Below are 144179 nucleotides of genomic sequence, written 5' to 3'. Positions count from 1 at the left end.
TTGCTGAAACTGCCAGTTTCCTGAGCCAAAAGCATGAGCGACACAACTCAAGGAACAGATCCAAAGGCCTCAGAATCACATCCACGTGGTGTGGGAATAGTAAGAGCTGATGGTTTAGAGTCTACACCACAGGCAGCAGCAAAACTGTCTACTACAGGAGCAGAGATATATTGCACACCAGGGACTGAAGTAGCAGAATGCCCCAAGATGGAGAGAGCAAAGACTGCAACCTTGACAAGGGAACAGAACGCAAGCTATGCCCTGCAAGGACACCAGGTCTGTGTGAGCAGAAAGGCAGTAGACTCCCAGTACAGTTGCTCCTCCACATAGCTGATCAAATGCCAAACCTTGACCAGGATTAAGCTCCAATGTGTTCACTGCCATAAGAAAGAAGATGAGAAAACAGATTCCCTGTCCTGATCAGCTCAGAATACAAGACAAGAACTGTAAAATTAACAGAGAACAAGCTGACTTACGAGCAAAAACCAGCAGAGTGCAGCTACAAATAAAATAGAAGACAAACCCTCGTCATCAGCCAGCTCACTAATGGTCACTCAGAATGCAGCTGATGTGCCCATGGCTATCTGGAGTCTAAGTTAAAATTTACCGGATCTTGTGCAAAATATACTGACACCAGAGCAATCTCTACTGCAGCTGGAGTGAGAGATCTGCCTCCATGCTAAACTCTCAGACTAATGAGAAACGTACAATTAGAAAGGTATCAATGGATTCATGACTGGTCATTACATTTACAGAACATGGAACGAATGGTCGTCAACATGGGATTCAACAAACCAAAGGCAAGTGCAATGCCTCTGACTAAAAGTTCTTAGGACACCAACAACCAAACCTCAGTGCAGCCACAGTAGAGAACTGTAACTACTACTGTTGAAATATCAACTGGTAGAGCAGTGTTGCACATTGTACAAATCACAGTTGGACATCTATGGACAGCTCATTATAAAAGTAGTCGTAGGGGAAGAGCTGGATGAAACACTGTTAAAAACAAATAATCATTTTAGCTGCACGTTTGTAAGCATTTCTTTTCATCCTCCCCAAAACAGTTTCATGGCAGAATCAAGAGGACACATTCACACAGACGTTTCCACAGCCAGACTATGGAATAATCAAAGAATATCAACCAAAATGTGTTTCCTACCAGTTACATGAATCTTGAAGGTGAGTTTCTGGCCAGCAGCCTCGCAGCTGTACTCCCCTGCATCTTTCTTCTCCACCTGGCTCACCACCAGCCGACGCTGTTTGCCCTCTGACTCAGCCTTGAACTTCTTGCTCCAGGTGATCAGTTTCCCCTCCTTGTACCACTTCACCTCCGTCTTCTCCTGGGCCACCTCGCAGCTCAGCGTGGCATTTTGAGTCAGTACAGCCTTCACCTCTTTTTGTACCTCGTCCTTGTTTGTAAACACATCTTCTTTCTCTGCAGGGACATCACAACAGTCACACCGTTTTGCTGTAGTCTGCTGCAGAGCTAACTCCAGTTCCCCGTTTTCACTATACTTGCCCTTCACAGAGAGCATCGTGATGCCTCATTAAGACAGGAAAATACTTTCCCCTCTATTTTGCCTTGGGAAATGATAAGCATATCATTTCATATCACATCATATCACATCATATCACAAAGCTAAACATTTTGCAGTCTGATAGCAGATTTGGACATGTGATTTAGAACACCTGCATGCACTGCTGAACCTCCTCCCTTATCTTTTTTTTTTCTCTGATGTCTCTCTACATTTCCAGTAAATCGGAAGGGAACGGCCCTCTAGAACAGGTTGCCCAAGGAGACTGTGGATGCTCCATCCCTGCAGGCATTCAAGGCCAGGCTGGATGTGGTTCTGGGCAGCCTGGGCTGCTGCTCGGCAACCCTGCACATAAGAAGAAGGGGGTTGGAACTGGATGAGCACTGTGGGCCTTTGCAACCCAGGCCATTTATGAGTCTGATTAGTGGCATTTTCCACCTAATTGTGTCATTCAAATTTTGTAACCAGATCTCTTCAAACACCTCCCCTTTTCTCACTCCTTGCATGCCCGGTGTGCTCTTGCACTGTAACCCTGCAGACACCAGCTGACTACAAGAGCTGCACAAGTTACCCTCCTTGCCTATTGTTTGTTGCAGTAATTAATTCCTGGATGTAAAAGCACATGTAGAAAAGTGTAGCTATGACACTACATGACAAAGAAAGTCCTATAGCCAAAATGTTTTGCACCAGAGAGGTTGTAAGTTGATCCTCCAAATGCAAGACACACCAAATGAAGAATTCCTTTATCTCTGGGATTCCAAGCATTTTCTCACCTCTGACTTTCACTTGGAATGTTGCTTTGTCATCTTTTGTTTCACAGCTGTAGCTCCCTTGGTCTTTCAGGGTCACATTTTTGACCATGAGCTTGTGGTGCGTCCCCTGGGAGATGATGGTTGTCCTCTGGTCCTGCTTCACCTCTGTTTGATCTTTCTTCCATATGACAGCTCCGCTTGCAGCTGACACCTCACACACCAGCTCCAGGTCTTCAGAAGGACTGACTGATATTTCTGGAGTCGTTTTGGGCTTCTTGACAAAATTAATGGCTCCATCTGAAGAAAAAAAGAGAAAGTGGTTTACATCCTGACACAGGCTTATTCAGCACAGCATGAAGATACAGTTAGAACTGATTGTAATGTCTCTGCTCATTACATTTGGGTGATCGAGTTTCACCTCTGGAGGTACTCACATACAAACGTGTGCTTGATTCTCCTGTGTAAGGAAAGAGTAAGTTCTATGCAGACAGTTCTTATTTCTTCTAATCAATTCTGTATTCTGCACATGTTCTTCTGAAGCTAAAATGAAGGCAGCTAAGTAACGTGTTTGCAATACATGAACAAACCTATTCAACACCTTGTCTCTAAGCTAACAAGCAGCGTTTGATGAGCGCATCAGTATTTCATGCCCTTCATTCCATCCAGACAGAACCTGCCTGAGGAGCAAGCTGATGGCTGCCAGCTACAGGCAGACCTAGCTTAGTATTGCAGTTCTTAGAGCAACAACTGTTGCTTTCAGTCACTGAATATACCAAGGCCAATTGCTATGACAGGCACATTTATGGCATCAGTGAACAAATAATGCGTTAAAAATTGTAATAGACAGGAGCCATCTATTCTTTTAAAACTAGGTCACCAAAGAAGAACAGTCCCTCTAGAGTCAAGCTGTTAAGAACTAACAGCATCAATCACATAGATAGATTACTTCCCTGCCCTAAGACCATCTTGTGACCATTTGGTGCTCCTAATTAAGCCCTCTTGATGGCATTTTGTCTGAGCCATGTGACATTTTGTGATAGGAGTTACTGCTAGTGTTCCCTTAACCCAACACCAAAGTAGGAGGTATCCATTCTCAGGGAATCATGCAGGCTTCCTCTGTATTTGATGCTCAGAGACAGCCCCAGAACCTTTTAAATCTTAGCTTAGCTCTCATCCAATAATGTTCATCAAACAGTGCAACTTGTCTTTTGGGGATGCCTTTGTTCTGCATCCACCAGTTCCAACGGAGTCTTCTTGGCTTGTTTTAGATCAGTTTGTCAACAGGTAAAGCCAGGGTCTTTGAATTACGAAGTGAAATTGCAGAATGCATGATTCTCAACCAAACAGAACGGGAGGTGGGATGCAGGGTGAATAGCTGAGCCAACACCACCTGCAAGCAATCCTTCAATATCTTAGGAATCTCTAGCCATCCCAAATCCAGTGTTGTGCTTCATCTATCATCTCTGCTGAGTTTTTAGCTAGCTGATGGTGAGCATCATGGTGGTGATGGGTGAGCAGTCAGACTAGAGGGTCTTAATCAACCTTAAGGATCCTGTGATCAGAGGAACGTGAATGTGCTGATTAAGGTCACAAGAGCTGCACTGCAGCATGAGCATACACAGCGAAAGGATTTCAGTAGAGCTTCAGTTCATAAATGAGGACTGGGTTATGGAAAATATACCAGAAAACAGATCTTAACGCCAGGTTCTGTGAATGCAGCCAGCTGAATTTCTCAGATATTGAATTTCAATGACAATTTCTTGTGTTATTCTACCCTCCAGCTCCACCCTGAACAGGAACATGTCAGTGACAAGCATTACTCCTCCAGGCTTGACCTGACAGTGCTCTACTTGTACTATGAGCTAATGCCAGGAAGAGAAGGAAAAGAGTTTCATCCACGTGCCTTCTCCTTCCTTAGTAAAACCAGTGTGAAACTGCAGCCACGTCAGGCTGAAGGAGACGTCTCAGATGTCCTGCCTGGATGCAGGAGGTCACGTGTCAGAGGATGTTTGGCACGTCAAGTCTCATGGCAGTGCAGTGCATGACAAACTGCAACAACACTTTCCTGTGGGCTCCTTTGGGCACGAGGCCCAGCGGGTGACACACCTCTGGCTGCAGCTCTTCAGAGCCTCCCAGCAGCCACGTGATGCCCATGGGAGAGACACAGCTGACCCGCACAGCAGATGATTTACCAGCTAGCTCTGGTTTACAGCAAGAGAAGATACAAGTGGCGATGCTGAATGGTGAAATACTGCGAGTGTGTGGCATGGGTATAAGATTGGTTAGCCTGAGGATGTTCAAAGTCAGGATGGACAGGGCTCAGAGCACCTGATGGAGCTGCGGTGCCCCTGTTCATTGCAGGGGAGTCCAACTAGCTGACCCTTAAGGGTCTCTTCCCTATCTGTGAGATACACGAAAGCTGATTCTGCAGTAACCAAGCTACCAACAGCACTTGTTTGTCTTACAGCTTGCCAACACAGGTTTTAAAATAACAGCATTGATTACTCTTTTGATAGTCACATTACAATGCAAAGCACATGGAAAAGTCCATCAGCTAATTCAATTAATTCCGGGGGCAGACCTGCCAGTATTAAATATTATGCTAACATGACTGAGAGAAGAAAAGCAAAATTAAGACTAGCTGACAAGCCTTGGCAGGAATTCTGCTCTCCATCAATTTAGTCCCATTATTCAATTCTGTTTGGAGCTGTCTCCATGTCTCTCTTGAGTTTGTTCTTTGAGAAGAAGCAATTAAGTAAGCTCTCCAATACCAAAGTGCATACACTACTCTAGGGCTTTGTTGTTTCTCCATGGACCAACAAGGGTGACAAGCCAGCAGAAGATGATGAAGAGCCTCATGCATACTCAGTGTAAAAAAAAAAAAAAAAGGCAATTGTTGCTGGGAAGAAGGTTCATTTGCATTTGTGTCATCTGCAGAGGGTACTGCAGAAATGGAAAGTCTTCCACTGGAGCAAACAAAGGGCTCTCATTTATTGCAATCAAGGCTCAGCGTGTGGATCTCAGAGATCAGACCTACACCCTGCAGCAAAACAGAGACCTGCGTGGGAAAGTTCAGTTTCTCTCTACATCTGGGTAAGAAAAAGCCCACCATGGAATGACAGCTAAGTAAACATCCCTGTGACTCTTCACAGGTCTCTTCTACATTTGGGATCACTGCTACAAAAAGAGCTCTTGACATCATCTCTCGTGGCCACCCTGAGAGAAGAACAGGAAGACTGGGATGCTCTTTTTCCTATCTTTCCCTTGATTTCCTCTATATCTTAGGGACGAATCACAGCACAGAACACAGAAATCAAATGGCTCTACAAAGCAGATTGGCCAGTTCAAGTCAAAACAGCCATTGAAAACACCCCAGATGCTGTCTGACAACAGCTGGACTGTTGGGGAGTCAGGTGAATGCAGTCTGCTGGCCCTGGGCAGGAGGAGCACAGCCCAGAGTGTCACATACCTTTCAGTGAAAGCTGATAGAGCATTTTATCCCCCTCACAGATGCACTGACAACTTCCAGCATCATCCATAGAGACGCTGTGAATTTTCAGGGTGTGTTTCTTCCCCACGATGTGCAGTTCATGTTTTTCACTGGCCTTGAGCTCCTTCCCATCCTTCATCCACTCCACAGTAGCACCTGTGTCTGAAAGCTCAGCCTGCAGTTTGGCTTCCTCATGCAGCCGAGCGCAGATCTTTTCTACATCTTTGCTCTTATTGGTAAATCTCACTGCAGCACCTGTCAGGAGCAAAGGCCTCGTTATTTCAATTTATATCAGGCTAACGTGGTCAATATTTGCTGCAAGATCTCTGAAAAAGTATCACCTTCTGTTCCTGCACTCATCATTGTGTCAGTGCTGAGCAATTCAAGATGTTTCATTTGGTCTTCTTGCCGGATTTACTAAGTAAAAATCAACCATACATCTCCTTCTACTGATTAAGAATGCTCTAAACATGCTTCTGCAGAGGTTTCCACCCAATGACAAACAAGTCCTCCCATAATGAATGTTTATTTGTAATATTTTGTCATGCAAAACTGATAGAGATATTATTGGAATGATTGCTCCCCTACTTCTAAACTATTCCAGTGCAATCAGAAAGGCTGTCTGAACCTGGAGCTGAAAGTACTGCTCTATGGTCATGCAGTGGTAAACTTGGTGACTGAATGCACTGGCCAATAGCTGTGAACTGCAGACATTCATCAGCTGGCATGAAGCAATCTGGTTCAGATACCAAGCAGCTGGTTAGATTGGCTTACCCTACACTCAGTGCTATCATGTTTAGGTCATTACCAGGACTCACGTCAGTCCATGGGATGCAGTTTCAGGTATTTGGTACAGTCAGTGAATGCCTGCAGCCCCAGTTCTAATCATCAGATCACAGCAACTATGCCTTGACTGTAAGAGGAAAGGAGAAGGATCAAAGCAAATACCTCTCACTCTCATCTTGCTGCTGAAACCAACATTTTTGGCAACAAATTTCACTTCTGCTCCATCATCGTTCTTGGTGACGTTCTTTATCATTAGGCTGTGAGTAGTTTGGGTTCTCTTGATGATGCAGGTCTCGCTTTCCTGTAAGACTTTACCACTGAGGTACCAAGTGCTGCAACACGTTGTTGTAAGGTCAATAGTAAACATGGCATCCCCTCCAGGTACAGCTTCACCAATTGTTAGGGGGGATTTCACAGCCAGGACTGGTCCTGAGGAAGAACAACATGGATGTCTTAATGCTCTTGAGATGCAAGTCTGGTATCTCAATTAGAAATGGAAGATTAAATCATAGGGACATTTCTACTTCTCCCTCTGCATGAGTGCTGGAAGAAGCACTTCTATGCTTAAGATCTGTTACAGAAAGTTCTGCCTCTTGCACATGTGAGATATCAAAAGATAAGGATATTCATGTCTCTGTCACAGAAACAGAACTTGTATCACTTTAGTGGTAGCTGGAGGTTGATAGGAGATAGGAGAACTAGGAATAAAGGAAAGCCTTTGGTGTGTTAATGCACTACTATCCTTAAAGTCAAAGGAAACATCTTTAGGGAACTAACACAGCTGCTCATGGGGTTTTTGTGCTTACCAAGGTGCACGCTCCCTGGGAATTCCAGAGACGGGCTCTGTCCATGCGCATTGACTGCAGACACTTGGAACTGATCATCAGCCTCTGCAGACAGATTTACAGCCCCTGCACAGCTCTATATAACAGTCTTATAGAACTACCTCTAGTAGAAGCAATCTCCACACAGAGATCCTTTCCCAGCACACTCCAACACGGGGGGGGGCAAAACGGGGAGGGGGCCACATACACACACAGCGCCGGGGGGGGCCCGTAACTAACACCCACCCATCCTTTAAAGGGATGGGGGGTCCGTTTTATTGGGGGGGGGGCTGAGACCACCTTCACCTCCCCCCCATCCCCACCCCATCCTTTAAAAGGGGGGTGTCCATTTTGGGGGGGGGGGGCAGTGACAATCCCCCCCCCACCCCATCGTTTAAAGGAGGGGGGGTCCGAGACCACCCCCCCACACCCCATCTTTTAAAGGGGGGGGGTCAGGGGCTCATAGGGGGCAGCACAACGTGCACAACATTTGGGGGGGGGGGGTTACAAAAAGCATAGCTCTCAACTATAGATGGGATGGGGGGGGCTCAATCGATGGGGGGGGCCCCTTCATGCGGGGGGGGCACAGCGTAAGGCAGCGGCTTTGAGGGGGGGGGTTGGGGTTGTTTGGCCTTTGGGGGGGTTATTGTGTGCCCCACCCCCACCACCCCCACACACAATGGGGTGTTAATGGGGGGGGGGGGGCTTAGATTAGTTGCGTTCCCTATAGCGCTGCCCCCCCCCCGTCATTAACCCCCCCGCTTTATCCTTACGGCTGAGCCCCCCCCCGACAGTTCCCCATTCATCTTGATGGGGGGGGGGGGTTTGTCACATGACCCCGGCGCGGCTTACAGCACATCGTCGACCCCACCCTCACCCCCCATAACCCCACCCGGGGGGGGAGGGGGCGATGTGGTGAGTGGGGGGGGGGTTCCGGAGTTGGGGGTGAGCAAAGCGCAATATAGGGGGGGGGGGTCCTATAACTGGAGGGCAGCGGCTGCACAAAGAGCCCGCGGGGGTCGGAGAGCAGCACTTTGGCTGAGGGAGGTCCACGGGGTCCGGGGGTAATGCTGCCCCACCCCCTCCCCCACCCCCCACTGCCGACCCCCCCCCCGCGTTGCCCCCCCGCCCCAACGTCAGCTCCTGCGGCAGCTCCTCGTCGCTCTCCTCCTCCTCTTCCTCGTCTGGGGGGTCAATATTTGGGGGGGGGTCCCATCGGGCAGCGGCAGCTCCGCCGGCTCCGATTGGCTGAGCCGCAGAGCGCCGGAGCGGCTGTTGTGTGCCGGTCGGTGGAGGGGCGGCTCTTCATGGAGCTGCCCTGCAGCCAACAACAGCCTGAATGAGATCCTGGAGTCCCAGACGCTGGAGGATGAGCTGGGAAAGAGCAGAGGCTCCCCACAGAAGGGCAAATCACGTCTGATAACGTGAGTGTGGAGCACAGCCAGCCCCTTCCTCACATGTGTGGGGCTTCCATGTTCCTCTGTGCCCATTGCAGTGTGCCACCCCAATCCTGCTGCCCAGCCAGGAGTGGATGGGAGGAGCAGGTTGGGATGCACAGAGCAGTGCTCAGACATTGCTGGGACATTTGTGCACTGCTGTTGAGCTTCCCTTTGTGCAGCAGGGGAGAGGATGGAGGTTTACAGGTGGATGGTTGTTATTTCTATGGCATTGCACAGGTGGTAGAACCTTGTCCATTCCCAAACTTATTCCAGGGCATGCGGGAATTTGTGCAGTTGTAGTTCCTGAATTGTGCTATTTAAAACCCTCCTGTAAATGGGGATGTTTTGTAATGCCTGCTGGGGCTGCAGGCAGCATTGCCTTCCTCCTTAGGGGGCAGGTTTAATCACAAGCCTCCCTATTTCCTATCACAAACGTCCTACAAACCATGTCTGGGCATTGCTGTCTCGGCCTGGATCTCAGCTCCTGAGACTGTCAGATGTGAAGCAGCAGCAGCAGCTGGGACAGGGCTGGCTCTGTGTGCCCTCTGTGGGTCTGTGGGCACAGAGTGGGGCAGAGGGATGACTGTGAGAGGGAGGAATTGCCCAGCCACTAGAAAGAGGAAATCAGCTGAAAAGGGGAGATTTTAGAAGCACTGAGGCTGTGGCTGCTTTGACAGTAAGAAGAAACCAAGCTGTCACTGTGCAGATGGGAACTCCAGTAGGAGAGCTGTGGTGGCTTTACAGATGGCAGACAGCAGATGGAGTGTAGAGCCAAGGGTAGGGGGGGGATCTTCCTCTTAGCAATGCCATGCAAAGAATGATGCAGACTCCTGCAGGGTTGGCTTTGCTGTGTGACCCTGGGTGGAAGCAGCTGGAAGGTCTCAGCCCTTCTGCGTTATCCCAGGAGCTGGGGCAGTGCTCGGTCTCATCCCACCTCTGCTAATAGCAAATGCAGAATCCCTTATCTGAGTGCCCTTTTCTCTCATGTAGAGTCACCAACCCTGGGAAGTTCACAAAAGGTTTGGGTGTTGTGTTGAGGGATGTGATTTAACTGGGAAGTATTGGTGATGGTTGGACTGGATGATCATAAGATCATCCAGTTCATAAGATCTGAGATCATAAGATCATAAGATCATCCAGGTCTTTTCCAACCTTGAAAATTCTATGGAGTTGTAGCAGATTGTGGGGGTGTAGGTGTGGTATATATATGTACACAGATGGGAATATCCGTATGGAAAAGATAGATCCATGTGTGTTCTGGGCTGCACTGAAAAAGGGGTGGCTAGCAGGAGAGGGAGGTGATTGTCCACTCCTGCTCAGCTCTTGTGAGGCCATATTTGCAGCACTGTGTCCAGGCCTGGGAAGGATGTGGAGCTGTTGGGGGGGGTCCAGAGGAGGGCCACTGTGATGATCAGAGGGCTGGAGCAGCTCTCCTATGAGGAAAGGTGGAGGGATCTGGGCTTGTTTAGCCTGGAGAATGGAAGGCTGTGGGGAGATCTCATTGTGGCCTTTGAGTACTTGAAGGGAGCGTATAAACAGGAGGGGGAATGGCTGTTTATGAGGGTGGATAATGATAGGACAAGGGGGAATGGTTTAAAACTGAGACTGGAGAGGTTTAGGTTGGATCTTAAGTAGATGTTTTTTGCTCAGAGGGTGGTGACGCACTGGAACAGGTTGCCCAAGGAGGTTGTGGATGCCCCATTCAAGGCCTGCAGGCATTCAAGGCCAGGTTGGATGGGCTCTGTCCATGAGCATTGACTGCAGACACTTGGAACTGATCATCACCCTCTGCAGACAGATTTACAGCCCCTGCACAGCTCTATATAACAGTCTTATAGAACTACCTCTAGTAGAAGCAATCTCCACACAGAGATCCTTTCCCAGCGCCCCTTTGTGACATCATAATGCCCCTTTGTGACATCATAACACCCCTTTGTGACATCATAATGCACCTTTCTGATGTCATAATGACCCATTGTGATGTCTTAATGCCCCTTTGTGACGTCATAATACCCTTTGTGATGTCATAATGCCATTTGAGACATCATAAGGCTCCTTTGTGACGTCATAATGCCCCTTTGTGACGTGATAATGCCTCTTTGTGACGTCATAATGCCCTTTGTGACGTCTTAATGCCCCTTTGTGATGTCTTAATGCTCTTTTGTGATGTCACAATACCCCTTTGTGATGTCATAACACCCCTTTGTGACGTCATAATGCCCCTTTCAGACGTCATAATGACCCTTTTTGACGTCATAATTCCCCTTTGTGATGTCATAATGCTTCTTTGTGATGCCATAATGCTACTTTGTGACGTCATAATGCTCCTTTGTGATGTCATAATGCTCCTTTGTGATTCATAATGCCCTTTGTGATGTCATAATGCCCTTTCTGACATCATAATGCCCCTTTGTGATGTCATAATGCTTCTTTGTGAGGTATCTGTGGTGCCATTGATAATGAAGTGTGATGAACTGGAAGGCTTTCAGTAGAATTGCAGCCCTAACATAAACAATGACTTGAACTCTGGAATTCTGTGTAAAATCGTTAGCTAGCTTGTGGTCCGGGTCTTCAAACCAAAGGCTGTGAGGTGCTGCTCTTGTTGACACAGGCTGTGAAAGATGACTTGAGCTCTAAGAGTAATTTCCCTTCTGCTCTTTATATGAACGTCAAATCCACAATTAGAATATTAAGAAGATAATATAAAATTTTGTGCTGCTGGACTGAGGACTTCCATTAGCTGTTAGCCATAGTTTGGAACTTGCAAAGCAATCATATTGGAGCCTTGCTGGGCAACCTGCTCCAGTGTCTCACCACACCCACAGTAAAGCATTTCTTCCTAATATCCAATCCTAATCTACCTTCTTCCCATGTAAAGCCATTTCCCCTCATTCTGTTGCTACCTGCCCTTATGAAAAGTCCCTCCCCAGCCTTCCCTGTAGGCCCTCTTCAGATACTGGAAGGCCACTCTAAGGTCTCCTTGGAGTCTTCTCCAGGCTGAAGAGCCCCATCTCTCTCAGCCTGTGCACATAGTAGAGGTGCTTTCAGCCCTCTCTGATCACCTTCATGGCCCTCCTCTGGACCTGCCTGAACATCTCCAAGTCCTTCTTGTGTTGAGGGCTCCAGAACTGCGTGCAGTGCTCCAGATGGGGTTTCAATGAGAGGAGTGTGGAGGGGCAGCACCACCTCCCTAGACCTGCTGGTCATGCTTCTGTGCTTTAAGCTTATGCTTTAAGGTCCTATATGCTTTAAGGTTTAGATAGTGCAGTCGCCTCACCTCTTCAGGTTTATCTCTGAAGGTCCCTTCCAAGTGAACCGTGCTGATCCAGACAGTTCGGACTGCTCATTAAAATGTATTAGTAAGTTGGGCTGGTCCTACGAAGCAGTATGACTGCAGTAAGCAGTGTACATGGTGCGCTATGAGTACTGCACACATTCCTCTTGGCAGCTTGTGGAACAGAAATTGTGCATTGTTTGGATTGTGTAAGTATTCCTGTTGGTCTCTTGTGATGCTTACCTTCTTAGAGCACCTTTCCTCGTTTGGCTCTACATATTTTGGTACCTTACTTGTTCTGTTTGGCTTAGCAGGGAAGGTCTTCTTCTGAAGCATCCTCAGTCTTGGTCTGGGCAGCATACTTAGAAATGACATGGACGTTACATGAGTGGGTGGTCAAAGGGGGGAAGAACTCACCTTTCTGATCTGTTTCCTTTTAGAACATAGTCCTGGAGAGGATTTGCTTTCCTTGTTTCCTGGAGACTTGGATTCTTAGATGGTTTTGACTGCAGCTATTTCTGATGTTAATTCCTTTTTCTGTACTTTAGTAGCCAAGTGCACATGGAGTGCTTTGGGAATTGTCTGAAGTTGCCAGGTTGCGTGTGATCACATATGTAACGTGGAGTTATGTGTGGTGCCAGTGATAATTAAGTGTGATGAACTTGAAGGCTTTCAGTACAATTTCAGCCCTAATGTAAACAGTGACTTGAACTCTAGAATTCTGTGTAAAATCATTAGCTAGCTTGTGGTCCGGGTCTTGAAATCAAAGGCTATGAGGTGCTGCTCTTGTTGACACAGGCTGTGAAAGATGACTTGAGCTCTAAGAGTAATTTCCCTTCTGCTCTTGATATGAACGTCATATCAACAATTAGAATATTAAGAACATAATATAAAAGTTGTTGCTGCTGGCCTGTGGACTTCCATTAGCTGTTAGCCATAGTTTGGAACTTGCAAACCAATCTTATTTAGACTTTAGTGGTGAAATCTTCTGATGAAATCTTCCTTCTAATTCTGCAAAAGAATCTCGGTGGAACATTTCTGTCTGAAAAGGCTCTGGCATATGAAGATGTGCCAGACTGCAGCCATGTGCCAGATGCGTTTGGATCCATGGAATTTTCTGATGTAGCTTCAGTGTTTGAAGAATCTCCACTCGATCTAAATACTCAGAAAACAAAGCAGGTGTGTGAAGATGTACAGCTAGTTTCTTACAGAAAAAATACAGCTCTTAATCTAGAAATCTGCTTCTCATTGTATCTAGTGCTTACTCCATATTTAAGTATCTAGTGGACCTTGACCAAAGGAAGATAAAGATAGAGCAAAGAAGTATGTTAAGCATAAATTTTGTTGCCTTCTACCTGTAGGCCATGGTTGGTTTGACGTGATCCCTAACTCCAGTGTTTGGTTTGCACAGAAACAGCAAGCAAGGGAACAAGTAAAGGAGTCAGTGAGGATTTTAAAACACAATGGGAAGAGATAAGGCACAGTTAATAAGATTCTGGAGTTAGGCTGGAGGTAGGCAGAGGTTGAAAGGTACCGAAAGAAATTCAATCTTACTGTGTTGGACAAAAAAATCCACTGTGATATTATTCAAATTTTTAACTAAACCAAGTGATAATTCATATTTATGTTTAGATAAGCTGGTGAGGGTTAATCCTCAATGGAGAATTGAGATGAACAAATCAAAAAATGGCGTTTGACAGTCTATAAGAAACGAACTTATTCTAGGAGAGAATCAGAGTTTTCAACTGTTTTGTTCAATAGCCAAATAATGTATGATATTTTTATAAGCATTGTGCCTGACCTTCTCAGCTGTTAGAATTTCTTTGACAGTAACTTCTCCGGCTGTGATCAGAAAACCTTTTGTTCCGTCTCTGGCAGCATTCGAGGCATGATACTCAACTGGGTGATATGGAATTCACACTGTCAACTCCAGTGACAAGAAAAGTGGCATCTAAGAAGCGTGCAAACACAGAGAATGTTGATGCAGAGTCAGTGTTAAGAAATGAGCTGCCCTTTGCATTTCCTGCTCCAAAGGCCTTCTTTTCGAAGAGCCAGACAGAGAAGCAAGTAGAAGGCATATCCTTTCAGGCGCCTACTTCCAAAGGTATGTTGTATCTAACAAATGGAAACCTAGAACATGTGTAGCTTAGGAATTTTTTACTTTAAATATGAATGCAATACTTGTAGGTCCTAAAATTCTGAAAGGTTTCAGTGTGGGGTTTATTTGGTCACAGCACATACAGCTGCCAGCCTGTACATCTGACAGTGTACTGCAAGCGGTTTAACCATATATCAGGGCACGGTACATGTCTGTTAATGATAGAAGTTCTCACAGTTTCACAAGGAGCATGCCTTGAGATGCAGTCAGATAATGAGATAAGCGCTGTGTTCCTAAAACTAGCATGTGTCTCCACTCTCCATCGAGATCTAGTAGATAATTTCTTTAACAATTATGATGAGGGTTTTGTTTTGTTTTTATTTTTTTCTGGGCTATTATTTTGAGTGAAAGAAAAGGGTATGCTTTTATTTAAGCGAGCTTTTGATTGCATCATGCTTCTAAATTAAATGTAACCTACTGGATTCCTCATGATAGCATACGAGTACTTGCGTGTATCTGTTCTCCCTAATAGAGGGAGAAGAGACTCAGTGAACCTGGACAGTGTTACCCAGGGTTGTGAGAACAGCTAAATGATTGTTGAGAACTGGTCAACTCGTGAGCCTGAGACCTGGCATCCTCCATCCTAGGGTGGAGGGCACAGTTCTCTATCCAGGCCCAAGTCTGTGTGGGTGTTTCCTCTATCCACAAAGCTGCTCACACTGCAGGAGGCACAGGCTGAGAGGAGAGGCCAGAGCAGCTCTCCCACTGTGACATGGAGCAGCAGGATACAAGTAAAGGAAGGCCCTGCAGCTGTACTGGGAAGATTCCACACAGTCATCAATTTTTCATCTGAAAGGTAAAGAGGAATTCCCTTTTCTGCCCCTATCATCATTGGTCGGGTGAGTAGCAATGATGCCCGGTGTGCTTCCATCAATTGAGCAGAATAGGCGGAAGGCTGGGGTGCAGGCTGACCTCTGCTGAGGTGAGTGGGGGCTCAGGGTGTTGCTCAGTGGTAGATTTGTTCACACTGAGTTCTAACAGGAAACTTGCTCAACATCGAAGGCCTTGCAAAAGTCTGGCTGAGTGATGTCAGTTGCTTTTCCTTTCCCTACTGATGCTGTCACTCCACTGTAGAAGGCCACCAAAGCGACCAGGCTGCATGTCTCCATTTCTGCTGTTTCTCCATTTCCTTCTTGTTGCTCCCTGTAACCAGCAGGTTCAGCCATGCTGCTTTCCTGCCTCCTCTGCTGTGTTTCGTGTGGTCGGGATGGAGCTCTAAGCTCCAGCTCTGAGAAAGGTTTTCTGAGAAAGTTACCATCTCTTTTCCATTCCTTTACCCCTAAAAACAGTTTTCCAGTGTCTCTCATGCAAGAATTCTTTGAACAGCCTGCAGCTGACTCTCCTGAAGCTCAGGGTCCTGACTTTGCTTTTTGCCAGGCCCGCATTCCTTGAGATGAGGAACTCTAGGAGGGCATGGTCACTACAGCCCTGACCACGTCCAGTCTTAACCCCTGCTGTGCAGCATGTCCAGTAATGCTTCCCTTCTGCTTGGTGTGCTTAATGCTTGGCCCACAAAGTTATTGTCAGTGCACTCCAGCAGGCTCTCAGACAGCTTGCAGCAACTGGGATTGGTGCTGGGTGGTTGCTGGGAGGTGTCTCAGCAGAAAAGCTGGGCTGGGGTGGGCGTGCTGTGTTAGTCCTCATCGCAGCTGGCAGAGAGAGTTAGAGGAGGGTGATGGGTGCTGCCTGCTCTCAGTGCTGCTGCACTGAATTTGGGGCACAGCAGCACACTGGTGAGTGAACTGGGAGGGAGACGGACTGCTGCTGTGCATGGCTAGGCCAGAGCTGGAGGATTGTCAAAACGTGAGTCATGCTGGTGCAGCCATTGCAGCTGCAGCAGGAGTAGAAGACAAAGAGGTTTTGTAGAGGACAGAGGGTGGTGATTCATGGTTTGATGTCCAGGTGGAGGCCGATAACAAGTGGTGTCATCCAGGAGTCTGTCTTGGGACCAGTGCTTTTTTACATGGTTATCAGAGACACCAATGATGCAATGGAGTGCACCCTCTGCTGTTTGCTGAGTGGTGCGGCTGATGCAGTGGAAGGAAGGGATGCCATTCAGAGGGAGCTCAACCGAGAGGTTGGCCTAGGTGAATTTAATGAGGTTCAACACAGCAAAGTGCAAGGTTTTGCACTTGGGCTGGAGGAATCCCAGGCATTTCTACAGACTGGGAGGAGCAGTCCTTAAGAGAAGCCCCGCAGAGAAGGACCTGGGGGTCCTGGTGGATGAAAAACAGAACGTGAGCCATCAGCGTGCTCTTGCAGCTCAGAGAGCAAATGGTCCCCTGGGCTCCATCAGAAGAGGGGATGGCCAGCAGGGACAGGGAGGTGATTGATCTTCATGATCCTTGAGGTCCCTTCCAACCCGGGCCATTCTATGATTCTGTGATTACATTCGCTGTCAGAAATAACAGCAGCTGTACAGAAGCTGGATATATTTTGGGACAGTTCTTGTAACCAGCTGATTTTAAGACCTTGCCTGAGTCAAGAGTCTAAATTGAGTGTCAGAAGAAAGCTGGGAAAGTGGCTATTGCTCATTCTTTTTCATTTGCTGATTCTTTCATTCGGGTTCCTTTTCCAAAGGAGATTCTGGTGATGGAAGCAATTGAAGAAAGAACCAAAGCAGCTCTTGCCAAGAGTGCTTGAAGTCCCTGTGGAGAGAAGCAAAGAACTTGGGCTTCCTCTGGGATGCTCCCCACCATGTCTCAGGAAGGAGACAACTGCTGTTCCACTTTCTGCTTTGTGTGTGGAAAGGTACGTCTGGGTTTCTTCTGCTTGTTTTTTCTTTTTCTGGCTTTGAAGGAGAAGGGGTGGAGCAAGAGGAGACCCACTGGTCATTTGTTACCTCAAGACAGGATGGATTCTGCATTGACTGTGAAAAACCTGGGCTAGTAGCATGGGCATGTTTCAGGCTGGACTTTTCTTTTCCTTCTTGGTTTCCTTTTGGCTACAGGGAGACAGCTGTCTAGAGGTGTGTTTTCAGACCCACTCTCCAAAACCATGTTGCATTGTTGCAGGTGGTTCAGTGTGCTCTTGGCAGGGTAGATGCTGTAGTTTGCTGTAGAATCTGAATGATTTCTGTTCCTAGGGGAGGACTGGGAGGAGGTATGAGAAGAGAATTCAATGCCTGAGGTGTATCTTAGTGAGAAATGTTGGCATGAGGTGCTGAAAGTCTTGAGCTGTCAAAGGCCAGTGAGGCTCAGACTCCTTAACCTGCTGGAGCAGGGTGGAAGCAAGGAGTGGGCACTGCCGTCCCACAAGCTGCACTTGGTTCTGGTCTGCCAGGTCTGTGCTGGCCTGGATTTCTTCTGAGAAGTTTGTTGGAGCTGCTTGGAGTAGTGAAGGGTGGGGAAGAAGTGCTGCTCCAGAGCTATGAGACGTGCAGCTCCTTCTGAAGTGCTCCTGATAAGGACGGAGCGCATTTGCTGCAGCTTTCTCTGCAGATGTGCTCCTCACCTTGAAATCCTCCTGGTTTGTCCTCAGCTCCTGACCACGGCCTGTTCTCTGTTTTGCAGGCTGATAACATGCAGAAGCCGCAGCTGGTGCGTGCTATGTCATCTTTAAACGTACCAGCGATTGCGGCAGCCCATGTTATTAAGAGCCACGTCACCCAGGGGCCAGATGAGCTCTCTCTGGAGGTAAGCAGTTCCAGGCATTCCTTGTTGTCATGCATAGAAGAGGGCAGTCCTTTCTGCTTTGTTTTCCTACCAGATTTGCTGAATCTGGGATTGATGTTTCAATCTCTTTCAGGTCGGAGATCTGGTGAGCATTGTTGATATGAGGACATATCAACAGGCTGAGCCCCTGGTGGAGAGGCAAGCGTGGCTTTGAGGTAGGCACACGTTTTTGACTAGAGAGCACAACTTCAGTAGAGTTGGGAATCTCAGGTTGGAGCTGCTCTGCCTGCACAGGATGGCTGCTGGATGCAAACAGTTGCCCTGTGTCACTGTCAGTGGACCTTCCCTTTGGCTCTGCGCTCAGGCTAATGCTCACCTGTCTTTTTGTTCTACTTACAGGTTGGGCTTTTCCCTGGTGAGTGCATGGAACTCATCAGCGGAAAAGTTCCCGATTCCCTCCTCAATTCATTGCCAAAGCCAGGTGCGTAATTTACATTTGACAACGCGTGTTAGTCAAATAGGGTCAGAACGTTACTTTCAGGGGGTTTGTTTATGCCCAAGTTCAGCAAGCTTAGAAAGAGAACTACAGTAATCTCCTTGGGCACCTCCAGGGATGGGGAAAATCCATTCTTGCGTGTCCTTGTTGGGAATGTTCTTCCCGTTGTTACATGCTCTGTCGAATGCATTGCGCTCAGCTTCGTCCAACTGAGCCAGGCCTGAAATGAACTGGTTTCTTTGTTTTGTTGCGCAGAGCCAAAGAAATGGGGCAAGCTCATCAACCGCCTTCGTTCTCTGGTGAAGGCCAGCCCCGGGAGAGCGAAGCAGCCTGAGCCTCCAACATTCTCTGGATCCATGTCCTTGCTTGACATCGTTGAGAGGTATTTAGCCTTCAGGACTTGAGGGCTGAGCTGTAGGAATGGAAGCATCCTCTGCTGTTTGAAACAGAGGGCGTTTCTAAGCTGTGTTTCAGCAGAAAGCAGGCAGTGCCCGGAACAGGCAACTTTTGGCCAGGGCTCGGTGCAGCTCTTCCCTCACCCTGCACCACGTCTGACAGCATGCTCTGTTTTCTCTGCAGACTGAGTTCTCCCAGTAAGAGGGCAGAGTCAGCAGCTGGCAGTTGGTGTTCCTGCTTCTGCCTGGGCAAACCATCCCCTGTGGCCAAACGCCAACTGCAGAGCAGTGCCAGGGAGCCCTCTGAAGCAGAAGTCTTGGTCCTGGCAGGTAAGGGTGCAAATCCAGCTTTCAAAACACTGCTTGTCAGCAACACAGGTAGAATTCATGCTTTCAGTGGGCTTGTACCTCCTTCTGGCGTTCAAGCCTGTGCCTGACATCTTCAGTTGACCCCTGTCTTTCCCAAACGAGTCTCTTGTCAACACAAGAGCTGGACCTGAATGAGGATCACTTTCAAGACAGTGGCTCTGTTGCTTGAAGCCTATTTGCTTCTTCCTGCCGCCACTCTATTACCAAGTATCAACAACCACTTTCATGATTCAACTTGCAAACGTTTGACACTAACCCTTGTGTTTCTATGCCTTCCTAGGTGATTCGAGCCCTTGTCAACCCCAAAGATCCAAACCAAGTAGTGATGTGCAGTGTGTTTCCATCAATGGAGAGTTCTTATTAAGCATGAATCGCTGCAATTCGGATGACAGCCTTCCACATGGTAACAGTGATGGACACAAGGGGCTCATCCACATTCATGATCTCATATCTCCTGGCTCTGCTGAAGATGCTGACCTGAGCCTGCCAGACACAGCAGTCACCTGCCTGGATTGTGACCCAGCGCCTTTGCAGTGCTGCCCATCCCAAGCACAGCCTGAGTGCCCCAACAGCAGCACCACCATGCAGGAGCAGGTCAGCATCAGTGAGGTGAAGCTGAGCATCTTAGATGGGGACTTAGAGTCAGGCTGCCAGTCCCAGGCACCAGGCAGCAGCACCAGCTCTGAGCCACTCTCATCTTGACAAGAGGAGTCCCATCTTCACCCTTGACCTCTCAAGCCCTCCTGTCTTTTATTGAATAAAGTCACTCTCATGCTCAGTCATCGCCTTGACTGCATTCCGAGTCTTCAATCACAGGGATTGGGATGAATGCAACAAACAGCAAGGCAGCTCAGCTTGCAACACTCTGGCTGTGGGGTTCGTGCAGGCAGAGCTCTGGGTTCCCATTTTGCCTGGCTTTGGGATGTCTGCAGCAAGATCTCTACCATTTTGTATGGGAGCAAATAATCTCTAGCATCCAGGTTGCTGCTCATGATAATCCCAGTCTTCCTGGCTGTTGCTTTGTGATACCTTTCAAAGCCTTTTGATACTCTTTGATGCCTTGGCTGCTCCCTAACACCTCTGTCCTCCTGCCATGTTGACTCATGTCTCCCACTTTTAAGCTGGCTTTGCAGATCATCTCCAGCCCTGTCATCATCACGCTGCAGCAGGAGGTGCTCACCTGGCCCAATGTCTGGCAGTACTGATTGTTCTGCAGATGAGCAGCTGCCTCCTCATCTCTTCAGCTACAGTAGTTTTTCTCAGGGAAGTTAGATGCAGTCATGCTCCTCTGGATTTGGTGTGTTAAATCCATGCTGCATGGCAGCAGTCAGTGCAATACAAAGGTGTTCTGTGTGCCACAGCATTTCTCCAGGGGCTGCCAAAGGTAGAAGCACAACACAGCACCATCCTTCTGACAGTAATGTCTGTGAGTGTTAGACATGTGAGCACTGCATCATCCCCAGCGTGTCAGTGCTTTTCCACACCAACCTGACTCTCACACTCTCTGCACTGAATGTAACTCTGCTCTTGTGGAGACAAATGCTTTCTGTCACATCCTCCATCCCTGCAACCATTTGCTGGTAGGCAGCTCTTGCAGAAGAATCAAGCAGCAGAACCTTTTGCTCACCCTACAGCACGCAAATGCTATGAAAGCAGAAATAACCTGGCATGCTCGGGGTCTGCAAGGCTGCACAGATGGGAGAGGTAGATTGTGTTTTTGCAGTGGAAGTTTCCAGTATTTTCAGTACATAGTGTAGGCCCTAACTGAATGTATAACCCTCTTGTAAAACTGCTGTATAAGTAGTTTTTCCACCAAGAAAGTTGCTGAACAGAGTTAAGTTCAGACTGGGGGCATTCTGACATGGGTAGAATTGAGACAAGCACAAGATAAATACACAGGGTGGGTAGAGCCCAGCACAGGACAGAATGAATGTACTGACTTTTGGAAACATTGCCCTTCTCTCTCCGCAGAAAAGTACAAGGCAGACCTAAAAACAAGAGGTTGGTAATTGACCTTATATGGAAATGAATCCTAGCAACAGTCTCGAGGAGTCTGTGAGCCTGAGATGCTCAACCAATGAGAGCCATGAGAGCATCACCTGCATTGGGTTTAGGGCATAGAACAGAATTGATTTCACTGACTGGTGTGCAGTTTCTCCCTTGCCAATAGGGGATGTGCGCACAGTATTGCAATAATGAATAAGCACTGCTGCTATCGCTGCCATCTTTGCCTAACTAGAAATCTTTGACTTTGAGAGTTTCTCACACAAGGGGAGAGGGTAAGAAAGTAAAGAGGCACAGAAAACTAAGGGAAACTGCTATTCTTTATCTTATCTATAAAAATTGATACAATTGATGCTGTCGTGATTTTTTTAAATTATTTTTAATTTTTACCCAATGTCGGTTAGATTGTTTTAAAAAATCCACACACCAAAATCTGACTACCAAGCAAATTTAATGAAAATGAAATGAAGGTGAGTTAGCGGAAAGCACAAGGCCATATTATATTAGGCTCTAGCAAATTTACAGGCAGTCACTGCACAAAGAGGTAGATCTGAGTTGCACATTATATGATTTCCACAAAGACTAAGGAAATCTGAAGCTTTCAATATATTTTTTTTATTCTTTTCTCATTTCATTTTTTAAACACCTGACCCAGACCCCAACTCTCACAGGAGCTGTAAAGATAACAGCATTAACCCGCAATGTAACTCTAATCCTAACCCTTACCCTGATTCTAAAATCATCTCTAACTCCAAATGTAACAACAAAAATGATGCTAGAAGTTTGTAGCAAAAGGAACCTTAACCCTGATCATAATCCAAAAAACAATCATTAAGGTAACAATAATCTTTACCTTAAGAGTAATATTAATCAGAGCCCAGATGATGCCTGCATCCAATCAGAAGCATGCTTTGTATTATTTAAGAGTTGTATTTTTTCCAATGAACTCTCTCTATTATCACGTCTATAAAGTAACAGAGTCTGTTCTTTTTCTCCTGACACTGTGCCTTACTCCTGACATCCCCTGGAAATGACCCAGATAGGGCACCATCGAAGTAATGCTAATAGTAATGTCAATCCTAAGGGTATCTATAGCCTCAGTGTTAATGGGACGCTAACAACAATCCCAACAGCCTTAAACATTCTGGTGGTGTGAAAGAGGTGCTGCCTTGCACATGCTGGGCAGTCCCATTGCCTGTTAAATGCAGGCGGCAGTGTAGAAACATGATGCCCGTGGTCAGAATGCCCTGTGGCAGATCCTGGCACCAGAGAACTGACCGGAGAACCATGAGAGAACTGACAACAAATCACTCGACATCAGAACCGACCCAGTGGTTATTTACAAGCCTTGGGTGACCCAGACAGGATCTCAGAGTGGTGAATGTAGGTACAGAAGTTGTTACTACTCTGTTTTCTTCTAAAAGCTGCTCAGCTGCTTTGCGTTTCAGACCATCCCTGGCTTCACTGTGTGCATCTGTCCAATTGATACCAGGTGTTTTTTTTCATCTCAGATGTTGGGGGGAGGGGGGGCGGGGGGGGGCGGGGAGATGGTGGGAAAGGGACATCAATTCAATTACTCATTTATTTATTGACAGAGATTCACGTTTGCTACGTTTGGAGAAGTTTTTATTTGTTTGCTGTGGTTTGGTTTTTTCTTTTTTTCTTTTTTTTCCCCCTTCCCTCCTCTTCCATCTTTGTGTTCTTCCCCTATAATTAAAAGAGAACGGATCCCCAGGGTCTGTCCCGCAGACGTTCTTTCCGTGGTCTCTGCTGCCACCTGCTGGCCAATACACGGAACTGCCACTGTTGGGCGTTTGGTGCCGCAGGAAGCACAACGCAGATCTGAGTTCTGACCGGTCTACGCAGCAAATCCGCCAATCTTTATTGCGATAAGCCCTCCACATGGCATTGCGCACGCACTCGAACACGCAGCAGGCATAGATTTCTCCTAACTCCTTGAGGAGCAGGAAGCAGAACAACTGAGCGCACCACTGCTTGTGATTGGGCCACCCCCATCATAGAGATGTGTGTTAGATCTTTTACCCACCCCTAGACTGGCCTTGTTGTTTAACGATAACCTCTGAAATCTGAGTTACTGGTTCTACCACCTGTAGTGTAGAATAGGTAGCCAATAAATGCTTTTCAACTGTGATGTATCTTTATTCTGCTCCATGCCAAACCTGTGACCAAAACCTCATAGGGGTTCACAAAGAACTCTGGCTCTGCCAGAGCCCCCATCCAGACCCTTCTTGAGTTACATTCACATCTAGTTTAGCTGAAAAGGTTGGACTATAAATACTCAGTGCTTGGGCCTGTTTAACAGATATATTTTCCTGATTATGCTGTCCATTGATCTTTTTAAACTGAACTCCTGCTCTAATCTGGTCTTTAAACATTTGTTGTCTCAAGACCCTAATGGGCCCAGACTGGATTACCTTAGGGGCTGGACGCCTAAGTCATGGCAGCAGATGGTTCTCTGACCTTTCCACCACCATTCAGAGCCTGCATCTGGCCATAGGCACTCTTGTCTCCTCATCAATTGGGCAGCCTGTTGTATTACAGCACCTGAGGGCCACTGGGGGGTTCAGTATGGATAACATAGACCCATCCTGATGTAAAGGTGATGGCTGTAGGATGAGATCCCTCGTTCCTGATGAAAAATTTATTGACTGGGCTCTCAAAATCATCTTCATAGATTCCCTCTTTCATGCCTAATTCTCTAATATAATTTTGTTAGTCCTCCATAGAGGACCACAGGCTGATATTTAATGGTATGTCATTCTTATTTGGCCATGTTATATGACACACAGCCATAAATCATTCACTGATCAAATGGCTATCCTCATTATGTTGGACAGAGCATACAGTCTTTGCCTGAGGGCAGGGTGAGTAGTAATGGATGTCAGTTTTGAAATTTCCAGTCCATTCACCACAGCGCTTTCTGCCTCCATGTCCCATAACCAGAGCAGCTATGCTGGCATGCTCTCTTGGTTTCTGTCTAAACCATTGTACTATATCCAACAGTTCAGCTGCTGTATTATGGGCAGCAGGGTTTGGGGGGTTGGACACTGGTCAGGGCACTCCCACCAGCCTATCCTGCATTATTGTTTTTTTTTCATTTTTGGGTTACAATCAGTCAGATCTCAAATAGATCTAGTCCAAATGGAACCTCAAAATCTGACCTTTTAGTGCCTTCATTTACAGAGTCCATTTTATACAGATTCCCTTGTACAGGGTCCCCATGGTCTTCCAGAGAGATGTTCCTGATCTTCCATAGGAGAATGATTGAATTAGGTTTTTTCCCCATTAAATCTTCCACCTGTCTTTCCAGTTTTTCAACACTATCATTCAATAGCTGATTTGCATCAGCCTGAGCCTCTTCAGTTATGTTTAGACAGTTCAAGGCCATCAGCAGTGGCCATGCCACCATGAACGCAGCTAACTGTCATTCTCAAGTTGTAAGTATGTCTTTGCTAAGACCATGGAAATACTCAGTCAGGTGGGCCAGGGACTCATGGACCCTCCCTCCGTCCCACACAGGGCCCCATTTTTCAGTGACAGAAGCAGTGCTGCATTTTGAGGATCCTAGGAATCCCAGGACATGCCCTGACAAAAGGTCATTCAAAGGGGTAGTCTTTCCCCATCCAAACCACCCCATTGATATTCACAGAATCACAGAATTGTAGGGGTTGGAAGGGACCTCCAGAGACCATTGAGTCCAGTCCCCCTGCCAAAGCAGGTTCCCTACACCACGTTGCACAGCTCGGCATCCAGGCAGGTCTTGAATATCTCCAGAGAAGGAGATTCCACAACCACCCTGGGCAGCCTGTTCCAGTGCTCCGTCACTCTCACCATAAAGAAGTTATTGCACACATTAGTGCAGAACTTCCTATGCTGTACTTTCATCCCATTACCCCTAATCCTGTCCCCACGCATTACTGAAAACACACCAGCCTCACCACTATGACCCCCACACCTCAGGTATTTATTAACCTGGATCCTGTCCCCTCTCAGCCTTCTTTTCTCAAGGCTAAACAGACCCAGTTCACTTAGTCTCTCCTCATAGGGGAGATGCTCCAGGCCCTTCACCATCTTTGTGGCCCTCCGCTGGACTCTTTCCAAGAGATCCCTGTCTTTTTTTGTACTGGGGAGCCCAGAACTGGACACAGTATTCCAGATGAGGCCTCACCAGGGCAGAGTAGAGGGGGAGGATCACCTCCTTTGGCCTGCTGGACACGCTCTTTTTAATGCACCCCAGGATGCCATTGGCTTTTTGGCTACAAGGGCACACTGCTGGCTCATGGTCAATCTGTCATCCACCAGGACGCCCAGGTCCCTCTCAGCAGAGCTCCTCTCCAGCAGCTCTTCCCCCAGCCTGTACTGGTGCATGCAATTATTTCTACCCAGGTGCAAGACTCTTCACTTGCTTCTGTTAAACCTCATCCGGTGTCTTACTGCCCAGCTCTCCAGCCTGTCCAGGTCTCGGTGAATGGCAGCACAGCCTTCAGGTGTGTCAGCCAATCCTCCCAACTTCGTGTCTTCAGCAAACTTGCTGCGGGTGGTCATTGATGAAGATGTTGAATAAGACTGGACCCAGCACAGACCCCTGGGGGACGCCGCTAGTTACAGGCCTCCAGCCAGACACTGCACTGCCAACGACAACCCTCTGCACTCTGCCAGTCAGCCAATTCTCGACCCACTTCACTGTCCGCTCATCTATCCCATACTTCCTCAACTTTGGTATAAGTATGTCATGGGAGACTGTATCAGTTATAGAGGTTATAGAGTTCAATTCCTGTAGTCAATTTGGCGGCCCAGGTGGGACCAGCTCTGTTTGCTGCAGGACCATCTGAGAGGGAGACACTTTTGGCGCACCCTGAGATTTCTCTGAAGGACTCCCTTCCTCACCTGATCACTGCAGGGACAGACAAGGACCACCCCTAGGTGGACCAGGTATGTGTATGGTAAGTGGAGCCCATATGTCTTGAGGAGACATCCTACACAGTTTACAGCCATACGTGCTGCTCCCAGGGAGGTGAGCTCATGGCTTTGGTTGCCAGCTGGGGTAGGAAGACTCCTTGGGTGAGTTCCTATGAAAGGGAACTGTATGTCATATGAATGGAAACAAGAGCAAATACTCTCTCCCAGGTGGTTGGCAATAGGAGGGACCTAGGTTGGTGTCTCCTACGGGTATGGGATATAGTGGATAGCCTGTCAAATGGTAGCCTGGGTTCTCCAAGTTGTAATCATGGGGCTTATAGGTTGTATGTTCAATATTATCATCTGCTGTAAGTGTTTGGTACCGTGTGTCAAGCCGACTCTGGGAAAAACATTAACGTTTGCAACTGGTCGACCAGAGTATGAGTGTTATTAAGATTCCAGCTGGAAAATGTTGTCAGCATTGTGTAGTATGAATTAACCATGGTTTTTGATCTAAATGTCAGAGTGAGTGTGCTGTGAGTGAGACACAGAACAGCTGCAGGGTGAGTGCCGAGTCCCGATCCATGTTTCCTTCCTCCTGTGAGGGAAATGGCTGGACACGGACAAAGTGAAAGACTGTTGTCTGTCCACTCATATGCAGTTTCTGCTTGTATGTAAAAAGACGGGAGTTTGTACTCTGTAGATTAGTAAGATGGTCCTGAGGAGAGGTGTACATTCCACCACCAATGAATGTCAACCCATTTATGTAATACTATGTACTGCTTGCGAGGAAGTGTGTGAGGGAGGTGATTCAGTCAGTGCTGGTTCTGTGGCACAGTGTTTATAACTGAAGAATACAGACTGTATTAAGGGAGTTTATGTGAACTGAAGAACTGTACTGTTTGACAAACTGTTTTGATGGTATAAGAAAGTGTAATTGTTAATTATTTATGAAAGTGTACTTGAGGGAATGTGGAAGTGTATCTGAGCATAGAAACAGAGGAAGCATTTACAGAGGAAAAAGGGTTAAAGTGAGTTTACCTGCACTGACATGAGAGCAACACCCTGAACCTCTGCCCTGTGAGCTGAGCAGAGCAGAGCAGAGACACAGTCCCCATGTATCAGGTAGTGTTATTCTGCTTACCAAATGAATGAGTTCACTACAGAAGAGGCAAATCTTCCCCTCTACTCCATTTGTGGCATACTCTGGAGTTCAAGGCATTGCAAAGCTATGGCACATCTACTTTCTTTCCATGATGACACCTTAGTGTGCTCTGGGCTCTCATTTCAATTGCATCTATAGAAGTCTAGGGTCATGCCAGCTGACAGGAAGCTGGCAAATGTTGTCTCGTTGTAAGGAAGAGCAAGAAAGATGACATGGGCAATTATGGACCTGTCAGTCCAGAGCCTGGTAAAATTATGGAGAAAATGATGGTGGGAGTTATGGAAAAACAGCTGAAGGACAATTCTGTCATTGGTCACAGCCAACACAAGTTTGTGAGGCGAAGGTCCTGTTTAATTTAAGCTCATTTTGTGACACAGTTATCCATTTAGTTGACCAAGGGAAGCCAGTTGATGTAATCCTTGAGGATTTCAGTGGAAATTTTGATACTGTTTCTCACAACAACCTTCTGGACAGAATGTTCTGCATATGGCTAGACAGAAACACAATGTGGTGGGTGAGCAGTTGGCCAGTAGGTCAGTCCCAAAGGATTATAGTCCATGGGTTCCATCAGGCTGGTAGATGGTCACTATCAGGGGTCCCCAGGGTTCCATTTGGGGGCCACTTTCCTTTCGTGTTTATGCAGATGACTTGAATGCAGGACTAGAAGACGTTCTGAGCAAGTTTGCTGATGAGACCAGATGAGGAGGTGCTGTTGCCTCCACTGAGGGTGGAGAGGACTTGCAGAGAGATGTGGACAAGTCAGAGAAGTGGGTACCAGTTGGTACTAAGCACCAAGTGCATAAAGTATAACAAGAACAAGTGCCTGATTGTGCACCTGGGTAGGGGCAACACTGGACATACACACTGACTGGATATGGGACACTGGAGAGGAGTCTGACTGGAAAGGATTGGGGTGCTGGTCAGCATCACACTGAATGTGAGTCAGCAGTGTGCCCAGGCAGCCAGGAAAGCCAACAGTCCCCTGGAGTGCATGAAGCAACTTATTGCCAGCTGGGTGAGGGAAAGGATCATCCCTCTCTGCTCTGCATTGCTACTGCCTCACTAGCAGCACTAGGTGCACTTCTGGGCACCACAGAACATAAAGGACATCAAACTCTGGGAGAATGTGCAAAGGAGGGCACTGGAACTGAGAGATCTGAAGTTCAGAGTTTCACAGGGATTGACTGCTTGTTCACACTGGGCCCTTCTCACATCCCTTCTCACATCCTGCAATGAAACATAGGTCTCATATGGGACATGAACCTCACAGCGTCCTTGCACCACATGTAGAGCCTGGGATCTTCTGTCCCCATGTCTTTCATTTAACATCATACAAAATTCCAACCCATTGCCCCAGGAAATGCTAGGAGCCAACATGAGAGACAGGATCTCTCTACCACTGGTCTTGTAATCAGGGCTTGTCCTGTTTGCTTCATAAGGCAAAGGAGAGGTTTCTTAGCATGCCAGTGCCTTTGCCTGCCTGTAGTCATGGCTTCCAGTTATCTTCTCTAACAAGTCCCTTGGGAAGCTTACTTGGTAATGGCCCTCACTGGGCCCATTAATACTCCAAGAAACTTCACTGTTACTTCTGACTTTGTCTTGTTGAGCACTTTGTGCAAACTTCTCTCTGCACTGGAGGCTGATGAACTCAGCATCAAATGCACCCTGGGACCATTATAACCTAAATAATCTCCTGTGCCTTATGCCATCTTGTTATCTTCTTCAGGTTATCAGAACTTGTTCAGCAAAAAGGAGGGATATCTGGAGAGAGATTAAAGAGATAGAATCCATTATAAATTTATTTTCTCTTTATTTATATCTGGTTTTAAAGCAGCACTGTGCAACTGATACCAATCCAGGATGTCCCAATGAGTTCTGTACTGTTACTGTGTTGACAAAGGTCCTTCTCAACCTCCCCACACGATTTCTGCTCACATTGGACCTATGGGACTTGCATCACTTTTCTTCACATCACTCTTCTCCTCTGCATTCATCCGCTCAGTGTTAAAACTGCTTTGCACCAACTCTCTCTGGCTTTCCTTAGAGAACCAGCTGCACATGGAAAAGGAAAGATTTCTCTTTTTTATCTGGCCAGCAAATGGAAGGAAAGGTGATACAATTGAATGAACAGTAAAACACAGTGATCAACTGCATGCCATGTTCAAGCTGCATCTACTGAAGTTTGTCTTTCATATGGAATATTTTTAAAAGAAATGATTTATACTGAGGTAGCATAGGATAGATTGAATCACAGTGAAGTAGTTGACAACAGAGGCCATCAAACTCTGGGAGATGGAGCAAATTCCAGTAATCTCCCTGGGATAGATCAGCCAGGTAGTTGAGAGGTATCAACTTAAAATTGATCAGGACTTGTGAGTATTTCACACATTGAGATGGGTTAACACATTCTCATTGATTTATATCTTTGTCTCCAACTCTGCTTTTCACTTTTACTGACATTAATGAACATCTTTCAGACTTCGTGCCTTAATAAAAAAGAGACAGTGATTGAGAAAAAAAGTATAAGAAGAAAAAGAAAAAGAATAGATAGGAAGGGATAGATCAAATCACAGCGAAGGAGTTGACAACACATTCCATCAGACTTTGGGGAGATGGAACAAATTCCAGTAATCCCCCTGAAAGTCAGAAATCAGACAGATAATTGGGAGGTATCTGACTGAACAAAGAGCAAGGGATGGAGAAATCTGGAGGGCAGTGGGAGTAGTGTGTATCCCCTCTCTGGCCCTCGGCTGATGCCCAGGAAGGAGGTGTCTGTCTCAGGGATTTCCCACACGGTTTACAAGCACTGGCACACATCAGGAGCAGCCCAGGCACCTTGGGCATCACCCAGTGTCTGTGTGTGAGCAACTGCCTCCCAGCTGAAGAACCGAGGACTCAAAGCAGGAGCTCACATGCAGGCAACTCCTTGTGCACTTCTGAACTGAACCAGAGGAATCCCAGCTCCTGTGGGTGTGTAAGGAGCCGAATCCCATTTCAGCTCCAGGATTTCTGTCAAGGGATGAGACTCCTGCACTGCCTCAGCTGGATCACTGCCCTGCACAGGGAAAGTCCAAACCTCGCCTTCCTTGTCTGGGTGCCCTTATTGTTTCATCAAATGAACTCTGGGAGCACTCCCCATATGTCTCCAATCAGTCACTGACCACTGGACATGTGGTGGTTAATTGAGTGGATTTCAAAGCACAGTCATGATGCTGTTGTCTTTCAGGAGCTGTTGGCCATGAAGACCCAGGGATGTGTCAGGGGACATGAGTGGGAAGGATAAAAATGACATCATCTGCTGCTTGCTTGTCCATGCTCCTGGGACACAGGGAGCTCATAAAAGTGGGCAGAGCTGCAGAGAGACAGCTGTGCCCAGGAGCAGCTCTTGTGCACAGCACAGCCTGCAGGTGACAGAAGGAGAGGAGAGAAATTGGAGAGAGCTTGCAGGATGTGTGTGGTGTGAGCGGGCTGTGAGCTCTCTGCAGGAGCATTGCTCACAGACCATGACAAGGTAAGTCTCACAGCTGACCATGAGCTGCTTTTCATAATTTTTTTAAAATAAATTTTAAAATAAATTTTTTTAAAATAAAAGAAAATAAATTTTCTTAATTTGGGATATCCCATAGCAGATCTGGATGCAGGCACTGCAAGTTTCTTCACTGTGGAAAAAGCCTTCTGCTCCAGCTGAGGGCTTCCATACTGCAGTGTCAGAGCACAGCCCTGAGGGCTGCGTGTCCCAGCACGGCTGCAGGCTGTGCAGCCGGGGCTGCAGGCGGGTGCCCAGGGCTGTCCTGCAGAGCAGGGTCCCTGCTGTGCCCCAGGGGCTGTGTGCCGGGTATGGGACTCTGCCGCCTGCCAGGCTCAGCACTCAGCCTGCCCGGGGAGCTGCCCAGGGCGCTGCGGGGAGACGGGTGGGGGGAAGGAGCCCCCCGGCAGGGCTTGTGCTGCCACAGCTGCTGCCTGGGGCAGGGGATCACAGCTCCACTGCACAACAGTATGTTTATGAGGGCACTTCGCAAGAGGAGAGCCAAGGCAGGGGGTTTCCATTTCCTGTTCTGAGGCAAAGAGAATTGGAGTCAGAAATCTAAAAGGGACAATAAGAGTTATGAGAATTTTTTGTCAATCAATTGCTTGTTTTGTGAACAGTCACACATGATGTGCTTTCAGTCTCCCCTTTCTCAAAGGATGGAATTATCATCATTTTCTGTAGGCATGAATAATTCACTTATCCTACAAACAGGCAGCATTTTCTAACTGAAACTGAATGCCACAGAAGCTCGGGTAAAGGGCTCTAAGAGCACTTGGGGTAAAGATATGAGACTTGAAACAGATGAAAATATCCAGGGAGAAGGCATAAGAAAATAAGAGGAAGGTTAGAGCTCCATATGCTGCTTCTGCTTAAGGAATGTTGAAATACATGAAATTAAATGCAAGAAATGGTGCTAAATGTACACTGTTGTAAGAGAATAAAAACATTTCATAATATAGCAGGAGTAGTGTCTCTAAGAATGGTCTGGACTTGTCATTATCTTCTGCACTCTGAGCAGGACTCCAAGCCCAACAACAGCAGATGCCCAACAGCAGCTCCATCAGCGAGTTCCTCCTGCTGCCGTTGGCAGACACATGGCAGCTGCAGCTCCTGCACTTCTGGCTCTTCCTGGGCATCTACCTGGCTGCCCTCCTGGGCAACGGCCTCATCAGCACAGCCGTAGCCTGCGACCGCCGCCTGCACACCCCCATGTACTTCTTCCTCCTCAACCTGGCCCTCCTTGACCTGAGCTGCATCTCCACCACTCTCCCCAAAGCCATGGCCAACGCCCTCTGGGACACCAGGGCCATCTCCTACACAGGATGTGCTGCACAGCTCTTTTTCCTTCTCCTCTTCATGTCAGCAGAGTTGTCCCTTCTCACCATCATGTCCTATGACCGCTACGTTGCCATCTGCAAGCCCCTGCACTACAGGACCTTGATGGACAGCAGAGCTTGTGCCACCATGGCAGCAGCTGCCTGGGGCACTGGGGTTCTCCATTCCCTGCTGCACACTGCCAGTACGTTTTCACTGCCTCTCTGCCAAGGCAATGTTGTCAACCAGTTTTTCTGTGAAATCCCCCAGATCCTCAAGCTCTCCTGCTCAGAATCAAATCTCAGGGAAGTTGTGTTTCTCATTTTTACTATCAGTTTAGACGTAGGCTGCTATGTTTTCATAGTTGTGTCCTATGTGCAGATCTTCGTGGCTGTGCTGAGGATGCCCTCTGAGCAGGGACGGCGCAAAGCCTTCTCCACGTGCCTCCCTCACCTGACCATGGTCTCCCTATTTGTCAGCACTGCCTTTTTTGCCTACCTGAAGCCCCCCTCCATTTCCTCCCCACTCCTGGATCTGACAGTGGCACTTCTGTATGCAGTGGTTCCTCCAACACTGAACCCTATTATCTACAGCATGAGGAACAGGGAGATCAAGCACGCTCTCAGGAAGGTGTTGCAGTGAGCACTATTCCAGCTTCCATAAAATGGACAACTTCCTCATAGGATTCCCAGTGATGGTTCTTCATGTTTTATTTATCTTTTATTGTTTGATAATGTGAGATATAGCAACGTGCAAAAAAATGTTATTGAACTTATAAATAAAAATGTATTACACTTATTTCCTACCTAATTTCCTTTTTTTCACTCCAAGAGCTCATTTAAACATGTATCCAGATTCCCCGAATACGTTAAAATATACCTAAAAAGGTTTCAAAATAGACTTTTACTTAGCTTTTCTTTTTTCCTACTTTGTCTGGATTTGGGGAGGTACAGCCACAGACAGCAGCTCAACGTGCTCTTTTCATTTCTGATCTCTTTACACCACCACAGTGCTCTCAAGTCCTCTCATTTGTGCAGTCCTGATGGTCTTGTGTGTCTCACGACCGTCCTGTTGCCTCTACAGCAGCAATCCAGGGCTGCAGTCAGTAGCCAGCAATACGAACAGCTGTGTCAGAGCTGGTCTCCTTGCTGGCACTGCCATAACAAGAGGGCTCCTTTAGAGCAGGACCAGAGAACTGGAGGGAGGCCTCTTCCAAAGCTGGTGTAAGGAATATACCTCAGGAGCTGCTCCCTGAGAAAACCTTGAGATCTTCAGGTACTCTTCACTGTGTGACCAGATCAGAATGAATAGTCCCAAGGAGATCTGTAAGTGCCTCGGGGCAGTGCTGTGGTTTAAGGTTTATGGGTTGAGACAAAGAGAAAAAGAAAAGGACAAATGTATTTATACACATATAATATATTTAGTATATTTTCACACATATACAACATATGCAGTTGCAAACATATATGAACTAATCCCTATGCGCATCTGTTTGCAAGTCCAGGACTAGTTGCAGGGGTTTTAACAGCCACAGGGTTCACTGTAGGAGCTGAAGTGGCTGTCAGGCTGTTGCAGGAGTTGAAGTGACCTCAGAGTTCATTGCCAGAGCTGGAACCACCACAGGACCTGTGACTATGTTGGAGCAGCCACTGGGCTCATTGGAGGGGTTGGAGCCACCGCAGGGCTGTACTTCCTCCCTTGGGAGGAATTTGTAGCATTTTCTTATTACCATACTTGGAACAGCTACAGGACCCGTAGCAGGAGTGACTGCAGAGCTCATTATGAGGGATGGAGTGACAGCGGGATCTGTCCCAGAGCTTGGAGCAAACGCAGGACATGTGGCAAAACCTTAGAGCTGCTGCAGGGTCTGTGCCAGGAGTTGCAGAGGCTGCAGCACTGTCAGCATTTCCAGCTCTCTGGATCTGGCACACTGCAGTCATGTGTGTTTCTTGGGGGATACCAGAGCCACAGCAGACCTGCCCCCAATATTCTACCAGTTTCTCAGAATCCTGCAGTTGCTCAGAGATGAAGTTCCAAAGCCCTGGGGGTGCCCACCACTCCAGGCAGCTGCCCAGACCATCCCACACCCCCTGCCATGCAGAGCCTTCTCACCTTGGGGCAGATCTCTCACTGATATTTCTGAATAACTGTTTAATCTGAAACATAAGCTGAAACACATTAATGACACGTAACAGTGGGAGTGTGCTGGTGTGAGCACCCCACGGATAGTGAAAATTTTCAAGAGCTATTGGAACTAGCTGTCAATCTCCAGGACAAAAAGAAGTGAGAGTGAGTCTGAGGGACTACTGGAAAGTGTCATCCCTTCTCTCCTCCGTAGCAAGACTCCCTGAGGAGTCCAAGTCAAGGGTGTAATTACTAATCTTATCAACAGTATAACTTCCATAACTCAAAGATGACATCAGAGATGAATGTGCACAAAACTTCATTTTGTCAGCTGCCAATTTTATCATGATATAAACCAGAGTCAAACAGCATACCAAAATAAATACCCTAATCCAGCATCCCGAGTTGACAAATGATGCAGCAGGGAAAACAAGCAGCAAGCAAGGAGCTGTGCAATGCAGCTTCATGAGAAGACTCATCAGTCTCCACAAATAGGGAAACTATCAGCATCATGGCCTGCAGTTTTCCAGCTCCCACAAAGCCCTGTGTTATCTCACTCTGGACAGATGTGCTGTTATCTCAATCGTTGGAGTCTCACATCGGGCACCAAAATGATGGTGGTTGTTGAATCCAGCATGTGGCTCAGCAGCTCACAGTGCTTTGTGCACTGCCCCATTCCCAGTGGGATGGGGAAGAGAATTGGGGAAAAAAAGTACAACTTGTGGGTTGTAACAAAGCAATTTGAAAAAAGAGATAAAAGCAGTGGTGTAATAGTTATCACTATATATCTATTTATACGGAGTAGTATGTAACAACTGATGCACAAGCGCTTGCTCAGTATCACCAGACTGATGCTCAGTTGGGCACTGGGAAGAGAAGAGACTGAGATAAACTGCCACCCCTTTCAATACAATTTCTGCTTGCTGTCAGGTGCTACAAAACGTCCCTTTGACCACTTCCAGTCAGCTGTGCATAGTCTGTTCCCTCCCAGCTCCTTGAGCCCTCCACTGACCATGGCCTTGGCTCTGTACAATGCTGCTTAGCAGCAGCTGTAAACATCAGAGTGTTATCACCGTTGTTTTTCTCTTATAAACAAAAAACTGCACCATAGTAGGCAGCCTGAAGAAAACAATTCCATCCCAGCTGTAACTCAGATACCTGCTTGTTCCCCTCCTCCTCTTGTCCTTCCTGATCAGGAAGCAAGGAACAGAATCTGCTGCTCTCCTCTCTGAGCCCTTTCCATCAGTTCTCAGCTGGCTCCTCTGCCATCCCCAGGCAGAGCTCAGTGCACTCTCACAGATGGCAGCAGCCTTTCCTAATTGTCCTTGGCCATCCGTCATAAAGAATTGGTATCTGCTCTGCTACAGTTCAGAGGTGAGAACCATTCCACCATGTCTCTGTGAGACAAACAAGACCCTAGGCCTGCAAAGGCACAGAGATTTGGAGTTCGCTGAGTGAATGTTTGTGGTTGTCTCATTAGCGTAAAGACCCTTCAGAAAGCATCCCCTTCCAGAAGCATGTTTTGATTTAGCCTGGCTGGGCCTTGCATCTACACTGTGGTACTGGTGTTCAGGGCCTTGCTCAGAAGCAGAAGCCTGCATGAAAGGAAATGCTCTGTGGTTTTCTCTTGAGTTGTCCCATTTATTTCTCATGCTACCCGCACTGGTCTACAGGCAATTTTGGGCAGCAGCAGGTTGGGGTTACCCCCAGAGGGTACACAGTAAGATTTAGGACGGGGTATTGGCAACAAGACCTTCTCTGAGGAATCCTCCCACAGTCCTATGGAACAACTCAGAGGCTTTCCCTGCAATCTCCAACACCAACATCATCCCTCAGCCCTTCCCTGTCAGATCCAGTTCCCCTCCCTTCGCCCTTTGGACCTGGTTTAAAGCCCTTTAATCAATCAGTGCAGGAGCATTTCAGATGGGGTCATGGAGGAGGCAGACTGCCATTCTTGGGGTGGCCATTTTCCCAGGAGGGCATGGTGTGAGAGCTTGTCCCATCCAGTTCAACCAACACTTGTATCCACCCAGCAGAAGGCTGTGCCCTCTGTGTCCCACTTGACCTCTGCATGGAGCTTACAGTTGACAGGGACATGGCTGAGAAGCTCTGGGCATGGACTAACGGACAAGGAAGTAAAGTGGGAGTCGACTATAAGCCACCCAGCCAGGAGGATGATACCAGTTAATTATTCTTTTAGGAATAAAAGCATATGTCTGGAACAGCATTACTTGCCCTAGGCACTGAAGTCCAGCCGTGCTGGTCCCTTGTTAAGAGGCATCTTGTCAGGTTTATAGGAACTTCAAGTAAGACTTGAGCTAGTAAAAACAATTAGAGGTAGCAAAAAAAAAAAAAAAAAAAAAAAAAAAAAAGGAAGAAGGGGAATTAAAGGGGGTGATGAGATCACCAGTGCTGAATCCAGCACCAAGCCTACTGATAGGGATGTTCCACATAGCATAGAGTGGAAACAACTACACCTAGAAGCAGGGCCAGCAGTTGAGGCAGGGCAAATCCGACCTCCCCACCAGCAACTAGTTATAATATCAAAGGAAGCAGATCAGATACCATCAGCCCCTATTTGGAACTGGAGTTGCCTTAATTCCTGGACACTGGGCTATATCCAAATCAAAGGAAGTCACACCAGGCCTTGTCCTGAAACCTGACCATTTCAGAGCTGTTGTTCAGGACTCTTCCAGGAGTGGCTGATACATCAATCTAATAATGGGAAGGGACACCCCGCTGCTCCATGTGACTTAATTGTCTCTCAGGGCATTGTTCCAGCTCACATGAACAGACACTCACATCTCATCCCATACACCAACCTATGTTTCAAACATTCTGTGGTTTCCTTCCATAATGGTGATCTGCATGTAGCAGTTAGCAGATGAAAAGAAAGAGAGATGAGAAGGTCTACCATTAGAAACAAAAACCCACACCATATCCCAAGACTGATATTCACAAGCCATTTCTCCCACCCTCCGCATCCCAATGATTTCAGCAGGGATGTGATCCACGGCCAGCGGATCAGTCCATCAAATCAGTCATTTTGCTGCATCACTCGAAAAAGCACTCCAGTCTTTTTGGTGATTGCCTTTGTGTCTTGATGGGACTCAGTTATGGTAGTGGTGGCACTGTGGATGATGATACAGCATTCTCCTTCAGCTCAGTTCAACGTCCCTCACACCCCATATTCTTTTAACAGAAAAAGTCTAGAACCAGTTGGTTTTGCAAGGCCACCTTGGGTACTTGTTAAACCTGTCTGTTTGACTCTCCAAAAACATGTTTTGTCCAGCTCCTTAGCACATGGACCTGCCAAGGTAGATTCTCCAGGGCAAGCTGGTGTCATCCAGGTGGGGTCTGATGATGAGTTTGGTCCCCCAATCCCTATCTTGAAACCAAGGCTCTTCCGCATCTTTATCAATGAGGCAGACAGCGAGATTCAGTGTTTACTGATGGTATCATGCTTAGCGGTGCAGCTAGTAGAAGGAAGGGATGCCACCCAAAAGGACCAGGCCAGGCTCCAAAATGTCACCCACATAAACCAAATGAAGCTCAGTGAGAAGAGAGGACTGCAGGGCGATCTCACTGTAATTTTTCAGTACTCAAATGACTGTAAAAGCTTATAAGCTTTATCTCCCATCTCCTCTGAATCACTGGAAACAACCCCACAGTGCAGGGAGGGATCATGGGTCCAGAGCTGTTTAAATCACACGAAGCAGCCTCAGTCTCTGTGGGCAATGCCTGTCCCTGCCCGGTGGGGCAGATTCTTGGGGAAAGAGAGAAAGGGAGAAACCAACCAATAACCAACAAAAAACATTGCGTTCATTTAACACTTCCTTGAAGCACGCGACTTTGCCAGCAGACTAGTACCAGAAGAGGCTTAGACCAGACATAAGAAGGAACTTTTTGTGTCAATGTGGTCAGGCACTGGAATGGCTGCCCAGGGAAGTGGTGGAGTCATCATCCCTGGCAGTGTTCAAGAGGTGTCTGGATGAGGAGCTACAAGATATGGTTTAATGCTTTGTTGTAGCTACAGTAATGGGAGGATTACTGTTGGACTAGGTGATCTTGTAGGTCCTTTCCAACCTCGTGATTCTTTGATTCTATGAGAGGAAATGAACTGATGAGGAGAACTGTGGATGATGGGTTTCCATTCTGTGCAACCCCAGATCCAACTGTACATTCAGAATCTGAAAGGCTGAGGCTGGTAGCTCATTTGCATATCAGAAGCATAGATTATAATCCACTTAAGCAGATATAAACATAGGATCATAGAATCACAAGGTTGGAAAGGACATAGAAGACCATCCTGTTCAGCCGTCCTTACATCATCATTACTGCCATTGAGCTACTGAAACATATCTCATAGCACCTCATCCCAGTGCCTCAAAAACCAGCAGGGACAGTGATCCCACTACTTCCATGGGCAAAGAAGAAGTCAAGTAGGGCACCACCCCTGGTAGGCTCTCCATCTTAAAATCATGCATTGGATGGGACCTCAATGTGGCACTTTGTATGGAGAGACCAATGGAGATGGCTTCCTAACCCTAACCCTAACTTTAACTATAACTCTAACAATTACCTCCATGGGTAATTATTTCTCATTACAATCTGATTCTAATGGCAAAACACGACTGCATCCCAAAGACCACCCACCTCTCAGGGGCAGCCAGCCCTCACTGAGCCCCAGCTCTGAGTCATTATGGCTGGAAAAGAACTTCAAGCGATCCCCTCATCCAACCACCCACTGCCCACCAGCACTGCTCGCTGCCCCACACTGGTGGAACACCTCCAGGGACGGTGACTCCACCGCTCCATGGGTGGAAGCCTCAACTGCAATGCAAAGGGGCTTTGATTTTCTATCATTTTCTAAACAGCTTTTCTTTACCCATGAATGCAATGCCTGGTTGAGATTCATGTAAGGCAAAATAAAAGATAACAATAAGTATTAATGAACAGTTGCTATCGGACAAACATCTGATGACTTTTATTAAGGCCCACAGGAATCAGAGCTGTCAGCACAGCTGCGTGACGTAATTATAAACCACCACCATTGGAGCCAAACAAACACTGCAGTCTCAGTAATCCCTTAAAGAGATAAAGAATCCCAAGAGAGCACAATTGGGAGGATATCTCCATCCTCTGCCACGCAGTGATCCGCCCCTATCAGTGGGGCAGTGCCAGCTGTGGACTGATCCACACATGGAGGGAGATGTGGCTGTGAATGAGTCCAGAGCTCAGCAGTCATCAACTCTGTGCACAGCACTGCTGAATGCATGAGTGTGTGGGAAAGGAAGAGAGAGAAGGCTTCAGAGCAGGCTGATGGACTGCCCACAAGGTCCTGAAAGGGAGGTATGTATTGAAGCTGATGATGCATGTCTGCATGGGATGGGCTTCAGAAAGCGAGCTCAGTGAGGAAGGAAAGTGCCTCAGGCTGTGCTGCTCTCCCAGCACAGGACAACGGTGTGGATGGATCACTTGGAGGCCCTTTCCAACCCATGCCATTCTGTCAGTACCTTTTCAACCTAACCCAACCCAATCCAGCTGTTCCAAGGCTCTATGATCTTTAAGGACCATTCCAACCCAACCTTTCCGTGGTTCTGTGATCCTTACAAACCCTTCCAACCCAGGCAATTCTGTTGTTCTGTGATCTGTAAGGACCCTCCAACTGCAGCCCAAACTCCAACACTGTGGGTCTCTGTGGGTCTCTATGGGTTTCTGTGGGGTAATCAATTCCAGGAATCAACTCAGAGGTGCATTTAATGCAATTAATCCGCTTAAAGACAGAGTTGGGAGTCAGTGCGACATTCAGAGCAGAGCTCAACTGCATAAATACAGCATTCGGTGTTGCCTAATTATCTTAATTATCCCATGATTAATTAAAGAAGGAGATGAGCTTGTCCTTGAGAGCAGCTCAGCACAGAAAGACCTGGGGGTCCTGATGGACAAAAAACTCAACATGAGCCAGCAGTGAGCTCTGGCAGCTCGGAAAGCAAATGGACTCCTGGACTCCATCAGGAGAGGGGTGGCCAGCAGGGATAGGGAGGTGATTATCCCTCTCTACTTGGCTTTTGTGAGGCCCCATCTGGAGTACTGTGTCCAGGTGTGGAGCCCTCAGTACAAAAAAGACATGGTGATTTTGGAAAGGGTCCAGAGGAGGGCCACGAAGATGATCAGGGGGCTGGAGCACCTCCCCTATGAGGACAGGCTGAGGGAGTTGGGTTTATTCAGCCTAGAGAAGAGAAGGTTGCGGGGTGACTTCATTGCAGCCTTTCTGTACTTGAAGGGAACTTATTCCCAGGAGGGGAGTAAACTCTTGGAAAGGGCTGACAATAGCAGGACTAGGGGAAATGGTTTTAAGTTACAAGAGGGAAGATTTAGGTTGGATGTTAGGGGGAAGTTCTTTACTAGGAGAGTGGTTAGGTCCTGGAACAGGCTGCCCAGGGAGGTTGTGGATGCCCCGTCCTTGGAGGTGTTCAAGACCAGGTTGGACAGGGCCCTGGGCAACCTGATCTAGTAAAGGTGTATGTTTGGTGGCCCTGCTAGGCAGGGGGGTTGGAACTACATCCTTGAGATTCCCTCCAACCCGGGTCATTCTGTGATTCTGTGATTCTTGATTCTGTGATTCTGTGATTCCCCTTATGATCAGTTCTAAGTTTTTTTTTTTTTCGTCAAGTGAAAGGACAATAATAGACAAATAAAACTATTACGTCACCCCCAAGCACTTGTAACTCCTTGGATCTGCTGGAGTTACTCTGCCCAGCAGAGAATACTGTGATCATCATTAAAGAAATGGAAGGAATGCTCCCCAGCACAGCAAAGTCTGAAGCACAAGTCCAATTGGTGACAGGTGGACAGGTGGCCTGGGTGATCTTGGAGATCTTTTCCAACCTTGGTGATTTGTTATGGTTCCATGAGTAAATCGATCATTCATTTCAGTTTCAAAGAATATTTTTAGTGGAATCACTCCAAAATCATTATGTGAATATATAAAAATTCCAACATTCCACACTCTGAACACAAAATACTACAAAGACACTTGTATTCTATGTACTGCCAACCTCTGGTGTAGTTGTGCTGGTGGCTGTACACAGGGGATGAATTGGAACAGGTGGGCATACCCAAAGGTCTGCACATGCACAGCAGGACAGGCCTGTGGTTTCTCAACCTAATTCTGCAGGAGAGCCGTTGCAGAAGTTACTTTTGCCCCATTACATGCAGGCACAAGACCAAGGTAAGGTGGTTGGAAAACAGTGATAAAGACTTTGTAAAGGTGACAGAAGTGTGGCTTAAAGAAATCAAAACTCTGTACTCATGTGATACATAAAATTTCCACTATCTGGAGTGGTCCCTGAGGCGTAGTGGTAAGGACCCATTGAGAACGATGCCTTCTATTCCCTTGTACTGAAAGTAGACTCAGGTACGGAACTGCAGCTCAATGGGAATGTTCTACAACACCCAAGTAACTGGAATCCAAAGATTCAGGGCAAGGAAGTTGTTTTATTGCATTGCCACATCCCTGCAACTCTTTGCACTCTTAAAGTGCCTTGTATGTGTGCCCAAGAAAACCTCAGAGACACTCCTCCCTAGGTACACCCCCAGCATATAATTATGACACCTTATTGATGAAAAGACACTTACTCGTGCACATGGGCTAGAGTTCTGGCTGATGCTCATGTGTCTTTTAAGGTCTCTTCCAATACAAGTCCATCTGTGACTCTACGTGAGAAAATTCTTTTTCTACTAAATCAGGACACAGCTCTTCCTTAATAAACTGGTGCTCTGAAATCTCCCGTGGAATCATTTTTCTGTCACACAGATCTTCTAACTGGATGTAGAAAGGAACAGAAGGACAGGCAGGTTTCCTGGAGGTGCAGACTGCAGTATATCACCTGTAATGAACCCCTCATTGCAGTGAGTATTTCCACGTGGTTCTCACAGAATCACAGAATGACCCGGGTTGGAAGGGACCTCAAGGATCATGTAGTTCCAACCCCCCTGCCTAGCAGGGCCATCAAACATCCAAATTTACTAGATCAGGTTGCCCAGGGCCCTGTCCAACCTGGCCTTGAACCTGGCCTCCAAGGACGGGGCGTCCACAGCCTCCCTGGGCAGCCTGTTCCGGGGCCTAACCACTCTCCTAGTAAAGAACTTCCTCCTAACATCCACCCTAAATCTTCCGTCCTTCAACTTGGATCCATTTCCCCTAGTCCTGCTACTGTCAGCCTTTCTCACTGTATCCTACCTAACTGATTTCCCATCTTTCCATTTAAATTGGTGATTTAAAACACCATGAGCCTTTTATTCCTGCATAAGCATTTTTTACGGCATTTCAGTGAATTTGGTATCAAGGAAGGAGGTGCTCGTGCTGCACTTAATCTCCCTCTAGAATGACTGTGTAAGTTATGCTTAATGTTGCAATATGCGCCGAGTCTTCCTAGAGGCCTCTGAGATGGAAGGCAGAAGTACAACACCCAGCTAGATCCTAAAAGTGCTAATATTGTTATGTCTTTATCTTCAACTCTAATGATCTCCAATCTCAGAAAAGTTAAGCTTTTTGATTCATCACTTTACACTTAATATTATCTATATCTATATTATCTCTATCTGTGAGAACAGCCTTGTTTTTCTTGCCAGTTCTGCTTCACAAGACACACTGGAGTCATAATAGGCTGCTTTTATCTTTGTACCCATCAGATGCAAGGACTTCTTCCTCAGGTTTCTCATATATTGTTTTGGATTAGAGTGCACCAAGGTGGAAAGTTGCTCACTGTTGCATCCCAAAAAATGGAAATCCACCAAACTGGGGAAAAACAACCGAGGATCAGCCAAAAGCCTCTGTGATGAGGCTGAGGATGGAAAAATGGGGATTAAGAAAATGAACATATGACCTCACAGATGCAACTGAGCGTGTCCAGAAGGACATTAGCATATATGAATAATTTCTTGGAAAAGAATGAATATGTATGCCCGTGTACTGCTTGTGCATGTTGGAACAGTTCAAAAGTTCAAATGTAGAACCTGAACTTTGAGAGAGCATGCTTGCTTGTCACGTATCTGGGGAATAAAGGAATACCACTCTGTGACACCACACTGGAGTTAGTTTTATTCCTAGATTTTAGATGATGGAACATCAACACTTTTCTTTATTTCTTTATTTATTTATTGCATTTAGGGGCATCTCTGATTGTGATCAACTTTTGTAAGACAGCAGATATCTGTCTCATTTCAGTGCTGTACAGGATTGGTTTTCATCAGTCGGATGCCTCTAGCCCTGTCTTGGTGCGCCTTTGTGCTTTTCTCTGAGGTGTGCTCCAGTTTTTAAGGCTGGACAAAGGAGGAGGGGAAGTCAGGAAGGATGTGGTGGAGACCTTGTGGAGGAATGAGTGCCCAGAGTGAGGGAGAAGTCCAGGCACAGAGACAGGCATTCATCCTGAAATGCAGACTGAACAGGTCTGTGGTCAGGAAACAGAGCTGCCTTCCAATCCCTGTTGTAGAAGGGCTGTAGGGTCAGGAGTTCTTCAGGCTTTTCCACCTTGGAGCACTATAGGATACTTCAGACTAAGATTGGGATTCTTGTCACCTCTCTTCCTCTGAGCTGATCTCTGTGACAACTTTACAGGACGTTTGCCTGGTTGCTTTCAATATGAAACCCCTGCAACTTCTCAAGAGGTGACAAGTTTTCTGGCAAGTGTGATCTTATCCCAGCTGCTGGAACGCTGTCCTGAGGGAACGAATTCTCTGAAATGCATTTTGTTTTCCATCCCCACATGATAAAAAGAAGATCATCATAGTATCATAGTCTCATGCGGGTTGGAAGGGACCTTAGAGATCATCAAGTCCAACCCCCCGGGATTCGAGCCTCCTGTGTAGCAGAGCGGCACTTCTACCACTTGCGCCACAGGGGGGATTCGAACTCAGGGCCTCCGGTGTTGCAGTGCGGCATTCCTACCACTTGCACCACCGGGGCACACAAGATAGGAAGAAAGAGGACAGGAAAACAACTTCTTATTTTTTTAACCTCATCTACATATTTTTTAGTGCCTGAGATCTCTATTTATTTACTTTCCCATCAAAGAGTAAGACTCCGATAAGGAGTATTCTGCTTTGCTCACTGATGTGTCTGCTTGCTTCCAGCTGTGTACAGTGTGCCTGACAGGGATGCTGGAGGGAAATCTCACCGAGGTGGCAGAGTTTGTTCTGCTAAGCTTCACTGACAACCCTCAGGTATGAGCCCTCCTCTTCACTCTGCTGCTCCTCATTTACACTGCCAGCCTGGAGGGGAATTTCACCATCATCATGTTAACCCGAGTTGACTCTCACCTGCAGACCCCCATGTACTTTTTCCTCTGTAACCTGTTCTTCATTGACATCACCTACTCCTTTGTGATTCCTCCCAAGACACTGGCCAATCTGTTAGCAAAGAAGAAAGTAATTTCATTTCTGGGCTGGACTGTGCAATTTTTTCTTCACTCTTTTTCCATCAGTGCTGAAGTTGTGCTCTTAGCCGTGATGGCGTACGATTGGCTTGTGTCTGTTTGCAACTCACTGCGGTATGCAGTCCTTATGTCCAGACAGAAGTGTGCTCAGCTGGTCTCTGTCTCATACCTGTGTTGATGCATCAGTTCAGTTGCCCACACAGCTTCCCTGTTCAGCCTGTCCTTCTGCGGGTCCCGTGTCATCGATCACTTTTTCTGTGACATCTCCCCACTGCAGCAGCTCTCTTGCTCTGACAAGCGTTTTGCACAAGGGTTACACGTGGCCTTTGCTGCAGTGGCAGGCTCGGGCACTGTGAGCATCATGCTAATCTCTTACCTGTGCATCATCTTTGCTGTCCTGCAGATTCATGGTGCCCGAGAAAGGTGGAAAGCCTTTTCCACCTGTGCCTCCCACCTGTCTACTATCACCCTGTTTTATGGGACTCTCTTCTTCATCTACTTAATACCCGTGCTCAGCAGCTCTGCTGATCAAGTGCAAAGTGGCAGCTGTGTTTTACACACTGGTAATCCCTGCGGTGAAGCCCCTGATTTACAGCCTGAGGAACAGGGAGGTGAAGGATGCCCTGAGGAGGTTGATACAGAAAGCATTTGTCAATAAGTAAAATCCTCTCATGGAACAAATCTGAAGGTATGTAAGATTAGGAGGTGACTACACAGAGTATAACTTGCATCTTGTCGAAAACAGCAGGGAACCTCAATGAGACAGCACGCTGCTCTTTCATTTCCCTTGGTATAGAACTCCTCAGAAGTAAGTCAGCAGAGAGAAAGTCCAGCCACAGTATTAACACCCATCAGTTGTCTTCACTGTCAGAAAATGTCAGTTGGGGTCCTGAGAGACAGATCCCAGTTTCCTCCCACAGGCTCACTGCAGTCTCCACAACTCCCACAGGCTGTTGAACATCCAGCTATGCTCCTGAGGAACACAGCAGAAGAAATAAGGACTTAGGGTGAAAAACCTTCCTGATGTCTTATTGTAAGCCAGATGTTGTGATATCCAGTGTTACTAAGCATCTTTGAGGTGAAGGGCTGGAAAGGAGTAGCTTTCTGAAGACACCCAAAGCAGAGAAAGAAATGTCAGGTAAATAGAGATGATTTTCTTGTACTGAGAAGAAATTGTGTATAGGATATGGCAGGATTGTACAGAAAGTCATCAAGCAGCTGTAGCAATAAGGCAGAAGTCCATTCCCAACACAAGAGTATGATCCCCATCACTGTAATCTGCTTTGTGAGGAATATTCCAAAAACTAATAATGTAAGAATGACGGTATACTAAGTTGTACCAAGCAGTTGCATCACTAGCTCAAATGAAGCAGCACCTAACCTTTGTAGAAGTTCGTTCTGCATTTGTATGGCCTCATCCACAAAATGCCCAGGTCCAGCCACCCGTCTAGGTTTCCTTGCTGGTTGTGTAGGAAGAATTGTGTCTCTTGAGAACTACTCCCTCTCCTCAGGCACCTTTTTTAGCAAAGGTGCTTTCTTTTTGAAGGTTTCTGCCTGCCACAGAATGTGAGCAATGACAAGTATGGAGCAAAACACGTGTCACCCAGCTTTGCTTTTCCTGAGAGAAATAACACTGTGCTCACATTCCTCATTTCCAAGCTCTGCTTAATGGGTTCTGTTTATTCCTACGTAATCCTTTCAGCTTTGCACATTAGTTAAGCATCTCCCAGCCAGTAGAAATAATAGTAATGTTCTGCTAAAAGATAAACTTTTTGCGGAATTTATCTCCAGAGCTTACTGTGTCTTGCCTTGTAGTCAGCTGGGATTTCAGAGATGTTTTGGGTAGTCTGCTCTGCAAGCAGTTAAAAAGTTAAAATCTTTTAGACTGGGCTATTCCTAATGAATTACAGACAGTCTAGAAAGTGGAGTTTTTATCTCCAAGGCTTATATCTGTAAAGGCTGTGCGGAAGGAGAATGTCTGCTCCTAGAAGGTATTGGTCAGGGCTCTTTACCTTTGTCCTATCCCTACAGACCCCCTTTAGATATTGAAAGGACACACTCAGGTCACCTCACACCATTCTCCAGGCTACACAGCCCCAGCTCTCAGCCTGTCCACGTAGCAGAGTTGTTTCATCCCTGGGTTCCTATTTGTGGACCTCCTCTGGAGGCACTCTAACAGCCCCATGTCTCTCCTGCACTGAGGACTCCACATCTGAACACAGTGCTGCTGGGGAAATCTCGCCAGCACAGACCAGAGGAGCAGATCCCCTCCCTCTCTCTGCTGAGACAAGTCCACCCATCTTATTACCAAGGAAAGCCTGCTGGAGAGAGTTGAAAAAGCACTAGGAACACACTCTCAGCGGTATGATTTGAGCTTTGAGTGGTCCTGCACGAAATCAGGAGTGGCAGTTAATGATCCTCATTAACTGTTCAGGTTCAGGTTGTGCTATGATTTCATGATTCTACAGACTTGCAGGATGACTGTCACTTGTTCTTGGGACTGCTGTCAGTTTACATGGGCCTTATGGCTGTGGTGATGAGTTAGCTACATAGAAATTTTGGCCCTAGTACAGGCAGAGCTGATGGCAGGAGTCAATGCCCAGCCAGGTGTGCCCGACCCAGCCCAGCTGGGCAGGGATAACAAGGTAACCCACAGGGCCATTGGCTTAGGCTGCAGCTATCTTACACTGCTGGAAGATGTTCCAGCCTTGTCTCTGTGCCTCTTCTGGATCCAGAGCTCAAGGTGGGCGAGCAGAACCTCTGTGGGAGTTGTGTTTTAATCCAGCAGGTGCTTGAGCAACATATGCTCATCTGCTCACTCCCCACTCTTCCTAGTGATCACTGATCAAGAGAGGGTGTCACTGGTCATCAGGGGGCTTCATTGGTCATCAGGAGATTTGAGGCGTCCATGGGAGGGGATGTGCAGACCTTGTTCTGGGAGATGGGGCACTGATGCAAGAGGACTAAAGCAAACCCAAAGGAGGGACAAGTGGCTGCAGTAAGACTGGGGGTAAAAGGAGGGTGATGTAGTCACACTGTGTCCATGGGTCAAAGTGTAACGAGTTTGGGATGAATTGTATGGAGGAGCTGAGAGAGAGCAGAGGGAGGGTACTCGAACTGCTTGGCAGCATGAGGATCTCCATCCTTTAGGACTTTGAGGCAGATGATGAGAGAGGGTGGTGAAGCCCACAGGGGTGCAGGACATGGTGTGCATGGCATGGAGCTGGGGAAGCTTCCCAGCACTTTGAGGTGACCACTGCCAGGCAGGGACAGATCCAAGCAGTCCGTGCTGAGCATGAGAACAAGGACACAGACACACAGAGTGTAGCTTTGCTGAGGGATTTATTGATCATCAGAGGGTGTCATTGATCATCAAGGTCTTCATTGGTCATCAGAGGGCAACGCTAGTCATCAGAGGGCAGCAATGGTCATCAGAGGATGTCAGAGGGCATCACTGGAAAGGAGGAGCCTTGTCCCTGCAGGGTTTGTCCCCAAGGACTTAGGGCAGGAGAAGGACTGGCAGCAGCCAAGAGACCCAGGGCAGGATGTGGGTCCCCTGGGGACAGAAGCCATAGCCCCTGTCCCAGCTGCATGGTGACTCTGGGCCATCCATAGGGCACCCTGAGCCTGCCCCCTCCAGATCTGTTCCTCTGCACATCTCTGTAGACTGCAAGCGAAAGGCTGGAGGTGAAGAGTGGCCAGGTCCCCCTGGAACTGGTCAGGGACAGTCCCCTCCATAACATCAATTCCCAGCACCTGATGCCCAGTCCTCAGGGCTCCAGATACAGCCAGGGTCCCCTAAGTCCCCCGTGGGGTTATAAGCATCCCCGTGCTGCTCACCTAGACATGTAAATCCAGGGCCACACGTCTCACGCGCGGGGGATTCTCCTCAGTCCTGCTGAGCACATCCTGGGGAAAAAGGGGCCATCAGGGATACACAGAGGGTATGGGGAGAATGGAACACACTGTGGGCAATAAGACACAGTGGGATACCCTGAAGGTGCAGGGACCCATTGTGGGCACAAGAACAGCATGGCCAAAGCATGGTCCTGTAGCCAGCTCAGCCCCAACTGCCCCCCATTGCCTCCTTCCCCTGACCATTGCCCTCCCACATCTGGAGGGAGCCCAACAGCAGCCTTGGGGCGGCAGGAGTGTCCCCAAGTCTCAGGGGAACTGAGAACAGCAAGACATCTCAGCCCCATCCTTGCCCCAGGGTCACCCAACTCACCAATCCAGGAAGGGCAACAGCAACAGGTGGTGGCACCTGGGGAAGAAGAGCCATGAGGCAGCAATGAGGGAACTGTGAGTCTGGGGGATCACAGGGTGACCCCATCCAAGCAGCCTGGTTGGTCCCAAGGCTGCCCCCAACCTCATGGTTGCCAAGGTCTTTGCACCTCTGCCCATGGGCAGGAGCCCAGGGCTGGGGTTGGGCATAAGGACAGGGCAGGGCTTTGGGGGGCCCAAAGGAGGGGAATAGGGGTGCCAAGAGTCTTGGGGGTGCTAAACAGAGAGGAATGGAGAATGAGGGAAAATGAAACACAAGGGATTGGGGACCTAAAGAGATGAGAATTGGGTTGCCAATTAAAGGAGATCTGTTGGTGCAAAAAGGATGGGATGTGGGGACCCAAAGAGATGGCATTTGGAACAGCCAAGAAAAGGGATTTGGGGGAGCCAGAGAAAAGATGACTAGGGTGCAAATGGAAGAAATTTGGATGTGCCAAATATAGGGGCAGCCTCTGCCAGGCAGGGACAGACCCCACCTGCTCCTTCAGAGCTCCCTGCAGGGCCATCCTTGGGCACAATCAGCATGACTGCCCAGGCACTCACCACAGCAACTTCTGAGTCCGGCACTTGCACAAGTGACTGTGGGGAGAGGAGTAGGAGAGAGAGTGAGAGATTGCGTCGGGGGTCCCCAGTAGCCAATCACCTCCAGCCCCAGCCCACATCCCCCACAGATGCTTCACCTGAGCTTCCACTGTGCAGCACAGGGCAGCAAGGAGCATCACGAGGCTGAGCACAGCTGCCTTCATGTTCCTCTGTGCTCTGGGAGCTGGGTGAGGCTGCAGGAGGCAACGTCTGCATTTATCCTCCCAGAGCCCCTCCCACTCCCCAGATGCCCCTGGGCTTGGCACTCTCCCCTGACATGGACTGAGCCCAGCATGCAGCCGTCCCCTTCCTTGGCCCCAGGAAACATGAGGAAGCCAGGGATCAGAGGAAGAACACTGAGTGCTGGGATCCTGATGGCACTGAGCCCAAAGCCCTCAGGTCCCAGCACTCAGCACACACAGCCTTTCTTTCACCCAGGACCACCTAGAGATAACACTGTCCTCATATCATGTCTTTGTCCAAGGACTCATCCCTGAGTTCTGTCCTGTCCTGTGAAACTACAAGGTGTGAGGCTGATTCTTTTTGGGAACTAGGATACAGCATTTGGGGAAACTGGGAGGTGAGAGGGTAATAGGGACATGGGTAGTGAGGAACTTATGGAGATATTTGGAAGGCAAGGGGACACAGGGATATGAGGACATGAAGATATGAGAACATCATGTGATACGAACACATCATGGGAACATGAGTATGTCACGGCAGTTTGGGGAAGTCATGGAGATATGGGAAAATGGGGACGTGCAACCAAATGGGAACTTCTTGGTGACAGGGATCTGGAAGTTTGTAGGTGGGGCCATCATGGCCAGGCTGGATGTAGCTCTGGGCAGCCTGGTCTGGTGGTTGGTGACCCTGCACATAGCAGGGTGATTGAAACTAGATGATCATTATGATACGTTTAACTCAGGCCATTCTATGATTCTGTGTGGGCAGTGGGGACAGTTGGGTGATAGGGAAACATAGACACAGGAAGGTTGGCAGTGTTCACTCAGTTGCTTTGTCATCATGCTGGAGATCAGGAGTGAATAACAGAACTTGGCTATGGCTGATTGGTTTCCTCCTCATTTATTGCTTCAAAACCCAAAGACCATGCCTTTTAGAATCATGGAATCTCAAAATCATGGAATACCTGAACCATGGAATCACAGACTAGAATCAGCGAGTCATGGAATCACAGAGCCATGAAATCACAGCACCATAGAACTATAGAATCATGGCATCATTCAGGTGGGACAAGACCACTTAAGTCACGTCAGGAGATGTGTCATGCATTTTCTGCTGTCTTTACATAGCCAAGAGCAGAAGTCCCCATGTTACATCCAGATATCTGCATTGCATGTCTGAGATGGCAGTAGTGCTGCCTCTGTCCATGAGGACAGTTTGCCATTAGGACACGCAGGCACAGAATCCAAGGCTGAGGGTGAAAATTGGCTGAAGGTACCTGAATAAGATCTGAAGTCACTGGGCTGTGTGCCTGAACTTCAGAGAACAAAGGTGTCCTATGGGTTTTGTTCCCATGATGGTCCAGCCTCCTGTCATAGCTTCAAAGAAAGTGAGTCTTGTTGTATCTGGATGAAAGGAAAGAAATAATAGAGAGCTGATAAATGGCTTAGAACTGCAAACAACTCAAGGATTCTACAAGGAAACATGATATGCCAATTTGAAGTGCTTCATCTGACAGAACAGCCAGCTGGTCACAGCTTTCACGGGGCATTTCCCATAAACAGGAGAGCTGCTGTGGGTCATCTCTGAGAAGAACACTTGAATGTTTACGTTGGGAATTGCCCAGAGAGCAGCCAGCTGGAAGAGTTTCCTTTGGGCTGCTTCTGCTCTGTGCAGTATTTGTCAGAGCTGATCAGTGCTGCCTCATTCACTACACTTAAATGTAACGTGGCATTATCCCTACTCTGGGGTGCTTTTGGAAAGAACCAACCAACTGCCCGTGCTGCCATCAGTGAGGAATCTTAACTGAGGTGAGGTACAGGCTGTCTTTGAGATCAGTGTAAAGTAGGTGGGTGACATTTGATAGCAATTTTATGTGAAAGGTTCTCCTTGGGAAAACCCCTCGGCTGGTTTGATGATATCTAAAAAGAAACACTCAGGCTTTTGTAACAGTCAAACACTGAACAAGTGAAATGTGACATGGTTGGAGTTCTCAGGCTGCTCATCCAACAGCCTCCCCTGCAGTGATCTCCCCATCATGGCATCATTTAGGTTAGAAATGACCTCTCAGGTCAACCAACTGTTACCTCAGATAAGAGCTGCATCAGAAGTAATGCCTCGTCTTATGTTACCTGGGCTGTAAAATCAAAGGCGGATGCTGGAGATGTGACTGTAGGGGCTGAACCTTCCCAACAGCATCTCATTACGTGTTGCTGCCAGGAGACAGCTGTCAGCAGATGGGCAGCCTGACAGAATGGCATCTGACGTGGAAGTGCATATGAAGCAAAAGTGTGTCATTCAATAACTACAAGTGGAAAAAAGTTACATTCATTGACATTGACCAATACTTGCTGAATGTTTCTGGAGACCAAACAGTGGATGTGAGCAGAGTGAGCGAGAGGGAGGTGTGTTTCAGCAGTGGTAATGATGACAGACAGAGCGACTGCATTTCCTTTATTCTGTTAAGGTTGACAAAGAGCCTAGTTCATTATGTACACTGTGTTTGGGCTACACTACAAAGGGTTTCAATTACGACTTAGTAGTGAAAAGATTGCAGTATTTTTTAAAAAAGGATAAGAATAAATTACACATATAAAATGGCACAAAAAAAAAAAAAACAATAAAAGAGAGCTTGATTCAGTAAAAAGCTGCATTACAAGCCATGAATTCCACAAGATGGGCAGTTCACTGCTTTTGAAAGAAATTGGTCATCGCTTTCCTCACTGCATCCTTGACCTCCCTGTTCCTCATGCTGTAGATGAGGGGGATCACTGCTGGAGGAACCACTGAGTACAGAAGTTCCACTGGCAGATCCAGGAGTGGGGAGGAAATGGTCGGGGGCTTCTGGTAGGCAAAAGCACCAGTGCTGAGAAACATGGAGACCACAGCCAGGTGAGGGAGGCACGTGGAGAAGGCCTTGTGCCGTCCCTGCTCAGAGGGCATCCTCAGCACAGCCATGAAGATCTGCACATAGGACACAACTATGAAAACAAAGCACCCAAAGAATAAACTGGAACCAAAAAAGAGAAACACAGCTTCCCTGAGGTAGGAGGCTGAGCAGGAGAGCTTGAGGATCTGTGGGATTTCACAGAAAAACTGGTTGACAACATTGCCTTGGCAGAGAGGCAGTGAAAACGTGCTGGCAGTGTGCAGCAGGGAATGGAGAACCCCAGTGCCCCAGGCAGCTGCTGCCATGGTGGCACAAGCTCTGCTGTCCATCAAGGTCCCGTAGTGCAGGGGCTTGCAGATGGCAACATAGAGAGACATGATGGTGAGAAGGACATGATGGTGAGAAGGGAATACTCTGCTGAGATGAAGAAGACAAAGAAAAAGAGCTGTGCAACACATCCTGTGTAGGAGATGGCCCTGGTGTCCCATAGTGTGTTGGCCAAGGCTTTGGGGAGAGTGGTGCAGATGAAGCTCAGGTCAAGGAGGGCCAGGCTGAGGAGGAAGAAGTACATGGGGGTGTGCAGGCAGCGGTCGCAGGCTACGGCTGTGCTGATGAGGCCGTTGCCCAGGAGGGCAGCCAGGTAGATGCCCAGGAAGAGCCAGAAGTGCAGGAGCTGCAGCTGCCGCGTGTCTGCCAACGGCAGCAGGAGGAACTTGCTGATGGAGCTGCTGTTGGACATCTGCTGTTCCTGGGCTTGGAGTCCTGTTCAGAGAACAGAAGATAATGACAAGTCCAGACTATTCTCAGAGACACTCCTGCTATGCTATAAAATTTTCTGTTCCCTCTGGAAAATGATCATTTAACACCATAACTTGTATTTATTTCCATGAGCTTCACCATCCCATTAGGAGAAGATTAGGGAGCTCTTTCTCCTCATTTCCTAATCATACCCCAGCCTCCAGGATATTTTCCTCTTTACTGCAGCTGTTCTTCGACACCCCAGCCCCAGCCTCTGTGCACTTCAGTTTGTCTTAGAGAAATCTGCCTGTTTGCAGGACAAGTGAACTATTAATATCTGCAGAAAACAAAGAAACTATAACCTAATCTGGTTATATCCTTTTAGGTAGATGAGGCTGACTCATAACCAGTGTGACTGATTACAAAACAGCCAACTGACTGGAGAAATATTGGGGAGTCTCAGAGCCTGGCAGGCAGCAGAGTCCTTGTCCCAGCACAAAGTCCTTGGGGCACAGCAGGGACCCTGCTCTACAGGACAGCCTTGGGCACCTGCCTGCAGCCCCAGCAGCACAGCCTGCAGCCATCCTGATGCTGCAGCACAGAAGCCCTCAGCTGGAGCAGAAATCTTTTTCCACAGTAAAGCAAGATGCAGTGCCTACAGACAGATCTTCTATGGGATGTCCCCAGATTGGTGATCCCTCCTGAAAAAGCAGCTGTGCTGCCTACTGCAAGAGACTTACCATGTCGTGGTCTGTGAGAAATGCTCCTCCAGTGAGCTCACAGCCTGCTCACACCATACACACTTTGTAAGCTCTCTCTCCCCTCTCTTCTGTCCTCATATCACCTGCAGATCATGACCCAGCCCTGCTGTTCTGTGCACAAGAGTGGTTCCTGGGCACAGCTGTCTCTCTGCAGCGCTCCCCACTTGTAAGAGCTCCCTGTGTCTCAGGAGCCTGGCCCTGCTCAGCAGCAGAGTATGCCATGTTTATCCTTCCCACTCGTCTCCCATGAGATGTCCCTGGGTCTTCATGGCCAACAGCTCCTGAAAGACAACAGCATCATGACTGTACTTTGAAATCTGTTAAGTTAAACACCATATTTCAAGTGGTCAGTGACTAATTCCAGACATGTGGTGAGTCCTACCAGAGTGTGTTTGCTGAAACAAAAGGGGTACGCAGACAAGGACAGGGAATCCTAGAATCATAGAGTCACCAAGGTTGGAAAAGTCCTAAAAGATCATCCAGTCCAGCTATTCACCTATCACCAGTAGCTCCCACTAAACCATGTCCCACAACACAACATCCAGTCATTCCTAGAACACTTCCAGGTGGCTTGCAGAATCAATGGGGTCAATGGGGCCCATATGGGGTTGTGGGTCCTTTATGGGGTTGTGTAGCCTGAATGGGGTCAATGGGGCACATATAGGATTGTGGGGCCTATATGGGGTCTTTGGGGCCGATATTGGTTGTGGTGCCAGTATGGGGTGTATGTGGCCCATATGGGGTCTATGGGACTCATATGTGTTTGTGGGGCTTATATGGGGTTTTGGGCTTATATGGGGTTGTGGGGCCATTATGGGGTCTATAGGGCCCATATGGGGTTGTGGGGCCTGCATGGGGTCCATGGGCCCATATGGGGTTGGGTGGCCTGTATAGGGTCTATGGGGCTCATATGGGGTTGTGGGGCCTGTATAGGGTCTATGGGGACCATAAGGTGTTGTGGGGTCTGTATGTGGTCTATGGGGCCTATATGGGTTTGTGGGGCCCATATGGGGTTGTGGGGCCTTTATGGAATCTATGGGTCCCATATGGGGTTGTGGGGCCTGTATGGAGTTGTGGGTCCTGTATGGGGTGGTGGGGCCTGTATGGAGTTGTGGGTCCTGTATGGGGTGGTGGGGCCTCTAACGAGTCTTTGGGGCCCATATGGGATTGTGGGGCCTGTATGGGGTCTTTGGGGCCCATATGTGGTTGTAGTGCCTTTATGGGGTCTATGGGGCCCATATGTGGTTGTAGTGCCTTTATGGGGTCTATGGGGCCCATATGGAGTTGTGGGAACTATATGGGGTTGTGAGGTCTGTATGGGGTATATGGGGGCCCATATGGGGTTGTGGGGCCTGTATGGGGTTAATGGGGCCCGTATGGGGTTAATGGGGCCCGTATGGGGCTGTGCGGCATTTATGGGGTCTATGGGGCCCCTATGGAGTTTTGGGGAATGTATTGTCTCTATGAGGCTCATATGTGCTTGTGGGGCCTGTATGGGGTCTATGGAGCCCCTATGAGGTCTATGGGCATATATGGGATTTTGGGGCCCATATGGGTTTGTGGGAAGTATATGGGGTTGTGGGGCCTGTATGGGGTCTATGGGGCCCATATAGGGTTGTGGGGTCTGTATGGGGTCTATGGGGCCCATATGGGGTTTTGGGGGCTGGATGGTGTCTATGGGGCCCATAAGGGGTCTATGGGTCCCATATGGGGTCTATGGGTCCTATATGGGGTTGTGGGGCCCATATGGGGTTGTGGGGCCTTTATGGAATCTATGGGGCCCATATAGGGTTGTGATGCCTGTATGGGGTGTATGGGGCCCATATGGTGTTTTGAGGCCTGTATAGGGTCTATGGGTCTTATATGCTGTTGTGGGGCCTTTATGAGGTTTAGGGGCCTGTATGGGGTCTATGGGGCCCATATGGGGTTGTGGTTCCTGTCTGACATCTGTGGGGCCCATATGGGGTTGTGGGACCTGTATCAGGTCTATAGGGCCCATATGGTGTTGTGGGGCCTGTATGGAGTTGTGGGTCCTGTATGACGTGGTGGGGCCTCTACGGAGTCTTTGGAGCCCATATGGGATTTTGGGGTCTGTATGGGGTTGTGGAACCTGTATGCTGTTGTGGGGCCCACATGGGGTTGTGGGGAATATATGTGGTTGTGGGACCTGTATGGGGTCTGTGGGGCCCATATGTGGTTGTGGGGCCTGTATTGGGTCTATGGGTCTCATATGGGGTAGTGGGACCTTTATGGTGTTTTGGGGCCTGTATAGGGTCTATGGTGCCCATATGGGTTTTTGGGGCCTGTATGGGGTTGTCTGGCCTATATGGGGTTTTGGGAACTGTATGGTGTCTATAGGGTCCATATGGGGTTTTGGAGCCTGTATGGGGTCCATGAAGCCCATATGGAGTTGTGGGGCCTGTATGGGTTCTATGGGGCCCATAAGGGGTTGTGGGTCCCATATGGGGTTATGAGGCCCATATGGGGTTGTAGGGCTGGTATGGTGTTTTGAGGCCTGTAAGGGGTCTATAGGGCCCATATGGGATTGTGAAGCCTGTATGGGGTCTCTGGGGCCTATATGGGGTTGTGGGGCATATATGGGGTTGTGTGGCCTGCTTGGGATTGTGGGACTTGTATGGGGTCTTTGGGGCCCATATGGGGTTGTTTGGACTGTATGCGGTTGTGGGGCCTGAGTGGGGTGTATGGGGCCGACATGGGGTTGTGGGGAATACATGTGGTTATGGGACCTGTATGGGGTCTATGGGGCCCATATTGGGTTGTGGGGGCATTTATGGGGTTGTGGGGTTTGTATGAGGTTGTGCAGCCTGTATGGGGCCTATGGGGTCCATATGGGGTTGTGGCGCTTGTGGGTTTGATTTAGGGTGAGTTTATGATTTAATGTGAGTGATTATTTTCAAAAAATTAAAGTTCTGATTTAAGAATCACTCTTTATCCTTTCAAAAATATAATTTACTTACCAAAATGATGTTTTTAATCCCTTAGAATTGCACTGTATCCCCAAAATACATTCATATTCATCATAAAGATGACATTATCTCCACAAAATGATATATGGCAGCAAAATATGACACACTACTTTTAGAATACCACAATTCCTCTACAAAATAAGAGCGTTTCCCCTGAAATACCAGTATCAGTTACAATTTTTGATTTTAACGCACGCCGTTCAATACATATAACAAAACTAAAAAAATCTCCTTGCAATGATTTGATTTTGTTTCCAAAATATTACTTATCAGGCCTAAAAATAGCATTTTCTAAACAAAATACTGGTATTCATTTGCAAAATAAGACATTTTCTTTACAGAATGATGCTTTCTAGCAAAACATCATAGTTACACTTCCACATAACCTCTATTACTCTATTATTATTATTATTAATCTTATACATACCCTTAATAACAATTCCACATACATTTGCCCAATAGACCCCATATAGACCCCAAAACCCTATATGGGCCCCACAGGCGCCATACAGGCCGCATAAAACCATAGAAGCCCCATAAACCCATATGGGCCCATAGACCCCCTACTAGCCCCACAATCCCATATGGGCCCCATAGACCCCATATAGACCCTACAACCCCATACAGGCCCCACAACTCCATATAGATCCCATAGACCCCATACCAACCCCAAAACCCCATATGGTCCCCATAGGCCTCATATAGGTGCCACAACTCCATACAGGCCCCATAGATCCCATACGGGCCCCAAAGACCCCATACAGTCCCCACAACCCCATGCAGGCCCCATAGACCCCATACTGGCCCCACAACGCATGTGGGCCCCAAAGACCCCATACAGGCTTCACAAACCCATATAGGCTCCACAACCCCATATGGGCCCCATAGACCCCATACAGGCCCCATAGACTCCATACAGGCCCCATAGACTCCATACAGGTGCCACAACCACATCTAGGCCCCACAACTCCATACAGGCCCCACAAATACATAAAGGCCCCACAACCTTATACAGACCCCACAACCACATATGAGAGCCACAACACCATATAGACCCCATAGACCCCAAAAAGGTGCCAAAATCCCATATGGGCCTCACAAAACCCTACAGACCCCACAAGCCAATATAGGGCCCACAACCCCATTTGGACCCCATAGACACCATACAGGCCCCACAACTTCATATGGGCCCCATAGAGCACATAAAGGCCCCACAAAGCAATATGTGCCCCATAGACCCCATGCAGGCCCCACAACACCATACAGGTCCCACAACACCATACAAGCCACATAGACCCCATACAGGCCCCACAACCACATATAGGCCCAACAAACCCATATGGACCCCATAGACCCCATAAAGGCCCCACATACCCATACCGGCCTCATTCCCCTAAAGGCCCCACAAACCCATATGGGCCATTTTGATCCCATATAGGCCCCACAACCCCATATTGTCCCCACAGACGCCATACAGGCCCCACAACCCCATATGGGACACATAAACCCAATATAGGCCCCACAACTCCATATAGACCCCATAGACCCCATACCAGCCCCCAAACCCCATATTGGCCCCATAGGCCTCATATTGGCCTCACAACCACATACAGGCCCAATATATTCCATATGGGCCCCAAAGACGCCATACAGGCCCCACAACACCATACAGGCCCCATAGACCCCATACAGGCCTCACAACCCCATATAGGACCTACAACACCATGTGGGCCCCATAGAATCCCATACAGGACCCACAAACCCATATAGGCCCCACAACCCCATAAAGGCCCCGCAATGTTCTACAGGCCCTACAACCACGTAAGAGACACAACACCATATAGGCCCCATAGACCCCAAACAGGCACCACAACACCATATAGGCCCCACAATCCCATATGGGCACCATAGATGCCATGCAGGCCCCACAACCCCATACAAGCCCCATAGACCCGATACAGGCCCCACAACCACATATAGGCCCAACAAACCCATACGGACCTCACAGACCCCATACAGGTCCCACAACCACATATATTCCCCACAACCCCATGTGGGCCCCACAGCAGCATACAGGTTCCACAACCCCATACAGACCCCAAAATCCCATATGGGCCCCAAAGACTCCGTAGAGGCCCCACCACGTCATACAGGACCCACAACTCCATACAGGCCCCACAACCCCATATAGGACCCATAGACCCCATATGGGACCCAGAGACCCCTTATGGGCCCCATAGACACCATCCAGCCCCCAAAACCCCATATGGGCCCCATAGACCCCATACAGGCCCCAAAACCTCATAAAGGCCCCACAACAGCATATAAGACCCATAGACCCTATACAGGCCTCAAAACACGTTTTTAAGCCCCAAATCCATTGCCCCCCCACCCTATATTATATAACCCCTTTTGAAGCACAAAAAAAGACCCCAAAGTGCCGTTTTTAAGCCCAAAATCCACCCTCCCCCTTCATATTAAAAACCATATTTGAATCCCACAAAAAGCCCCATAGACCCCGTTTTTAATCCCAAAATACACCCCGTGATGACCCAAAGTCGCTGTTTTTCAGCCCCAAAATACCGTGTTTGAAGACCCGGATGAGGAGGGACTTGTCGGCCTCCGTGTCCCACCAGGACGTGGGGGGCTCCAGTCAATCCAGCAATGGATCAAACTGTCTGCAATTCCCCCTCTCTCTGACCCCCTTAACATAAACTATCTATCTGTAACTGAACTTTGCCTTAGTGAGGCCCCCTTTCCCTTTCTGTAGCAAAGTGTTCCCTTTTCATCTACTATGGGGTCCTTTTTCACTATTTACTGACACTTCATGACGGATGGGCAAGGAAGATGAGGAAAAGCTGCTGCCCTTTGTGAGAGTGCACTGAGCTCTGCCTGGGGATGGCAGAGGAGCCAGCTGAGAACTGATGGAAAAGGCACAAAGAGGAGAGCAGCAGATTCTGTTCCTTGCTTCCTGATCAGGAAGAACAAGAGGAGAAGGACAGGCAGGAATCTGAGTTACAGCTCAGATGGAATTGTTTTCTTCAGACATTCCGCTATGGTGCAGTGTTTTAGTTCTAGGAGAAAGCCATTGATAACACTCTGATGTTTACAGCTGCTGCTAAGCAGTGCTGTACAGAGCCAAGGCCATGGTCAGTGGAGGGCACGTGGAGCTGGGGGGGAACAGAGTGAGGACAGCTGACTGATAGTGGCCAAAGGGACGTTCTCTATCAGCTGACAGCAAGCAGAAATTGTATTGAAAGGGGTGGGAGTTCATCTCAGTCTCTTCTCTTCCCAGTGCCCAACTGAGCATCAGTCTGGTGGTGCTGAGCAAGTGCTTGTGCATCAGTTGTTACATACAATTCCATATCAACAGATATATAGTGATAATTATTACACGTCTGCTTTTATCTCTCTTAGTAAATTGCTTTGTTACAACCCACAAGTTGTACTTTTTTTCCCAGTTCTCTTCCCCATCCCACTGGGAATAGGGCAGTGCACCAAGCACTGTGAGCTGCTGAGCCACATGTTGGGTTCAGCAACCACTGTCATTTTGGTGCCCGATGTGAGGCTCCAAGGGTTGAGATAACAGCACAACTGTCCAGAGTGAGATAACTCTGAGGGCTTTGTGGGAGTTGGAAAAGTGCTGGCCATGATGCTGATTGTTTCCCTATTTGTGGAGCTTGCTGAGTCTTCTCATGAAGCTTCACTGCACAGCTCCTTTGTGCTTGGATGCTGGATTAGGGTATTTATTTTGCTATGCTGTTTGACCTCAGTTTGTACCATGATAAAATTGGCAGCTGACAAAGTGAAGTTCTGTGCACTTTCAGCTCTGTGGCCATTTTTGGGTTTTAGAAGTAATATTGTCAGTATGATTAGGAATTACACAATTTACAGTGTCGCCCCTGTGAGCCCGGGGGTGTTCAAGGAGTGACTGGATGTTGTGTTGAGGGACATGGTTTATTGGGAACTATTGGTAATAGGTGAACGGTTGGACTGGATGATCTTTTAGGCCTTTTCCAACATTGGTGATTCTATGAATCTATGACTGAGATTAAACATTTATTCAGGAATCATCATCAATCATCAGGAAGATCTGCACATACGACACCACTATGAAAACAAAGCACCCAAAGAATAAACTGGCACTACAAATGAGAAACACAACTTCCCTGAGGTAAGAGGCTGAGCAGGAGAGATTGAGGATCTGTGGGATTTCACAGAAAAACTGGTTGACAACATTGCCTTGGCAGAGAGGCAGTGAAAATGTACTGGCAGTGTGCAGCAGGGAATGGAGAACCCCAGTGCCCCAGGCAGCTGCTGCCATGGTGGCACAAGCTCTGCTGTCCATCAAGGTCCCGTAGTGCAGGGGCTTGCAGATGGCAACGTAGCGGTCATAGGACATGATGGTGAGAAGGGAATACTCTGCTGAGATGAAGAAGACAAAGAAAAAGATCTGTGCAGCACATCCTGCGTAGGAGGATGGCCCTGGTGTCCCAGAGGGCGTTGGCCATGGCTTTGGGGAGAGTGGTAGAGATGCAGCCCAGGTCGAGGAGGGCCAGGTTGAGGAGGAAGAAGTACATGGGGGTGTGCAGGCGGCGGTCGCAGGCTACGGCTGTGCTGATGAGGCCGTTGCCCAGGAGGGCAGCCAGGTAGATGCCCAGGAAGAGCCAGAAGTGCAGGAGCTGCAGCTGCCGCGTGTCTGCCAATGGCAGCAGGAGGAACTCACTGGTGGAGCTGCTGTTGGGCATCTGCAGTTGCTGGGCTTGGAGTCCTGTTCAGAGGTAATGACAAGTCTAGACCATTCTCAGAGACACTGTTTCTACTGTATTATGAAATGTTTTCATTCTCTTACGACAATGTTTATTTAGCACCACAAATAGAATTGAATTTCATGAAGTTCAGCATTCTATAATTAGAAGAAGCATATGGAGCTTTAACCTTCTCTTCATCTTCAAAATTATCTCATCTCTTTGGATTTTTACAACTGTTCCTTGTCTCATATCTTTACCTTCACTGCTCTTAAAGCCCTCTGTCACAACCTTTGTGCCCTTCAATTTCCGTTCAGGAAACCTGCCTATTTGCAATGTAAGTGCATTATTCTTGTCAAAAAAATTGATAATTTCAACTAGTTACACCCTTGGAAATGTTCCTCTCCATGAAAGGAGAGGTTGAAAGCACATCGTATGTGACAGCTCAGAAAACAAGCAATTGCCTGAAGAAGAGTTTGGGAGTCTCAGATCTGTGTTTATATTTGACAGCCCCTTTTAGATTTCTGCTTCCAATCCTTTCCCCTTCCTTCCAAACAAGAAATAGAAAATTGCTACCTTGTCTGTCCACTCGCAAAGGGCCCTCACAAACATTCAGTTGTGCAGTGGAGCTGTGATTCCCTGCCCCAGGCAGCAGCTGTGGCAGCACAAGTGCTGCTGGGGGGCTCCTTCCCCCCACATGTCTTCCTGCAGCGCCCTGGGCAGCTCCCCCGGCAGGCTGAGTGCTGAGCCTGGCAGGCAGCAGAGTCCCATACCCGGCACACAGCCCCTGGGGCACAGCAGGGACCCTGCTCTGCAGGACATCCGCCTGCAGCCCCAGCTGCACAGCCTGCAGCCGTGCTGGGACACGCAGCCCTCAGGGCTGTGCTCTGACACTGCAGTACGGAAGCCCTCAGCTGGAGCTGAAGGCTTTTAACACAGCAAAGGAATATGCAGTGCCTGAAGCCAGATCTGCTACGGCATGTTCCCGATTAAGTTAATCTTCTATGAAAAGCAGCTGCATGGTCTGTAGTGAGACTTACCTTGTCATGGTTTGTGAGTAATGCTCCTGTTGTGTGCTCACAGCTTGCTCACACCGTACACATCCTGGAAGCTCTCTCCCCTTTCTCTACTCTCATTTTGGGAGCTGTAGTTTGTGCTGTGTACAAGAGCTGCTCCTGGGCACAGCTGTCTCTCTGCAGCACTGCCCACTTGTATGAGCTCCCTGTGTCCCAGGAGCCTGGCCCAGCTCAGCAGCAGAGGATGTCAGTTTTATCCTTCCCACTCGTGTCCCTTGAGATTTCCCTGGGTCCTCATGGCCATCAGCTCCTGAAAGACAACAATATCATAACTGTTCATTGAAATTTGCTCAATTTTCCACTAGTCAATTCCTGACATGAGGTGAGTTCTACCACAGAGTGTTTGATTAAACAAAAAGGGAACACAGACACGAACAAGGAGGGTTGGATTTCCCTGTGCAGGGCAGTGATCCAGAGGAGGCAGTGCAGGTGCCTCATCCCCAGATAGAAACCCAGGGGTTGAAATGGGATTCAGCTCCCCACAGACCCATGGGAGCTGGGATTCCTCTGGTTCAGCTCAGATGTGCACAAGGAGTTGTACAGTGCTGCTTTAGTATCTTCTATTAACCCAACTATAAATAAATAGACAATAAATGTATTTCGGAGTCTTCCTCTTTAAGCTCTCTCCAGATACCTCTCCATTTCGCTGAACAGGTTTTGAAAACCTGAAGAAGAGAACAGGAAGGCACAAGGCACAGGAGGCTCTTTAGGTTATAATGGGCCCCAGGGCGCATTTGATGCTAAGTCCATCAACCTCCAGTGCAGAGAGAAGTTTGCACAACGTACTCAGCAAGACAAAGTCAGAAGTAACAGTGAAGGTTCTAAGAGTATTAATGGGCCCACTGAGGGCCATTATCAAGCAAGCTTCCCAAGGGACTTGTTAGAGCAGATAATTGGAAGATATGCCTACAGGCAGGCAAAGGCACTGGCATGGTGGCTCTGATGTTAAGAAACCCCTCCTTTCTCTTACAATTCCTGACCCCCAGACCCTTGGTAGGGAGATCCTGTCCCTCATGTTGGCTCATGACCCTTCCTGGGGTGATGAGATGGATGTGTGCATAATGTTAAATGAAAGACATGGGGACAGAAGATCCCAGGCTCTGCATGGGGTGCAAGGATGCTGTGAAGTTCACTTTCCCCGTGTGCCCTGTGTCTCATCTCATGATGTGGGATGTGAGAAGGGCCAGTCTGAACAAGCAGTCAAACCCACAGAAACTCTGAACTTCAGATCTCTCAGTTCCAGTGCCCTCTTTTGCACACCATCCCATAGTTTGATGTCCTTTCTATTCTGTGGTGCCCAGAAGTGCACCCAGTTCTCCAGGTGAGGCTGCAGCAATGCACAGCAGACAGGGACAACCCTTTCCCTCACCCAGCTGGCAATAAATTCCTTAATGCCCTCCTTGGGACCGTTGGTCTTCCTGGCTGCCTTGGCACACTGCTGACTCACATTCAGTTTGATGTTTACCAGGATCCCCAATCCTTTTCAGTCAAACCTCTCTCCAGTGTTCCATATCCAGTCAGTGTGTATGTCCAGGGTTGTCCCTACCCAGGTGCACAATCAGGCACTTGTTCTTGTTGTGCTTTATGGACCAACTGGTGCTCAATTCTCTCTGCAAGTCTTCTTCACCCTTGGTGGAGGCAACAGCTCCTCCTAAACTGGAATCATCAGCAAACTTGCTCAGAACATCTTTTAGTCCTTGTCATGGTTTTGTCATCTTTGCTATTGGTATTCTGCATCATAACATCACGTGGAGCACAGAGAAGAACAACTACACGTCCCAGAGGACCTCACGGTCAGAGAGGGAAACAAGTCACAGAAGTGACGCTAGCTCTCTCTCTCTCACTGGCTGGCAGCGAGTGGGAAACCTCTCTCTCTTTTATTTTACTTGATTGATTAGCCTCAATTTCAATTAGATTGTAATTAGTCAAATAACTTTTCCTCCTTAGATCATTGCCACTTCTCTGTTTGTTTCCCTGAGCCCAGCTCCCATTTTTCTACCTCTTTCCCTTATTCCCTTCCCATTTGTCAGGGGCCGGGGGCCCACAGGCCTACTGCCCCTCTGCCATGGACAGAGACTGATCTAGATAACACTGTGACACCATGCAGTGTTCTCAAAGGTGATTCAGTGTCTTGAGAACTTTCCACTCGAGCATTTCCAAAGCAGTTCAACTGCTGAGAGATAGAAATGCTGGTTTGGAATTTCAACAACTGTGGTGGTCTGCTGAACTTCTCACAAAGCAGTGTGTAGGACACCCCACAGTAAGAACTGTCGCGGGGGGGGGGGGGGGGGGGCGATAATCCCACGAACACACACATCTCTTACCAACACTCAGACCATTTCCAACAGTCACATTTTGGATGCTGCTCCTGGACTGATGTGACACTGAACAGCGTCAGTGCCAAGGGCTTTACGAAGCGCTTCTTTTCTGAGCACACCTAACAGATATCAGATGGGTCCCTTGGCTCATTTCCCAGTTGGTTGGCAATTTGGAAGCACCGTGGATGAGTTCCACCCAAATCATCACCTGTTTGACCAAAAGGGGTGACAGAAGGGCTCAGAAGGGATGGTGTCACTGTGCAAAGAGCACTGGAAAGACAGGATGAGCTGAAAACACCCTGAGCCCAATGATGGAGTTGAGCAGATGCAAGGACTGATATAAATCACAACCCACAACCACAACAAACCAAGACATAATACTATGACGCCAGAACATGTGACACAGAGGTATATTCAGGATTCCGGCACGGTCACATCTTCGGTTTTTCTGTCACAAAACACAAATATGTAAAGGCAGCTCTCAGCCATTCTGTGTTCAGTCAAGGTCCCGCGGGGATCTTCTTTGAAATAGAACAAGACCCCAACTCACCCTTTTGGGGGCTTTGTTCATATGGTTAAAATGAGGGAATAACCCAGCAAGTGTTAATTTTAGATTCCTTTTGGGGGGTGTCCTTAGCCTTCCAAAGGTATTTGATAAGGGATTAAGGTGACAGAAGCTGGCCTCAGGTTGGCTGGATCAACTGGATGGTGACTCACAGGGGCAAGTGGCAAGGGTGGGATAGAAGGTGTTAGATCGAGGATCTTCTCCTTTTGTTGTAAGCTTTCTGATACATCCTTTTGATCACCGAAGTCGCCTGACTCGGAGCCGTCCCGGACCGATCAGCAGTGACTGACCGCGTGGTTCAAGGGGGATCTCGGGCGGTTCCTTCAACCAGGAAACCCCTGGGTAGAGGAGAAGCCTGGCAGCTCTCACGGGAGCAGCTGATGCAGCCGCTGACGCAGAGTGTGGGTGTTCCCTGGCTACGGAGGGAGATTTAAATGGGCACAGAGAGGGCAGCAACTAGTCGCTGCCCACCAGTAGACGGACAGGAGGAGGCAGGGCTCGTGCACCTCATGACTTCCTGTTTTAGTTCTGGTAAGTATTCCGATCGACATGGTTGCTCCCCGGCAGAAGGCTGCTGCCAGAAATACTGAGGAGGCCCAGACAAGGGTCCCAATCCCTCAGAAACGGGAGACAGCAACCAAGAAGACTGCAGAGACCCAGACTGAGGTCTTGCACATGCCTTATAGGAAGGCTGCTGCCAAAATGTCTGAGGAGACTCAGACTGAGCCCCCAACCTGTGATGCTGGTGTGCAGGTCTCTGGCTGTACTGAGTGCCAGAGCCTGGCCCTTGCAGTGCTGGGTGAGGGAGGCAGTGACTGTGTTCACTGCGACCAGGTGAACTACTTGCTCAGCCTCGTAGTTGACCTGAAGGAGGAAGTGGAGAGGCTGTGGACTATAAAAGAGTGTGAGAGGGAGATTGACTTGTGGTGTCAGTCCCTCTCAGCCTCAAGTTCTCAGCATACAGCCGAGGCTCCTAATGGAGCATGTCAGCCCCTGCCACCTCACAAACAGGTGGTAAAGGGGAACCAGCCAGCTGGCAGCACTGCAGCGAGCCCCCTGTCCTCTCTTCCCCCCAGCAGCAATTTGAGAAGGGATGAGGAATGGAAACGGGTACCTGCTGGGCGGAAGGGGCATCCCCCATCCCGACCATCCCCGGCTCCCCAGGTGCCTCTGTGAAACCAGTTTGAGGCCCTGGAACTTGAGGGGGGGACTAGTGAGAGTGTGGAGACAGGTTCACCCATGAGGTTGCCTCAGGTGAAGCGGTCACCCTGAAGCCTCAAGACTGCTTCTACACGTAAGGACAGAAGGGTGATTGTTGTAGGTTACTCCCTTCTGCAAGGAACAGAAGGCCCTATATGCCGGCCCAACCCTACCCGCAGAGAAGTGTGCTGCCTTCCTGGGGCACGGGTCAGGGACATTTCAAAGAAAATTTCTAGGTTGATTCAGACTTCAGATTACTACCCACTTTTAATAATTCAGGCTGGCAGCGAGGAAGTTGGCAAGGAAAGCCTGAGGTCCATCAAGAAAGACTTCAGGGGAATGGGGTGAATACTTGAAGGAGCCGGGGTGCAGGTGATCTTTTCTTCTACACCCGTGGTGTCAGGAAAAGGTACAGGGAGGATCCAAAAAAACCAACTCCTAAATAGATGGCTTAAGAGCTGGTGCAGACACAAGAATTTCGACTTTTTTGACCATGGGGCAATCTACACTGCACCTGGCATGATGGCTGCTGATGCAAGCAGCCTGTCCCTGACGGGTAAGAGGGTATTAGCTGAAGAATTAGCGGGACTCATTGACAGGTCTTTAAACTAGGAAGGAAGGGGGAAGGGGGCAAAATAAGGGCTACTGGGGTTGAACGGTTCATTCGTTGAACAAGCAGGAGGAACTGGAAACTGTGATACACTCTGAAAGTTATTACATTGTTGCTATCACAGAAACATGGTGGGATGACTCCCACAATTGGGATACTGCCATCAACGGCTAAAGACTATTTAGGAGAGATAGGTGAGGTAGGAAGGGTGGGGGAGTCGCTCTCTATGTCAGAGATTGGATAAACTGTGAGGAGCTCCCCATGAGAAACAGTCAAGAACAGGTTGAGAGCCTGTGGGTTAGGATTAGAGATGGGACTAATAAAGGTCAGCTGGTATTAGGGGTATACTACAGGCCACCTGATCAAGGGGAAGCTGTTGACGAGGCTTTCTTGCTCCAGATGCGTGAGGCATCTGGCTCACGGGCTCTCATCCTGGTGGGGGACTTCAACCATCCGGACATCTGTTGGGAAAACCACATGGCGAGCTGCAAGAGCTCCAGAAGGCTCTTGGAATCCATTGATGATAGCTTTCTGGTTCAGGTATTGGACAGACCAACCAGAGGTGAAGTGTTGCTGGACCTGCTGCTCACCAACGCTGAGGAGATCATCAAAGGCGTCAAGGTTGGAGGATGCCTGGGCTCCAGCGATCATGCCCTGGTTGAGTTTGTGATCTCAAGCGATGTGGGCCTGGCAAAGAGCAGGACCAGGACACTGAACTTTAGAAGAGCAGACTTCAAGCTACTCAATGGATTGCTGGCCAAGTTCCCCTGGTGTGCTGCCCTCAAAGACAAGGACGTTGAGGAGAGCTGGCTGCTCTTCAAGGATGCCCTCCTGGCAGCACAAGAGGTCTCCATTCCCCTGATTAAGAAAGTGGGCAGGAGAGATAGAAAACCAGCATGGCTCAGCAAGGACCTGCTGAGAGAACTGAGGGCCAAGAAAGGGGTGTACAAGCTCTGGAAACAAGGCTATGTCACCTGGGAAGAATACAGGGATGCCATCCAGACTTGCAGAAGTGGGATCAGGAAAGCCAAGGCGCAGGCAGAACTGAACTTGGCAAGGGACATGAAAAACAATAAGAAAACCATCTACAGGTACATTGGCCAGAAGAGACAGGTCAAAACGGGCGTACCTACTTTGGTAAATTTAAAAGGAGAAATGGCTTCAACAGATGAAGAGAAAGCTGAGGTGCTGAATGAGTTCTTCACCTCGGTCTTCACTGGTGGCCAGGATTCTAGTCTTTTTCACGTCCCTAAGTCTTGCACCCCCATACCTCTATGTGGGGACCATGGAGGTAAATCCCTCCCCACTGTAAGGGTAGAGAAAGTCCTAGAGTGCCTCCTTAGACAGAATGAATACAAGTCTATGGGGCCAGACAGCGTGCATCCCAAGGTCCTGAAGGAGCTGGCTGAAGGAGCTGGCTGAGGCTGAGCCGCTCTCCATCATATTTGAGAAGTCGTGGCTGTGAGGTGAGGTCCCAGATGACTGGAGGAAGGGTCAAGTCACTCCCATATACAAGAAGGGGAGCAGAGAGGACCCGGGTAACTACAGGCCGGTGAGTCTCACCTCCGTACCTGGGAAGATGATGGAACAGATCCTCCTGGACAACATGCTTGATCACATAAAGAACGAGCACGTAATCCTAGACAGCCAGCATGGCTTCACTAGGGGAAGGTCATGCTTAACTAATCTTGTGGCCTTCTATGATGGAGTGACAGCGTTGGTGGACGAAGGGAAGGCGACTGATGTCATTAACCTGGACCTGAGCAAGGCCTTTGACATGGTCTCCCATCACATCCTCATCTCCAAATTGGAGGACAACTCCTCCCAGCCTGTACAGGTGCCTGGGGTTCTTCTGGCCCAAGTGCAAAACCTTGCACTTTGCCGTGAGTAATCCTTGAGAGCAGCTTGGCAGAGAAAGACCTAGGGGTCCTGATAGATGAGAAACTTAACATGAGCCAGCAGTGCGCTCTGGCAGCCCGGAAAGCAAATGGGATCCTGGGATCCATCAGGAGAGGGGTGGTCCGCAGGGATAGGGAGGTGATTGTCCCTCTCTACTCGGCTCTTGTGAGGCCCCATCTGGAGTACTGTGTCCAGGTGTGAAGCCCTCAGTAAAAAAAAGACATGGAGATTTTGGAAAGGGTCCAGAGGAGGGCCACGAAGATGATCAGGGGGTTGGAGCACCTCCCCTATGAGGACAGGCTGAGGGAGTTGGGTTTGTTCAGCCTGGAGAAGAGAAGGTTGCGGGGTGACCTCACTGCAGCCTTTCAATACCTGAAGGGAACTTACTCCCAGGAGGGGAGTAAACTCTTGGAAAGGGCTGATAATAGCAGGACTAGGGGAAATGGTTTTAAGTTACAAGAGGGAAGATTTAGGTTGGATGTTAGGGGGAAGTTATTTACTAGGAGAGTGGTTAGGTCCTGGAACAGGCTGCCCAGGGAGGTTGTGGATGCCCCGTCCTTGGAGGTGTTCAAGACCAGGTTGGTCAGGGCTCTGGGTAACCTTATCTAGTAAAGGTGTATGTTTTGTGGCCCTGCTAGGCAGGGGGGTTGGAACTGCATAATCTTTGATGTCCCTTCCAACCTGGGTCATTCTGTGTTATGGTTTTGCAATTTGGTTGGTGTTGGTATTCCACATCAGAACACCATGCCTAATAATGGGAGTAAAGGGAACAAGTTTTTTTTCTGTGGTCTGCCTTAAATGGGCATGTGGGGAGGGACACCGGAAGGGAAGTGGGGAAGGGGATGGGGTTGCTGCCCCGGCTCCCTGCGAGGAGACAACGTGGTCGGAACTTCCTGCCTTCCACAGCTCCATCGGTGAGATTGGGGACTTGGTATTCTCTTTGTTGAAACTCTCTTGTTGTTTAGCGTTATTAGGTTATTAAACTGCTGTTCGTTCTCAGATCACGTTTTTCTCCTTCATTTTTTGTTAGACTCAATCGCAATCTCCCTTCCCCTCTCCCTAAACGCAGGTGGCTGGGCCGCGCTGCGCAGTGACGTACAGTGCCGCTAGAGAAAAGGAAGGGGGGGGGGGGTGTTTATGTTCCTGCTCCCCCGCGTTTGTTCCCACTGTCCCGGAGTGAGCTCTAGAGAGAACTCCATGACATTTTTGGTGGAGGATGCGGGCAATGCTCCGGGCAATGTTTTGGGCAGTAATTAGGTGGCTTTTTTCAACAGCCCTGTATGTAGGACTGAAGGTCCTTAGGTTCCTTAGGTCCTGGCTTCAGAACATCCTGATGATGGGGGTAGGGGTAGATATATTAAGCCGACGGCTGGCAGGGATAGAGATACCTGCCTGGCTCCCTTCCAGACTAACGAACATCACAGGCACTGTGCTCGAACTGGCTCACGAATGCTCTGAATTCCTTAAGTATGACTGGAGTGTCAAATGGGATACTGTGTTGTTAGTCTCTCTAATTGTAGTAGTTTACTATAACGTGCGGAGAGACTTGCAAAGAATAGTGCAGAGAGACTCAGGAAAAGGGACAGAAGCATCGGAACCCCCAGTATCAGGTAATCTCACCCCTGAACACCAGAGGGACCTTGGGAAATTAATAGAACTTTTGAATGAGAGATTAAAAGAACTGGTGAGTGAGGGTGGGAGATCAGGGGGATCTCAGAACGAACGGCTTATGAAAAAGATAGAGAGTCTCGAGAATGAGATCCAAACCGTAAAGGGAAGGTGCCAAGTTAATCCCAGCCGACCACAGGAAGCACCAGCATCAGTGTCAGTCACCCCAGTGGAAGGCCTGAGATGGGAACGTGTGTCCTCACGTCTGGAACGGATGGAGGAAGTAGAGGAAGATCCTGGCGAGGGACCCTCCCCAAAACCACCAAGGAAGGCAACTCGGAAGACTAACAGACACGGAGAGGATAGTGATGATGAGGGAAAAGTCACCGCTTCCTCTACTCGTAAACCTCTTAAAATTACTGAAATCCAAGGTACGAGAAGGGAGTTTGCCCGACTCCCAGGTGAATGCCTTGTCACTTGGCTGCTCCGGTGTTGGGACAATGGGGCCGCCTGCATGTCCCTAAGCTGCAATGAGGCTCGTCAATTAGGAAACATTGCTCGAGACTCATCTATTGATAGAGGGATCAGCAGATGTCTCGATGGAGTCGCCACTCTCTGGGAGAGGATGCTATCAGCTGTAAAGGCAACCTGTCTTCTCAAAAGTGATTTGGAGCCTGTACTGGAAAAATGGAGTACAGCTGAGGAAGGTATCCAGTACCTGAGAGAAATGGCTGTGGCAGAAATGCTGTTCGATCCCACGTTTGTCCCTGGGGACCCAGAGGATGGCCATGACCCAGAAAAGGTGAGCTGTACTCAGGAAATATGCAAGAAACTCATACGGTCAGCACCAGGGAAGTATTCCAGTATACTGTTAACGAACTCTAACAGGTATGATGATCTGGATAGAAGACCTGCAATTTTTGAGCTCATCCTTTCACTGCAAAATACCGAAAACACACTACTGCCACACCGTACCACCATCGCAGCCATCTGTCAAATGGTGGATAGACTGGACCGAATGGAGAGAAAACAAGACAACATGCAGAAGAGCTGGTCTGCAGCAAGGAACCACAGTGAACCTGTGGCAGTCTGAGTCGTCAGACGCAAACGCACACCTGTCCGAGTGAATGACCGCAGTGAGCCTATGTCATGTGGCGCCATGTGGAACTACCTGTGTGACCATGGAGAGGATATGAGGAAGTGGCATGATGAACCCAATTTTGCACTGCGAGCACGGGTAAGAGAATTACAAAAGAGGTCAACCACTACTGAGATTGCCTCTACCGCTTCAGACAACCAATAGAGGGACCCTGCCCTCAGCCAGGGAGGGGAGAGGGATAATAGAATGTATTGGACTGTGTGGATTCGATGGCCTGGCACATCAGAACCACAAAAATATAAAGCACTGGTGGATACCGGTGCGCAGTGCACTCTGATACCCTCAGGTTTCAAAGGAACAGAACGGATACATATACATGGGGTGACTGGGGGTTCGCAGGAACTATCTGTGTTGGAGGCCGAGATAAGCCTCACTGGTAGAGACTGGCAGAAACATCATATAGTGACTGGCCAGGGGGCTCCTTGCATACTTGGAATAGATTACCTAAGAAGGGGACATTTCAAGGACCCTAAAGGATACCGATGGGCTTTTGGAATAGCTGCTATAGAAACAGACAACATTAAGAAGCTGTCTGATTTGCCTGGCCTATCAGGGGACCCGTCTGCTGTGGGGTTACTACGGCTGGAAGAACAACGGGTACCAATTGCCATGAGAACAGTACACAGACGACAGTACCGTACTAATAGGGATTCCTTGCTCCCTATCCATAAGCTCATTCAACAACTAGAAAGTCAGGGAGTAATTAGTAAGACCCATTCACCTTTCAATAGCCCCATATGGCCAGTGAGCAAAGCCAGTGGAGAATGGAGGCTGACAGTGGGCTATCGTGGCCTTGAGGTCACACCCCCATTGAGCGCTGCAGTGCCAGACATGTTGGAACTCCAGTATGAACTGGAATCAAAAGAGTCAAAATGGTATGCCACCATTGATATTGCCAATGCATTCTTCTCTGTCCCTTTGGCCACAGAGTGTAGGCCACAGTTTGCCTTTATTTGGAGGGGTGTTCAGTACACTTGGAACCGTTTGCCCCAGGGGTGGAAACACAGCCCGACCATCTGCCATGGGCTGATCCAAGCCATGTTGGAACAGGGCGGTGCTCCAGAGCACCTGCAGTATATAGATGATATCGTTGTGTGGGTTGATACAGCGACGGAGGTTTTTAAAAAAGGAGAACGGATAATCCAAATCCTCCTGTCTGCTGGTTTTGCTATTAAGCGAGACAAATTGAAGGGTTCTGCCCAAGAAATCCAGTTTCTAGGGGTGAAATGGCAAGATGGGTGTCGCCACATCCCAACAGACGTGATGAACAAAATTACTGAAGTGTCTGCGCTCTCTGAGAAAAAAGAGACACAGTCCTTCCTGGGTGTAGTAGGCTTCTGGAGGATGCACATCCCAAATTATAGCCTCATTGTGAGCCCTCTCTATCAGGTGACCCGAAAGAAGAATAGCTTCGTGTGGGGCCCTGAACAGCAGCAGGCCTTTGAGCAAATCAAGCAAGAGATAGCCCGTGCTGTGGCCCTGGGGCCAGTACGGATGGGACAGGATGTGAAGAACATCCTTTACACGGCTGCTGGGGAGAAAGGTCCCACTTGGAGCTTGTGGCAGAGAACCTCAGATGAGACCCGAGGCCGACCCCTAGGATTCTGGAGTAGAGCATACAGGGGGTCGGAAGAGGGCTACACTCCAACTGAGAAGGAGATCCTAGCCGCATATGAAGGGGTCCGGGCTGCCTCTGAGGTAATTGGCACCGAAACACAGCTTCTCCTAGCACCTCGACTTCCAGTGCTGAATTGGATGTTTAAAGGGCAGGTTCCCTCCACTCACCATGCCACAGACGCCACAAGGAGCAAGTGGGTTGCACTAATCACACAGTGGGCCCAGATGGGGAACCTCAGCCATCCAGGGATCCAGAGAAGTGATCATGGACTGGCCCGAAGGTAAAAAGTTTGAAGCACCACCAGCAGAAGAGGTGTCACGCACCCAAGAGTCTCCCCCATACAATGAACTTCCGGAAAACGAAAAGAAGTTTGCCCTGTTCACTGATGGATTGTGCCGCATTGTTGGGAAACATCGCAGATGGAAGGCTGCAGTGTGGAGCCCCGCACGACAAGTTGCAGAGGCCACGGAAGGAAGAGGAGAATCGAGTCAATTTGCGGAGGTAAAGGCTGTCCAGCTGGCCCTAGACATTGCTGAGCGGGAGAAATGGCCAGTGCTTTACCTCTATACTGACTCATGGATGGTGGCCAATGCCTTATGGGGGTGGTTGCAGCAATGGGAGCAAAACAACTGGCAGCGGAAAGGTAAACCTATTTGGGCCGCTGAACTATGGAAGAACATTGCTGCCCGAATAAAGAACATGGTCCTAAAGGTGCGTCACGTAGATGCCCACGTGCCCAAGAGTCGAGCGACAGAGGAGCAACAAAATAACCACCAGGTAGATCGAGCTGCCAGAATTGAGGTGGCTTAGATAGACCTGGATTGGCAGAATAAGGGAGAGATATTCCTAGCTCGGTGGGCCCATGAGACCTCAGGCCATCAAGGCAGACATGGAACACATAAGTGGGCTAGAGACTGAGGGGTGGAAATAACAATGGACGCTATTGCGCAGATCATCCATGATTGTGACACCTGTGCCATGATCAAACAGGCCAAGAGGATGAGACCTCTCTGGGGGGAAGGGCGATGGGAAAAGTATAAATATGGGGAGGCATGGCAGATTGATTATATCACCCTGCCAAAGACTCGTAATGGTAAGCATTATGTACTCACCATGGTGGAGGTAACCACCGGGTGGCTTGAGACATATGCGGTGCCCCATGCCACTGCCAGAAACACCATATTAGGCCTAGAGACACAAATCCTGTGGCGACATGGCACCCCAGAGAGGATCGAATCAGACAATGGGACTCATTTCAAAAATTCACTGGTAAGCACTTGGGCCAAAGAACATGGCATCGAGTGGATCTATCACATCCCCTATCACACACCAGCCGCTGGTAAGATCGAGTGCCACAACGGTTTGCTGAAAACCACGCTGAAAGCGATGGGTGGTGGAACATTTAAGAACTGGGAGAAACATCTAGCCGAAGCCACCAGGCTGGTAAACACCCGAAGATCAGCCAACCGAGACGGCCCTACACAATCCAACTCCCTGCAAACTGTGGAGGGAGACAAGGTTCCTGTGGTGCATGTAAAGAATATGCTGGGAAAAGCGGTTTGGGTCCTCCCAGCCTCTGGAAAGGGGAAACCCCTCCGCGGAACTGTCTTTGCACAGGGTCCTGGGTGCACCTGGTGGGTGATGCAGAAGGATGGGGATGTTCAGTGTGTGCCACAGGGAAATTTGATGCTGGGAGAGTGCAGCCTGTGATTCCATGTGTGTGTATATATATATATATATCTGTATGTACATATGTAATGCATGTTAACTACTGTTCTGTTTATATGTTGATAAAAGTTAGGCATGATGTGGTGATGTGTAATAAGGGGTGGAATGTTATGGTTTTGCAATTTGGTTGGTGTTGGTATTCCACATCAGAACACCATGCCTAATAATGGGAGTAAAGGGAACAAGTTTTTTTTCTGTGGACTGCCTTAAATGGGCATGTGGGGAGGGACACCGGAAGGGAAGTGGGGAAGGGGATGGGGTTGCTGCCCCGGCTCCTTGTGAGGAGACAACGTGGTCGGAACTTCCTGCCTTCCACAGCTCCATCGGTGAGATTGGGGACTTGGTATTCTCTTTGTTGAAACTCTCTTGTTGTTGTTTAGCATTATTAGGTTATTAAACTGCTGTTCGTTCTCAGATCACGTTTTTCTCCTTCATTTTTTGTTAGACTCAATCGCAATCTCCCTTCCCTTCCCCTCTCCCTAAACGCATGTGGCCGGGCCGCGCCACGCAGTGCCGTACAGTGCCGCTAGAGAAAAGGGGAGGGGGGAGGGGGAATTTTGTTCCTGCTCCCCCAGGATTGTTCCCACTGTCCAGGAGTGAGCTCTAGAGAGATCTCTGTGACATTCTGTGATTCTGTGATCTACAAGAAATCATTGGCTGCACTCCCCCAACATCAAATTCCCTTGTGGTACACATTGAACATTCCTATTTTTGTGCAACACCCACCAAGTGCACCCAGGTCCCTGGGCAAAGACAGTACCCTGGAGAGGTTTGCCCTTTCCAGATGCTGGAAGGACCCAAACTGTTTTTCCCAATACGCTCTTTAGTTGTACTACAGGAACCTTATCTCCCTCCATGGTACGTAGGGAGCTGGATTGGTTAGGACCATTATGATTACTAGATCCTTGAGTGTTGACCAACCAGGTAGCTTCTGCTAAATGGTTCTCACAATTTTTTTACGTTCCGCCACCCATTGCTTTCAACATAGTTTTCAACAACCCGTTGAATCGTTCAGTCTTTCCAGAAGCTGGTGCATGATAGGGAATATGGTAAATCCACTTAATGCCATGATTTTTGGCCCAAGTGGTTACAAGAGAATTTTTGAAATGAGTCCCATTATCTGATTCGATTCTTTCCGGAGTGCCATGCCGCCACAGTATTTGCTTCTCCAACCGTAATATGGTGTTTCTGGTGGTAGCATGGGGTACTGCGTATGTTTCGAGCCACCCAGTGGTTGCCTCCACCATGGTGAGTACATAACGCTTAACATTGCGAGATCGTGGCAAGGTGATATAATCAACCTGACATGCCTCTCCATTATTTATACTTTAGCCATCGCCCTTCTCCCCAACAAGGTTTCATCCTCTAGGCTTGTTTAATTATGGCGCATATTTCACAATCATGAATAACCTGAGCAATAGCGTCCATTGTTAAGTCCACCCCTCGGTCTCTGGCTCACTAATATGTTGCATCCCTTCCTTGATGACCTGAAGTCTCATGGGCCCACCGAGCTAGAAATAATTCACCCTTGTTCTGCAAGTCCAAGTCTATTTGAGCCACCTCAATTTTGGCAGCTCGATCAACCTGATGGTTATTTTTATGTTCTTCAGTAGCCTTACTTTTAGGCACATGAGCATCTACATGGCGCACCTTTACAACAATGTTCCTTATTCGGGCAGCAATGTCTTTCCACAGTTCAGCAGCCCAAACAGGTTTACCCCTTTGTTGCCAGTTATTATCTTCCCACTGTTGCAACCACCCCCATAAGGCATTTGCCACCATCCATGAATCAGTACAAAGATGAAGCATTGGCCACCTCTCCCATTCAGCCACATCTAAAGCCAGCTGAACAGCCTTTACCTCTGCAAATTGACTTGATTCTCCTTTACCTTCAGTGGCCTCTGCAACTTGTCGTGAGGGGCTCCACACAGCAGCTTTCCATCTGCGATGCTTCCCTACAATACGACATGATCCGTCTGTGAATATGGCAAATTTCTTTTCATTTTCTGGTAGCTCATTGTTTGGTGGTGCCTCTTTAGCACGTGATACCTCTTCTGTAGGTGGTGTTTCAATTTTTTTTTACTCTCAGGCCAGTCCATGATCACTTCTAGAATTCCAGGAAGGCTGAGTTTTCCCATTTGAGCTCGTTGAGTAATTAATGAAATCCACTTACTCCAAGTGGCATCAGTAGCATGATGGGTGGAGGGAACCTGTCCTTTAAACATCCAGTTTATTACTGGCAAGCGAGGTGCTAGAAGAAGCTGAACCTCTGTCCCAACTACTTCAGAAGCAGCCCGAACCCCCTCATACACGGCTAAGATTGCCTTCTCAGTTGGAGTGTAGCGCTCCTCAGACCCTTTATATGATCAACTCCAAATTCCTAGGGGTCGGCCTCGGGTCTCTCCTGAGGCTCTTTGCAACAAATCCAGGTGGGACCTTTCTCTCCAGCAGCAGTGTAGAGGATGTTCTTCACATCCTGTCCCGTCCGTACTGGCCCCAAGGCCACGGCACGGGCTATCTCTTGTTTTATCTGCTCAAAAGCCTGCTGCTGTTCAGGACCCCATGGGAAATTATTTTTCTTCCGTGTTACCTGATAGAGGGGGCTCACTATGTGGCTGTAGTTTGGGACATGCATTCTCCAAAAGCCCACTACACCCAGAAAAGATTGTGTCTGTTTTGTTGGTGGGCAGAGACATAGCAGTGATTTTTTCAGTCACATCTGCTGGGATGTGACGACGTCCATCTTGCCATTTTATACCTAGGAACTGGATTTCCTGGGCAGGCCCCTTCAACTTGCTACGCTTAATGGCAAAACCAGCTTGCAAAAGAATTTGGATTATCTGTTTCCCTTTCTTGAAAACCTCTGCTGCTGTATGGCCCGACACCACAATGTCATCAATATACTGCAAGTGCTCAGGAGCATTACCCTGTTCCAAGACGGCTTGGATCAACCCATGGCAAATGGTTGGGCTGTGCTTTTACCCTTGAGGTAAATGGTTCCAGGTATACTGAATACCTCTCCAGGTAAAAGCAAACTGTGGTCTACATTTTGCAGCCAATGGGATGGAAAAGAAGGCATTAGCAATGTCAGTGGTGGCATACCACCTAGCTTCTTTTGACTCCAATTCATACTGGAGTTCTAGCATGTCTGGTACAGCAGCACTTAATGGAGGTGTGGCCATATGGGGCTGTTAAAAGGCGAGTGAGTTTTGCTATACACTCCCTGATTCTCTAATTGGCGAATTAGCTTGTGAATGGGGAGCAGTGAGTCCCTATTGGTGCAGTACTGCTGTCTGTGAACCACTCTGGTGGCAATTGGTACCTCTTGGTCTTTTACCTGGAGCAACCCCACAGCAGAAGGATCATCTGACAGACCAGGTAAAGCTGACAGCTGCTTAACACCGTTTGTGTTAACAGCAGCTATCCCAAAGGCCCATCGATACCCCTTGGGATCCTTAAAATATCCCATCCTATGGTAATCGATTCCCAGTATACATGGAGCCTCTGGACCAGTCACAATTGGTTGTCTCTGCCAGTTTTTACAAGTGAGGCTTATTTCTGCCTCCAACATAGTCAATGCTTGGGAACCCCCAGTCACTCCATGGATATATACTGGTTGTGTCCCTTGGTGACTTGAGGGCATTAGGGTGCATTGTGCACCAGTTTCCACAAAGGCCTTATATTTCTGTGGTTGAGATTCACCAGGTTACTTAATCCACACAGTCCAGTATACTCTATTGTCCCTTTTCCCCCCCCTGGCTGGGGGCAGGGCCCCTCTATTCTTTACCTCTGCGGCTTGCAGCAACTGGAATTTTCCCCCTTTAGGAAGAGTTCACCTTGGTGTTTGTTTTGCATTGTAATTCTTTCACTCATGCCTGAAGTGCAGAAGTGGATGAATTTACACCACTTCTTCATGTCCTCCCCATGACTACAAAGGAAATACAACAAAGGCTAGACGTGCAGTCTTATCGTTGTCATTTGCTTGAATACAAGGTGTTTTATCGTTGTCATTTGCTTGAATACGAGGACGTCTCTTTTTTATGGTTGAGATTTTCGATGATACAGGTCGAGAGGAAATCATGTTGTTTAGCTTTCTCAATAGGCGATCGTGGAAATCCTGGTCTCCATCATCTGGTATCACCATGGATTCATCTACATCAGGCACATTTGACAATTTGTCAATAATATCACTTTGTGTTCCCTCCATTTTGTTTAATCTTTCCACAATGGCTGAAGTGTAAAGATTAACTTCTGTAGCGCTTATAAATAATTCAAATTTCTGAAATCTGCTAATTAGTTCATTCACCAGGGGTTTCCTTTCCCCTTTGCCATATACAAATGCAGGTGCACTGACATGCTTTTCTGGAGCCGCCTTTGTAAAGTCACGCCACATTTGTCGTGGAACACGGACTGCTTCAGGATCATGTAATTGGTTTGGATCGCTACAATTGAAGTGGGAGCTGTATAGCATTTCCACCAGAGCACTTTCTCTCAAAAAATGGATACCTTTCTCTATATCAGTCCATTTCTTTCTCTCAGGCTCCAAGTGCCGTTTAAAGGGGAATCTATCTCTTACCACTATCAACATCCACTTCCAGAGGGTGTAGGATCTTGGCATGTGCCAGTACCTCTGTCCACACGTGAGTCCCTGGAAATGCCACCCAGTTTGCGAGCTTCACTACCATCTAGCCACGCACTGCTGGCACCATTGTCCCAGCTTCAAAGTAATCAAGTGACCATATGTTCTTTTGGCTGACGTGTGAAATCCTTTCTTAGATCCTGAATTTCACTCATTTTAAAAGATCAATCAATAATGGTTGTAATAGTTTGCTCGCCTTTTGCTCTATCAAGAGTCCCAGGTGTTGATGGTGACAACTGTGTTGATGAGGCCACCCCATCTAAAATTTTGGACTTAAGAATTTCTCGTAAAGAAAATCTAGCTTTTGGCTCCTCTTCTTCTTTTGACTCTGACTCTTCTATTATTTCCTTCTGGTAAACCTCTTTTTTTTTCCTCTCTCCTAACTTCCTCTGCTCCTCTAACATCTCTGCTCCTCCAACTTCCTCTGCTCTTCTGACTCCCCCTGCTCTTCTGACTCCCCCTGATCTCCTAACTCCCTCAGCTCTTCTAACTCCTTCTGCATTTTCTCTGACTGAGTTGAAACTAGTTTTGTTTTTCGCCCTCTTACAGGGGCAACCAACATTGTATCTGGTGCCCCCGATGGTTGGATAAATTGAACTACATGTGCCCCCAGTGGCTGTTCAAATTGGACTACATGTGCCCCCAATAGTTGGTTAAATATATTCAGCTCACCCCAGAGGGCACATAGCTGGTTTTGGAGAGTGTTCCGCTCATACTGGATGGCACTGAGCTCAGTCTGGAGGCTGTCGTAGTTGGACTGGAGGGTGTCGCACTCGGATTGGATGGTTTTACACTCGAACTGGAGGATGTTATTCTTAGACTGGAGGGTCTCAGTTGTGCTCAGTCTAGAGAGTGTTGTACTCGGTCCGGAGGGCATTGTGCTCAGTCTGGAGAGTGTTGTGCTCGGACTGGAGAGTGCTGTGCATAGACTGGAGGGTGTCGAGTTTGGATTGCATACGCTCATTCTCGGCCCTGAGACTCTCTCTCTCAACCTCAAAATCTTCCCTCTCAGGAATGGTATTGAATAAGGCCCGATAAGCATTAGCTAGGCCCCAAGTCATTTGTGCCTCCTTAGATCTGCCTGAGCCACAACATTCCTGTCTCAAATATGCGGTCAAACTCTCAGGATTCTTTAAGTGTTCAGGAGTAAAGCTCCATGACACTAAAGATGTTCTAAAAGTCTCTCCAAAGTCTCTCCACACTCCCTGCCACTCAGTATTCTCTGATTCTAGGGAAGACTTCCTCCTGATGTAACAAATGTAATAAATCCAAGAACCAATAAGTTAAAAAGTCAACAGTAAGTTCAGGGAGATTGACAGTGTGTTCAACTGGGCCAAATGGTCATTCGAAGACTGCTTAAAGGGTGCAAAGAAAAAAGGAGGAGCACGCTCAAAAACCACCATTTCTGTACTATTAGTTGCATTACTTGCTCCCTCTGGAGCTGTATACAGATACCAAGTAAGCATTGCTAACCATGCTTTCAATCGATTATACATTTCTATAGCTCCATAGGAAAAAGTGGCTAGCTTAAACAACATCCAATATGTTTGGAGCATCTCAAAAGAGGAACTAATGAGACGCAGTCCCTTGTAAAAAAAATTTAATAGAGGAAAATAATTTTTTTTTCCTTTTTTTTTTTTTCTCCAATATAGAGGAAAAAAAGTAAAAAGACATAGCTCAAAAGTGTTTACTAATAATCCGAGGTATTGGCCATCCGCCCAGATTCAGGAATTTAAAGTTTATAAAACTTTATATATATATATATACTTTATATATAAAACACCCTTGCCATTTGCCCCCGTGAGCTACCATCCAGTTGCTTAGAAGCCAGGGAAACACTTCTCTCCCTGGCCAGCCTGTGTGGATTGATCCAGCCAACCTGAGGCCAGCTTCCCTCGCCTTAATGAAATCCCTTAACAAATACCCTTGGGAGGCTCAGGACACCCCCAAAAAGGAATCTAAAATTAACACTTGCTGGGTTATTCCCTCATTTTAACCATATGAACAAAGCCCCCAAAAGGGCGAGTTGGGGTCTTGTTCTATTTCAAAGAAGATCCCCGCGGGACCTTGACTGAACACAGAATGGCTGAGAGCTGCCTTTACCCATTTGTGTGTTGTGACAGAAAAACCAAAGATTTGACCGTGCCGGAATCTTGAATATACCTCTGTGTCACATGTTCTGGTGTCATAGTATTATATCTTGGTTTGTTGTGGTTGTGGGTTGTGATTTATATCAGTCCTTGCATCTGCTCAACTCCACCATTGGGCTCAGGGTGTTTTCAGCTCATCCTGTCTTTCCAGTGCTCTTTGCACAGTGACACCATCCCTTCTGAGCCCTTCTGTCACCCCTTTTGGTCAAACAGGTGATGATTTGGGTGGAACTCATCCACGGTGCTTCCAAATTGCCAACCAACTGGGAAATGAGCCAAGGGACCCACCTGATATCTGTTAGGTGTGCTCAGAAAATAAGCGCTTCGTAAAGCCCTTGGCACTGTCGCTGTTCAGTGTCACATCAGTCCAGGAGCAGCATCCAAAACGTGGCTGTTGGAAATGGTCTGAGTGTTGGTAAGAGATGTGTGTGTTTGTGGGATTACCCCCCTGATGGTTCTTACCGTGGGGTGTCCTACACACTGCCCTTTGAGAAGTTCAGCAGACCACCACAGTTGTTGAACTTCCAAACCAGCATTTCTATCTCTCAGCAGTTGAACTGGTTTGGAAATGCTTGAGTGGAAAGTTCTCGATACACTGAATCACCTTTGAGAACAGTGCATGGTGTCACAGTGTTATCTAGATCAGTCTCTGTCCGTGACGGGGGGCAGTAGACCCGTGGGCCCCCCGGCCCCTGACAAACAGGAACAGAATAAGGGAAAGGGGTAGAGAGATGGGAGCTGGGCTCAGGGAAACAAACAGAGAAGCGGCAATGATCTAAGGAGGAAAACTTATTTGACTAATTACAATCTATTTGAAATTGAAGCTAATCAATCAAGCGAAATAAAAGAGAGAGGTTTCCCACTAGCTGCCAGTCAGTGAGAGAGAGAGAGAGCTAGCGACACTTCCGTGACGTGTTTCCCTCTCTGACTGTGAGGTCCTCTGGGACGTCTAGTTCTTCTTCTCTGAGCTCCACATGGTGTTATGATGCAGAATACCAATAGCAAAGATGACAAAACCATGACAAGGGTAGAGAGGACTTGCAGAGAGAAGTGAGAACGAGTTGGTACATAAAGCATAACAAGAACAAGTGCCTGATTGTGCACCTGGGTAGAGGCAACCCTGGACATACACACTGACTGGATATGGAACACTGGAGAGAAGTCTGACTGGAAAGGACTGGGAGCACAGGAAACAAGTTCTTGCTAGGTGGGTAATGGAAAGGATTATCCCTGTCTGCTCTGCACTGCTGCAGCCTCACCTGGAGCACTGGGTGCACTTCTGGGCACCACAGAATAGAAAGGACATCAAACTATGGGATGGTGTGCAAAAGAGGGCACTGGAACTGAGAGATCTGAAGTTCAGAGTTTCAGTGGGATTGACTGCTTGTTCAGACTGAGCCTTTCTCACATCCCACATCCTGTGATGAGAAACAGGGCACACATGGGACATGAACTTCAGACCGTCCTTGCACCCCATGCAGAGCCTGGGATCTTCTGTCCCCATGTCTTTCATTTAACATTATACACAGCTCCATCCCACTGCCCCAGGAAGGGTCCTGAGCCAACATGAGAGACCAGATCTCCCTGCCGACGGTCAAGGGGTCAGGAATCATAAGGCAAAGGAGGGGTTTCTCAGCATCAGAGCTACCATGCCTGTGCCTTTGCCTGCCTGTAGTCATGGCTTCCAATTATCTGCTCTAACAAGTCCCTTGGGAAGCTTGCTTGGTAATGTTCCTCAGTGGGCCCATTAATACTCCAAGAAACTTCACTGTTACTTCTGACTTTGTCTTGCTGAGTACTCTGTGTAAACTTCTCTCTGCACTGGAGGTTGATGGACTCAGCATCACATGTGCCCTGGATCCCATTATAACCTAATGAGCCTCTTGTGCCTTGTGCCTTCCTGTTCTCTTCTTCAGGTTTTCAGAACTTGTTCATCAAAATGCAGAGGTATCTGGAGAGAGCTTAAAGAGGAAGAATCCAAAATACATTTATTGTCTGTTTATTTATAGTTGGGTTTAAAGAAGATACTAAAGCAGCACTGTACAACTCTTTGTGAACATCTGTGCAGAACGAGAGGAATCCCAGCACCTGTGGGTCTGTGAGGAACTGAATCCCATTTAAGCCCCAGGGTTTCCATCTGGGGACGAGGTGCCTGTACTGCCTCAGCTGGATCACTGCCCTGCACAGGGGAAGTCCAACCCTCCCTGTCCTTGTCTGGGTGCCCTTTGTGTTTTATCAAACGATCTCTGGTAGCACTCCCCATATGTCTCCAATCAGTCATGGACCACTGGACATGTGGTGGTTAATTGAGCGGATTTCAAAGCAAACTCATGAAACTGTTGTCTTTCAGGAGCTGATGGCCATGAGGACCCAGGGATGTGTCAGGGGAGATGAGTGGGAAGGATAAAAATGACATCATCTGCTGCTTGCTTGTCTGAGCTCCTGGGACACAGGGAGCTCATAAAAGATTACAGAGCTGCAGAGAGACAGCTGTGCTCAAGAGCAGCTCTTGTGCACAGCACAGCCTGCAGGTGACAGAAGGAAAGAAGAGAAAGGGGAGAGTGCTTGCAGGATGTGCACTGTGTGAGTGGGCTGTGAGCTCACTGCAGGAGCATTGCTCACAGACCAAGACATGGTAAGTGTCACTGCTGACCGTGATCTGCTTGTCATAGAGTGTTAACTAAACTTAGACATCCCATAGCAGATCTGGCTGCAGGCACTGCAAGTTTCTTTATTGCGGAAAAAGCCTGCTGCTCCAGCTGAAGGCTTCCATGCTGCAGTGTCAGAGCACAACAATGAGGGCTGTGTGTCCCAGCACGGCTGCAGGCTGTGCAGCTGGGGCTGCAGGCTGGTGCCCAGGGCTGTCCTGTAGAGCAGGGTCCCTGCTGTGCACCAGGGGCTGTGTGCTGGGTATGCAACTCTGCCGCCTGCCAGGCTCAGCACTCAGCCTGCCCGGGGAACTGCTCAGGGTGCTGCAGGGAGACGTGTGAGGGGAAGGAGCCCCCCAGCAGCACTTGTGCTGCCACAGCTGCTGCCTGGGGCAGGGGATCACAGCTCCACTGCACAACTGAATATTTGTGAGGGCCATTTGCAAGTGGGCAGCCAAAGTAGCAATTTTCTATTTCTTGTTTGGAAGAAAGGGAAAAGGATTGGAAGCAGAAATCTAAAAGGGGCTGTCAAATATAAACACAGCTTTGAGACTCCCAATTCTTCTTCAGTCAATTGCTTGTTTTGTGAACTGTCACAAGTGACGTGTTTTCAGCCACTCCTTTCACGAAAAGGACCCTTTCTAAGGGTGGAACTAGTTGAAATTATCATTTTTGTTGACAAGAATAATGCACTTACATTGCAAATAGGCAGGTTTCCTGAACAGAAAGTGAAGGGCACAAAGGTTGGGACTGACGGCTTTAAGAGCAGTGAAGGTAAAGATATGAGACACGAAACAGATGAAATAATACAGGGAGATGGGATAAGATTAGAAGAGGAAAGCAAGGTTAAAGCTTCATATGCTCTTCTACTTACAGAATGCTGAACTTAATGAAATTCAATTATATTTGTTGTGCTAAATAAACATTCTCATAAAAGAATGAAAACATTTCATTGTACAGTAGAACAAGTGTCTCTAAGAATGGTCTGGACTTGTCATTATCTTCTGCACTCTGAGCAGGACTCCAAGCCCAACAACAGCAGATGACCAACAGCAGCTCCATCAGCGAGTTCCTCCTGCTGCCACTGGCAGACACGTGGCAGCTGCAGCTCCTGCACTTCTGGCTCTTCCTGGGCATCTACCTGGCTGCCCTCCTGGGCAATGGCCTCATCAGCACAGCCATAGCCTGCGACCGCTGCCTGCACACCCCCATGTACTTCTTCCTCCTCAACCTGGCCCTCCTCGACCTGGGCTGCATCTCCACCACGCTCCCCAAAGCCATGGCCAACGCCCTCTGGGACACCAGGGCCATCTCCTATACAGGATGTGCTGCACAGCTCTTTTTCTTTACCTTCTTCCTCTCAGCAGAGTATTCCCTTCTCACCATCATGTCCTATGACCGCTATGTTGCCATCTGCAAGCCCCTGCACTACGGGACCTTGATGGACAGCAGAGCTTGTGCCACTATGGCAGCAGCTGCCTGGGGCGCTGGGGTTCTCAATTCCCTACTGCACACTGCCAGTACGTTTTCACTGCCTCTCTGCCATGGGAATGTTGTGAATCAGTTTTTCTGTGAAATCCCACAGATCCTCAAGCTCTCCCGCTCAGCCTCCTACCTCAGGGAAGTTGTGTTTCTCATTTTTACTATCAGTTTAGTCATTGGGTGCTTTGTTTTCATAGTTGTGTCCTATGTGCAGATCTTCATGGCCGTGCTGAGGATGCCCTCTGAGCAGGGACGGCACAAAGCCTTCTCCACGTGCCTCCCTCACCTGGCCGTGGTCTCCCTCTTTCTCAGCACTGTCCTTTATGCCTACCTGAAGCCCCCCTCCTTTTCCATTCCATCCATGGACCTCATGGTGGCAGTTCTGTACTCAGTGGTTCCTCTGACTCTGAACCCTGTTATCTACACCATGAGGAACAGGGAGATCAAGAACTCTCTCAGGAAGGTGTTGTAATAAGCACTATTCCAGCTTCCATAAAGTGTTCATCATCCTCATATGGTTCCCTGTGGTGGTTCTTTATCTTTTATGCATATTTGATTGTTATGGTTTTGCAATTTGGTTGGTGTTGGTATTCCACATCAGAACACCACGCCTAATAATGGGAGTAAAGGGAACAAGTTTTTTTTCTGTGGTCTGCCTTAAATGGGCATGTGGGGAGGGACACCGGAAGGGAAGTGGGGAAGGGGATGGGGTTGCTGCCCCGGCTCCCTGCGAGGAGACAACGTGGTCGGAACTTCCTGCCTTCCACAGCTCCATCAGTGAGATTGGGGACTTGGTATTCTCTTTGTTGAAACTCTCTTGTTGTTGTTTAGCGTTATTAGGTTATTAAACTGCCGTTCGTTCTCAGATCACGTTTTTCTCCTTCATTTTTTGTTAGACTCAATCGCAATCTCCCTTCCCTTCCCCTCTCCCTAAACGCACGTGGCCAGGCTGTGCCGCGCAGTGCCGTACAGTGCCGCTAGAGAAAAGGGGGAGGGGGGATTTTTGTTCCTGCTCCCCCGGGTTTGTTCCCACTGTCCCGGAGTGAGCTCTAGAGAGAACTCTGTGACATTGACGGTTTGATTTTGTGTGATACAGAAATTTGCAGAAAAATGTTGCATATGATTTCATAGTTTTTTCTAACTCTTTTATATTTGCTAATTCCAAAAGTTCGTATAAACATTGAACCAGATTCCCTGAATAGGTTAAGGGATAAATAAAAGGCTTTCAGAGTAGACATATCTTTTTCACTTCCTGTCTTCCTACCTTGTCTGGGTCTGGGGGAGGTACAGCCATGGACAGCAGCACAATGGGCTCTTTTCATTCCTTCTCTATTTACCCTGCCACAGTGCTCTTAGGTCTTCTCATTTCTGCTGACCGGAAGGTCTTGTGTGTCTGACAGCAGTCCAGTTGTCTCTATAGCAGCACTCCGGGGCTGCAGTCAGTAGCCGGCAATATGAACGGCTGTGTCAGAGCTGGTCTCCTTGCTGGCACTGCCATAACAGGAGGGCCCCTTCAGAGCAGGACCAGAGAACTGGAGGTCTCTTCCAAAGCTGGTGTAAGGAATATACCTCAGGAGCTGCTCCCTGAGAAGGTCTTGAGATCTCCTCGTGTTATTCACTGCGTGACTGGGTCAGATTCAAGCGTCCCAAGGAGATCTGTAAGGGAATCAGCGCACTACTCCAGATTAGAATTTACTCGGTTAAAGCTATTTAGTAAGACAGAGAAAAAGAAAAGGATAATAATTATGGCATATGATTCATGATGGTATCAAACTCCATAACCACAAAGTAGCGCCATACCATGTCAAATGCCAACCGGGTGGCTCGAGTGGGCCCTGCCAGGCCAAAAGCCGGCCTGCCGGCACATGTATATCCAACTGTTTTGTCTTAACTATACACCCAGCTTCGTTATCCCAGCTGTACTGTAACTATAGCAATGTTGACATGTCTCACTGGTCCTTTTCTTCTGACATTTCCTAAAGCCTGGGATACATAATCTTCATGAAAGACCCCTATTTACCTGATCCCTACTTCCAATTCCACCCTTTTCTTGAATCTAGCAAAATCTTGTACTAAATGATTCCATTTCTAGAAACTGAATTTCTAAAATAACTTCAATTTTCCATCTTCTGCCATAATCTATGTCTTTTCCAATCCTCGTATCTATTTCCTGTATCTTTGCAAAGCCACATCACACATCGTGACATTATACACATCAAAACAAGCAAGGCCAATATTGCAACGCAAGCCAGAAACAATTGTTTTAACTAGGCAAAGTTGGGGAACCAATCAGTTAACTTTTCCAGCAACCCTGTAAAACCAAGGGATGTATCATCTAATGAAACCTGATGGAGCACTCTAGTACGTTCCCACATAGCCTGCAAATGAATCTCTACTCTTTGCATCTCATCTATATAAGCCCGGAAGCTCTGATTTATCATTACACAAACTTCCTTTGATGTTATTAAGTCCAGCGCCATTCTATTCTGCAGTACTACCTTACTTAACATTGAAACTTCTACTTTTAGCGCTTGTATTGCATCAGTAGTTGCATTTTCTATTATCTCTAATGTAGCTGTGCAGCGACTTGGCACGGACTCAGATGTGAACGATCCAAATTGTTTATTACAAGTTCTCACATCCCTTATATACCTTCACAAGTTGTTATTTTCTAACTTTCCCATCCGCCCTTACAACTTTCCCAAACACCTTACATGTCAACAAAGCATTCTACAAAACACTTTTCAACTGTCCATGCAGGCACATATCCAATCAGAGCTGTGAGACTCTTCTTCTCCTTGCAGAGGTGTCCTTGGTTCCCATGCTGTTTATCTTGCTCCACAGCTGCTGCTCTGAACAGCTATTCTTGTATTCCCACATAGCTGAAATATTAATAATTGCTTTCTCTAAATTTGCTTATGCCTAAGCTCGGAAAGAAACATCTAACAAAACTATGAAAGCCAGTTGGCCTGTCTATAAAGGGGTTATTTACACACTTCATCCTCTTCCAAGGAGTTCTTAGTATCCCAGGAGGGAGAATAGTTTTGTTGTAAAATGAAGTATGTGGTACCAAATATCCCCCTACACAATGTCCCCTCCATTTACTTGGTAAAGTCTTCCTTGCCTGTCCATCACCACAAAGCCACCACAACCCTGGTCCTAAGGGGCACTTCTATGATCGTTTATAAAAGGTGATATTATAGCAAGGGTCATCTTTCCCACTTTGTCTGGGGCTCTCAAGATTACAAAACTGTACTCCATTCCATAGGAACACATTAAATTCCCCTACACTTACTGGTCTACCTATACCACATCTCCTAAGCATTGTGATGATATGTTTTGCCAAGAGTTGTAACTCAAACTTAGGTTTTTCTACCTAATACCCTGTATTTCTGAAGTTACTTTCTCATTCATACACTTACGTCTACCTCCTGCTCCTTTCCACAATGTCTAATTTGTGGACAGAATCCCATATTGAGGGAGTTCCATTCCTCCATCCCTTGGCAAGGCCGTACATACCCAGCAATCTGAAATATTCATAATTCAAGTAAGATTTTCTGTCATTTGTATAAAAGCATTATCCTGCCAAGCTAAAGCAACTCCTATATATATACAAAAAACTAATACATTCATGTTTTCTTCGTAAGCCTAAGCTTAAGAGGTTCTTTCTCTTCAGCAGTCCACCATGGTTAAGCAGCCTTCTTCAGGCGAGTGTGGTGTATCCATGGGATCAGTCCTTCCACCTTAGCCACTGTATGTGTAGTCAGTAGCACTTGGTAGGGTCCTTCCCACTTCGGTTCCAAAGGTGAATCTGAGAGGGATTTAACATAAACATAATCTCCAGGTAATACATCATGTACTGGCCCGTCCAGGCACCGTGCTCTAGCACCAAATACCACTCTTTCAGTTCTCTTTATTTGCCTTGTTAGGCTGATCACATATTTGTCCTAACACCTCATCCCCCACCTGTGCAGAGATTCCCTGTTGTACAGCATAAGGTCGCCCATAGAGAATTTCATGCGGGCTTAATCCTTCCTCAGTTCGGGGTTTAGTTTGAATTTTCAGAAGATCCAGAGGCAGTGCTTGCAGCCACGGAATCCCAGCCTCTTTGTCAAGTTTTATTATTTGCAGCTTAATCAAGTGGTTCATCTTTTCCACCTGGCCACTTGAATGTGGCCTATAAGGTGTATGCAATTGCCACTTGATTCCCAATAAAGTACTGATATGTTGAACCACTTTAACAATAAAATGTGGGTCTCAATCAGAAGAGATTGTTCCTGGCACCCCGAACCTTGGAATTATTTCTTGTAACAAAACCTTTGTTACTTCCCTAGCCTTGTTAGCTTGGCAGGGGTATACCTCAGGCCGTCCTGAAAAGGTATCTGTTAAAACCAACATGTATCTGTACCACCCATTTCTTGGGAGCTCTGAAAAATCCACCTGCTATTGTTGTCCTGGATAATTTCTTCTTCCTATTTGCCCTAACTGAACTTTATGGCCTGTTTTAGGATTATTTTGTAAACAAACTTCACATTGTTGGGTCACTTCTTTGATGGTAGTATACAAATTTCGGGTGACCACTCGTTGAACAAGATATTTATATAATGCTTCTGCTCCCCAGAAACTCCCCAGTGAGTTTTCCTATGTTCAGTCATCACCACAGCCCATAATATGGCTGCTGGAATAATTACTTTTCCTTTGTGGTGTAAAGGCCCATACTTCCTCTTTTACGTGCCCTTCCAAATCGTTTATCAAGTTCCAATCCTCTTTTGAGTACTTTGGCTCACCATCCACCTGAATTTTACCATCTGGAATCAAGGAAGCCTCCACCACCTCACCCTCTGCCTCTCGCTTTGCTTCTCTGTCGGCCAGTACACTTCCCATTCCTTCAGCACTGTCTCCCCTTTGGTGGGATCGACAGTGCATTATAGCAACCTTCTCTGGCTGTTGTACTGCCTCCAGGAGTCTGAGTATTTCTTCAGCGTGTTTAATACCTTTCCCTTGTGTTGACAACAGTCCTCTTTCTTTCCATATTGCTGCATGTGCATCAACAACACTAAAGGCATATTTTGAATCAGTCCATATGTTTATCTTTTTCCCTTTTGCCAATTCTAGGGCCCTTGTGAGGGCTATTATTTCAGCTTTCTGTGCTGAGGAGTTTGGAGGCAAGGACATAGCCTCTATTACCTTATCAATGGTTGTTACTGCGTATCCTGCTTTATGAATTCCATGCCGAACAAAACTGCTCCCGTCTGTGTACCAGGTGTCTTCCGCATCCTCCAATGGTTCTTCTTTCAGGTCTCTGCGACTGGAATATACTGTTTCAATAGTCTCTAAACAGTTGCAAGACACGGGTTCTCCTGTAATTCCACTAAGAAAAGCAGCTGGATTTACAATATTTTTTACTGTTATTTCTACATCATCTTGTTCTGCTGGAATGGCTTGATATTTCAGAAATCTCTGAGGGGAAAGCCAATGTCTCCCTTTTACCTCCAGCACTGTAGAGACCATGTGGGATACCAATGCAGTTATCTTCTGCCCCATTGGAAACGTCCGTTCCTCTTGGATATTGATTACCAAGGCAGCCACAACCCTTAGGACTCCAGGCCATCCTTTGCTTACTTTATCAAGCTGTTTAGAGAAGTAAGCTACTGCCCTCCGATATGGTCCAAGATTTTAGGCTGGAACTCCCAAGGCTATCCCCTGTTTTTCATAGGAGTATAGCAGAAAGGGCTTAGTGACATCTGGGAGTCCCAATACTGGGGCCTTCATCAACTCCTGTTTCAACTGCTGAAATGCACTTCTGGCCTCCCCATCCCAAATCAGATCCTTTGGGAAAGATTTTGGCATCGCGTAGAGCGGCTTTACCGTTATTCCGTAGTTAGGTATCCATAAACAGCACCATCCTGTCATTCCGAGGAATGTCCGCAACTCTCTGGAGGTGTGTGGCTCAGGGGTTTGACAAATAGCCTCCTTCCGGGCAGGTCCCAGCATCCGCATCCCTGCAGCCATCTCATATCCCAGGTACGTCACTTGCTGTTGAGCAACCTGTGCCTTCTGTGGGGAAACTTGATACTGGTTAAGTCCAAGGAAATTCAACGAACTAACTGTCCACTTCAGATATGACTCCTTTGTTTCTGTAGCTATTAAAAGATCATCCACATATTGTAATAATACCCCTGCATCAGATGGGCGCTCCCACTGCTCCAAGTCCTTTGCCAACTGATTCCCAAATATCACAGGACTGTTCTTAAATCCTTGTGGAAGCACAGTCCATGCAAGCTGCGATTTTTGTCCTGTACTCAGATTTTCCCATTCAAAAGCAAATAACAGCTTGCTTTCCATGGCTAGTGGTAAGCAGAAAAAGCATCCTTCAAATCCAAGACAGTAAACCATGTATTAGTTCAGTGGATAACTTGGTGAGCAGAGTATATGTATTAGCTACCAGAGGGTATAAGTCCTCTGTTATTTTATTGATTGCCCTTAGGTCTTGGACAATTCTATAACTTCTATCAGGCTTTTTGACTGGTAACATTGGTTACACACTCTACCAGCAGGCCATGCTTTATGAATCGGTCAATTATTGGTCCCTCTCTATCTTTTGTCCTTGGGGAGTATTGTTTAATTCGTGGGAGCTGACTCCCTGGCTTGATTTTTATTACTACAGTGGATGCATTTTTAGCTTGGCCTAGGGTTTCAACTTCCTATACTCCTAGGTAAACCTGGTCCCTTACTTATTCTGGTATCTCTGTACTTGTTGGGGTAGTTATTAAGGCCAAGCTAAGTAGTTCTATTGCAGGCTCTTCCTTTACTTTAAATGTTATTTTCCCCTCTTCAAATTTCACTTCTGCTTCCAGCTGTTCCAATAAGTCTCACCCTAGAAGACATTTTGGTGAATCTGGCATATATAGGAATCTATGTATTCCCATCTGTTTTCCCAAGTCAAACTTCAATAGTTTAGAAATATATGCCTTTCTGTTTGACCTGTGGCCCATTTTACCATCACAAAATCTTCACTCAGTGTCATTGAGGATTCATTTAAAACAGAATAAGTAGCTCCTGTATGCACCAAAAATTCTCCTCTTTGTTTTTCATTCCCTAGCTTTATTTTATCCAGTGGATCCGCTAGGGTAGATTCCCCAGGTTCATGTCAGTCCCTTTTCACTGGGGCTTGGATCTTAACCCAGGCCCCCTCCCTTTTCTGTGGGCATTCTTTTTCCACTGTCCTTTTTTTTTTTTTTTTCCCTACAGATGGCACACTGTTCTTTCTCAAGCAGCCTTCTTACTGCCCTTGGCCCCACCTCCTGCAATGCTGTTAATCTGAAGTGCCATTCAGGGGCCACTTTTCCCCATATTCTAACTCACACAATAACCACCACTGATTGCAGTACTTTATCAGCGTCTTTTTACTCAGGCTACCCCCTGGCTCTCCTGCAATTTCTTGCCAGTGTGCTAAAATACACCTGAGGGGAGTTTTCTCAGGTATGTCCTTTCCTTGCAAACTCCACATTGTGCTCCTCTGTTGGTTCACTATCCTCTAGGAGTCCCCACAGATAACTCCTCGTACTTCAAAATTTCCCCAAAACAATTCTGCAAACTCGTTCCACCAGTCGCACCTGCACTCTGGGTACAAATGACACCAACAACCTTAATATATTTCTGTACAGACTAAACAAATTATCATGTATACAGGATAACACTCTCTAGTTCTGTGAAAATGACACTGTTCCTCTGGTCTGTCACTATAATTTATAAACTATACTCTTCCATTCTCATTCTACTTCAAATAATTCATTTACTCATATAACACACACAATCACTTCAGTTCCTCCCTAAAACACGCCAACCATTTCTCTTATGGGAAAACCAACTTACAAGGCAAGAACTCCAACTCACTCACACTTGTATGCAAACTATTATGAGTATTAGCAGCAATTTTATCTATCATATGTAAACAAACAATCAGACAACCATATATTTCATACTCTCAATCACATACACTGCCGGCTTCACACTTCACTGAGTCAGAGCTGCAGACCCTTTTACTAGCGCTTTGATAGCAGTTACTCAAATACACGGTAACTGGCCACAAACAATAGGTGGTAATAGCAGCAATAACAACTTTATAATTTTCACTGATGATAACAGTAATAAGGCAACCTGTAGCTCCCACTACTATGGTCCCAGAAATTCACAAATCATTCCACAAGATGCCTTTTCCCTGCATACAACTTATGTTCCCTGCGTACAAATTATGTTCCACACATACGACTTATGTTCCCCATGTACGACTTATGGGTCCCTTTGTAGGAACTCCCAAGGAGTCTTCCTACCCCAGCTGGCAACCAACCAAATCTGTGAGCTCACTCGGCCAGGGGAAGCAACAACCGTTTTGTTATATCCCGCGTAGGACGTCTCCTTACAGCTTACGGGCTACCCTTATCCCATACACATACCTTTCTGCCGATGGATGGTCCTTGTCTGCTCCTGTGGTGATCAGGTGAGGAAGGGGAGTCCTTCCGAGAAATCTCGGGGCATGCCAAAGGCATTCCCTCTCTCAGCTGGTCCCACAGCCAAGCAGAGATTGTTCCATCTGGGTCACCAAAATTGACATGCAGAATCAGACTCTATAACCAGAGATAGGTTATAAAGCAGGTATGTGTTTATTCAGCACTGGGCACATGGGGAATCACTCCTTCTATCATGCACACCGAAAGGAAGGAGCGTTACAAAGTTATATAGCAAGTGTATACATATGTGTGCCCCGGTGGCACAGTGGTAGGAATGCTGCTTTGCAACACTGGAGCCTGGGTTCGAATCCCCCCTGTGGCACAGGTGGTAGAAGTGCCACTCTGCTACACAGGAGGTTCAAATCCTGGGGGTTGGACTCGATGATCTCTAAGGTCCCTTCCAACCCGCACGAGACTGTGATACTGTGATACTGTGATATTCATCAAATTTCTGAGATATCATTAACATATTCATTGTTTATCTGGGAACTTGTTTACATGCTGTCCCTCCTACTGATGCGTGCACAGTCCGTAGTGGGGGGTCTTGCCCCAGTGGTCGTTGGGATGAAGCCAGAAGTCTTCCTCAGACTTCTGGGTTGCTTTGACCCAGCTCCTGTACTCCATCAGTCAAAGCCAGTTTCCACTATTGCACTACTTCTACCCTCATTTACACTTCCACATATCATCAAGTTAAATTTTGAGACTTGCCAGAAGTCTTCCTCTGACTTATGGGTTGCTTTGACCCAGCTCCTGTACTCCATCAGTCAAAGCCAGTTTCCACTATTGCACTACTTCTACCCTCATTTACACTTCCACATATCATCAAGTAAACTTCCATATGCCATTAACAATTACACTTTCTTATACCTTCAAAACGGTTTGTCAAACAATTCAGTTCTTTAATTCCCTTAAACACCCTTAATACCATATATCTTTCTATTCACAATCTGTATTGTTCAGTTATAAAGTCCTCGCCACAGAACCAGCATTGTTTGGCCAACATCTCTCTCATACTTCCTTGAAAGCAGTACATAGTATGACATAAATGGGCTGACACTCATTGTTTGGGTGGAATCTACACCTCTCCTCAGGACCTTCTTCCTAATCTATAGAGTACAAATTCCCATCTTCTTATATACAAGCAGAAAGCACATATGAGTGGACAGACAACACAGGGTCTCTCACTTTGTCCATCTCTGGCCATTTCCCTCACAGGAGGAAGGAAATATGGATCAGGACTCGGCACTCGCCCTGCAGCTGTTCTGTGTCTCACTCACACTACACTCACTCTGACATTTAGATCAAAAACCATGGTTTATTCATAACACACAATGCTGACAACATCTTCTAGCTGGAATTACAAAATCACAGAATCACAGAGTTGTAGGGGTTGGAAGGGACCTCTAGAGATCATCGAGTCCAACCCCCCTGCCAAAGCAATCTCCCTACACCATGTCACACAGGTAGGCGTCCAGGAGGGTTTTAAATATCTCCAGAGAAGGAGACTCCACCACCTCCCTGGGCAGCCTGTTACCCTGGTCAACCAGTTGCAAACTTTAAGGTTTTTTCCAGAGTCAGCTTGACACACGGTACCAAACACTTACAGCAGATGATAACATTGGACATGCAACCTATAAACCCCATGATTACAACTTGGAGAACCCAGGTTACCATTTGACAGGATATCCATTATATCCCATACCCGTAGGAGAGTCCAACCTAGGTCTGTCCTATTGCCAACCACCTCTGAGAGAGTTCTCGCTCTTGTTTCCATTCATATGACAGACAGTTCGCTTTCCTAGGAACTCACCCAAGGAGTCTTCCTACCCCAGCTGGCAACCAAAGCCATGAGCTCACCTCCCTAGGAGCAGCACGTATGGCTGTAAACTGTGTAAGATGTCTCCTTGGGACTTATGAGTTCCCCTTACCATACGCATACTTGGTCCATGTATGGATGGTCCTTGTCTGTCTCTGCAGTGATCAGGTGAGGAAGGGAGTCCTTCAGAGAAATCTCAGGGTGCACCAAAAGTGTTCCCCTTCTCAGCTGGTCCAGCCGCCAATTAGAGCTGGTCTCATCTGGGCCGCTAAATTGACTTGAGGAATTAAACTCCATAACCCAGTTTTTATATTATAAAGCAGGTATGCATTTATTCAATGCTGGGTTCAAGGAGGATCACTTTTTCTGTCTTGCACACCAGCAAGCCAAAGCGTTACATATTTCAAAGCCAAGCTCATACGTATTCAATAAATTTTCAGGAACCCAACTACTTATTCATTGTTTCCAGTAACACTTTTACATACCACCTCTCCCTCTGGCAAATGCACAGTTTGTAGTGGGGGGTCTCCCTCCAGTGGACGTGGGGATAAAGTAAGACATATTTTTCACAAAGGCTCAAAGTCTTTCTCACTCTGTCCTTTTAACCCTGTCATGTTTGATAGAGGTAGTCTGGTCCTGGACGGCTTCTTGGGCAATGTTCCCTTTAGTAAGCAGGATGTTCTTCCTTTATGTTAACAACACATCCTACTTGTTTATTGGCCCACGTACCTAACTTTTGACTCAGATTAACTGCTTTACTCTGTCAGTTTGCCCTTTTACGAAAGAGAGGCTGAAAGCACAACTTGTGTGACTGTTCACAAAACAACTGATGGATTGAAGAAATACCGGGGAGCCACAGAGCTGTGTTCAAATTTTACAGCGTGTATTAGATTTCTGCCTCCAAACCTTTTTCCTTCCCTCAGAACAGGAAATGGAAAATCCCTGCCTTGGCTCTCCTCTAGCAAAGTACCCTTACAAATATTCTGCAGTGTAGTGGAGCTGTGATCCCCCTGCCCCAGGCAGCAGCTGTGGCAGCACAAGCCCTGCCGGGGGGCTCCTTCCCCCCACACCACATGTCTCCCCGCAGCACCCTGGGCAGCTCCCCAGGCAGGCTGAGTGCTGAGCCTGGCAGGCGGCAGAGTCCCATACCTGGCACACAGCCCCTGGGGCACAGCAGGGACCCTGCTCTTCAGGACAGCCCTGGGCACCCAACTGCAGCCCCGGCTGCACAGCCTGCAGCCATGCTGGGACACGCAGCCCTCAGGGCTGTGCTCTGGTGCTGCCGCACGGAAGCCCTCAGCTGGAGCAGAAAGCTTTTTGTATAGTAAAGAAATATGTAGTGCCTGTGGCCAGATCTCCTATGGGATGGCCCACATACAGATAACCCTCTATTATAAGCAGCTGCATTACCTACTGCAAGAGACTTACCGTGTCGTGATCTGTGTACAATTTTCCAGCAGTGATCTCACAGCCCAATCATACAGTACACATCCTGTAAGCTCACTCCAATTTCTCTCCCCTACTTCAGTCAGCTGCAGGCTGTGCAGTGCACAAGAGCTGCTCCTGGGCACAGCTGTCTCTCTACAGCGCTGCTGTCATGGTTTAAATGAAAAATCCACCTGCGTCTATGACAGGGGGCCGTGGGCCCCACAGGGGCCCTAGGCCAAAAGGAAAAAATTAATTAGGAAAAGAAAACAGCGGCAACGATCTAAGGAGGCACACTTATTTACTAAATACTATATCGAAATACAGGATAGCACAATATAATACAATATAATTGAAAATTGAGCTAACAAATCAAGCAAAATAGGAGAGAGAACGAGGTCCCGGAACTGAGAGGCCTACTGTGAATCCAGGCGAAACGGTGAAGGCTCCCACACACTCCCCTGAACGCCAGAACTCGAAAGACATCAGTCTAGCCTGCGACAGAGTAAATATAGTGTCCAGGTCCCGTGACCTATCTCTCTGCTCGCGTTGATCTCTGGGAGATGTAGTCTTCTTCTGTAAGTTGCAGATTCAGTAAGATTATTCATGCTTTATATGATGTTATGATGTGGAATACTGATAGCAAAATTACAAAATTATTAAACCATGACATTCCACCCCTTATTCTACATCATTACATTCTGCTTATACATACATACACATTCATACGTATAGTTGTGAGTAATCAGCAACCTTATTTTCTCAACAATTTATATTTATTCCATACAGATCTCTAAGTTGAGAACAAAACTCTATAACCTAAACCACTATTATTTATTAATTTTGAGAAAATGGCAAAACTGCCAGAAAAAGGAAAACATGTCAGCGGTGGAGGAGAATGGCAGCGCTAGTAGGGCATCCCCCACATCAAGGTGCACTCATTGTTTCCCAGCCGCCACAGCAGATTTCCATTTGACTTATACTTCTTTCCATGTGTGCTCTACACATGAATGGACATTGCACAATACAGAGTCCAGATAGAAAACTTGCTTACAGAATGCCTAATTAAGGTATATAGAGAAAAAGTGTTTCCTTAAAATTAATCCATTCTATCTTAAGTCCTGTACCTAACTGGACATTCGTCAAAAATTTCTGAAACTCTACCTATATACCTACAAGAAATCATTGGCTGCACTCCCCCAACATCAAATTCCCTTGTGGTACACATTGGACATTCCCATTATTCTCCATCACCCACCAAGTGCACCCAGGTCCCTGGGCAAAGACAGTACCCCGGAGAGGTTTGACCTTTCTGGACGCTGGAAGGACCCAAACTGCTTTTCCCAACACGCTCTTTATGTGTACTACAGGAACCTTATCTCCCTCCACAGTACGTAGGGAGCTGGATTGGTTAGAACCATTACGATTACTAGATCCTCGAGTGTTGACCAACCAAGTGGCTTCTGCTAAATGGTTCTCCCAATATTTATACGTTCCGCCACCCATTGCTTTCAACATAGTTTTCAACAACCCGTTGAATCGTTCAGTCTTACCAGAAGCTGGTGCATGATAGGGAATATGGTAAATCTACTCAATGCCATGTTTTTGGCCCAAGAGGTTACAAGAGAATTTTTAAAATGGGTCCCATTATCTGATTCAGTTCTTTCCAGAGTGCCATGCTGCCACAGGATTTGCTTTTCCAACCCTAATATGGTGTTTCGGGCGGTAGCATGGGGTACTGCGTATGTTTCGAGCCACCCAGTGGTTGCCTCCACCATGGTGAGTACATAACACTTACCATTGCGAGATCGTGGCAAGGTGATATAATTAACCTGCCATGCCTCTCCATATTTATACTTTTGCCATCGCCCTTCCCCCAGAAAGGTATCTTCCTCTTGGCTTGTCTAATTATGGCGCATGTTTCACAGTCATGAATAACCTGAGCAATAGCGTCCATAGTAAAGTCCACCCCTCGGTCTCTGGCCCACTTATATGTTGCATCCCTTCCTTGACGACCTGAAGTCTCATGGGCCCACCGAGCTAGGAATAATTCACCCTTGTTCTGCCAGTCCAAGTCTATTTGAGCCACCTCAATTTTGGCAGCTCGATCAACCTGATGGTTATTTTTATGTTCTTCAGTAGCCTTACTTTTAGGCACATGAGCATCTACATGGCGCACCTTTACAACAATGTTCCTTATTCGGGCAGCAATGTCTTTCCACAGTTCAGCAGCCCAAACAGGTTTACCCCTTCGTTGCCAGTTATCATCTTCCCACTGTTGCAACCAACCCCATAAGGCATTTGCCACCATCCATGAATCAGTACAAAGATGAAGCATTGGCCACCTCTCCCATTCAGCCACATCTAAAGCCAGCTGAACAGCCTTTACCTCTGCAAATTGACTTGATTCTCCTTTACCTTCAGTGGCCTCTGCAACTTGTCGTGTGGGGCTCCACACAGCAGCTTTCCATCTGCGATGCTTCCCTACAATACGACATGATCCGTCTGTGAATATGGCAAATTTCTTTTCATTTTCTGGTAGCTCATTGTTTGGTGGTGCCTCTTTAGCACGTGATACCTCTTCTGTAGGTGGTGTTTCAATTTTTTTTACTCTCAGGCCAGTCCATGATCACTTCTAGAATTCCAGGAAGGCTGAGTTTTCCCATTCGAGCTCGTTGAGTAATTAATGAAATCCACTTACTCCAAGTGGCATCAGTAGCATGATGGGTGGAGGGAACCTGTCCTTTAAACATCCAGTTTATTACTGGCAAGCGAGGTGCTAGAAGAAGCTGAACCTCTGTCCCAACTACTTCAGAAGCAGCCCGAACCCCCTCATACACGGCTAAGATTGCCTTCTCAGTTGGAGTGTAGCGCTCCTCAGACCCTTTATATGATCAACTCCAAATTCCTAGGGGTCAGCCTCGGGTCTCTCCTGAGGCTCTTTGCCACAAACTCCAGGTGGGACCTTTCTCTCCAGCAGCAGTGTAGAGGATGTTCTTCACATCCTGTCCCGTCCGTACTGGCCCCAAGGCCACGGCACGGGCTATCTCTTGTTTTATCTGCTCAAAAGCCTGCTGCTGTTCAGGACCCCATGGGAAATTATTTTTCTTCCGTGTTACCTGATAGAGGGGGCTCACTATGTGGCTGTAGTTTGGGACATGCATTCTCCAAAAGCCCACTACACCCAGAAAAGATTGTGTCTGTTTTGTTGGTGGGCAGAGACATAGCAGTGATTTTGTCAATCACATCTGCTGGGATGTGACGACGTCCATCTTGCCATTTTATACCTAGGAACTGGATTTCCTGGGCAGGCCCCTTCACCTTGCTACACTTAATGGCAAAACCAGCTTGCAAGAGAATTTGGATTATCTGTTTTCCTTTCTTGATAACCTCTGCTGCTGTATGGCCCGACACCACAATGTCATCAATATACTGCAAGTGCTCAGGAGCATCACCCTGTTCCAAGACGGCTTGGATCAACCCATGGCAAATGGTTGGGCTGTGCTTTTACCCTTGAGGTAAACAGTTCCAGGTATACTGAATACCTCTCCAGGTAAAAGCAAACTGTGGCCTACATTTTGCAGCCAATGGGATGGAAAAGAAGGCATTAGCAATGTCGATGGTGGCATACCACCTAGTTTCTTTTGACTCCAATTCATACTGGAGTTCTAGCATGTCTGGTACAGCAGCACTTAATGGAGGTGTGACTTCATTCAGGCCACGGTAATCCACCGTCAGCCTCCATTCCCCACTGGTTTTATGCACTGGCCATATGGGGCTGTTAAAAGGCGAGTGAGTTTTGCTATTCACTCCCTGATTCTTTAATTGGCGAATTAGCTTGTGAATGGGGAGCAATGAGTCCCTATTGGTGCGGTACTGCTGTCTGTGAACCACTCTGGTGGCAATTGGTACCTCTTGGTCTTTTACCTGGAGCAACTCCACAGCAGAAGGATCATCTGACAGACCAGGTAAAGCTGACAGCTGCTTAACACCGTTTGTGTTAACAGCAGCTATCCCAAAGGCCCATCGATACCCCTTGGGATCCTTAAAATATCCCATCCTATGGTAATCGATTCCCAGTATACATGCAGCCTCTGGACCAGTCACAATTGGTTGTCTCTGCCAGTTTTTACCAGTGAGGCTTATTTCTGCCTCCAACATAGTCAATTCTTGGGAACCCCCAGTCACTCCATGGATATATATTGGTTGTGTCCCTTGGTGACTTGAGGGCATTAGGGTGCATTGTGCACCAGTGTCCACCAAGGCTTTATATTTCTGTGGTTGAGATGTGCCAGGCCACTTAATCTACACAGTCCAATATACTCTATTGTCCCTTTCCCCCCCCTGGCTGGGGGCAGGGCCCCTCTATTGTTTACCTCGGTGGCTTGCAGCAACTGGAACTCTCCCCTTCTTGGAAGAGTTCACCTTGGTGGTTGTTTCACATTGTAATTCTTTCACTCATGCCTGATGTGCAGAAGTGGATGAATTACACCACTTCTTCATGTCCTCCCCATGACTACAGAGGAAAAACAACAAGGCAAGACGTGTAGTCTTATCGTTGTCATTTGCTTGAATACGAGGTGTCTTATCATTGTCATTTGCTTGAATACGAGGACGTCTCTTTTTTATGGTTGAGATTTTCGATGATACAGGTCGAGAGGAACTCATGTTGTTTAGCTTTCTCAATAGGCGATCGTGGAAATCCTTGTCTCCATCATCTTGTACCACCGTGAATTCATCTACATCAGGCACATTAGCCAATTTGTCAATAATATCACTTTGTGTTCCCTCCATTTTTTTTAATCTTTCCACTATTTTGACAATGGCTGAAGTATACAGATTAACTTCTGTAGCGCCTATAAATAATTCAAGTTCCTGAAGCCTGCCAATTAGTTCATTCACAAAGGGTTTCCTGTCCCCTTTGCCATATACTAATGCAAGTGTACTGGCATGCTTTTCTGGAGCTGCTTTTGTAAAGTCACGCCACATTTGTCGTGGAACGCGGACTGCTTCAGGATCATGTAATTCGTTTGGATCATTACGATTGAACTGGGGGCTGTATAGCATTTCCACCAGAGCATTTTCTCTTAAAAATTGGATACCTTTCTCTATATCAGTCCATTTCTTTCTCTCAGGCTCCAAGTCCCGTTTAAAGGGGAATCTATCTCTTACCGCTATCAACATCTGCTTCCAGAGGGTGTAGGACGGATTTTGGCTTGTGCCAATACCTCTGTCCACACGTGAGTCCTTGGAAATGCTACCCAGTTGGCGAGCTTCACTGCCATCGAGCCACGCACTGTTGGCACCATTGTCCCAGCAGCGAAGTAATCAAGTGACCATATGTTCTTTTGGCTGACGTGTATAATCCTTTCTTAGATCTCGAATTTCACTCATTTTAAAAGATCGATCAATAATGGTTGTAATACTTTGCTCATCTTTTGCTCTATCAAGAGTCCCGGGTGTTGATGGTGGCAGCTGTGTCAGTGAGGCTGCCCCATCTCTAAGTTTGGACTCGAGAAACTCTCGTAAAGAAAATCTGGCTTTTGGCTCCTCTTCTGACTCTGACCCTGACCCTGACGCTTGTGTTATTTCCTCCAGGTAACCCTCCTTCTTTTTCCTCTCTCCAAACTTCCTCTGCTCCTCTAACTTCTTATGCTCCTCTAACATCTTCTTGTACCCCTCTAACATCCTCTGCTCCTCCAACTTCCTCTGGTCTTCTGACTCCCCCTGCTCTCCTGAGTCCCCCTGCTCTCCTGAGTCCTGCTCTACTAACTCCCTCCGCTCTTCCAACTCCTTCTGCATTTTCTCTAACTGAGTTGAAACTCGTTTTGTCTTTCGCCCTCTTACAGGGGCAACCAACATTGTATTTGGTGTCCCTGATAGTTGGTCCAATTGGACTACGTGTGTCCCCGGTGGCTGGTCAGATTGAACTACATGTGCCCCCGGTGGCTGGTCAAATTGGACTACATGCGCCACCAGTGGCTGGCCAAATTGAACTACATGTGCTTCCAATGGCTGGTCAAATTGGACTACACGTGCCCCTGGTAGTTGGTTACATACATTCAGCTCACCCCGGATGGCACATAGCTGGTCTCGGAGAGCGTTCCGCTTGAACTGGACGGCACCGAGCTCAGTCTGGAGGCTGTTGTAGTTGGACTGGAGAGTGTTGTACGCGAACCGGAGGACGTTATGCTCGGCCTGGAGGGCAGTGTGCTCAGTCTGGAGAGTGTCATGGTCGGTCCGGAGGGCATTGTGCTCAGTCTGGAGAGTGTTGTACCCGGTTCGGAGGGCATTGTGCTCAGTCTGGAGAGTGTTGAGCTCAGTCCGGAGGGCATTGTGCTCAGTCTGAAGAGCGTTATGCTCGGACCGGAGGGCATTATGCTCGGACTGAAGAGTGTTGTGCTCGGTCTGGAGGGTGTCACAATTGGGTTGAAGGGCATCGTGCTTAGGTTGGAGGGTGCCGTGCTCAGACTGGAGGGCATCATACTTGGCCTGAAGAGTGTTGTACCCGGACTGGAGAGCACTGTGCTCAGTCTGGAGAGTGTTGTGCTTGGTCCGGAGGGCATTGCGCTCAGTCTGGAGAGTGTTGTACTCAGACTGGAGGGCATTGTGCTCAGTCTGGAGGGCATTGTGCTCGGTCCGGAGGGCATTGTGCTCAGTCTGGAGAGTGTTGTACCCGGTTCGGAGGGCATTGTGCTCAGTCTGGAGAGTGTTGAGCTCAGTCTGGAGAGTGTTGAGCTCAGTCCGGAGGGCATTGTGCTCAGTCTGAAGAGCGTTATGCTCGGACCGGAGGGCATTATGCTCGGACTGAAGAGTGTTGTGCTCGGTCTGGAGGGTGTCACAATTGGGTTGAAGGGCATCGTGCTTAGGTTGGAGGGTGCCGCGCTCAGACTGGAGGGCATCATACTTGGCCTGAAGAGTGTTGTACCCGGACTGGAGAGCACTGTGCTCAGTCTGGAGAGTGTTGTACTCGGTCCGGAGGGCATTGCGCTCAGTCTGGAGAGTGTTGTACTCAGACTGGAGGGCATTGTGCTCAGTCTGGAGGGCATTGTGCTCGGTCCGGAGGGCATTGTGCTCAGTCTGGTGAGTACTGTGCTCGGACCGGAGGGCATCGTGCTCAGTCTAGAGAGTGTTGTGCTCGGTCTGGAGGGCATCGCAGTTGGGTTGGAAGGCGTCGTTCTTGGCCTGGAGGGTGCCGCACTCAGACTTGAGGGCGTCATACTTGGACTGGAGAGTGTTGTGCTCGGTCCGGAGGGCATTGCGCTCAGTCTGGAGAGTGTTGTACTCGGACCGGAGGGCATTGTGCTCAGTCTGGAGAGCATTGTGCTCAGACTGGAGAGTGTTGTACTCAGACCGGAGGGTGTTGTGCTCGGACCGGAGGGCATCGTGCTCAGTCTGGAGAGTGTTGTGCTCGGTCCGGAGGGCATTATGTTCGGACTGAAGAGTGTTGTGCTCAGACTGGAGGGTGTTGCACTTGGGTTGGAAGGCATCGTGCTTGGGCTGGAGAGTGCTGCACTCAGACTGGACAGCGTCGTACTTGGATGGAGAATGTTGTAGCTGGACCAGAGGGCGTTGTTCTCTGACCGGAGGATGTTACACTCAGACCGAAGGGCGCTGTGCTCTGACCAGAGGGCGTTATGCTCGGACTGGAGAGTGTCGAGTTTGGATTGGATACTCTCATTCTCGGCCCTGAGACTCTCTCTCTCAACCTCAAAATCTTCCCTCTCAGGAATGGTATTGAATAAGGCCCGATAAGCATTAGCTAGGCCCCAAGTCATTTGTGCCTCCTTAGATCTGCCTGAGCCACAACATTCCTGTCTCAAATATGCGGTCAAACTCTCAGGATTCTTTAAGTGTTCAGGAGTAAAGCTCCATGACACTAAAGATGTTCTAAAAGTCTCTCCAAAGTCTCTCCACACTCCCTGCCACTCAGTATTCTCTGATTCTAGGGAAGACTTCCTCCTAATGTTATAAATCCAGATACTGAGTGAGATCACTACAATAACCAACAGTAAATTCAGGGAGATTAATACGACTGACAGTGTGGTCCACTGGGACAACTGGTCATTCGAAGACTGCTTAAAGGATGCAAAGAAAAAAGGAAGAGCACGCTCAAAAACCACCATTTCCGTACTATTGATTGCATTAGTTGCATTAATAGCTCCCTCTGGAGCTGCATGCAAATACCAAGTAAGCATTGCTAACCATGCTTTCAATCTATTATACATTCCTATAACTTCATAGGAAAAAAGGGTTAGCTTAAACATGGTCCAGTATGTTTGGAGCATCGTAAAAGTGGAACTAATGAAATGCAGTACCTTATAAAGCAAACTTAGGAAAGGGAGCATTTTTCTTTATTTTTCTTCAATAGAGGGGAAAAAAGTAAAAGAAAACAAAGCTCAGCAGTGTTTATAAAATATACTGGAGTATTGGCAGTCCACCTGGACTTTCAAGGTCAAGTTCACAGGTGCAGAACCGCAAACACGAGATAGCTCCTTAACAGGGAAAAAAAACCTCATAGCTCTGTTAAAAGCTAAAAGAGCAACAGAAGAAAACACAGAAAAACAGCAACTCAGTATGCCCGCATTCTCCACCAAAATCTGTCACGGTTTGAACTAAAAATCCACCTGCGTCCGTGACAGGGGCCGTGGGCCCCACAGGGGCCCTAGGCCAAAAGGAAAAAGTTAATTAGGAAAAGAAAACAGCGGCAACGATCTAAGGAGGCACACTTATTTACTAAATACTATATCGAAATACAGGATAACACAATATAATACAATATAATTGAAAATTGAGCTAACGAATCAAGCAAAATAGGAGAGAGAATGAGTCCTGTAACCGAGAGGCCTACTGTGAATCTAGGCGAAACGGCTGAAGGCTCCCACACACTCCCCTGAATGCCAGAACTCGAAAGACGTCAGTCTAGTCTGCAACAGAGTTAATATAGAGTCCAGGTCCCGTGACCTATCGTGTTGCTCTCTGGGAGATGTAGTCTTCTTCTGTAAGTTGCAGATTCAGTAAAATTATTCATGCTTTATATGATGTTATGAGGTGGAATACTGATAGTAAAATTACAAAATTATTAAACCATGACACTGAGGTTATGGTTATGTCCATTTATGTGTGTTAGCGTTGTATTGCCTTCTGCTCCAGAATATGCAGCAGGTGGAGAACAGAGAAAGATCTGGCTCTTCTTTTGTGAGCTCACGCATTCAGTCAGCTGTGTAATTCTGCATGCTCCCTGGAGATGGGTGACAAAGGCACTTTGCCGTGCCCTAAACATTGGGATCTGCTGTCATTAGAATGGCCAACAATAGGTCTTTCCCCTTTCAGATCCTCAGCTGATGCCCAGGATGGAGGTGTCTATCTCAGGGATTTCCCACACAGTTTACAAACACTGACACACATCCAGGAGCAGCCCAGGCACCTTGGGCATCACCCAGTGTCTGTGTGTAAGCAGCTGCCTCCCAGCTGAAGGACCGAGGACTCAGAGCAGGAGCTCACATGCAGGAATCTCCTTGTGCACATCTGAGCAGAAATAGAGGAATCCCATCTCCTGTGGGTCCGTGGGGAACTGAATTCCATTTCAGCCCCAGGTATCTGTAATTAGTCACTTATCACTGGATGGTTAATTCATCAAATTTCAAAGCACAGTCATTAATGCCGTTGTCTTTCAGGAGCTGTTGGCCTTGAAGACCCAGGGACGTGTCAGGGGACATGAATGGGAAGGATAAAAATGACATCATCTGCTACCAAGCTGGGCTGGGCTCCTGGGACACAGAGAGCTCATAAAAGTGGGCAGAGCTGCAGAGAGACAGCTGTGCCCAGGAGCAGCTCTTGTGCACAGCACAGCCTGCAGGTGACAGAAGCAGAGGAGAGAAATTGGAGTGAGCTTACAGGATGTGTACTGTGTGATTGAGCTGTGAGATCACTGCTGGAACATTGTACACAGATCATGCCACAGTAAGTCTCTTGCAGTAGGTAATGAAGCTGCTTTTAATAGAGGGTTATATTAATGTGGGACATCCCATAGAAGACATGGCTGCAAGATCTGCATGTTTCTTTATTGTGGATAAAGACTTCTGCTTTAAAAGAGGGCTTCTGTGCTTCAGCGTCAGAACACAGCCCTGAGGGCTGCGTGTCCCAGCATGGCTGCAGGCTGTGCAGCCAGGGCTGCAGGCAAGTGCCCAGGGCTGTCCTGAAGAGCAGGGTCCCTGCTGTGCCTCAGGGGCTGTGTGCCAGGTATGGGACTCCGCCGCCTGCCAGGCTCAGCACTCAGCCTGCCTGGGGAGGTGCCCAGGGTGCTGCGGGGAGACGTGTGGTGTGGGGGGAAGGAGCCCCCCGGCAGGGCGTGTGCTGCCACAGCTGCTGCCTGGGGCAGGGGGATCACAGCTCCACTGCACAGCAGAATGTTTGTAAGGGTTCTCAGCAAGAGCAGAGTCAAGGCAGGGATTTTCCATGTCCTGTTCCTAGGGAAGGAAAAAGGATTGGAGGCAGGAATCTAATATGGGCTGTAAAATTTAAAACACAGTTCTGAGACTCCCCGGAATTTCTTCAGTCCATCAGTTGTTTTGTGAACAGTCACACAAGTTGTGCTTTCAGCCTCTCTTTCCTAAAAGAATACAGTCACATTCAGTTCTTGTGTTTTTCTGCAGACATTAATAGTTCACTTATATTGCAAAAAGGCTGACTTCTCTATGAGAAGTTGTAGTGCACAGAGATAGGGGCTGGAGTCCTGAAAAGCAGTTGGGCTAAACAGGAAAATATCCAGGAGGCTTTGATATGATTAGGAAAGGAGAAGCAAGTTAGAGCTCCCTCAACTTCTGCTACTTAAGGGATGGCGAAGCTCATGAAAATAACTTCAAATTCTGGAGTTAAATGAACATTTTGCAAAGGGAAAGAAAATCTTTTACAATACAGCAGAAAGCAGAAAGGACAACATCTATAGTATAGCAGAAGGAGTGTCTCTGAGAATGGTCTGGACTTGTCATTATCTTCTGCACTCTGAACAGGACTCCAAGCCCAGGAACAGCACATGCCCAACAGCAGTTCCATCAGCGAGTTCCTCCTGCTGCCGTTGGCAGACACACGGCACCTGCAGCTCCTGAACTTCTGGCTCTTCCTGGGCATCTACCTGGCTGCCCTCCTGTGCAACGGCCTCATCAGCACAGCCATACTCTGCGACCACTGCCTGCACACCCCCATGTACTTCTTCCTCCTCAACCTGGCCCTCCTCGACCTGGGCTTCATCTCCACCACTCTCCCCAAAGCCATGGCCAACGCCCTCTGGGACACCAGGGCCATCTCCTACGCAGGATGTGCTGCACAGCTCTTTTTCTTCCTCTTCTTCCTCTCAGCGGAGTATTACCTTCTCACCATCATGTCCTATGACCGCTACATTGCCATCTGCAAGCCCCTGCACTACGGGACCTTGATGGACAGCAGAGCTTGTGCCACTATGGCAGCAGCTGCCTGGGGCACTGGGGTTCTCAATTCCCTGCTGCACACTGCCAGTACATTTTCACTGCCTCTCTGCCATGGGAATGTTGTGAATCAGTTTTTCTGTGAAATCCCCCAGATCCTCAAGCTCTCCTGCTCAGAATCAAATCTCAGGGAAGATGTGTTTCTCATTTTTAGTGTAAGTTTAGCCTTTGGGTGCTTTGTTTTCATAGTGGTGTCGTATGTGCAGATCTTCCTTGCTGTGCAGATGATGCCCTCTGAGCAGGGACGGCACAAAGCCTTCTCCACGTGCCTCCCTCACCTGGCCGTGGTCTCCCTATTTGTCAGCACTGTCATTTATGCCTACATGAAGCCCCCCTCCTTCTCCTCCCCACTTCTGGATCTGACAGTGGCACTTCTGTACTCACTGGTGCCTCCAACACTGAACCCTATTATCTACAGCATGAGGAACAGGGAGATCAAGCAGGCTCTCAGGAAGTTATTGCAATACGCACTTTCAGCTTTCATAAACTGCACATCTTCATCACACAATTCACTGTGATGTTTCTTTATGTTTTATTCTTGTTTGTATTTTTGATTTTGTTTAATACTCTAATCTGTAAATATGTTGCTATTTATTTCACTACTTCTTTCCTACATACTTTCCACTTTCTTACACCAAGAGCTTGTGTAAACATTGAACCAGAATGCCTGAATAGGTTAAGAAATAAATAAAAAGCTTTAAAAATAGACTTTTCCTTAGCTCTTCTCTCTTCCTACCTTGTCTGGGTCTGGGGGAGGTACAGACACGGACAGCAGCACAATGTGCTCTTTTCATTCTGGCTTCATTTACACTGCCACAGTGCTCTCAGGTCCTCGCATCTGTGCAGGCCTGAAGGTCTTGTGTGTCTGACAACAGTCCTGTTGCCTCTACAGCAGCACTCCGGGACAGCAGTCAGTAGCCAGCAATATGAATGGCTGTGTCAGGGCTGGTTTTCCTTGCTGGCACTGTCATTGAGTTATCTAGGTTAGTCTATGTCCATGACAGAGGGGGCAGTAGACCCGTGGTCCGCCTGGCCCCAAACAAATGGGAAGGGAAAAGGGAAAGGGGTAGGGAAGTGGGAGCTCGGCTCTAGGAAACAAACATAGCAGCGGCAAAGACCTAAGGAGGAAAACTTGTTTTACTAGCTGTGATATGTGGAATACCAATAGGAAAAATTACAAGACCATGACATTCCACCCTTAATTGTATATCACTATATCATACTTAGAAAACATATCTGTGTACAAATAAACAATAAATAAAATGCATTACACACACAAGTCTGTATACATATATAGTCATGGAATTACTGTCTTCAATCCCCCAACATCACATTCCCTTGTAGTACACATTGAACATCCCCACCTTTCTGCATCACCCACCAAGTGCACCCTGGGCAAAAATGGTTCCAAGGAGAGGTTTGCACTTTCCAGAGGCTGGAAGGACCCAAACAGCTTTTCCCAACATGTTCTTTTCATGCACTGCAGGGACCTTATCTCCCTCTACATTATGTAGGGAGCTGGATTGTGTAGCACCATCTCTACTGACAGATCCACTTGTGTTAACTAGCCATGTTCTTAATTCTTAAATGTTCAACCTCCCATTGCTTTCAACACTTTTTTTAACAACCCTTTGAAGCATTCAGTCTTACCAGAGGCTGGTGTATGATAGGGGATATGATAAATCCACTCAATGCCATGGTCATGCCCCCAACTTCAGGGTTGCCAAGGTCTTTGTGCGCCTCTCCAATGGAGGAGCCCAGTGTTGTGTTTGGGTATAGGGACGGGGTAGGGGTAGGGTGGCCCAAAGGAGGGGAATAGGGGTGCCAAGAGTCTTGGGGGTGCTAATCAGGGAGGAACAGAGAATGGGGGAAAATGAAACACAAGGGATTGGGGACCGAAACAGATGTGAGAATTGGGTTGCCAAAGAAAGGAGAAAAAAGGGGATGCCTCTGCCAGGCAGGGACAGACCCCACCTACTCCTGCAGAGCTGCCTGAGGGCCACCCTTGAGCACAATCAGCATGGCTGCCTGGACACTCACCACAGCAACATCCGAGTCCGGCAATTGCACAAGTGGCTGTGGGGAGAGGAGTAGGAGAGAGCGTGAGAGAGATGCTCGCATCGGGGATCCCCAATGGCCAATCACCTCCAGCCCCAGCCCACATCCCCCACGGATGCTTCACCTGAGCTTCCACTGTGCAGCACAGGGCAGCGAGGACCATCACGAGGCTGAGCACAGCTGCCTTCATCTTCCTCTGTGCTCTGGGAGCTGGGTGAGGCTGCAGGAGGCAAGGTCTGCATTTATCCTCCAGAGCCCCTCCCACTCCCCAGATGCCCCTGGGCTTGGCAGACTCCCATGACATGGACTGAGCCCTGGCATGCAGCCATCCATTGCCCTGGCCAAGGGAAACAGGAGGAAGCCAGGGATCAGAGGAAGAACACTGAGTGCTGGGATCCCAATGGCATTGAGCCCAAAGCCCCCAGGTCCCAGCATTCAGCACACATGGACTTTTTGTCCTCCAGGACCACCCAGAGATGACACTGTCCCCATATCAAGGCTTTGTCCAAGGACTCATCACTGAGTCCTGTCCAGTCCTGTGAGGCTGCACAGTGTGATGCTGATCCTTTGGGGAACTGTGGCACAGCATTTGGGGACACTGGGAGGTAAAAGACTAATAGGGACATGGGCAGTGATGAAATTATAGAGATACTTCGAAGACAAGGGGTCACAGGGATATGGGGACATGAAGATACGGGAACATCATGGGGATATGAGTATATCATGGTAGTACGGAGACATCATGGAGATATGGGGAAATGGGGACATGCGGCCAAATTGGAGATGCTTGCTGACAGGGACCTGGAAGTTTGTAGATGGGGCCATCAAGGCCAGGCTGGACATGCTGATAAATGTCTTAGAACTACAAACAACTCAAGGATTCTAAAAGGAAACACGATATGCCAATTTGAAGTGCTTCATCTGACAGAACAGCCAGCTGGTCACAGCTTTCAGGGGGCATTTGCCATAAACAGGAGAGCTGCTGTAGGTCAGCTCTGAGAACAACACTTGAATGTTTACTTTGGAAATTGCCCGGGGAGCAGCCAGCTGGAAGAGTTTCCTTTTCCTGACCTCCTCATATCAGTCATCTCATTAGGGGCAGCTTTCTGCCTAACAGCCTATGCTCCAGAATGGCTCCTGTAGGTGCTGGGTAACTTTTATCAGACCTTTGTGCAGGACTCCTCTGCCACAGACCATCCTGGAGGCAGCGACCAACTCTGTGTACAAAATGGAAGAAGCCCTGAAGGAAGCTTGGACACTTCTGACCTCATAACTCATATCCAAGAACTTGTCCTGTTCAGAGTCACACAGGGAATGAGTAAGTGGGAACCTGACAATCATCGTGCAAACCAGCTGCAGCTGCTGGCCTCTCAGAGGCACTGACAGATGTGAGCCTGAAAGCACAGACCCCAGCCAGGAGCCCAGGGATGGCCAGTCAACTGTTGCAAGCTGAAGTCAGCTCACAGTTTGTGTCACGGTTTGAACGAAAAATCCACTTGCACCCGTGACAGGGGGCCGTGGGCCCCGCGGGGGCCCTAGGCCAAAAGGAAAAAAAGTTAATTAGGAAAAGAAAACAGCGGCAACGATCTAAGGAGGCACACTTATTTACTAAATACTATATCGAAATACAGGATAATAAAATATAATATAATATAATTGAAAATTGAGCTAACGAATCAGACAAAATATGAGAGAGAATGAGTCCCGTAACCGAGAGGCCTACTGTGAATCTAGGCGAACGGCTGAAGGCTCCCACACACTCCCCTGAACGCCAGAACTCGAAAGACAGAGATCAGTCTAGTCTGCGACCGAGTTAATATAGAGTCCAGGTCCCGTGACCTATCGTGTTGTTCTCTGGGAGATGTAGTTTTCTTCTGTAAGTAGCAGATTCAGTAAAATTATTCATGCTTTATATGATGTTATGATGTGGAATACTGATAGCAAAATTACAAAATTATTAAACCATGACAGTTTGACAATCAGCCATGGGCTTCCTGCTGGACTGTGTGTTTCTGAGAACATCCAACCCCAACAGCTTTAGAAATGTCTCACAAGAAGGAGGAAAGACAGAGTGACTGCACATCCTTTATTCTGTTAAGGTTCACAGAGAGTCTAGTTCATTATGTACAGTGCGTCTGCGCTACACTACAGAGTTACAAGCTGAAGAAGAATTGGTCTGTGTAATGATATTTTAGTGAAAAACATTACAATATTAAAAAAAATAATAATGAGATTTAATACATTTCAGTTATAAAAACTGAACAAAACAAAACAACACGAGCATGCATCAGTAAAACCTGCATTACATACCATGAATTCCAAAAGATAGGCAGCTCAGTGTTTTTGAAACACATTTGATCATCACTTTTTTCACTGCATCCTTGACTTCCTGGTTTCTCATGCTGTAGATGAGGGGGTTCACTGCTGGAGGTACCACGGAGTACAGAACTGCCACCATCAGGTCCATAGAGGGGGAGGAGATGGAGGGAGGCTTCAGGTGGGCAAAAAAGGCAGTACTGAGTATTAGGGAAACCACAACCAGGTGAGGGAGGCACGTGGAGAAGGCTTTGTGCCGTCCATGCTCAGAGGGTATCCTCATCACGGCAAGGATGATCTGTACATAGGACACAACTATGAAAACAAAGCACCCAAGGACTAAACAGACAATAAAAATGATAAGCGCAACTTCCCTGAGGTAGGAGGCTGAGCAGGAGAGCTTGAGGATCTGGGGGATTTCACAGAAAAACTGGTTCAAAATATTCCCATGGCAGAGAGGCAGTGAAAACATACTGGCAGTGTGCAGTAGGGAATTGAGAGCCCCAGCGCCCCAGGCAGCTGCTGCCATAGTGGCACAAGCTCTGCTGTCCATCAAGGTTCTGTAGTGCAGGGGCTTGCAGATGGCAACGTAGCGGTCATAGGACATGATGGTGAGAAGGGAATACTCCACTGAGAGGAAGAAGAAAATGAAAAAGACCTGTGCAGCACATCCTGCGTAGGAGATGGCCCTGTTGTCCCAGAGGGTGTTGGCCATGGGGAGATGCAGCCCAGGTCGAGGAGGGCCAGGTTGAGGAGGAAGAAGTACATGGGGGTGTGCAATTTGTAACATACAAAGAGTCAGTTATTATATTAAGCTTTTGGTCTGAAAAAATTTGGAAAGCTCGAGCTACTGCAGCGAGTTCTACAACTTGAGGTGATCCGTCAACAACATGTACGTCTGACTACCATTGTGTAGCAGTCTCACGCCAGAGAATCACTGCTTGGTGTGTCTTGCCAGAGCCATCTGTAAATACAGTAACAGCATTAGGTATTGGAACATGTGAAAGTAAAGTATTAGTAGCAATGGGGATATCAGCCAAATTATGTAGTAACTGATGTTTGGGAGGATGAGTGGACAATTGTCCGGTATAGTCTGCCATAGCAGCCTGAAAAGCAAGTGACTGCGCAAGCACCCAATCTAAATCTTTTTTAGTAGCGGGTACATATATGCAATCAGGGTCAAGAGCTCGTAGAATTTGTAGACGATGTCGACCTCGTTGTATTAGCATAGCAAACATTTCCACTCATGATGTAATAGTTTTTGAAAATGTATGAGGTAAAAATACCCATTCAAGAATAATGAGAGGATCCTTTCTTGAGGTATCCCATTGACATAACAAGCTATATGGCCGATAGAAGTTGGATATTATTATGAGATGTACTGGAAGTGATAAACAAACACGATGGCTATATCGATTTTGCACTGATGTTATTACAGAGTCTAAGCATTGTTGTGCTTCTGGTGTTAATTGTCTTTTAGAAGTTAGATCTGGGTCTCCTTTCAGTAGTTTGAATAAAGGATGCAGCTCTTGAGTAGTAATTCCCAAAAGTGGCTGCAACCAATTAATGGTTCCTAATAACTTTTGCAGATCGTTTAATGTCCGTATGTGAGGTACTGTTTTGAGGATTTGTGGCTGGATAGCGTTTTTTTGGATGCAATTTTCCATCCTAAATATTTCCATGGAAAACTAAGTTGCACTTTTTCTTCTGCTATTTGTAAGCCAATAGATTGGACTGCCTCCCGGATGAGCAGTAAAGCGTCCTTTAGACCCTCTTCTTGTTCTGCTGCTATTAAAATATCATCCATGTAATGATAAATAAGGACATGAGGTCTAGCCTTTCGTACTGGTTGTAATGCATTTGCTACAGTCAATTGACATATCGTTGGACTATTAAGCATTCCTTGTGGTAACACTGTCCAATGATACCGCTGAGCAGGGCTTTGTAGGTTGATGGAGGGCACTGAGAAAGCAAATCGTGGTGCATCTTTTGGATGAAGCTGAATGGTAAAAAAAAAACAGTCTTTCAAATCAATGACTGCTATAGGCCAATCCGAAGGTAACACTGAGGGTGAAGGAAGGCCAGGCTGCAACGCTCCCATAGTCTCAATTACTGCATTGACAGCACGCAAGTCCTGTAAAAGTCTCCATTTTCCACTCTTCTTGAGGATAACAAAAACCGGAGTATTCCAAGGGCTGGTAGTAGGCACTATGTGACCAGCAGCTAGCTGTTCTTGAACTAACTCATGTAAGTGCAGCAACTTTTCTCTTTTTAAGGGCCACTGATCTACCCAAATAGGTTGTTCCGTTTTCCAAGCTAAGGGTATAGGTTGCTGCCGATCAATGGCCCTCACTGAAAATTTGTCTGCAAAATCATACCCCACTGACTTAAGAGATCACGACCCCACAAAGTACAGGGAATTGGCAAAATGTAAGGAGCAGCGTGAGCAATGCGACCATCAGGCCCTTCAAAAGATAAAATTTGGGCACTTTGTTTTGGCTGCTGTAGGCCCCCAACCCCCACAATAGCAGAATTAGGATCTCTTAGTGGCCACTCAGAGGGCCAACCACTGGACTTAATGATGGTAACATCAGCTCCAGTATCCACTAGTCCTAATAACTGTCTGCCATTTACTAAGCATGGTAATAATGGTTTGTCTTTTGACAGTTGTGTGGTCCATAGCACAACAGGTTTATCTGTGCTCCCAAATCCACCGGTTCGATCTCTAATACCAGGTTTGGTCATAGAATGAAAAGGGACTAATTGTGCTATTTTTTGGCCTTTTGGAATAAAACAGGGGGGTGAGGGTGTCCATGCCATTATCTTAATTTCCCCGGTATGGTCAGCATCTATAACTCCAGGTAAAACAAAAAGTCCCATCCTTGTAACAGAAGAACGTCCTAACAAGAGGGCGCTACACCCGTACCCAAGGGGACCCATTACCCCTGTTGGAATGAGAGTCACGGTGCTATCAGTCAGTGTCACTGACTGGGCAGTGGACAAATCCACTCCTGCGCTGCCAACGGTGGCTGGTCTGAGTGAGCTAGCCAGACAGCATCTGGCTGAGTCGGGACCGTATTTGCTGTCAAAGCGTGCGGTCTCACTCTCTTCTTGCTGTTTCCCAGCAGATTGCAGGGCTGTGCAGCAACAGGAAGTTTGGATCGGCAGTCTCTAGCCCAGTGTAGCCCCTTCCTGCACCATGGACAGGGTCGAGTTGGAACAGCAGAAGCATTTTTATTTGCTCGCTTGGGCTTTTTACAGTCCTGTTGGACATGACCTGGTTCCCCACAATTGTAACACTTTACTTTTTGAGCTGTCCCTGCATCAAGTTGGGTTGCCAATGAATCTGCTAGCAGGGCCATTTTATGACTTTCTGTGCCTACATCTTGACAGGCTTTAATCAAGTCAGCAATTGATGGGTCTGCATTCTTTAGGGACTGTAAAACCTTTCAACAGTCTGCATTTGCGTTTTCTACTGCTAATTGCTTAAGCAAGACATTTCGGGCAGCTTCATTTTCTACTTGTCTCTCTAATGAATTTTATAAATGGTCAAGAAATTTAGTGTAAGGCTCAGTAGCCTCTTGCCTAATTGAAGTAAATGAAGCATCGGGTGAATTAATATCAGGAACCTGACGGACAGCATGCAACACCAAAGTCTTAACTTGCTCCAGGCATTGCCTGTCCAGCTGTGCCTGTGCCTGAGGTGGTGCCCAGGCCCCTTCCCCCATGAGTTCCTCTAGGCCAATATGATTTAGGTTGTTCAAATTATTCAAGGCCTGGACGGCAGCCTGTTCCCGGTATTCAGTCATGAACACGGTGTATTGCATGGGAGAGAGGATCATTCGTAACACACTTTTCCAGTCATGAGGGGTCTTAACATAACTATCACCAATTGCAACCAAAAGATTATATGTAAAGGTAGACTGAACTCCGTATGTTCTCACTGACTTCCTTAGCTCTTTCACTGCCTCATAAGGCAGGGATTCCTAACGGGGGACCTGATTCGGCTGATACAACACAGGAAAGGTTTGCAACGTGTCAGCATCACCCCTTAATATTGCTTCTTTTCTGCACTGCTCTAAGACACCACAGTACGCTGTAGGGAAATTTGTCGTTACTGCTCCCTTCAAATTATCATCAGGAGGAAATGTGCCCGATTAACATTCCGGATATACTGGACCAGTGTCAAAACGATCCCCTGGTTTTGATCCGTCCGTGTCTTTAATCACGTTACACGTCGGCTGCACAGACGCTGCAGCGCACGACGTGGGGGGGGGCGGAAGGCGGAGGCGCAGAGAATAACGTGGGCGGAGCGGAGGGCGGAGGCGCGGCGAGCGTCATGGGCAGAGCAGAGGGCGGGGGCGGGGTGACGAACGTCGTAGGCAGAGCGACGGGCGGGGGCGGGCAAGCGTCGTGGGCGGAACGGGAGGCGGAAGCAGCGCGACGAACGTCGTAGGTGAGGCGAAGGGTGGGGGCGCCGTAGAGGGCGGCAACGCGGCGAACGTCGGGGGAGGAGCGAACGGCGGGAGTGCGAGGGGGGGGTTTTGCGGCTTTTCGTCTCCCCGAATCGGGGGGGGGGAGGGGGTTGGAGCCGCCAGTGAGATCCGGGCACGGGCCGCTTCCCGCAGCGAGAGGCAGCGGCGGGATTGGGACGGAGGGCGGCAGGGAATGGTCTGAAGAAATTCTTTCCCGTCGTGATTGCTTAATCCCTTCCATTATCCGGCTCCAAACGGGCAACAGCTTAGCAGCCGTTCTGTCTTTAGCGAGAGAAGCCTCATAGAGTTTTGAGCCGATTTTGTCCCAAAGTTCTCCATCGAGAGAGAACTCAGTTTTTGGAAATTCAGGGACATTTTTGCTTATCCATTTAAGAAGAGTAGCTAATGCTGAAGTAAACACAGTCTTATCCTGATACAGTAACACTGACCGTAATACTTCGAGATGTACTCATTGCTCCCTCGTTAGTGAGCTCCCCATAGTTCCTACTGCTCACCTTCTGTCCTGCAGAACGGGGCGGGTGCGCGCGAAACAGTCTCTCCAAAGTTCAGTCAGGCGACGCTGCCGGACCGGGCTCGCTCAGCCGCGGGTTGATTTGCCCCACATTGTGGGCGCCATTTGCAGCGTCTCAGGCACGGACTCAGATGTGAACAATCCAAATCGTTTATTACAAGTTCTCACATCCCTTATATACCTTCACAAGTTGTTATTTTCTAACTTTCCCATCCGCCCTTACAACTTTCCCAAACACCTTTACATGTCAACAAAGCATTCTACAAAACACTTTTCAACTGTCCGTGCAGGCACATATCCAATGAGAGCTGTGAGACTCTTCTCCTTGCAGAGGTGTCCTTGGTTCTCATGCTGTTTATCTTGCTCCACAGCTGCTGCTCTGAACAGCTTTTTTTGTATTCCCACAGCAGATCTTATCTGACTTAAAAGTTGGATGGCCTGAGAGGTCACTTCTAACATAAATGATGCCATGATGGGGAGATCTCTGCAGGGGAGGCTGTTGGTTGAGCAGCCAGAGAACTCAGACCTCATTACATTTCACTTGCTCAGAGTTTGACTGTTACAAAAGCCTGAGTATTTCTTTTTAGATGTCATCAAACGAACCAAGTGGGTTTCCTGAGGAGAACATTTCATATGAAATTGCTACCAAGTGTCATCCACTTGCTTTGCACTGACCTCAGAGAATATTAGACTGGCCTGAAGGTAAAAAATTTGGAATATCACCAGCAGAAGCGGTGTCACATGCTAAAGAGGCCCCACCATTCAGTGAACTACTAGAAAAGAAATACGCCCTTGAAACATACACAGTACCCCATGCTACCGCCCAAAACACCATATTGGGTCTTGAGAAACAAGAAACAAGACATTGCACCCCAGAAAGAACTGAGTCTGATAATGGGTCTTCTTTCAAACATTCCCTTGTAAAAACTTGGGCCAAAAATTATGGCATTGAGTGGGTTTATCGTATCCCCTACAATGCACCAGCCTTTGGTAAAGTTGAATGATACAATGGGTTGTTGAAAGCTATGTTGAAAACAACAGGTGGTGGAACATTGAAGCACTGGGAGAAGCATTGGTCAGAAGCCACTTGGTAGGTCAGTACTAGAGGATCTGTCACTTGTGATGATCCAACCCAATCCAGCCCCCTGCATACTGCAGAGGGAGATGAGGTCCCTGTAGTGCATGTAAAGAACATGTTGGGAAAAGCAGTTTGGGACTTTCCAGCCTCTGGAAAGGGCAAATCTCTCCAAGGAACTGCTTTCGCGCAAGGAGCTGGGTGCACTCGGTGTGTGCTGGAGAAACACAGGGACGTCCAGTGTGTACCACAAGGGAATTTGATGCTGGGGGAGTGCCGTCAGTGATTCCATGAATATATATGCATATAGGTGTGTGTATATGTAACACACGTTAATTATTGTTTCTTCCTATACAGATAGCCAGTTGAGGTAAAAGAAGCTCAGCAACTCCTCTCATTGGATCGTGACATCTCCTTTAAAATAAGGGACTTTGGAAGAAGATCTGTGACCCCAAGTCCGCCCAGATGACCCCAAAAGACCCTAAATGACCCAAAAATGACCCCATAAGTGCCCCCAAATGACCCTAAAGCCATGGTCATAGTGCAGCTGAGAAAACCAACACAGGAATGTGACACGCCAATGGATTCTGTTCCCTTTATTGTGGCGCTGGGTGCATGGGGATCGCTGCAGCAACCCACACACCCAGAGAAAAAGCGAATACCCATAGGTAGGCATAGCCTATTTGTGGTCATTCATTCCATTGATAGGCATAGCTTATCCGTGGTCATTCATTCCAAGGACATGGGCAGAAATTCTAAGCATTAATTAACATCTCTGGTGGTGGTGGGATGAATGCTAATAGCCATTCTCGCTATAAATGCCCAACCAATTAAGGGGGGCTGCCCAGGCTGGTTTTCACTGATGCTGCGTCCAGCTGAGGCATCTGTTCTGCCATCTTATCTTCAACAGCAGCACATCTATTCTGCTTTCTAATCTTCCCTTGACAGCAAACTCTGCGACCCACTCCCAGTTCTGTTCCTTAGCTGACATTCACACCAGCCCCTTGTCCCCCAAGCTGTATCTGCTTAAGCTGTGCAAGAGGCTGTTCTCAAAATGTAGAACAGCTGCTCTCTTGATTCACAACCCTAAACCTAACCAAAACGCTATCCCAAACCCTACATCAAACCCTAACCCTAATTCATTGCCGAAGCCTAACCAAAACCCAACATAAACACAAACACAAACCCCAAACCTGAAACCAACCCTAAAGAAACCAAACCCAACAGAAACACATATCCAAACCCCAAACCTAAAACAAACTGTAAAGAACCGAAACCCAAAAGAGGCACAAACTCAAACCCCAAACCCAAATCTAACCCTAAAGAAACCAAACTCAACATAGACACAAACCAAATCCCCAAGCCTAAAACTAGCCCTAAAGAACCCAAACCCAACATAGACACAAACCCAAACCCCAAAACTAGAACCAGCCCTAAAGAACCCAAACGAACATAGACACTCTACCTGAAAACCAAACCCATCAGAGAAGCACACCCTATACCCCAAAACTAAAACTAACCCAACCCCAAACCCAAAACAACATAGACAAAAACACAAACACCAAACCTAAAACCAATGTGACCCCAAACATAAAACCAACTTTAAAGAACCCAAATGCAACATAAACACAAAACCAAACCCCAAACATAAAACCAACCCTAACCCAAACCCAAACCAACATAGACACAAACCAAAACCCCAACACTAGAAACAACCCTAAGGAACCCAGACCCAACATAGACACAAGCACAAACTTCAAACCTAAAACCAACTCTAAAGAACCCAGACCCAACAGACACAAACCCTAAACCCCAAATCCTAAAACCAACACTACACCAAAACCAAAACAACACAGACACAAACCCAAACCCAAAACCTAAAACTAACCCAACCCCAAACCCAACAGAGACACAAACCCAAACCCCAAACCTAAAACCAAACCAAGACAAAACCCAAACCCAGTGGAGACACAAACCCAAACCTCAAACCTGAAACCAACCTACCCCAAAGCGAACATAGACACAAACCTAAACAACAAACATAAAACCAAACCTGCTCCAAATCCAAACCCAACATAGACACAAACTGAAACCCCAAACCTAAAACCAACCATACACCAAAAGCAAACCAACATAGACACAAACCCAAACCCCAAACATAAAACCAACCCTAAAGTACCCAATCCTACCATAGACACAAACCCAAAACACAAACCTAAAACCAACCCAAAAGAAACCAAACCCATCAGAGACACAAACCCAAATCCCAAACCTAGAACAAACCCTAAAGAACCCAAACCCAACATAGGCACACACCCAAACCTAAAACCAACCCCACCCCAAACCCAAACCACACACAGACACAAACCCTAAACCCCAATCCTAAAACCAACCCTACCCCAAACCCAACAGAAACACCATCTTAAGGTGCAAGTCCATCTGCATTTCATCAGTCCAAAGGAATCGTTCTCTGATGGTCCTAGAGGCTTAGAATCTTAAGGAGAATAATACAAATGCTTCAAAGGTACCTGGAGAGGAAGATCTGCCCTCCAGGGCAAGATACAGGCCGTATTCTTATCTTGGGTCAATACTTCTGCTTGTACTTTATTGTGTCCCGGCCTCCGATACCATACCCTCTAGCCAGATATCTGCGGCTATATAACTATATTTGGCACCAGAGGAGGAGTCTTGATCTGCCATAGGGACATGATAGGTGTCCCTTTAGCAATAAAGACCGGAGTATTGACCACGATGTCAGTATGCCACGTACCTATCACCGAGGGGGTGACTGAACCTCCCACCTCCAATAATCTCCCCCAAGGTGCAAGTAGGCCACACCACTTGGGTCCTACCTGCACCTTCCAGGGCCAATTTATCTTACGGATTCCCAGTTTTAAATTATCAGGGGCAGGGAGCAGAAGATTGTTTTCATTACCAACCTGCGGTTTTACCTCATTATCAGTACCTGTAATTTGGATCCTAAGTGGGGAGGCCCATATAGTTTGTAATATTTTCAGGTCACTGGGTCTGCCATCCCGAGGTCTTCAGGTCCCGCAGGGTTTCATATAATATTTTCATCCACCCCTGCAGGGACTGAGAGTCTGTCTTCAGGGCAGCCCTAAGGATACCATTGTAGCGTTCAATAAGGCCTGCCCCTGTTGGATTATATGGCAGGTGGAATTGCCATTTAATGTTGTTTTCTTCTGCCCAGCGCTGTATCATCGCTCCAGTAAAGTGAGTCCCTTGGTCACTCTTGATAATTTGAGGTGTCCCGTACGCAGACATCAGTTTAGTAAGCGCCTTAATTGTGTACGCTTGATTTGCCTTTGGTACAGGATAGGCTTGCAGCAGTCCACTTACGGTGTCAACTCAGGTCAGGGCATATCTCGCCCCCTCAGACTGAGGGAGGGGCCCAATGTAGTCGACCTGCCGTCTCTGAAGAGGACTATATCCTCTAGCAATGTGGGATGTTGTTTCAGGCAATGGTCTTGGTCTCATCTCTGAGCAAGCGTTGCAATCCTGACATGCTTGGATGATATCAGATAGTTGTACAGGCAGCCCCCATGCTTTAGCGGCCACCCACATTATCTTCTGTCCAGCATGCCGTAGCTTTTGATGTAACCAATGGGCAACATTTTCAGATTGTGAATTCTCAATCCATTGGATTCGGGCCAGTGTGTCAGCTTCATCGTTTCCTGGTGACTGCAGGGGTTGATGACCAGAGACATGGTAGACACATAATGTCTTGTGTTTGACTGTATTCCAAATGTCTACCCACATGTCTTTACCCCAAATCGGTCGGGCGTGGATAGTCCATTCCTAGGTAGCCCACTGTGTAATCCACAGAGTGAGCCCCCGGTACACAGCCCAACAATCTGTACAGGTATTCAGGACGCCGTCACCAGGTTCTTTAGTTATGACCATCCACACGGCTCACAATTCTGCCCATTGGCTGCTCTGACCATCCCCCTCATCAAACCAGATGTTCTCAGTAGAGGGATGGTATGCTGTTGCTCGCCACTTGCTCGGGTTGCCTCTGCTGGACCTATCCGTATACCAGGCATCTTCAGGAATAGGATATCTTCCTTCCTGAATGGGACTCTTCTCTGGTGGAGCAACCATCGGTTCTTTTGGTGTATCACTGTGATACGTCTTTGGGCCTAGGATCTTCTGTAATTCTTCTTTAAGTGGAGATGAAGACAGGCTGCTTCTCTGGCTTAGATAGGTGACCCATTGTGCTACTGTTTGTGCTTGGGCCACCCCTGTCTTAGGAAGGTGAGTCAAATCTCTTACCCACCCCTGGATTGGTAATGTAGTTTTAACTATGACCTCTGTCGTTTGTGTTATCGGTTCTATCGCTTGTAACGCTGAATAGGCAGCCAATAACTGTTTCTCAATCATGCTATATCTTTCTTCTGCTCCGTGCCAAACCTGAGACCAGAATCCAATTAGGGTTCGAACAGAACTCTGGCGTTGCCACAGGCCCCAGCCAAAACCATCCTGGGTAACATGAACATCTAGTTCAGCTGGGAGGGTCGGATCAAATATACCCAATGCCTGAGCTTGTTTAACTGCCAGTTTTGCCTGTTGGAAAGCATCCTGTTCTACCTTCCCTCAATTCCATGATTGACCTTTCTTCATAAGCTTATACAATTGCCTCAATAGCTGAGCTAAATGAGGTATAAAGGAGCGCCAATACCCCAATGTACGCAAGAATTCTTGCAGCTGTTTTGATGTTGTAGGAACTGGAAATGCTTGGACTTTATCTACTACCGCACTGGGTAGTACTTTGGTTTTCCCGGACCAAGTTACTCCCAGGAATTTTACAGATAACCCCGGACCTTGCACCTTCTGTGGGTTAATAGCCCACCCTCTTTTCTGCAGATAAGCTGCCAACAAATCTGCTGCTTGTCTCACTGCCTCTAATGAATCGGATGTTAACAGGAGGTCATCAATATAATGATATAAATTGACATTATTTGGCTTTTCCCACTTAGCCAGATCATGCGCCACTAAATTATGACAAAAGGTGGGCGAATGCACGTACCCTTGTGGTAGGACCTGGAAAGTCCATTTCCTCTCTTCCCAAGTAAACGCAAACTAATCTTGCGATTCTTCATTGGTTGGAATACTGAAGAATGCATTCGCTAAATCTAGGACACAGTGATATGTTTTAATTTCCCTGCTTAATGTGTCCATTAGGGAGGCAATATTGGGTACAGTCGCATGAACGGGCAGCGTGACCTTATTCAATTCCCTGTAGTCTACTGTCATCCTCCATGTTCCATCCGGCTTTCGCACTGGCCATATTGGGGAGTTGTATGGGCTGTGTGCAGGCTTTATAATACCCACTCTTTCTAATTCCTGCACCGTTTTTGTTATTTCATCCTGTCCACCCGGGAGTCTGTACTGTTTTACATTAGTAATCTGGCGCGGCTTCAGCAGACAAATAGGCTCATGTTTTGCATGGCCTTTCAGTATTGTCTGAATTGCCCAGATACCAATGCATCTCTGCCGCAGCTGGAACTCTCCCACCGTTGTGTGGAGAGCGAGACCCCACAAGATACCACTTCCTAATATATACTCCGGAATTGGAGCAATGGATACCTTGTACTCCCGTGGTGGGAGGCACCCAACCCCCAATTTTACCCAGGTTTGGGTGACTGGAATGGTCTGTCGCCCAAAACCTCCAATCATCACTCTATTACCTTTGAACTTGGTTGGGTCTCCATATATTATAGATGTCTCTGCCCCAGTGTCAGCTAGGGCCATAACCTTCTGTACATTCTTTCGGGACCAAAATATCGTCAATTCTACGTAGGGCCTCCAGTCCCATCTAGAGGCCCTAGGGGGACTGACGTCCCTCGTCACACCATGAACTGAGCCAGGTTCAAGTCTTATACCTTTGATGCCTCTGGTATCGTGACCCGAGGCACCTGAGGCGGCTTCTTTTTCCTACTCGGAACTACAAAGTCTTCTAAATTCCATGTTGTTGTTGGTCGCCGCTCTGTAAGTCTTATCCTTGGTCTTTTGGGGTTGTTCTGAAATTTTTGTTCATCCTTCAGCTGCTTCCACAGCTGAAGGAGAACATGATTGGGTTGACCATCAATTCTTGAAAATTGAACACCTGCTCAGAGTAGATCATTGAACATTTGTTTTCGGGACACTCTAACAGGTCCTGCCCGAGGAGTCTGAGGGGCCGATCTTCTGGCTTGCACTATTGGAAAAGCCTCAGCATCTTCAGTCACCCTGATATTGTGCTTAGTTCGTAGGCGCTCAGTTTCCCCAAGGTCTGCTACCGATTGGACAGCTTGTTGGACTGCTGCTTCTGTGGCTACTAATGGGTTGAGTATGAAAACCAGTGTTCCATACATATGCGAGGGAGCTTGTTGTAAAATTAAGTCCCTCATTCCTGCGGAGAATCTTACCATATCAGGGCTATCAAATGTATCTTCGTAGATAGCCTCTCAAATGCCTAATTCTCATATATAGTTTATAAGGTCTTCCATAGAAGACAACATCCCCATATTTACTGGCATATCCATTTTATTTGGCCACACCATGCAGCAGGCAGCCATTAACCAGTCTACGATTGAATGATTTTCCTCAGGGAGCTGGGTCCCTGCATACAATCTCTGCCTAAGGGCAGGATGGACTGTTATCGTTGCCAGCTTGGATACTTCGGGGCCACTAACCAGTACACTTTCTGCCCCCGAATCCCATAACCGTAATAACCAAGCTGGAACACTTTCCCTCGGTCTTTGCCTGAATTGTTGCACTAGGCCCATGAGTTCGGTGGGTGTGTATGGACGGGCAGTTACATGTAAATAAGACTCAGCAGGGGGCCATTGTTCGGGGGGCACCCCTGCTGGTCAATCTTGAATTTTCTTTGTTTTCTGAGTTACTACCGGATGGACTTTAGTAAGTCTGTCTTAGGTGGCTCCTCTAGGTCAGATTTAGTAATCTTATTTTGATCTGTTCTTTCAGGATCCTGATCATCATTTAATGAAATATATCTAATTTGAGGGTTGGATGAAAAAAAATGACGGATTCTTCCCCGTCAACAGATTGATCTCACCCTCCAGTTTTTCAATGTGGGCCTTTAATAATTTATTTTCATGATCAATATTGTTTTGATTTTATCTCTGCCTGATTTAAGGCATTTAGTAGTGGCCAAGCTGCCAAAGACGCAGCCATTCTTCTTTCTTTTGTAATCAAAGTATCTTTTTGCAGTCCCTGGAAATATGCAGTTAGATGATAGGGGCCCATATTATTTGTTACTCGTAAAGAGTTCCATTGTTCAATAATTGTTGCCAGTTGATAATATGGGGATGCCTCAAACCCTGGGATTTGTCCAGGGAGGATCTTTACTAAAGGGGTGGTCTTCTCCCCCTTTAACCAACTAAAGATATTCAAGACAAAAGACATTTTTTCTCTTATATTTATAGGTGCTGAGTCAGTGACTCCTGGCTGGCTCGCCAAATGTATAGGTGGTAACCATATGGATGTTAACAAGGATGGTAACAAATGTACAGAAGGTATAAGCAAGAGAGGAACTCACCAGTGGTGATGCCTTTGCTGAAGAAGCTGGGGTGATCTTCACTGATGAGCAGTCTCCAACAGATGCTGCCTCAGTGAGGCCAGCCATTAAATGAGATATCAGAGGAGGTGGAGTCGAGCTCCACCCCTTCCGGGAGCACAGCTACATTACTCTCACCTGTGCTCAACACTTGCCTCAGCTGATTAATCAGTGGTTCAGGCTGTGATTACCAATCTCCCATACAGAGGGCAACCTGCACATGCCATGGAAGCATTGGGTTGAGCTTCACCTGGCTGGAGGGCACCCTGCACATGGCATGGCAGCATTGTGATGAGCTGTAGAGGGAGAACATCCTGCCCATGGCATGGCAGCATTGGGTTGAGCTGCAGCTGGATCGAGGACACCCTGCATATTTCATTGCTGCATTGTGTTGTGCTGCAGCTGAATGGAGGGCACCCTTCACATGCTATGGCAGCACTGGGTTGAGCTGCAGCTGGATGGAGGGCACCGTGCACATAGCATGGCAGCATTGGGTTGAGCTGCAGCTGGATAAAAGGCACCCTGACAACGGCATGGCAGCATTGGGTTGAACTGCAGCTAGATGGAGGGCAACCTGCATATATCATGGTAGCACTGGGTTGAGCTGCAGCTGGATGGTGGGCACCCTGCACATTTCATTGCTGCATTGTTTTGAGCTGCAGCAGAAGGGAGGGCACCAAGCCTAATGCACGGCAGTACTGGGTTGAGCTGCAGCTGGGTGGATGGCTCACTGCCCATGTCATGGTAGTATTGGGATGAGCTGCAGCTGGATGTAGGGCACCCTTCACATGTCATGGCAGCATTGGGTTGAGCTGCAGCTGAATGGATGGCAGCCTGCACATGGCATGGCAGCAATGGGATGTGCTGCAGCTGGATGGAGGGCAGCTTGCACATGGCATGGCAGCATTGGATTGAGCTGCTGCTGGATGGAGGACACCCTGCACATGGCATGGCAGCACTGATTTTAGCTGCAGCTGCATGGAGGACACCCTGCCAATGGCACTGGAGCATTGGGTTGAGCTGCAGCTGGATGGAGGGCACCCTGCCCATGGCATGGCAGCTTTGGGTTTAGCTGCAGCTGGAGGGCACACTGCCCATTGCATGGCAGCTTTGGGTTGAACTGCAACTGGATGGAAGGCATCCTGCCCATCGCATGGCAGCACTGGTTCAAGCTGCAGCTTGTTCGAGGGCACCCTTCACATGTCATGGCAGCATTCGGTTGAGCTGCAGCTGTATGGAGGTCAGCCTGCACGTGGCATGGCTTTATTTGGTTGAGCTGCAGCTGGATGGAGGGCACCCTGCACATGGCATGGCAGCATTGGGTTGAGGTGCAGATGAATGGAGGGCAACCTGCACATGGCATGGCAGCATTGGGTATATTTGCATCTGGATGGAGGGTACCCTGCACATGGCATGGCAGAATTGGGATGAGCTGCAGCTGAACGGAGGTGTCATGGTTTTATAATTTTGTTATTTTGCTATCAGTATTCCATATCACAACATCATATAAAACTTGTGTCAAATGTTCAGCTTACAGAAGAAGACTACATATCCCAGAGAACCTCACGGTCAGAGGTAAGTCACAGGACCAAAACACAATATTATCTCACTCCCAGGCTGGACTGACCTTTCTTTGTGTCCTGGCATCTATGGGAGCATGTGGGAGCCTTCCAGCCATTTCGCCTAAAGTTACAGTAGGCCTCTCGGTTTTGGGACTCATTCTCTCTCCTATTTTGCTTGATTTACTAACCTTAATTTCAGTTATTTTGTTTTATGTTGTGTTTTCCTGTACTTCGATATAATATTTAGTAAATAAGTGTGCCTCCTTAGATTGTTGCCGCTGTTTTCTTTTCCTAATTAACATTTCCCTTTTCCTTTTGGGCTAGCGGCCCTTGCAGGTCAGCTACCCCCCCTATCATGGGTGCAGGTAGATTCTTGGTTTACCTGTGACAGATTTTGGTTGAGAATGTGGGCAATTAGTTGCTGTTTTTTTTGTTTTCCTTCTGCTGCTCTTTTAGCTCTTTACAGAGCTACGAGTTTGCTTTTTTTTTCGTTAAGGAGCTATCTTAGGTTTATGTTTCTGCACCTGCGAGCTTGACCTTGAAAGTCCAGGCGGACTGCCAATACCCCAGAATATTTTGTAAACATTGTTGAGCTCTGTTTTTTCTTTTTTTTCCTACTCCATTGAAGAAAACAAACAAACAAACAAACAAATAAATAAATAAATAATGTTTTTCCTTGTGAAATTTTTCCTTGAGGGTGTGGTACCTGGTACCAGCATATAGAGCAGTATAAAGACCAAAGGGAGCAACTAATTTTACAGAAATGGTGGTTTTTGATCATTCTCCTCATTCTTTTTTTGCATCTTTTACGCAGTTTTTGAATGACCAATTGGACCAGTTGACCACACTGTCAATTGTGTTAATCTTCCTGAACTTACTGTTGGTTATTTTATTAATCTCATTCAGTATCTGGTTTTATAACATCCGGAGGAAGTCTTCCCCAGAACCAGAGAATACTGAGTGGCAGGGAGTGCGGCAGAGACTTTGGAGAGACTTTCAAAAGGAAGACATCTTCATTGTCATGGATCTTTACTCCTGAACACTTGAAGAATTCCGGGAGTTTGATCGCATATTTGAGGCAGGAATGCTGTGGCTCAGGTAGATCTCAGGAGGCACAAATGATTTTGGGCCTAGCTAATGCTTATCGAGCCTTATTCAATACCATTCCTGAGAGGCAAGTAGTTTTTGAAGCTGAGAGAGAGAGTCTCAGGACCGAGAAGGAGAGTCTCCTAGATGAGACTCTTTTCATGGTTTGTAGGCTTCTCTAAGAAATTTCATCACTGCCCACCTAAACTATGAGTAGTGGAAAATAATCAGTGGACCTAACCAGCTTTGGGAGTTTCCTTGTTATGTCCCTGACCTGAAGCTAGGAAGGCAGCAGACTTCCTGCCGGCTTGGGTCTAATCTGCATATAGGGCCCTCTATTCCTCTGAGAAGGGAGTCACCCACCACGACCACCCTTCTTTCTTTCATGGCAGAGGAAGTCACAAGGCTTGGTAGTGATTGCCTTGCATTAGGCTCCCTCCTAGGCAGGTCCTCCATTGCCTCCCCATTCTTATCTCCTTCAGTTTTCAAGGTCTCAAACCTGTTGCTTAGAGGGAGCAGGGGTAGAGGGCTAGGCAGGCAGTCTGACTGAAAAGGATTGGGAGTCCTGCAGAACATCAAATTGAATGTGAGTCAGCAGTGTCCCCAGGCAGCCAGGAAGGCCAACAGTCCTCTGGAGCACATCAAGCAAGTTATTGCCACCTGGGTGAGGGAAAGGACTGTCCCTGTCTGCTCTGCATTGCTACAGCCTGACCTGGAGCACTGGGTGCACTTCTGGGCACAGTATCACAGTATCACAGTCTCGTGCAAGTTGGAAGGGACCTTAGAGATCATCGAGTCCAACCACTGGGATTCGAGCCTCCTATGTAGCAGAGCAACACTTCTACCACTTGCGCCACAAGCGGGATTCGAACCCGGGCCTCCGGTGTTGCAAGCGGCATTCCTAGCACTGTGCCACCAGAAGCACTCGCAGAACATAATGGACATCAAACTATGGGAGGGTGTGCACAGGAGGGCACTGGAACTGAGAGATGTAAAGTTCAGAGTTTCATTGGGATTGACTGCTTGTTTAGACTGGGACCTTCCACATCACACATCCTGCGATGAGACACAAGGCACACATGAAAAATGAACTTGACAGCAACTTCGCACCACATGTAGAGCCTGGGATCTCCTGTCCCTATGTCTTTGAAACAAATCTTTGAGTGAACACATTTTTACTCCAGGATACACCAGGGAGGGAAAAAAAAAGAAAAAAAGAAAAAAGGATGACAAATGTAGGGAGATAACAGAAGATCCATGCCCAGATTGTCATGTTCCTGGAAATGAATCTGGAACCGAATGCTGACAAGACGTGATCATGATACGCGATGTTTCAATATACCTTAATACAGCCTAGATAACTTTAAGCTGCTGTTCATATGGATATGTCTTCAACCCCATTCTTCTAAAATTAATTATAATTTTGTTGCTTCATCAGCTAATGCCGATGCAGAATATCTTGCATTTGGGAAAAGCAATGATTATCTTCAAGAGAAATTAAGAACAAACCATAACCAAAACTAAGTACTTGTCCTGATTTGCAAGTAAATTTAGGTGCTCAAAAACCAACATAACACCATTACTTAAAAGGTGCAATTTGGCTAAAATACAATGTTATATCATTAAAGCATTTAGAGCATATCATTCTCTCCCCTGATGAAAATCTAACTGAGATGTAATGAGACAAAATTTATGTAAAAGGGAAATGTGAAGGATAACATTTACTTATTCATGTAGCCAACATAACAAATCTTAAATAAAATACTTTGATCAGAATAAAATCACTATGCCATTGTAAAGGACCATTCTTCTGTTCCTGAGATTATGACTTCCACAAAATCATATACATATGGTTTATTGGTCTTGCATATTACATGTGCATTTCCTATTATAATTAATTTCTAGTTACACAGAGTAGCATTTTATTACAAACTGTATAAAGGTTACTAGCTGCAATCTGAGGACTAAATTAACAACCTTCCCAACAAAAAAATGACTGGAATTGTAACAATAAGAAAAAACATTAAGCTGATCCTTGATATTTAGAATCCTTTAAGGAATCTGGGAACCTAGTTTTACCATCATCTTGGTTTTTTTCCTCTCTTCTTCAAATTACTGTAGTAGTATAAGGCTCTTATATATATACACACACATTGCCATTGTTTATATGTATACACACACAGAAATGTAAACCTATACAGAATCACAGAATCACAGAATTATCAAGGTTGGAAAAGACCTAGAAGATCATCTAGTCCAACCATTAACAATACTTCCTGGCTAAATCATATTCCTCAGCACCACATCCAAGCATTTCTTGAACACTCCCATGGTCGGTGACTCCACCACCTCCCTGGGCAGTGCATTCCAATGCCTGACTACTCTTTCCGAAAAGTAATACTTCCTAATGTCCAGCCTGAATCTCCCCTGACGCAGCTTAAAACCATTCCCTCTAGTTCTATCACTGATTACACGAGAGAAGAGGCCAACCCCCAGCTCACTACAACCCCCCTTCAGGAAGTTATAGAGAGCTATAAGGTCTCCCCTGAGCCTCCTCTTCTCCGGGCTGAACAATCCTAGCTCCTTCAGCCACTCCTCGTAAGGCCTGTGCTCCAGACCCCTCACCAGCTTTGTAGCCCTCCTCTGAACACGTTCCAGGGCCGCAATGTCTTTCTTGCAGTGAGGGGCCCAAAACTGAACACAGTACTCAAGGTGCGGCCGCACCAATGCCGAGTACAGGGGGACAATTACCTCCCTGTTGCTGCTAGTAACACTGTTTTTGATGCAAGCCATAATTTAACACCATTTCATTTAACCTCATACAAATCTCCATCCCACTGCCCCAGGAAGGGCCCTGAGCCAACATGAGAGACAGGATCTCCCTGCCAAGGGTCTGGGGATCAGGGCTTGGCCTGTCTGCTTCGTAAGGCAAAGGAGGGGTTTCTCAGCATCAGAGCCACCATGCCAGTGCCTTTCCCTGCCTGTAGTCATGGCTTCCAATTATCTTCTCTAACTAGTCCCTTGGGAAGCTTGCATGTTAATGGCCCTCAATGGACCCATTAATACTCCAAGAAATTTCACTGTTACTTCTGCCTTTGTCTTGTTGAGTACTTTGTGCAAACTTCTCTCTGCACTGGAGGTTGATAAACTCAGCAGCACATGTGCCCTGGGGCCCATTATAACCTAAGGAGTCTCCTGTGCCTTGTGCCTTCTTATTATCTTCTTCAGGTTTTCAGATCTTGTTCAGAAAATGGAGAGGTATCTGGAGAGAGCTTAAAGAGGAAGAATCCAAAATACATTTATTGTCTATTTATTTATAGTTGGGGTTAAACAGGAAGTTAAAGCAGCACTTTGCAACTGATGTCAATCCAGGATGTCCCCATTGAGTTCTATTCTGTTTCTGTGTGGACAAAGGTCCTCCTCAACCTCCCCACCCCATTTCTACTCACATTGGCCCTTGGGACTTGCATCACTTTTCCTCATATCACTCTTCTGCTCTGCAGCCACCTGCTCATTGTTAAACCTCCTTTGCACCAACTCAAACTGGCTTTCTTCAGAGAACCAGCTGCACATGGGCAAGGAAAAAAATCAACAAACAGAAGGAAAGGTGATGAAATTGAATGAACAGTAAAACAGTGATCACTTGCATGCCATGTCCTATCTGCATCTGTTGAGAGAATCAACAGATTCCCTCAACAGAAAAATGATGTTGAGCGTCATCTTTCACAGGGAATATTTGTACAAGAAAGGAGTCAGACAGAGATAGGATGGGATAGATCGAATCACAGGGAAGAAGTTGACAACAGAGTCCATCAGACTTTGGAGAGATGTACAAATTCCAGTAATCTCCTTGAAAGTCAGAAATCAGCCAGGGAATTCTGAGGTATCTGACTGATCAAAGAGCATTGGATGGGGAAATCTGGAAGGTAGTGGGATGAGCAAGTGTCCAAATGCACTCATGAAAACATGCCCTTAACCACAGCCATTTATTTAGGAGAGCGGGAGACAACTGGAGGATGAGTGACATCAAATAGGCAGGAGGGTAGAGCAGCAGTGACTGCCGGAAACCATCTTTGGACATAGCCTGACTGGATAGCTCATCTATGGTATTAGTATGCAGAAGGTTGCACACAGACTTTAGACCCATAGTGGGTCTTGGAGTTGACATAGCATGACAGACACTCCTAGGGCGTGGCTTTCCTGAAGGCCCTGTGCCGCATTTGCAGCTGCAGGTGAGTGTGAGGGACTGCCCAGGGAACTAAGATGACACTAGGCTGCTTCTGATGCCATTCAGCTGAGATCCCCTACATAACTGAGGTTATGGTTATGTCCATTTATTTGTGTTAGTTTTGAATTGCCTTCTGCTCCAGAAGATGCAGCAGATGGAGAACAGAGAAAGATCTGGCTCTTCTTTTGTGAGCCCATCCATTTTGTCAGCTGTGTAACTCTGCATGCTCCATGGAGATGGGTGACAAAGGCACTTTGAGGTGCCCTAAACGTTGAGGTCTGTTGTCATTAGGATGGCCAACAATAGGTCTTTCCCCTTTCAGATTCTCAGCTGATGCTCAGGATGGAGGTTTCTAGCTCAGGGACTTCCCACACAGTTTACAAGTGCTGGCACACATCCAAGAGCACCCCAGGCATTTTGGGCATCATGCAGTGTCTGTGTGAGAGCAACTGACTCCCTGCTGAAGGGTCAAAGACTCAGAGCAGGAGCTCACATGCAGGAATCTCCTTGTGCACATCTGAGCTAAACAAGAGGAATCCCATCTCCTGTGGGTCTGTGGGGAGCTGAATTGCATTTCAGCCCCAGGGTTTGTATTTGGAATGAGTTGCCTGCAGTACCTCAGCTGGATCACAGCCCTGATCAGCGAAAGTCCAACCCTCCCTGTCTTTGTCTGGGTGCCCTTTTTGTTTCATCAAACACTCTCTGGTAGGACTCACCAGATGCCTGTAATTAGTCACTGACCACTGGATGGTGAATTCATCAGATTTCAAAGCACAGTCATTAATGCCATTGTCTTTCAGGAGCTGTTGGCCTTGAAGACCCAGGGACGTGTCAGGGGACATGAATGGGAAGGATAAAAATGAAATCATCTGCTACCAAGCTGGGCTGGGCTCCTGGGACACAGAGAGCTCATAAAAGTGGGCAGAGCTGCAGAGAGACAGCTGTGCCCAGGAGCAGCTCTTGTGCACAGCACAGCCTGCAGGTGACAGAAGCAGAGGAGAGAAATTGGAGTGAGCTTACAGGATGTGTACTGTGTGATTGAGCTGGAACATTGTACACAGATCACGACACGGTAACTCTCTTGCAGTAGGTAATGCAGCTGCTTATAATAGAGGGTTATCTATATGTGGGACATCCCATAGCAGATCTGGCCACAGGCACTACATGTTTCTTTACTATACAAAAAGCCTTCTGCTCCAGCTGAGGGCTTCCGTGCGGCAGCACCAGAGCACAGCCCCGAGGGCTGTATGTCTCAGCACGGCTGCAGGCTGTGCAGCCGGGGCTGCAGGCGGGTGCCCAGGGCTGTCCTGAAGAGCAGGGTCCCTGCTGTGCCCCAGGGGCTGTGTGCCAGGTATGGGACTCCGCCGCCTGCCAGGCTCAGCACTCAACCTGTCTGGGGAGCTGCCCAAGGCGCTGCGGGGAGATGTGTGAGGGGAAGGAGCCCCCCGGCAGGGCTTGTGCTGCCACAGCTGCTGCCTGGGGCAGGGGGATCACAGCTCCACTGCACAACAGGATGTTTGTAAGGGTTCTCTGCAAGAGCAGAGTCAATGTGGGAATACAAGAAAAGCTGTTCAGAGCAGCAGCTGTGGAGCAAGATAAACAGCATGGGAACCAAGGACACCTCTGCAAGGAGAAGAAGAGTCTCACAGCTCTGATTGGTTATGTGCCTGCATGGACAGTTGAAAAGTGTTTTGTAGAATGCTTTGTTGACATGTAAGATGTTTGGGAAAGTTGTAAGGGTGGATGGGAAAGTTAGAAAATAACAACTTGTGAAGGTATATAAGGGATGTGAAAACTTGTAATAAACGATTTGGATCGTTCACATCTGAGTCCGTGCCGAGTCGCTGCAAATGGCGCCCACAACGTGGAGCAAATCAACCCGCGGCTGAGCGAGCCCGGTCCGGCAGCGTCGCCCGACTGAACTTCGGAGAGACTGTTTCGCGCGCACCCGCACCGTTCTGCAGGACAGAAGGTGAGCAGTCGGGAACTATGGGGAGCTCACTAACGAAGGAGCAGAAAGTAAATCTCGAAGTATTGCGGTCAGTGTTACCGTATCAGGATAAGACTGTGTCTACTAAAGCATTAGCTACTCTTCTTAAATGGATAAGCAAAAATGTCCCTGAATTTCCAAAAACTGAGTTCTCTCTCGATAGAGAACTTTGGGACAAAATCGGCTCAAAACTCTACGAGGCTTCTCTCGCTAAAGACAGAACGGCTGCTAAGCTGTTGCCCGTTTGGAGCCGGATAATGGAAGGGATTAAGCAATCACGACGGGAAAGAATTTCTTCAGACCATTCCCTGCCGCCCTCCGTCCCAATCCCGCCGCTGCCTCTCGCTGCGGGAAGCGGCCCGTGCCCGGATCCGACCGGCGGCTCCGACCCCTCCCCGATTCGGGGAGACGAGGGGCCGCGGCTGCCTCCCTTCGCGCTCCCGCCGTTCGCTCCTCCCCCGACGTTCGCCGCGTTGCCGCCCTCTACGGCGCCCTCGCCCTTCGCTCCGCCTACGATGTTCGTCGCGCCGCTTCTGCCCTCCTCCCCCCCCACGTCATGCGCTGCTGCGTCTGTGCAGCCGGCGTGTAACGTGGTTAAAGACACGGACGGATCGAAACCAGGGGATCGTTGTGACCCCGGTCCAGAAGATCCAGAAAGAGAATCAGACGCATTTCCTCCTGATGATACTTTGAAGGAAGCAGGAATGACAAATTTCCCTACAGCGTACTGTGATGTCTTAGAGCAATGCAAAAAAGAAACAATATTAAGAGGTGATGCTGACACGTTGCAGACCTTTCCTAATCAGGTCCCCCGTTTGGAATCTCTGCCTTATGAGGCAGTGAAGGAGCTAAGGGAGTCAGTGAGAACATTCGGAGTTCAGTCAGCCTTTACATACAATCTTTTGGTTACAAACAGTGACAGTTACGCTATGACCCCTCACGATTGGAAAACTGTGTTAAGAATGATCCTCTCTCCTATGCAATACACCGTGTTTATGACTGAATATCAGCTACATAATTTGACTGATAGCTCTTTGCCTCAGACTCGGACAAATCCATGTGGCACAGCACCTCTTCAACTGTGTCAGACAGATGTCACTCACGTTCCTGAATTTGGCCGTCTAAAATATGCACCTGTAACAATAGATACTCATTCTTCTTACATATTTTCCACAGCACATACAGGTGAATGCAGTCTCAAGATTTAGAGTTTAAGGCATTAGCTAGGATGTTGTGTGCTTCTTCTATTTTAGTAATAGATCAGATGTGTATTAAACAGGATTTGATCTAATCAATGCTAGAGTCTACAGGAATAGCTCTTTTAATGTTTTAGTACTGTTTGGTTATGATGTTATTAGCCTATTAATTAGCTTTTCTTAATTTGCAAAGACAAAACCTGGAAAGGAATCCCAGGCAAAGAGATGACCCTGTTTCATAGAACGGATACCTCTTTTACATCCAATTAATTGGGATCTGAAAATATAACCATGCATCATTTTAGACAAAAGTGCACGCTAATAGAACTAAATTTGATGGTTTATTCTGTTTTCCAAGCAGGTGTTCCACTTGGGCTCTATATCACGCACTGGCCATGCGGATGTGGTGTACAACTGGAAGAAATCCTTCAGACCCTGAATGCAGGAGAGAATCTGTGATGGGTGAGAGAGGAAATGTGCACCTTGAAGCAGGGGACGCCCTGCTGGCACTACCTGTCACATCCACCACCAACATGGCTTGCTGTTTCTCAAGGGTCAATAAGTATTAATGCCCCTAGTGATACTCTAGTACATTTGTCCTCTAAAATTGGTTCTATTTGACATGATATTCCATTAAATTGTGCGATCATTAATCAATTATTAGCCCGGATAACTCAGTTGGTAGAGCATGATTATGAACATCTTAAAAGCATTTACTGCACAAATTTTAGTGGTCATTAAAAATCAATATATCAGAGTATATAAAAATTGAAGACTCTTCCTGATCAGTTACAGATTAACACAATGGGACCCTCATGGATTTATTTTCAGGTTGCAGAAACTTAGGTTGCAGTACAAACATGTTTGTTCTTTTTAGTGGGTTTAACAGTAATGTTGTTATGTTGTATTTGACTTGTCTCTTTTTTCACTTTTAGAGTATTGTCAATCGAGGCCTTGATTGAGTTATAATGATTATGTTATTAATATAAATGGCGTTATTATTTTATAGTATGGTAGTAGCTTGTCAATAAACAAAAAAGGGGGAATTGTGGGAATACAAGAAAAGCTGTTCAGAGCAGCAGCTGTGGAGCAAGATAAACAGCATGGGAACCAAGGACACCTCTGCAAGGAGAAGAAGAGTCTCACAGCTCTGATTGGTTATGTGCCTGCATGGACAGTTGAAAAGTGTTTTGTAGAATGCTTTGTTGACATGTAAGATGTTTGGGAAAGTTGTAAGGGCGGATGGGAAAGTTAGAAAATAACAACTTGTGAAGGTATATAAGGGATGTGAGAACTTGTAATAAACGATTTGGATCGTTCACATCTGAGTCCGTGCCGAGTCGCTGCAAGTCAAGGCAGGGATTTTCCATTTCCTTTTCTGAGGGAAGGAAAAAGGATTGGAGGCTGAAATCTAATACGGGCTGTAAAATTTAAAACACAGTTCTGAGACTCCCAAATATTTTATCAATGAATCACTTGTTTTGAGAATATTCACACAGGTTGTGCTTTCAGCCTCTCCTTTCTAAAAGGTAAGAATAAGTTTAAGTTTCTGATGTTTTCTGCAGACACTGATAGTGCATTTATCCTGCAAACAGGCATATTTGACTAAGACAAATTGAAGTGCAAGGAGACTGGGGCTGGGGGCTCTAAGTGCTATTGGAGTAAAGATATGAGATATGTAAACAGCTACTAAGAGGAAAATATTCAGGAGGCTGGGATATGATTATGAAATGAGAAAAAAGTAACTGCTCCTTAGTCTTCCACTTATTTAGGATTGGTGAAGCTCATGAAAATAAATTCAAGATCTGGAGTAAAACGATAATTTTCCAAAGGGAAAGTGTCACGGGTTACTTAGATTTACCTATGCCCATGACAGGGGAAGCCACCCCGTGGGCCCCCCCACCCCGGGGCCCGGAAAGGAGGGGGAAAAAGGGGAGTGGGATAAAACAGTGACAATCTAAGGAGGAAAAACTTATTTTACTAAATATGATATCAAAATACAAGATAACACAATATAATATAATTGAGGCTAACAAATCGAACGAAACAGAGAGAGAGAGAGTCCCCGAAAACCGAGAGGCCTACTGTGAACTTTAGACGACACGGCTGGAAAGCTTCCCACTCTCTTTCACCCGTGCTTGTAGTGCAGAAGTGGGCTGATCATGCCACTTCCTCATGTCTTCTCCACGGTCACGTAGGTAGCGCCACATGGAAACACGCGGTGCAATCATACTGTTGTTCTTTGCTCGAGCTGGGAAGCGTGTGCGTTTAACAGCTGAGACTTTTGATGATGCAGGTGAGGAGTAGGACTGGACTAGTTTGATCAGATCCTTCATTAGACCTGGTGGCCTGTACGAGGATTGACCTTCATTAGTTGTTTCTGATAATATTACGGGATCATTACGATTAGTTGATGGAAACAATTTCTTGCACATTTCATCTACTCGGTCTTCTAGCCGTGAGATGGCAGAAACTGCGGCACACGTTTGGGGGAGCTGCTGATCGACGTTTTGAAGCATTATAATCAGCTCAACAACTCGGGGCCATCTGTCCTCAAATCCTCTAGATGCTGTTACCAGTGTCTGTGCCATTCTCTCTGGTGCTGTACTTGTGATTTTCTGCCACATGTCAGGATCGGCCCTCACTCTCTCAGGATCATGTTTGCTTGGATCATGGTTGTACAACAATTTCTCCATGGCCAATTCCCTCAGGTACTGGATACCTTTTTGGACGGTATTCCAACTAGTAATTTTAGGCTTCAAAGCATCCTTATAGGGGTACCTTTCTCTCATGGCTTCTAACAGGCGCAACCAGAGAGTGGCAGCTCCATCCGAACATCTGCTTATCCCTCTGTCAACACCTGCATCTTGGGCAATGCTTCCTAGTTGGCAAGCTTCATTACCATCTATAGACAAGCTGTTGGCCCTGTTGTCCCAGCAGCGAAGCAACCAAGCAAGGATACCTTCATCTTGACGCCGTGTGAACTCCTTTCTTGAGCCTTGGATTTCAGTCAGCTTCAGAGGTCGACGATAGGTGATTTCCTCCTCATCATCAGTCTCTTCTTCATGCCTCTTGGTTTTTGCCTTTGCCTTTGCTTTTTTCGGTACTGCTCCATGCCCGGCACCTGGGTCTTCTGCTGCCCCCCCCCCCCCCCCCCCCCCTCTGCTTCTCCTTCTTTTCGTTCTAGACACATGGACACCCGTTTCCATTTCTTGCCTTCCACAGGGACAACTGATATTGCTACTGATGCCTCCTGTGACTGATCAGAGTTAACTTGGGCTTGAATCTCAGATCGGAAACTCTCTCTCTCCAGAATAGTATGATACAAAGCACAGTATGCATAAGCCAAACCCCACATAAGGTTTACCTCCTTAGATCTCTGACCCAAATACTCAATTTCTCAGGGTCCCTTAGGTGTTCAAGAGTGAAATCCCATGACACTGCGGGTCCCCATGCTTATAAGACTTTTCCTAAACCTTTCCATATTCCCTGCCAGTCATCATTCTCTGGTTCTGGAGGAGACTTCCACATAGAACGAATGTATAGGATTACATATACATTCATTAATAGTGATAACATGGATACAAGTATGAACCCTATCTCAGTTATTGAAAGGCGTACGGAAATCTGAGAGTACAGCCTAAAAAAAAAAGCAGGTTTTTTTAGTTTGTACACTGGATTAAACATGGTGGTGTTTGTAAAATTGCCTATTCCATCTGGGATGCAAGTGTTTGTAAGATTCGCAATTCCATCTGGGATGCAAGTGTTTGTAAGTTTCGCAATTCCATCTGGGGTGTAGATGCCAAAATTCGGACCATACCACATCTCATAAAAGTACCAGGCAGGTGTCTCCATCAGTATCCACTTTATTAGGCCATATACCTGCACAATTCCACAACACCAAATTATGGTGTTAATAGTTGACCAATACTTTGAGAAGATCATAATTGCTTTCAATCCCTTAAAAAGAGCAACTGGGATGAAGAGTGGATTCATAGCTGGCAGGCTCTGTAAAAGTCAGAGCTAGCTAGCTTTGCTCTAAGGGAGAAAGAAATCCCTTTGTTTTCTATACAAAAGTTAGATAGCAATGCTGAGAATGTGCAGCAGCCCTTAATGTTGACAATTTGTCTGGTATTTCAAGGTCACGTTCTCAGTGAGCAGCTACAAAAATATAACACTCCCGTAACGAAGCTAACGAAGCTCTTTAAGAGCAAAGAGAGAGTCGTTCTAAAAGCTAAAAAGCTCTAAGCCCGCATCCTCCACCAAAACATCTGTCATGGGTTACTTAGATTTACCTATGCCCGTGACAGGGGAAGCCACCCCGTGGCCCCCCCTCCCTCCCCCTGGGGCCCGGAAAGCAGGGGGAAAAGGGGAATGGGATAAAACAATCTAAGGAGGAAAAACTTATTTTACTAAATATGATATCGAAATACAAGATAATACAATATAATGTAATTGAGGCTAACAAATTGAACAAAACAGAGAGAGAGTCCCTGAAAACCGAGAGGCCTACTGTGAACTCTAGGCGACACGGCTGGAACGCTTCCCACTCTCTGAGAAGTTCGAGAGAAGAAGGAGGGCACTCCAGCCTGGGAACAAGATTATATAGTGTCCTGGTCCCGTGACTTATCATTACCCTTGTTGTTCTCTGGGATATGTAGTCTTCTTCTGTGGACTGCACATTCAATAGAAGTATCCATGCTTTAAATGATGTTATGATGTGGAATACTGATAGCAAAATTACAAAATTACAAAACCATGATACAGGGCCATCTCCTACACAAGATGTACTGCACAGATCTTTTTCTATGTTTTGTTCATGTCAGCAGAATTGTCTGTTCTCACCATCATGTGCTATGACCGCTATGTTGCCATCTGCAAGCCCCTGTGCTACGGGACCTTGATGGACAGCAGAGCTTGTGCCACCATGGCAGCAGCTGCCTGGGGCACTGAGGTTCTCTATTCCTTGCTGCACACTGCCAGTACGTTTTCACTGCCTCTCTGCCAAGGGAATGTTGTCAGCCAATTTTTCTGTGAAATCCCCCAGATCCTCAAGCTCTCCTGCTCAGAATCAAATCTCAGGGAAATTATGTTTCTCATTTTTAGTATAGGTTTAGGCTTTGGATGCTTTGTTTTCATAGTTGTGTCCTATGTGCAGATCTTCGTGGCTATGCTGAGGATGCCTTCTGAGCAGGGACGGCAGAAAGTCTTTTCCTCGTGCCTCCCTCATCTGGCCGTGGTCTCCCTGTTTCTCAGTACTGCCTTTTTTGCCCCCCTGAAGCCCCCCTCCTTCTCCTCCCCCTCCATGGACCTGGTGGTGGCAGTTCTGTACTCCGTGGTACCTCCAGCAGTGAACCCCCTCATCTACAGCATGAAGAACCACTTGGTCAGGGGTGCAGTGAGGAAAGTGTTTACCAGATGTGTTTCACAAACATTGAACTGCCTATCCTTTTGAACTCATATCATGTAATACAGCTTTTTACTGATGCAAACTCTTTGTTTTGTTTTGATCAATTTTATAACTATAATTTTTATTATATTATTTTAATACTGTGATGTTTTTCACTAAAACATCATTACGCAAATCTATTCCTCTTCAGCTTGTAACTTTTTAGTGTAGACCAGACACACTGTACATAATGTACCGGGCTCTGTGTGAACCTTAACAGAATAAAGGATGTGCAGTGACTCTGTCTGTCCTCCTTCTCGTGAGACATTTCTGGATCTGTCGGGGTCGGATGTTCTCAGAAACCCACAATCCAGCAGGAAGCACACATCTGTTCATCAAACTATGCGCTGACTTCAGCCTGAAACAGTTTCTAGCTGGTCCCTTGCCCAGTGTTCCCCATAACGCTGACAATGGAGTTTCAAAATATTCTTTTCTTATCTGACCTGACATCCTGCTTACCCAAGCCCCTCTGCAATCGTTAAGTCTTAGATTGTCCCCTTGTTTGGACTCAATTATCCCCTTTTCTTGGACCTAGCAAATACTCTTGCTAGATTACTACATTCCTGGAAAGGGAAGATTTCAAATAACTTCCGCTCTCCACTTTCTGTCTTAGCTTGTGCTTTTTCTATTCTTCATAGCTATTCCCACAGGTCTTACACTGCCATAATACACACCTCATTTCAACATACATTAAAACAAGCAAGATGATTACAATAGTACTAAGTAATAAAGAGTTGCTTTAGCCATGCAAAATGTGGTAGCCAACCAGTAAATTTTTCCCACAGTTCGGTGAATCCAATTATCTATCGATACTTGATGAAGTAGTTTAGTTTTGTTCCCATATAGACTGTAGTTCAGATTCTTTCTTTTGTTGTTTGTAAGAGATGTAGTTAATCCAATCC

At 47.3% G+C, this 144179-nt stretch overlaps 3 protein-coding genes, 1 long non-coding RNA gene and 1 pseudogene across 6 annotated transcripts; 4 read left to right on the top strand and 1 right to left on the bottom strand.

The window, feature by feature from the left end:
- The first annotated feature begins 31791 nt into the window (after nucleotides 1–31791).
- On the top strand, nucleotides 31792–32706 carry LOC146752814 (olfactory receptor 14C36-like). Its single transcript, XM_085531285.1, has one exon. The coding sequence runs from the start codon at nucleotides 31792–31794 to the stop codon at nucleotides 32704–32706; it is 915 nt and encodes a 304-aa protein (XP_085387411.1).
- An 11643-nt stretch (nucleotides 32707–44349) lies between these two features.
- On the top strand, nucleotides 44350–45289 carry LOC146752813 (olfactory receptor 5AP2-like; annotated as a pseudogene).
- A 2663-nt stretch (nucleotides 45290–47952) lies between these two features.
- Nucleotides 47953–111996, bottom strand: LOC146752810 (uncharacterized). Of its 3 annotated transcripts, none has more exons than XR_014940406.1 (5): nucleotides 111914–111996; nucleotides 111772–111807; nucleotides 48856–48891; nucleotides 48468–48536; nucleotides 47953–48294 (listed from the first exon to the last, which is right to left on the bottom strand). It is a non-coding gene; the product is annotated as an uncharacterized LOC146752810 (long non-coding RNA). The 3 variants fall into 3 exon arrangements; XR_014940407.1 differs by lacking the exons at nucleotides 111772–111807; nucleotides 111914–111996 and adding exons at nucleotides 49455–49490; nucleotides 49592–49700 and having other exon boundaries at nucleotides 47953–48308; XR_014940405.1 differs by lacking the exons at nucleotides 111772–111807; nucleotides 111914–111996 and adding exons at nucleotides 49455–49490; nucleotides 49592–49697.
- LOC146752812 (olfactory receptor 14J1-like) lies at nucleotides 83860–90245 on the top strand. The gene is made up of 3 exons (XM_085531325.1): nucleotides 83860–85002; nucleotides 86035–86960; nucleotides 90177–90245. The coding sequence occupies exons 2-3, from the start codon at nucleotides 86058–86060 to the stop codon at nucleotides 90243–90245; spliced, it is 972 nt and encodes a 323-aa protein (XP_085387451.1). The 5' UTR covers nucleotides 83860–85002; nucleotides 86035–86057.
- On the top strand, nucleotides 107806–110389 carry LOC146752811 (olfactory receptor 14A16-like). Its single transcript, XM_085531318.1, has 2 exons — nucleotides 107806–108211; nucleotides 109261–110389. Exon 2 carries the CDS (start codon nucleotides 109284–109286, stop codon nucleotides 110247–110249), a length of 966 nt encoding a protein of 321 aa, XP_085387444.1. The 5' UTR covers nucleotides 107806–108211; nucleotides 109261–109283; the 3' UTR covers nucleotides 110250–110389.
- Nucleotides 111997–144179: the final 32183 nt, after the last annotated feature.

Source organism: Coturnix japonica, unplaced genomic scaffold (assembly GCF_054131305.1).
Source record: "Coturnix japonica strain WE unplaced genomic scaffold, WE-NBRP24 Scf041, whole genome shotgun sequence".
Taxonomy (NCBI): domain Eukaryota; kingdom Metazoa; phylum Chordata; class Aves; order Galliformes; family Phasianidae; genus Coturnix; species Coturnix japonica.
This window is presented reverse-complemented; position numbering and strand designations above follow the sequence as displayed.

Coding starts and splice junctions, on each gene's coding strand:
- LOC146752814 (XM_085531285.1), top strand. CDS start 31,792: ATGCCCAACAGCAGCTCCATCAGCGAGTTCCTCCTGCTGCCGTTGGCA.
- LOC146752812 (XM_085531325.1), top strand. CDS start 86,058: ATGACCAACAGCAGCTCCATCAGCGAGTTCCTCCTGCTGCCACTGGCA. Junction 86,961..90,176: donor TCAAGAACTCTCTCAGGAAG/GTGTTGTAATAA, acceptor TCTCTTCAGCAG/TCCACCATGGTTAAGCAGCC.
- LOC146752811 (XM_085531318.1), top strand. CDS start 109,284: ATGCCCAACAGCAGTTCCATCAGCGAGTTCCTCCTGCTGCCGTTGGCA.